This window comes from Strix uralensis, chromosome 28, assembly GCF_047716275.1.
Source record: "Strix uralensis isolate ZFMK-TIS-50842 chromosome 28, bStrUra1, whole genome shotgun sequence".
In the NCBI taxonomy this organism is placed as follows: Eukaryota; Metazoa; Chordata; class Aves; order Strigiformes; family Strigidae; genus Strix; species Strix uralensis.
The window spans coordinates 1,013,857-1,135,752 of record NC_133999.1 but is presented as its reverse complement, the minus strand read 5'-3'; the positions used below and the strand labels follow the sequence as shown (position 1 = coordinate 1,135,752).

Genomic DNA, 121,896 nt, shown 5'->3' with positions numbered 1-121,896 from the left:
GGGATCAAAGGCAGGGCTGCAGGCAGGGACTTGGTGCATTGGGGGCAGCAGGCAGGGCGGCAGGCAGCGGCTGGAGGCAGGGGTCACAGGCAGGGCTGCAGGCAGGGGTTGCAGGGAGGGGTTGCAGGCAGTGGCTTTGTGCACCGGAGGCTGCGGGCAGGGGTTGCAGGCAGGAATGGCAGGCAGGGATGGCAGGCAGGGGCTGGATGCAGGAATCGCAGGCAGGGGCTTCGTGTACTGGGGGGCTGCGGGCAGTGCGGCAGGCAGGGGCTGGAGGCAGGGACCGCAGGCAGGGCTGCGGGCAGGGGCTGGAGGCAGAGGCTGCAGGCAGGGATCGCAGGCAGGGGTTGGAGGCAGGGATCGCAGGCAGGGATCGCAGGCAGGGGCTGCAGGCAGGGATCGCAGGCAGAGGTTGCAGGCAGGGATCGCAGGCAGAGGTTGCAGGCAGGGATCGCAGGCAGGGGTTGGAGGCAGGGATCGCAGGCAGGGGCTGCACCAGCGGCCCGCCCCACCCGTGACGGCAGCCGCGGCGGGGCCGGGCCGGGCCGGGAGCACCGCCCCGGGCTGGGCGGGCGGCGGGGCGGGGGCCGGGGCCTGCGCTGCCGGAGGAGCCGCTGGGCAGCGGGGCCGCGCCGGTACCAGCCGGGGGTGGGGGGGTGTGTGCGAGGAGGGGGGGGGGGTTACCCACCCACGGACACGCGTGTGCGCAAGGGGCGGCGGGGGGCGGCGGGGGCCACCCGCAGCCTCCGTCCCCCCGCGACCCCCCAGCGCCGCTGCGCCCCCGCCGCGGATTTTGTTGTTTTATTTCGGGGGGGGGGCGGGGGGGAGCGTTTTCCATTTTGCGGCGGAATAAGCGTTGCTGAGGCCGCTGCCGTTCCCCCCCCAGCGCCTCCCGTGGGCGGTGCGCGGGGGCTCCATGGCCGCCCGCGAGGCGCAGCCCCCCCCGCCCGCGGGGCCGGAGCCCGCGGCCAGGTACGAGGCGGTGGCTCCGCACTGGTTCTACCGCAAGGTCACGGACAGCCGCGAGCGCTGGGTCCCCTTCAGCGCGCAGGACTCGGAGCGCCTGGAGGAGGCTCACGGCTCAGGTAAAAACCGCGCCGGGGCGGGGGGGGGGGGGGTTACAGCTCCGCGGGCCGGGGGGGGGGCGCGCAGCCCCGGCCGCCCCCCTCCCCTCGCGGTCCGGGTGTGGAATCGCCCCGAGGGACCGGCCCGGCCGGGCAGGGCGGCAGCAGCAGGTGCGTGTCGCGGGGAAGCGCCATCCCGGCGACATTCCCCGGGCGCATCCCTGCCTCGCACCCGGGATGCACGATTTTCCCTCGGGAGTTTTAAACGGGGACTTTTTTTTTTGGCAACGCGCCTACTCCTGGCGCTGTGAACGCGTGAATAACCAGGCTGCCGGGCTGCATCGACTGGTCTGACCTCATTCATTCGATATATCTCTAAATTATATATACCCGCGCTGCGAAGCACCCCCCTGGCGCGGATGGGAGCGCCAGCAGCGCGGCAGAGATCCCGCTGGGGAGCAATTCCCTGCTCCCGGGGGCGCTGCCCAGGCTCCGCTCCCACAGGGCCCTCGTGCTGCCCGGCATCGCCCCGCTGCCAGGACTGGGCCTGGAGCGCGGGGCTGCGGGTGGGCAGAGCCCCGGTCGCCCCAGGCCGGCTCCCGGCCGCCCTCTCCGAGGGAGCTTTGGAGCCAAGCGCAGCCTGGCCCGGGGCAGACCCCAGCGGCAGCAGAATGACCGGAATTTGAAATCCGTGCTGGGCTCTGAGCCGAGTTCTCCATGTTAGAGGGAACGGCTCAGAGACCTGGAGACCCGCAGCTCCACCGTTAAGCAACGCGCTTCCCAGGGCCCCAGATTCACGTTTTAGCATCTAAGCAAGGCAGGAAGAGTCCGTGTAAGCCTGTGCCTGAGCTAGAGGGGAAGACGGCTGTAGCTGAACGTCTTCATCTTACCTTCTGCCTCTGGGGGAGGTTTGACTTGGTTTGACTTCGACCCGACGCTGTGCTCCGTGCTTGGCTGCAGAGGACGTCGGTGTCTGCCGCCGTCGCTCAGACGCGCTGCCGTGTGCTGCCCGCAGAAGATGCTCCAGCCTCGTCCCTCTGTCCCGGCGCGGTGCACAGCTTTCGCCTTCCTGGCCCTCTCGCGATTAATTTCAGGCCTTGGTTCCTGCAGGGAGAGACAAAGAAGATCTGGTTGTGCCGACGTCGGGGGGTAGGTACGACGTGCATCTGAAGAAGAGGCAGCGCGTCGCAGTGTACTGGGAGGAGGAGGTGTCTGAAGTGCGTCGCTGCACCTGGTTTTACAAGGGAGACAAGGACAATAAGTACGTTCCCTACTCGGAGACCTTCAGCGAAGAGCTGGAGGTAAACGCGCCTTTCCGGGAGCATCCGACTTGCCGAGAAGCATCTGGGCTTCTCACTGTCACATACTGGCCCTGACATCCCAAACTCCACGTGGGGCAACGGGCACCAGAGTCACACCCGAGGACGCAAACTTGAAAGAGGCTTTGGCGTGGGGTGTTTGCAGCTGATGAACAGCTGCACAGCGCCAGGTCTCCCTCCCAGCCTGCTGGAGCTGGGCGGCCTCCCCTTCCCCCGGCCCCGGCCTCGCCACGCGCGTGGTGTCACCAAAGCCGAGGGGGTTGTGAATGTGAGAAAGAGGAGTCGTCGTCACGGGGACCCGCTGAAGGCCACGTAGCGTCAGAGACTTCAGCGGCCTGTGCTGCGAACGGCTGGGGGCTTTTCTTTGGAAAGATACCTATGTGGAGATATGTGTGTATAAAAATACACATCTTTACGATAATCCGTACTCTGACGTACCGAAAAATACAATTCTAAATTGATGGGGAAGTCTGCTGCTGGTTTTGGAAGCTCTCTAGCAGGCGATACTCAGGTGACCCTGTGCCTCCTCCACCTTGACCTGGCTGATTTCTCTGCCTCTTTCGCAAAGCGTGTTGATAAGAGAGACCGTAAAATGGGTGGGGAATGTCCCAATATTCATGGGAATACCTTCAGCTGACTCACAGAGGGTGTGCTTTTCCTTAGGAAGCGTACATGGTTGCTGTGACCCTGGATGAGTGGAAGAAGAAGCTGGAGTCCCCCAGCAGAGAAATCATTATCCTGCACAACCCAAAGGTGAGGAGGGGGGCCTGGTGATCTTTGTGTTGGCCAGCAAGGACATCACTTCTCCTGAGGGCCTGGCTTTCTGCTCTGGCTTTCTGCTGTTTCTTTTAACCACGCCTGCTGAGAAATCAGTTTTGTCCAGAGGACATTCCGCAGAGCCGAGGGCAATGCCAGCAGACTCTGCTTCACACCCCAGCGTTTCTTTCCGACCCGCCGTTCGCTCCCTTTGTGCAAAGGGCTCGTAGCGGCGCGGTTGAACGTCGCGGGCTGGTACCACCCCGTCACCTCCCAGCTCCTGCAGCGGAATTTCCCCTCTGCTTAACCACGGGGTGCCGCGCGGCTTAATGACAGGCTCTTCTTGTTTACAAGCTGATGGTGCACTACCACCCCGCTGCCACCTCCGACGACTGGGGCTCAACTCCTACGGAGCAAGGTCGACCTCGGACTGTGAAGAGAGGAGCGGAAAACATCGCTGCCGAGATCCCCAACGGTGAGCTCGCTTCTCCCTCCCTTCCACCAGAGCGACAGAGCCTGTTCTCCACCCTGTGTTTTCAAAATGAAGCTTCCACCATCCTTTTAAATGAAGGGCATATCTAAAGATTTCGTGCTGAAAGGAGCTGAATGGTTTTGAGAAACTCCCAGCACCAGAGGAGGCAGGCACATGGGGAGCTCCCAGCGCCTGCCCTGAGATCAGAGCTGTGGGAGGCGGCGCCTGAAATGACCCCGCAGGTCTCGGCACTTACGTTCGTAAAGGAGGAGTTTCTTTCCATGGTGGGGACACGGGTTTATCACCCACCTACCTGGCGGTGACTCGCTGGGGCACGTGCTCTCCTTGTCTCTGAAGCCTCACTCAGCTCTGCCCCCTCCCAGCTCTCCCTGAGCTCCCGGCCAGGCCTCAGGCCTTGTCCCTGTGCTGGGGACAGGCAGTTAGTCCCGTCTAACCGGGAGAGTATGTATGGAAACCAAAGTGTGTGGGAAGTAGAGAACAAGACGTGACTGCCTGGTGCCTACGCGAGAGCGTCAGGGGCCAGGGGGCTCTGCAGAGCGGGCAGGGCACAGGCAGCTGGACCCCGTCCTCCTGGTCCTGCCCCCTCCCGTGCCCCGCCACTGGTGGGTGTGAGCCACGAGGACCAGCCTGACAGTGGCAGAAGGGAGGATGCTCCTCAAGCCACCTCACCTTCCTCCATGTCCCAGGGTGGGCGGCTGAATTTAGCAGGACAGACAGCTCAGAAACGTGAGAAATCCCACAAAGCCCAAGCACTGGCTCAGGGGTTTTCTTTGCCTGGCTGAGGTGAGGATGGGAGGCTCCGCTCTCCTGCAGAGCCTGTGGTTTCAGCGGGTCGGCTCCCCCTGCAGCGAGGTCTCTCGCAGGGCCCGTGCTCTCAACTCTCCGTTCCTCCCCAGGAGAGCCGCTGCAAATCGATCACCTGGTTTTCGTGGTGCACGGGATCGGCCCGGCCTGCGACATCCGCTTCAGGAACATCATCCAGTGCGGTAGGTGTGGGGCCGGCCCGGTGCCCTTCCCACGCGCTGCTTTTAGCGGAGCCACTGACCCCTCCTCTGCTGTGAAACGCCGCCCGGGTGCGTTGCGACCGCCGCAGCACCGGCCTCAGCGAGGGCACGGTCCCGTTTGCTGACGCGGTGGGGAGCGTGAACGCGACGCTCGCTGACCCGTTAAATCCCACCATCTGGAAAGGTTTGGGCACCCGCTTTTCATTACCGTGTTCTGCTGCTGCTCAGAGTAGGGAGTTTTCCAAATTGGACACAGATTTTCCAAGTAATTGTCTAAACCTGCTAAACTAATTAGTAACCTGCTCTGTCTGTGGGCTAATCTCACCGGGTGAAGTCTAACAGTCTCTGGAGTGATTTTAGAGCAAAACCAGGGATGCTGCTTCTGGCTCAGGGAAGCCCCAAGGGATGCCTGGAGGTTCGGAGGGCGCAGGAGGAGGCGCCGCTGGCCCTGCGCACTCCTCGGAGCACCCACCGCGGATCAGTGCTGGCGACAGGGTTCTAAACCCAGCCACTGGTCTGACCTGTTCGTTATTATTTGCTCAGAGGGCTTCCCTTCGGTAGGAGAGGTGATCACTGGAACTGCCTGGAAGCCTGACATGATTTAACTTGTAGAAATCAAGGGAGCTGAGATTTTGCACAGTGGACTGTTTCGTTCCTATAGAATATACCTCTGCTTTAATGCAGTCTGCTCTGTATGTTCATCTGATTATTCTGAAGGCTGCTGACCATTTGAGACAAAGGAAACCAGCCTTTCTCCCTCAGAACAGAGTAATTTCAAGTTCATCTCCTCCCTTAGGATTCCCTAACACATGCATCTTCGCAACAGATTTATTTTTTTTACATTCCTAAAAGTACCTTTGTTATCCTGACCGCTGTGTTAAAGCCCTGACCACGCAGCGGGGAGGCTTGTTACAGATGGGACAGCGAGATCCAGTAAGCACACATGTAAGGACATGGAGCCTTCCCCTGATCTTGTAGTTAAAGATTCAAGGTCATAGGGTAGCAGCAGCAGATTAAAGACCGTGGTGTGGGATTTCCTCTGGTAATGATCTTTTCTTTTATCTTATTAAGCGTTGTTGATGCAGCAGGCCTGCCCTGCGGCCCGGTGGATCTCGCTAAGAGTTCGTGCTCTTTTCCAGTGAACGACTTCAGGAACGTTTCCCTGAGCATGCTGCAGGCGCACTTCAGGAAGGCCCAGGAGCAGCAGCAGATCGGCCGGGTGGAGTTCCTGCCCGTCAACTGGCACAGCTCCCTCCACTCCACCGGCGTCGATGTGTAAGTGTCCCGGCAGCCACCTCCTGCGCTGCCGGCGGCCGCGGGAGCGGCAGAGCGCACAGGCAGCCTCCTCCCACGGAAACTCTGCTTTTTCTGGTGGCCACCGTGGGCAAAGGGAGACCTGTGAGTGTTCAGGGCGGTGAGCGTGCAGGGGTGAGCAGGACAGACGGGGTCCCTAGAGCTCCCCTGTGCCAGGCCCCCTCCCGCCGTCATCTTGCAGCCCAGTTTCACAGAGCGCAGCCGGTGCCTGCTCTGATCAACATCCAGGAGAGGCTTCTGCCCTTCCCTGGCTCGTGTCAGCAGGGGCCGTGGACATCTGCACCTTGCCAAAGGCCTCTGTGCCCCATTTCTGCACACAGGCACTGCTCTGCAGTGCCCCAGGAAGGGCAGAGCTCAGGCCGGGCTCCTGGGGAGGGAAGGCTGGGCTCATCACTCCTGCCTGGGGCACGAGAGCACAGGCCGTGCTCTGCCTTCAGTCTCGGCACGAGCCAAGGCTCTGGATTACAACACCCGTCCTTTGAGACGGTGGCAATCCTTCTCCGAACTTGCCCTTTGCTTTAGAAACGTGGCGGGGTTCGCCGGCACCCCTAACTGCAATTCCCTCTCTCCTCTTTTTCCTCCCCCCTCGCAGTGACCTGGAGCGAATCACTTTGCCGAGCATCAACCGCCTGCGTCACTTCATCAACGACACCATCCTGGACGTCTTCTTCTACAACAGCTCCACCTATTGCCAGACCGTCCTGGACACGGTGGCGTCCGAAATGAACCGTCTGTACCAGCTCTTTCGGCAGAGGAACCCCCTCTTCAAAGGGGGGGTGTCCATCGCGGGGCACAGCTTGGGTAAGGGGCTTCACCCACGGGTGCTGCGAAGGTCACCGTACCGTGGGAGCGGGGAGGGTGCCGGTCCTTCGCCCCAGACAGGCTCCTCCCCGCCGAGATGCTGATGCTCTGTCCCGGTTTCCAGGGTCGCTCATTTTGTTTGACCTCCTGACGAACCAGAAGGCAGCTCCTGAGGAGGGCGAGCGCGGCCAAGAGGTACGGGGGGAGCTGGGCCGGCGCAGCGTCACACCGACCTCCCGCTTCCGCGGCTGCAACGGGGAGAGACCCCAGAGCGCACGGGAGGAGGGGAGTGAGCAAAAGGCGTGATCCCCGATGGCTCTGTTCGCAGGGGTCCAGAACAACCTCAAACCTCACGGTTACTGAGGAAGTAATAGAAGCCCTGAAGAAGCTGGACCTGTCTGAATATTGTGGTGTTTTTGAGAAGGAGAAGATGGACCCGCAGGCAATGGTAAGGAGCTCTCCTCTTCTGCTGTCTCTTCTTTGCTTTTCCTCCCAGTCCTCCCACCCTGTGCACATCTTGCTGGCACGTGAAGTGTCTCCGAGGAGTGCAGCAGGAACAGAATTACAGAGGAGAGGAATACCTCACTGCACCACCGCTCTGCTCCCGTACTAATACCTGGGCTGCTTCCTTTCCAGTTCTTGTGCACAGATCAGAACTTTAAAGAAATGGGAATTCCCTTAGGACCGAGAATGAAGATCCTCCATTACATCAACTCCAAGAGGGAGATGCAGGTTTGTCATCCACACAGCTCGTCACCTCCCAGGTCACCTCCCGTCACTCTCAGCCAGGGACCAGCCTTCGCCACGTACGGTCGGTCCCCGAGCACCCCGACCTCCTCGCTCCTGGCCACCCTTGCCCGGGCGGCTCTCGGGGGCTCGTGTTTGGCTGCTCCCTCCTGTTACACCGGTGTTCCCCCCCTGCCTGATGGCTGGATCCTGTGGCCTGTAAGGGCGGTCACAGAGCAGGAGCACTTGTTACCGGTGGTGGAGAGCGAAGGCAGCGATGCTGCCTGGCGAGGGGGCTGGCGCACCCGGATGGTGCTGCGCAGCCTGCCCTGGTTCTGGGGGCTCAGGGTGCTGGGCAGCTCACTGCCCCGCGTCCTCGCTTGCAGGCGGGTAGGACGGGCCGTGGCGTGGGCTCGCGGCAGGAGCCGCACTAGCGGGGATCCCCGTTTGTGTCGCTGCAGGACCAGAGCGCAGCAGCCGGCGGAGCCAAGCCGGGGTCCCCGTCGCAGCGCGGCCCGGGCAGCACAGACGATGGCAGGAACGGCCAGTACTGGGACATTGGCTTAGGACAGGTAACGTGTCCTAACTGCGACAGCGCCAGTGTGGAGCTTGTTTCCTGGAACAACTCTGAGCCTCCCTCTCTCCTAGGTCTCGGCAAACTACCCTCAGCTGGACTACAAGCCCACCATCTTCTTTGCTTTCGGGTCTCCCATCGGGATGTTTCTGACGGTGCGAGGAGTGAAGCGGATCAACCCGGACTACAGCCTGCCCACCTGCAGAGGCTTCTTCAACATCTTCCACCCCGTAGGTATAAGAGGCAGAGCCTTCCTGCGTGAGACGCGTGGAGCACGAGCCCTGGCTCACTGCCCCCCTCCTCTGCGCAGTACGACCCGGTGGCGTACAGGATCGAGCCCCTGATTGTCCCAGATCTGGAGTTTGAGCCCATGCTGCTGCCCCATCACAAGGGCAGGAAGAGAATGCACCTCGGTAAGGGAAGGGGCAGCCCCTCTCCCCCTGCCCCAGGCAGTGCTGCGGCCCCCAGCCCAACACCGACCCCTCCTGCCTTTCAGAGCTGAAGGAGGGGCTGACTCGCATGAGTGTGGACCTGAAAAACAACTTGCTGGGGTCCCTGCGGGTAGCCTGGCAGTCCTTCACTCGGGCCCCGCTGCCAGCCGTGGAGGCAGCAGGTACCGACGCGGAAACAGAGGCAGAGGCCGGCCCGGAGAAGCAGCCAGGTGGGTGGTGCGTGCGGGGGGGATGCAGCAGCACGCTCGGGCTCCCTGCGGCCGGGCCGGGGTCTCGGCCCGTCCCCCATCTCTGGCTGCCTCTCGCAGAGCTGCTCTCCAAGAGTGGGAGAGCCCTGGGGGGAAGGACCTGGCCCTCTCCTCTGCCAGAGCCCAGAGCGGGCGCAGGGAGGGCACGGCCACGCTGCGGCATTTCACGGCTGCTGCTGCCCCTTGGCTGAACCACGTTTCTCTTCTTTGTCCCTCCAGACACAAAGCCAGAGGAGACCCCCGCGGCAGGGAAGGAAGAGGCCGCCCTCATTAACGTGGGGAGGCTGAACGGAGGGAGGCGCATAGACTACGTGCTGCAGGAGAAGCCCATAGAGAGCTTTAATGAGTATTTATTTGCACTACAAGGGCATCTCTGCTATTGGTAAGATTCTGCCAAACTGTCAGAGCTTCAAGTTCACGTCTGATGTAAGCAGAGGCATCATTTTTAAAGCCAACATAGTAAGAAAGGCCTTAAGGTGCACATGCTCCTGCTGTAACGCAGACACGCAGGGCGGGGGGATGGAGGAAGGGGACTGGTGCATTTCTTGCCCAGTACTGCCCCAGCGCTGCCTCTGCCCCACAACCGTCCCAGGAGTCCTGACGGAGCGGGGGGAAGTGTCCCCCTCTAATTCCCCCGTCCTTCTCCTCCAGGGAGTCGGAAGACACCGTTCTGCTGGTTCTGAAGGAGATCTACCAGACACAAGGCATTACACTGGATCAACCTTTGCCAGGCAGCCAGTGACCAACCAGGGCTGTTCTGGCCGCCTGCTGTAAGTCACCTCGCCTACACCTTCCTTCCGAACTGCCGAGGACACCCCAGAGGACACCCGGTTCGCTTTGAGGGACCTTATTTACAGCGCTGTGTCTAACGCAGGAGTTTGTGTCGGGTTTTTTCTTTGACCTGTCAGCATGTTTGGCTTCTTTCCTCCCACCCTGTGCACAAGCACTGTCGGACACGAGCAGAGTAACGACCTGCTGCTGCAGATCAGGGCGGCAGCACCCGCGCGCGGTTACCGTCGGCTCAGTCCAAGGGAACCAGCAGATGCGCGGCCCCTGCTCCAAGCCTTCGGGGCTGAACGGTTCTTATCTACAGGTGGCAAACGAGAGCGTGGACCCCGCGGCTCTGGCAGGGGGATTCCACCCTCTGCTGCTAATTGCTGGCCCGGGGTAGATGAGGGGTGAGGCGTCCTGGTTTTCTTGCCCTCGAGCCTTACGCTGTGGCTGCTGGGCTGGGCTGGGCTCTGGGCTGCCCTAGTGCTGGGGTTTGGTCTCCCCGTGTTTGCCTGTTGCTTTCTTGGATCCAATTCAACCAAGTACTCACCAGGAAAGTCCAGATTTCTCCTCTGCCTTCCTCTCTCCTCTGCCTTCCTCTCTCCTCTGCTGCTGTCCCCCGCATGCTGCTTCCCAAGTACTTGCCGCTACCTGGAGATAAGGATGATTTTCCTCCATTTTGGGTAGGGGCCAGGGGAAAACCATCAGGGGAAATCCCTTCTGCTCACACACACACAGAGCACTTGTGCCATGGCTCCCTGCGGCAACGTGTACTTCTAACCCTCCGCCTCGTAAGTTCTCACGCTCGCTCCTCCAGCCCCAAGCAGCCACCAAGGGCCTCACCCTGCTCCTGGCTTAGCGAGGGAACTCGTGACCTCGAGGAATAAAAAAGCCTTAAACGCGCAGCGTGGGGAGAGCTGTAGCAGCCTTGTCGAGCGAAGGGATGGCCGGCGTCTCCCTGCCCTAACGCAGAGCACGTGAGGACTGCGGGCTCTGGGAGGTGGAGCCCAGGGCACAGGGGTCTGGGGAGCGTGTCCACCCGCCAGCCCAGCTCCCTGGGTCCCACAGAACATCTCCCGAGAGCGGCGTGTTTGCGCGCGCTTGACCCAGATCCCTCGGTGCCCTCACCCGGCCGCAAGCCGAGGGCCTCCCTGAGGTGCTGCCTGCACCTTGCCTAGGACCAAGCTAGCAGCCAGGTCTAACTAGGCGGGAGGAAAGCTCAGACTGGGGGAAAGCAGCAGCTCCTCAGCGCGGCCGGGAAGGCGGAGGCCTGCAGGGACAGCCCTCCCGTGCTCTGCAGGGGTGCGGAGCAGTGTGGCTTTCGGGGTGGCTGCAGGGACCTCACACCAGCCAGGCTGCAGCCGTGGGGTTTGGTTTTAAATACACAAACTGCAGCCGGCGAGGCGGGAGCCCAGATCTGTAGGGTCCAGACACTGTGTCCCCAGTGAAGAAGCAGCCCCGGCTCTGCCGGCAGCTCAGCCTGCAGCTCCCTGCGTTCTGCCCGCTCTGCTCCAAGGGGGCGGGGGCCAGCGAGCCTCGGGGACCCCGCTTTGCCACCAGAACCCCCAGGGCTGAGGCCGGAGCCTGTGGGCAAGGCGGAGGCAGGCGCTGCAGGGGTGTGTGAGGCGGGTGCTGCGACAGCCTTGGGAAGAGCCAAACCACCTTCCCTCCCGTTGACTTTTGCCCTGCATGGGGTAAGGAGCCTTTTTTCCGCGGCCTGTTTGTCCTTCATCGTGCTACGTTATTTGCACTATTTGAAAGGTTTTGTTTGCAGCCTACATCCCCCCTCCCACCCCAAAGGAGCAGAAGCTGTTCTTTTACCTGACTGCAGAAACAGAGACGCTGCTCAGCCGGCGCCTGAGCTACCAATTGCTAAAGCATCTCCTACAACGGTAGGAAAAGGAACAGTCTTAACACGGGACACTCTCATGATCAGCTTTTTAATTTATGCACTTTGTTAAAAAAAATGTTAAATACATTTTAAATGTTATTTAATGTCTTTTCCAGCAAAAGCCAAAATAAATAAGTAGATGACTGTGGTGCGTGCGTGTCTGGGGGGAGAGGGAGGGGAGGGGGCTGAAGAATTCCCATTGTGCACAATTTTAGGGGAAAGTAAAGCTATTTCTGTAACTTCTACTGAAGTTGCAGGGTTGCAGAGGGCTCACGTGGCCCGAACTGAAGAGGATGGGGTGGCATTTCCATTACTGTCACATCCCGAGGCTGGCAGAGGCACGCGTTAGGGCACAGCCTCCCCTCTGCTGTCTGCACGTACACACACCTGGTCAAGAACAGACATTTCTGTGGAGGAGACCAGTGACAAAGAACTACTTACAACAGTCCTGCCACACAGCCGTGCCTCGGATTTGTCTGAGCAAACAAACCATGGTGTAGAGAAACAAGCACCTCTGAAGGGCTGCTTTCAGACACCATTTCCTTTTCTGCTGATTGTCACCTCTTTACAACTGTATTAAAGCTGCAAGGAAAGAGATACAGAATCAAGAGCCCTGCAGACACACCAAAGGAAGTGGTTTATAGAGCAGTCAACCCTTGGAGTCCTTAAGTAAAGCGTTTAGTACCACAGTTCGTTAAAAAAATTAAACTCCTTTATTTGGCAAATTAGAAAAAATCAGGGCTAGCACAGTAATACAAATAACGATCACGCTAGCTTCATCTTCCCTCTCCCCCACTTAATCCACGGTTAAAGCCCGCAGCCTCGTGCTCGTTACTCCAAATTACTCAGCTGTAATTGAAAAGATGGACTTAAGCCCAGCGCCAGGAGCAGGTCCCGCTCTTCCTTCCCACCAGAAGGGACACGACCGATGGTGCTTTCTGGACCGGACGCCAGAACTCCCCCGCACGGGGCACACCAGATTGTCCTATTTTTCCAGTTCTTCAGCACCTTCCTATGCAGGCTGTCCTCTCACACGCCGAACGCCTCGCCTCGCAGCGGGCCCGAGGGGAGGGACACCTACAACATCCAGTTAACGAAGCGACACAGGCCCCGGAGCAGACAACTTACCAGCGCCGCAGAGAAACCTGCTTGGCTTTCGGGTTCATCCTTACTCAAGCTACTTCTTGCAGACTGTGAGCAACCTCCCCACGCGCTGCCCTGCCCCGGCACTGAAGGAGCAGGAGGTGCCGGCAGGACAGGGCCCGTCACTAGATATCTAGGTGAAAGCTGGAAGCCGCAGGCTTTTCTTGGTGCGCTGGCAATTCTTTGGATTTGTACAGAAATGGTTTGTGGCACATGGAGTCCATCAGAGGAGGGTAATACTGCCTGTAGCAGAGGTATGCAAGCAGGAAGCCAATCGCTGAGCCAACACACACATCTGTGGGCAAGACCAGAGGAGAGTTCACTTCCCGTTCCCCTCCCAAGCTTTGCGACTCAATCCTGCAGCAGGCAGCTTTTCAGCCTGCTCAGAGCTGAGCTGGGTCGGCACCTTGACCCTTGGCTATAAAACGAACCTTGGCATATATTTCAAAAACAAAGAGAAAGGCGTCATCGCCTTGCAGGCAGCAAAAAAATCACCAGGGGAGGAGCAATCGAAAACCCCAAGCTGCCATTGTGGGCTCTGAACCCCTCCCCACGCTCCAGGCACCCGGCTCTGCAGGCAGACACCCACCCACCTTGCCAGTGGTGCTTGTAGTCGCAGGTGCGGGACACGGCGATGAGGGTGGCGAGGAAGAGCGGGAGGAGGAAGGCGCAGAGCCGCAGAGCTCTGCCTCCCCGGCCAGGAGCGAAGCAGCGCAGCTTCCCGGCTATGTAGAAGGCAGAGAAGGCGAGACCAGCGAAGGCGACTGCAAGAGAAACGTGTCGCTTCGGAAACGGCACCGGGCTGCGCCGTGGGCCCTCAGCCAGACCTTCACCCTCTCCCCTGCGGCGGTGGAAGGGCTGAAAGGGGACGTCTGTGCCCCAAGGGAAGCACCAGCTCGTGAGCGACAGAGGAACCATAGAAGCTGGTACCTGGCAAGCATCCCCCCTCCCAGCAGCTTCACGTTACGTTTGTCACCCCGTTGCTTGGCAGGGGGAACGCTGAGGCCCCCAAACAGGCCAACGAACGCAGGCAAAGCCGCGGGGTGCGTGGACGCGGACTCAAGCTGCCCTCCCCACGGGCTGCTGCTCACTCCGGCTCGCTGCTGGGGCTGCAGCGGGTAGGGGACACGGAGAACTCACACGACGCATGTCCGCTGGGGAAGCTTTTGCGGCCCTCAGTCACTACGCCAGGGTCGCCCGTGCACACCAGCTCTGCGTTCGCTTGGCCGTCCGGGAAGCAGCGGTAGAAGAAGTCTGGCCGTGGCCTAGGGCAGAGAACAAGGCACGTAGCCCTCGGGTGTGCGGCGCTCCCCACATCCCAACGGTCACCAGCTGCCTCGCACGGCTCCCTCCATGGTGCAAAGGGACGGCGCCGCAAACCAGGCTGTGAGAAACGCAAAACTGGGCATCACGCCCCACTCCGCTCCTGCCTGCGCGGGCAGGGCTCGGCAGGGAGGGGGGCCAGGCTGCGGCAGTGCGCCCTCGCCACCCCAGGGCTGCTGGGGCAGGACCTGTCAGCCCCTGCGGATCAGCCCCATCCTGATCCTCCCACCCAGCCCAGCACAGCAAACGCCCTGCAAGAACCGAGTCCCCACGCGGCCTCGGCACAGGTCCCCCCCGCCAGTGTTTGTTCTAGTATTTAATTGTCTTTACAGCTAGAAAAAACACATTCGTTCCAGGGTGAGTATGTCCAATTTCAGCTTTTGGACCTTGCTCCTACAATTGGAGCTCTGCCACCACGCAGACGTGTCTCCCCTCCCCGCGCAGGAGCGTTTCTCACCTCCCCACGATGAGCTTCAAGGCGTTTGTGAAAACCCCGTTGAGGGCGAGAGCAAGGCTGGCAGCTACGAGAGAGCAGAGAGGTCATGTCGGCATCGCCCCCACCCGAATGAGCAGCTTCGGGTCACATTCAGGCACGGGCAGCGCTCAGACTTCAGCTGGAGCCACAGAGCTTTGATACCCCGGCACAGCACTCGTGCCCCGGCAAGAGCAAAGGGCTGGTCTGTGAGAGCCCCAGCTCAGGGCGGACCCCGCGGGGGGGACGCAGGAGCTCACCCAGGCAGGCTTCCCGCGTGTCGTCTTGGTCGGCGTTCATGAACACTCTCGCCAGGACGATGAGCAATAAGGGAGACAGAAACGCGATGAACTGCCGCAAAACGAGAAGAAGCAGACTTAAGCAGTCTCGCCAGAACACAACAGCAATTGCTCAGGGAGGTTATACACCTTTCCTTCCCCAGAGCCGAGCAGCAGCCTGTCCTCTCCACACGCAGTTACACTCCCATCAGAAAAACCAACCCAGCTGCACTCGCAGCAAGCCCCGACTAACGCTGCGCTGCCCAGAGCACAGCTGCTCCCCCTCTGTCATCCAGCGCCTCACGTACAAAAGCCCACAGGTTGCTGGGCACTGCTTGTACCAAAGTGTGAGGAAAAACCAACCCCAGGCAGCATAAATAATGCAGTGCACTAAAACCCTCTCTGCATCCCCCTCCTTCCCGTGCTTTACCCACTCGTGCACATGCTCTGCAGCACAGCAGAGCCTCCCCTCCTCTGAGGAAAGCCCAGCGCTCCCCAGGCTCTCACACAGCATCGCTCCTGCCTGCAGCTCCTTCCTCTCCTGCCTGCGGGTACCCCTCCACAGCATCGGCCACAATACCTCAGCTCTCCCCACCCCTGCAAGCACAAGGATTAGCTCTTTGTCAGCAGCACCCATGCTGCTTGTCAGCAAAAAATACAGGAGCCGCTGATTCAGAAGAAACCAGTTCCCATCCACAACATCTCAGCAGCGGCCGCCGCCATGGGATTTCACCCCGGGGAGGTCCACGGTGTCGGACAGGCTGCCAAGCAGTTTGCTACCACGTCAAGTCCGGCATCTGTTGTGCTTTACACTGCCAAATCCAAACGTGACACCAAGGTTTTGTCCTTTAACGTTTAGTGCCCGGCTCTTACAGAAAATCACAAGCGCTATTTGCTCAGAGAGTGGGTGCTTGCCCAACCCAGGAGCCGCAGCGTCTCACTGAAACACCCCTGCTTCCGAGGCACAGACAACTGCTTTAACGGACTGTTGTCCGCTGGAGACTCAACACTTACAGTTTTACATTAAACCCTTTTCACGGAGCCTAGAGGCCCAGGGAAAACAGCTTCATAATAAAATTATAAAAAGCCTTTGCTGAAAATATCTGCTTTCAAGCAAAACGTCCTCTGGCAGTGACAGATACGCTACCTGCCGTGGTCCTGGTAATCTGGATGTGAAATTGGTTACGAACAAGAGCGAAAAGCCCCTGCTAGTTTTTATAAATTTAGCTAAAATCCCAAAGACAACCCTGGATGGTAAAGCCTAAAAAGATGACAAAAATTGACTGGAAATGTTGCCCAGTTCACGCTTTCAGTAACATGCGTTAAGAACTACTGGCATTCGCAAGGCAAGTCTTTTATTAGCTTTGATTTAAAAGGATAGTTTACAGTTATAGAAAAAACCCAAGGAAATGCAGGAAACAGCCAAACTTACAAACATGGGGACTGTGGGTACGTGATCCGCTGCCACGTAGGGGTTTTTATACAGCCACATCTCTTCAGGCTGCACCACGCGCTGGAAGGGCGGCAGGAACTCCATGACCCTGCAGAGGACGAGAGCACAAACCCCCCAGATGTCGGGCGGCAGCACCCGCCCCGCTGCGATCGCTGCCCCCTCCCCTCCCCCGGGCAGGGCCGAGCTCCCGCGGCTGCCGGGAGGCCCCGCCGGCAGCCCGGGGCCCGGAGCCGCCGCTGCGAGGGGCCGAGGCCGCGGCCCGCCGCACTCACGCGAAGGCGGCCAGCAGCAGGGCCCGCACCGCCGCCTCGGCCGCCAGCTCCGCCGCCCGTCCGCCCGCCCGCCGCATGGCCGCCCCGCGCCGCCCCGCCCCGGCCCGCCATGGCCCTCCCCGGGGCGGGGCGGCCCGGCCCTTCGCCGCCGCGGGGGCGGGGAGCGCCGGGGCCTGGAGGGGCCTCGTTCCCGCCAAGGGACCGGCCCTCCCGCGGCCCCGGGCCCTCCCGCCACCACCCCCGCCGCGGGAGCGGGAAGCGCCGGGGCAGGGAGGGCCCTTGTCCCCCTCGTCCCCCTCAGGGAACCGGGCCCTGCCGCCATCACCTCCCCCCCGGGAGCGGGAGCCCCCGGCTCGGCCCCCGAGACAGATGGAAAAGCGTTTCTCGTCGTTGGAACATTCAGAACGATTTATTGAAGTCAACCTCAAGCAAAAGTTCAAATCAGTGGAATGTCATTAAAAACCTTTCCAAATTAATCCTCACGGAAGCAAAACCACATCTGAATTCCAAAGTATTTGTAAAATAAAAAAGGCAACATCTCAGTAAATATAATGTACAAAAATTATATGTTCCTACCATCACACACATTCAGTAAGAAGCTAAAATATTACAGGCAATTCTAGATACACTATAACTAGTCGACAGTAAGCTATCTATATACAGGTTAACCAAGCTTTACAGGTTTCACACTATGCAAGAGAACATAGGCCGAACACAAAACCCCCAAAATATCGTATATCTCAAAGTCTATGCGGCAACATCAAGTCATAATACAGTAATGCCCCAGTGGAACATCGCCAGGGGAAGTTAACACTACTTCGTTAGTGTCAAGAGCTTCTAGTCAACTTCCAAAAACTCTTAAGATATCGACTTCAGTGAATATTGATGCTTTGCTATTAAAGACTCGAGTGATTTCCTTAAAATAACATTTCACAGAATCTACAAAGTTTGTTACAGATAAACAAAGTCTACAGAAATAACGACTCTACAAAGGTCATCCTTACAGATCAAGAGTACATGGGAATGGAAACGGAATCTGCAGGTATCTGTGTTGTGCAACATCACTCGCGTGGAAACAAACGGGTTTCGTTTCTCACAGCAACCCCAGGACCGCGCACACCCGGCGCGGGACAAGACCCTTCCCACCAGCCAGCCCAAACGGCAAATCATCGCCTTGTGTTCTGCGGCAACGCCAGCCCTCGCTTTGAAAAGGAAAAGTGACACCAGAGATGAGATACAGCTTGACCGGTGAAGAGGAACCTTTTTTTTTTTTTTCCATCCAGTCTGTTGATAACCCAAAAGCGAGCGGTCCCGCTCGGGGGGGGCCGGGCCACCAGCCACCGTCCCCTCTGGGGCGGGAAAGGCAGCTGGCCTCTGCCCCGCGCGCCGAGCCCCCGGCGGTTGGTACCACACGAGCAACAGTGAATGAGTGAATGGCTTTGGCAAATTCATACGCGTTTTCCCTTTTTGATTTCACATTAGTTACAGAAGTCTTCTATGCAAAGCACAGACAGAGGTTCAGCTGAACAACCCCCCTCTCTCCAGAGCAGTGGGACAGCCCCTCACAGGGGTAACAAGGACCTGAGCTTGGCACTCAGGAATAGAATATAATAGGAAACAGCTTTTTTTTTTTCTTTTTCTTTTTTGCCTTTTTTTTCTTTTTTCGCCTTTTTTTTCTTTTTTTTTTTTCCTCAGAACAACATTGTGAATACATCCAAAGTGTAGGAGTGTATCATAAGTGCAAATGTTTTTGCTACACAAAGATAAATGGCAAGGGAAGGTCGATGGAGAACTGAAAGCAAACGGACAGCATTACTCCAAGGTTGCCGTCTCTCATGCAACACACTTCTTGAACACACACAAGTCTGAGACAGCTGCTTTGAAAAACTCTCCCATTTGCCATAGATTCACTGTACAGTGGGAGCAGAAACTAACTTCAGGGAAGTCAAAAGACATTTTCAATGTAGTATACAAAAAAAGTTATGTATAAATAAAAAAGCTGTATAAGGAACCGCAGAGCTTCAAGTACATTAAACCCTGAATTCAATGAGGCAGAGGTTTCAATGTTAAAGTGACTACTTCGTACCAGCGTTGGACATCCCCCCTCCCACCCTCCTCCCCCACCCTACCCACATATTTCTGTAAAGTTTCAATATATACAGATTTTATGCTCATTGTTAATTACGTCTAGTAATTGTGTCTTTCCCATTCTATCCTGAAATTAAGATACAAGAAGTTTTTTAGAAGAAAGGCCAAAATTAAACATTCCAGCCCTATTACTCCATTTTAACAGATTCTTTAAGACCATGATAGTGACCAAAGAAGGTAATTTGCCCACAAATTGCCTTTAACGTTATCCTTCCTGAGCTGCAAATGCCTTCAACAGTCTATTGATAGGACAAGTCTAGACTAATAATCTGAACGCTACAATAATTAATGCTTGCACCATGTATTTAGAAAACGGTAGTAACCAGCCATTGCACCGTTTGGCCACGGTCTGCAGAACATCTGCGCTGTGCTAAGGTGCGAACCGTAGAGTAAAAGCTCCAGTAAACAACAACATCCCGTTAACTTTGCAGAGCAGCTCCGACACTGCACTATACAGAGCGCACAGGCGACAGAGCTGGAGTCAGGTGTTCGCCAGAAGCGCGGTGCTATCTCAAAAATTTAAAACAAAAGGGAAAAAAGTGTGACGGGGCATTCCAGTTAGGGAACAGCGGACAGTCTTAACCAGCAGATTGAAGTTCCCAACCAAAATCACCAGCAGTTCTGTGGCGATTCCTGCCTCAGCCTGAAATGACCAAACTGTCCAATATTAGGGACCACACAAATTGAATTCAGCAGCTGACTCCCCCTCTGCTGATGCCAATTAATCGGAAGAGCTGTTAAATCTTTTCCTTACAAAGGAATTGCATTATTGAGATTCAGTTTGCAAAGATGTGGCTAAAATGTCTATTTTAACATTTTGTGTTTGGCATACAGAACAAACCCCCCGCAGTTACCAAGATACTCTGAATTAGGTATTTCCTTATCTCAGAATGTTAAAGTTTTTTGAAAGATTCACCTTCTCTCCAATAGCACGAAATCCAGTTCAGACGTTTTGTTTGCAAGCTGTACAAGCTTATAAACCAATCTCCTATTTTCCCTTTTAAGTCCAAGCCCAGCTGTTGGCTATTATTAATCTTTTATTTGGTGGAAAAAAGGAGCACCTGTAAGAAGTTTGAAAACAAAGTTAACCAAGACATCAAGTGGCATGGCACAGGAGTAGCAGCAGGCCTCAATTCACAGCATTTTACAAGTTTTTAAGCCTTCTGTGAACCTTCCCATGTTCTGCCATCTGAGCGCAGCGGCACGTCCCAGCAGCACGTCCCTCGTGGCGACGGACGGTCGAGGCTCCCGCCTGCTCCCCGCCACGGCAAACGCTCCCGAGGGCGCTGCGGTGCCACCACACCATCTCCCTCCCGTCAGTAAGTCACCACGGACACAGAATGAAAAACGTATGCAGGTGCACTCACATGACAGCGTATCTGCAATGTTCAGAATGCTCTGACTTCCCAAGAGAAAAATCATTTGAACGTTACCAAGCCTAATAAATAATATAAAGTAAACACATCAGGCCTTACAGACACTGTAGCAAGAGCTGTTTGGAATTTCTGAAAAGGTTAAACACCCCCAGTAAGAGCTTAAAAAGAGACATTTATCACATAAAATGTTAAGAAAAATAAAATCCTTTTTGTAAATTTTTTTTTGTAAAAAATACCAAAATATAGCACTGCTTTCAAGCAAGATTAGTGTTTCAGACATTCACTGTAGTACGGACCACAAGATGAAGTGCTTTAGAGATCCCACCAGCCCCCTGTACCATGAACTGACCCACGAGATATCTGCACAGTTATGCCACCCGAGACACCCCGAGTCTGTCGGAGAGGCATCTGCTGCAGACGGCCAGAAGATGAACCGCCAGATCAGTTAAATGGCACAGCAGCTGCTTGAAGAGATTGTAGTGTATTTTGTAATTTTACAATTGCACGCAAAAAAACTTCCCTCCCGTAAATTTGAGGACGAGAAGGACACCAACCAGAGGCAAGACACGTTCTAAAATCCCACCTGTACTTTTTCAGCCTACTATTTTCTTGAACTGAGAAGTCACCATGTTCCTGTAGGTTTATGTAAGCAGTTTTCCAGAGACAAGATTCTTCATCCTTAACTCAAAGGCTTCATTTAGCCTGATGCCACCAACACTTGGTATTATTTCTTTTCATTCAGGATTATTTTCAATACCCATTAGCAAAAAGCTAGCACGACGTTAGCTAGTATCAGTATACAGGTCAAAAGTACACTCTTAACTATCCCAGGGCAGGGGGAGACGCCCAGCGCTTTGTACGACTGTGGGCTAGGGGAGGAGGTTCACCGAAGACTAACGTCAGCCTGGAGAAACTAGTCCCCCTAGGCTCCTCGCGCAAGAAACGGAGGAGGATAGGTTCTGAAAACAAAATCTGGAGCCGGAGCCCACCTAAGCCACTTCAAAAGCCTCACTGAAGGAGCCTGTCTCTCTACTGATTAACAGAGGAAATCCAAGAGAGAGCTGTCCCGTGAGGCTGAGGTTGGCTGCTGTGAATACGGCCCGTTACCCAGACAGAAAATACCCTGTTCATTGAAAAAGTGCTGAGATTTTTCTAAGCTCCAATGAAGACTGAAGTTAGAAGATCTCTCTCAGCAAAAAAAAAAAATCTAAACATTCAATCAAAACAAACATGCACATGGGTCAGATTCCTTAAGCACTCCGATCTTCTTTGAAGCTAACAGGAGCCTGAGAAGGCAGCATTAAAGAATCCCCCAGTATAATGGCCACAGAGCAAGTGCAGACCTGGCAGATGACAGATACGTACGCACAGAACAATCCTCCACCTAAAGAAGTCGGTGGCAGAGCTCCCACGGGCAGGATCAGGACTTCAGTTCTGAGTGTGCTGCAGTAGGTGAGCGAGGCTGGGAGGCTCTCCTAACTAGGAAGGTTTTCCAAATGAGGCGGGATAAAGAAATGACCACTGTGCAATTAAGCTCCTTCTGAGTCTCCACCTGTCTGCAAACACAGATTAGAGCCCTCGAGCAAGGAACCATGATTTCTGCTCTCCTTCAACAACGCCAGATCTCGTGTTACAAGCACTCCCAAGAAGTCCTACACCTGATTTCTCACAGGAAAAGCTTTACAATAATATTCGTAAGTTAACATGATACATAACCTACCTTCTCAAAATGCCTTTAAAATAAAGTACGGAATGGAGGCATTTCAGGGTCACCTGGTCTGAAACCCACATCTGTCTTTATGGCATCTCAATGTTACACAGAGTGGGGAGGCTTTATTCTTTTCATAAACTAGACATAAAAGTTATGTTGGCTTTGTTATTTTGTTTTTAAAGACACGTTGACTGATCAAAACCAGATCTTCAACACCCTTTAAAAATTAAATAAATAAATATGTTGCTATGCTTTGCTTTCTACACTCAAAGAACATATTTTAAACAGAATATTCTTTTCACTGTCAAAAGGTCTACATTTTTCTTTGAAGGCCAAGACGTTTCTGGTTTCCAACAGTAAGAGCTGCTGTAGCACATTCAAGGGTAAAAGAAAGACCAAACAATAAAAACCAAACACCACTGCCTGCTTCTGCTTGCTAAGATTAAATGGTCCCGTTCCCAGCTCACGCACGACGGCTCCGATGACAAAGACTGAATGTGACATAGCAGTCTCTTCAAGTTCATCGCCTGTTTGCCCCTCTTCTCCCCTCCCTTCTTTGTTTTTAACCAAATTCACTCCTTTGTTTCTTCTACGGGATTCTGTGGTTCCAATTTGCACTTTATCTTGCTCCAGTACTCGGGTGCCACAGGAGATTTGGGGTCATGTGCGGAGCAGCAGAGACGGCCATCCAACGCTGATGCCACCAGGGCTCCCTTCTCGTGATCTTTACAGAATGAGTGAGGGCAAAACTCACAGAATGCAACTGCAGGATTGCTACAGACGTCGCACTGATGCCACGGACATTCCCACTTTCCTGAGGATGGGAGGGGAAGGGAGAAAAGAGAGACAGGAAGCTGAAATTAGTGCATTCTGGGGTCAGCACTGGCCTTTAACCCTCGCTCCATGTTGTAGTTGTTCAGATGAGCGCAAACAAGTTCAGAAAAATCAGCTCTTACTGTAGCTGCTATTTCTGCTTCTCATTTACAAGAACCTGACTGGAAACAGTTCTTACTCATTTTGCATTTTTTAGGTCTCACTTGGCTCAAAACACTGCTGCATGCATAACCAAAGCTTAAAACAGTTAGATCAACCTCCTTTGGCATCAGGACACCAAATGTCCTTCCAAGACGGAGAGTCTGGTTTGTACATTTTTCTGATTTGTGAGCATCTCTTACTGATCGGGGCACAGCACTCGCTCAGTCCGGTATCTCCACGTTAAGTTTCAGTTCACCCACAGTGTCCTTCAGTGTAGGAGACTGAACGCGTTAGTTTTGAAAAATAAGCAAGAAATGGCTCAGAGAAGAACAAGTTGTGTAAAAATACGGTTGAGCACAGAAACCCCCAGATCCCCCAAACCATTCAGACATGTATTTCTGTGACCATGTGCTGAACTCTCAGACCACGGAGGTAATTAATACTGAGCAGCGCAAAAAAGGAACCTCCGAAGCTTCTTGCTGTCCACGCCTCGCTGGTCCCTCCTGGCCGGGCCACTGCTGGGAACCAGCGAGCACCCTCCTTCACAGGGACAGTGCGTCGAGAGCCGCGTCCCCAAGAGTGAGAACAGCCCCAGGATGGGACTCCAGACCTCTAATGAAGCTGTAATTGGCCTGTCTGGGCCAGGAGACCCCCCACCCCGAACGTCAAAGGAGAATGAGGCCAAACAAAAAAAAAACCCAACTCAAGTTGCTCTTGGTGCCAAGATGCTAGCACTTCTTTCTCCAGCAAATAAGCTATTTTGAGGACAGCTTCCATGTTCCTAATATGCTGAAAAGGCACCTGAGAGATTCAACTTCATTTGTGGCAGCCTTCTGGTTAATTTAATCATAGACTAAACCGGACTTCCAATTATTTTCACTGAAGTCTTTGGAATAGGGAAGATTAAAGAGATATGGACATGTACAAAATCCTGCAATCGTATTAAGGTTTAGTATTGCCGAGTAATTTGAGCCCCAGCTACAAAAAGCTATGCCTTAACATGGAAAAAGTCAAATAGAAGATAAGTGCCATCAGGTTACAGTAGATAATTTAAACACATTTACTGATTAATTGAGCCCTACGCATCATGCTTGGTACGTCAGTGGTTTGAACTGTCATTTGATTTGTGCTCGGTGACCTTGGGACATCAAGATGAGGCTTATATTTCAATCAAAATAAGAGGAAGATATTTGATCCAAGAAAGAGATGCAACAAGAACATTAAAAAGTATCACAATGCGCCTCTGTCCATCGGTTCTATTTAGGAACACTGCCACCTGATGTATTTCTAAAAATCAGTGGTATTGCAAAAGCAAATACGCTGCATTTAATGTAAATGAACCCTGCATTTCAGGTCAAACACTGTCCTGCTGCAGGAAGGAAGAGGTGAGTAGGAAGCCATACGACTGCTCTTACCAAAAGGTGGTTGAGTCAGGTTAAGGCATAGGAGGTGGTATGCTTTGGGACAGTCCTTCTTATCACACATGACCAGTTCTCCCCCATCTCCGCACTGGAAACAGTTGTCTTCATGCATCTGCTTCAGTTCTGTTTTTATTTTCCGTTTCTTCTGCTTTAATTTTGCATTCTTCACCTTCTCTTCATTTGCCGTTGCAAATGCTGTCTAGCAATTACAAAGGTCACAGCATACAGTCACTTTATAAAACCCTTGCTTTAAAATTAATCAACTTTGGGTAACGATTTGCATGAACTGTGCTTAAATTAAATCCACTCAAAAAATGTTTTTAAACGATAAAAGCCAGAAATGCCCGTCCACATGTATCTGAATTAACACAATGCGGTAAATTAACTTCACCCTAGACACAACAGCACTACAGCGCGTAACTAAAATCTTTAGAGACTTTCAAGGGTGGAAAGTATTACAAAGATGTAAAAAGTTAAATAAAACAAAACCCTCTCTTTGCCCTGCTCTCACTAGATCTCTGGATTTGGGAAGAGAAGCTTCACTCTCCATCCATGTACCTTGGGACGCACTCCTAGGAAACCACTGCAGTTTTCTGCTCCGCAATGACATTCGGTCCTGCCATTGCCCAGGCAATCCAAGTTATAATTGAATGTTAATTCCATTCCTAAAAGTTAAAGAAAAACAATTCACCCCCAGGGACACTGAGGAAAGACAGGCTCGTGACAACGACATTTCATTAGCATTTATCTCTCCACAGTCTGTGAGACCTGGCAGCAAGATGTTTTAAGGGCAAGCTTGAAAGAGTGCCTCGATTTAATACCCTCTGAAAGTGGCCAATTCTGCCTGGATTAGACACAAGCAGCAGCTGCACTATCATACAGAGCCAGTTAAAACGACAGATCAGGTAAAATACTCAACATGGAAAGGTAGTGCCACACCAGACAAAGACTGGTCAAAGCACCAACGCTATGTAAGTGTTTACACGACAGAGTTAACACTGGACTTAGCAGCAAACCCTCCAGTCAGCTTTAACAGCAGCTCTCAGCGTCACACTATTGCGAACTAAGGTCCCTGCTCAAGCTGAACTCAAATATGTGCCTCCGCTCCAATGAGCGACAAAGTTCCCATAAACCTCACTGGCATTAAGTAACTTCAGAGAAAAAACCCATGGCCAGGTTAGGAACTTGGCTGTTTCAAGACAAAGTATACATGCAAAATAGGGCCATTTTTTACCTGCAGGAATGTCACAAAGAGCAAACAGCCCAACTCTAATGTCACCATTCACCGTCCATTTCTGTGTTTCACAGTTTGGATTACAACTATGGTTCATAAAACGAGAATAATTCCCCTTTGGGCCAGCATCTATTATCCGGTCCTGCAAATAAAAAAAGACAGACGTATTTAGTACTCACAAACACAAAAAGGTTTCCCTGCTCACAAGTGACTACTAATGCCTTAGGCAGTAAAAGATACTTATTTTAAATTAGTTAAAAGTGGTAAGTTTTCCCTGCAGAGTTAGTTGCCAGGAGGAGGATCAAACATGGAACGATGCCTCTGCCAGTATTTTGCCCCGACAGTTTATACTGAACAAGACGTAATATTTACCTTTGTTACAGTTAACATATAAAAATTGGTTACGCTGTTTTCATGTGCACGTTTGATCCGCAATCTGCACTCTTCTTCATCAATTAGCTCACCAACGTATTCGTTCACAAATTCACCCTGAAAAGTAAAGGAAAATAAAATTAAGAAATCCATGCTTACTATTTCTCATGACAGTAAAGGGAAGCAGCACAGAAAAAAGCATTTCCTATAAGAATATACTCTAATCATCACAAAAAGCATTGAACTTTAACCATCTAGTAGGCAAGAAGTGGGCATGTGCACCAGGTATTTGCGGCCTAAGCAATGAGCCTACTTGAAATAAAAAGGCAGCAGAGCCAAGCACTGTTCTGTGTTCCCTACACAAGCCCTCTCTGGCAGTTCTCCAGAACCCGTTAAGGTTTCATGCCTTCTCTTTACAACGAGACAACATTCAGACTCCTAAGGAAACGTGAACTATTACCATGGCAAGTATTTCCACTACATACTTCACTTTTATTAGGACTTTTAGTAGTCAATAAACTCAGAACATTTGCAGTAATAAAGTTTTAATGAAATACAGATTACATAAAAATTGTAAATTTAAAAAAATTAAATCACTAAAAACCACGTTTAAAAGTAGCCCTCCAGGCCAGCAGCGTGTTCCCAACTGTTCCCTAAGGAAATTCAGAAGAGCTGGGCCGCGGTTGATACCCTGAGAGAAGGGAGCCAGCACTCAGCACTCTGGGCACCACTTCATCGAGCCAGCCAGCTGCGGATGGTTTAAAACACGGTTAAGAAGAGCTGTTTGAAACCCTCCGTGCCCACCGAGCACACCTCGTCACGTGCAGTACTGACACGGTAACAAGGCGCCGCTGTCGGCCACGCTCGGGGCAGCCGCCAGGGCAAGCGACTCCAGAGACGGCCTGAAGGCTGCAGGCAGCGACGCCTCCCTGCGCGCCCTCGCCCGCAGCGGTCAAACCCAAACACCAAAGTGGCAAATGGAAGGGGCAAGGGTGGCAATCAGGCAATTCGGGTCACCTTTCTGAGGTAAGCCACCTCAGTGACCCAGCAGCCCAGTACGTGTTAAGGCCAATCTGTCCTTTGGAATAGTCTGAGTCTTCTCTAATGCACACTCACTTGATAAAAGTCATTTAGATGCTTCTGAAAATTTTAGCCCAAATTAAAGGGAAAAAAAACAAAGTCCCTTCACGGCCAAGTTGCTCTCAGTTCAGCCTGTGTGTTTGGGAACACCTGGACAATTCAACAGAACCATCAACAGTTTTCCGTAAAGCTCTTACAGGACACCAATGCGTTTATGAAGTTTGCACATTAAATTCCCAGGAGCTCCACCACAAAACACCCCAAAACCTGCTATAAAAATTCACCAGGTACTTGGGACAGGAACAACCGTAGAGTACTGAAAGGTACAGCACGCCCTTCCCTCCGCCAACAGAATTCAAAGTCACAATCACCTGGAACGAGCTTTTCTTCTGTAAGTATCAAAGTTAAGACATTTCTGTCAAAACAGCTAAGCAGATTTCACCATTACCGCCTCACCTACAGAAGTTTCACCTCTTTTTCACACAAAGCATTTACTTCCAAGTGCTGAAATTTTTCTATGAGCTTGCTTAAGGTGCACAGAGTTGCAGTGTTTTCACATAAAACCACACGCAACCTTTGTCCTTCATAATTCTACCTTTTTAATATTCCTTTTTGTCCTGAGGCCCCATCCACGTCGATCAGTTTTTATGATTTCAGCGTCAGGGTAGAGTCTTTTGGTGAAGCACTGGTTCTGACACCGCTCTCCGGCGGGGCACACCTGGGGATGGCACTCGTACTGCAGCATCCTGTTCAGACACTCCGACTCCAGGCCGCAGGGGTTCTCGTCCGACGGCTTGCAGTTACAGCGAGGGATTTCTGACAGATCAGCCACCTGGATCTGAACCTTCCCTATTACCTTGTTGGACTGGCACAAAGGAAGAAAAGAATTATGGAGACAATGCACGAAGAACACAGACCAACAGCTTTACTGGAGACCAATCATCAACTGACACGAGAAAGCAAGAAGATAACGAACACCTCACTATTTCTCCTCTAGACCCTTTCGAAGGACAGTGTGTCACCACAAGAACACTTCCTGCACTTCACACACACACACAGACACACACACGTGCTTTTACAGACGGTGGCTGCCACTGCTGCTCACTTAACTGGGGACACACTGTTCAGAGAAGCCAGCAGCAAGAGATTTAAGCCAAGAATATTAAAAGTCCTGACTCCAGACAGTACAGCGTGAGTCTCTCCCCAGTAAAATTACTGTTTCAGGAACTCAAAGCACACAAAGTTTATCAAGTACATTACTGGGATTTCTTCCAACTAAGCCTAACAAAGTTAACAAAGTTCAGCAAGTTGCAATAGCCGGCGTCTAAGACACACCAGATGCACTTGCCATCAGCAAAATTCTACCTCAGGTAAAACTGTTCTTCAGCTGTTAACTCCTTCACAAATACTCTGCTAAAAGAACGTTTTACGGTACTGTAAGACAGAACAAAAGATTCTTGAAAAGAACAGCAAAATGATTTACTTGAATTTCCTTAAGCTTGGATTGTTGCAAATACTGGTTTAAATACATAGCTTACCCACGCACAGAATAAAAACAGGAAAAGAAAGAAGCCAACTCACTTTAATGTGTTTATAAGGTGGAGGTTTCCTTGAATTCCTTTCAATTTCTAATGCCTCTTTGCTTTCTCTTTGTGCTTTCAGCTCCTGGAAGCGCTTTGCCGCTTCTTCAAGTGCTGTGCAAGGGAGTTCAGAATGGAAAGCAATTAGCACCAGCTGCTGTTAATCAAACATATACACGTATGTATTTTTTTTTTTTTTTTAAAGCTGGGAATAGAACTCTATAAACAAAAACACAGGCTAAAAATGAGTTATTGCAGTATATAATGAATCTATCATCAGGTACTTTTCAGTAGGTACTGAGATACTGGACAACGATCCCATGCAGCAGAGCCCAAGCTCCATCGTAACATTTCCCAGTTTGTGGCAGAATTGAACTTGCCCACAACAAACACAATGAGTAGGCACTTAAAGAAACATATTTTTTATCTGCAGTCAAGGGATCTACATAATGTTTGCAATTTTACGTGAACACAGAACACTAGTCACATAATATTCCCATGCAGGTTAAGTGGTGATGGAGACACAAACACGTGGAATTTTTGTCATAAACCACTATAAACTTTGTTTGATTTTACCTTTCTTGAAGGTCTTGTTAATACTAGTTTGCCCCTCAGCAAAGCTTTTATCTCCTTCAACATAAGGGAAAACTCTGCCCTGGTGTACCCAATAGTAGTCATGTGAACCAAAGAAAAATACTGGGAAGTCCCCGATATCATGTTTGAGGCCCTGTATGTTGAGAGGCACAGACCTGGGATTGCAGATCTCTGCTGGCCACCACCTGAAAGGTAGAAAAAAAAAGAATATAAGTTGCCTGAACCATAGCCTTAGCTTCTGAGTTTGCCTAACTTGAAGAAATTAACTCCTCCTTTGTGCAAGCAAGGCGCTCTCTGGCAATCCTTGCAAAACACAAGAGAAGTTCTTACTCCAAATTTTGCAAAAGCCTTTTAAGAACATCCGTGGCACGAGAGCGGACTTGTGAGATCACCTATAACCGCCCGGACTCCTGCAGTGACTAACAGCAAACACAACCCGGGACATGTTGGTTCTACAAGACAGCCCCCGCTCTTCCATATCGCTATTACGCTCCACAGAGCAAATGTAAACGCAACCAAGTATCCACCATTGCCTGGAAAAAGCAGGAGAATTTAATTTCAAGGGCGACATCGATGTCTGACACGAAGTAGATGAATTATTGTATTTCTAATCCTTGTTTACGAAGACTGAGCTGCTTTATCTTCCTGTAATTCTATAGTACATTAAAACCACGCAAAACACTAAACAAAAATAGTGAACTTGCCTGTAATTTCCAAGCTTGACCCAAACGATCTGCTTGTAACGTAGCTTCTTGCCAGCTTTACAGTCATTGCAATTCCAGCATCCTTCAGGCATTTCTATGTTGAGACACTCAGGGTGAAAGGAAGCTGGGCAGGACTCACAGCACAACAGTTTTCCACCTTTAAACAAAGAAATCCTGCTTGGTTTATAGAAGTAAGCGTTTGCTTCCCCCTGTGCACAGCCACTGACATTCACTTTAAATCATCCCTTCCACATTCTCCTTTGCCCCACAGAAAAAAAATGGCAAAAGAAAGGGATCAAGTCAAACTTAATGTTGGTTAAAAAAGACTGTGCAGTGCAACCATCTAACGTACGAGTTGTGACTCTCAGCTGCATCAGAGACACAAAAAAGCAGCCGAGTATTTTCTAAAGGTGAGGTAAGTTGGCAGGGGGAGCAACCCCCCCCAGGAAGCTCTGCACCTGAAAGCAGTGCCGCTAGCTTTTGTTTCTTTGGTGACGGCCAAAACAATGACAAATAACCAAATTTTTAAGAATCACTTTTTCAATCAACATCGTTATGACTGAATCCCCCAGCAATCAGTTAGTGTGCGTTAAAAAACCCCACAGCCTATAGGTTGATCAATGCTTTTCTGTACCAAGGACATGATAAAAGAATTGTCATGATAAGTGTGTTTGTTCCACAAAAAGAAAAGCTTAGCAGTATGAGCACAATACATAGTGCAGAATGAGACACCACACAAGCTGTCCCCATCCCAAAAGTTCCTTTTGCGCACAAAGGAAACCTTAGTGCAGTGGTTCGTGTTAATTTCTGAAGTTCACACTTATTTGGACAGAAGTTCTTTTGGCTGGCTTATATTTTGGCAGATGTATTAAACGTGGAGAGCCACAGCACATCTCTAAGCCACCCTCAGCAAAGCAGCTCATACAGTAAGACTTGATACATTACACGTATTGTAATATTTTATATATGTAAGTATATAAAATATAGATACACATTTTTATAGATATATAAATATTTTTAAAAATTAACAAGTTTTTGTGTCCCAGATGGAAAATCTGGGAGAGACTTGAGAGTATTTGAAGCAATTTTCAATCACAGTATCAAAAGTGTGAGTACTAACTTTCAAACATTTATCAGAAAATCTGGTCCACCTATAGACTTTCAAAAATATCATTGCATTAATTGATTGTTGCATGTCACAACAAGCATTCCTTAAACAAATCGGTTGCATGACCAATACTGTATTTCCTCTGCTAAAAGCCAGTAAAATCCAACGATACGGATTTTCCAGAGCTCCCCAAACCCATAATAAAATTTTACCTTATAAAATGTTTTTTGCCAAATGTTATTTCAGAGGAAATACAGAGCCAGTGTAAATTACTGAAACATTATCCGACATGGTAAAATGCCAAGAGATGCAAAAATCAAACAAAATCAAACACAAAACTTTCAGTGCTAAGCAAGAAAAAAACCCAACACTTTGCTCTCAGGATGCATTAGTAAGATATTGCTCAAGCTAAGCAGAGGGCTCAAAATAATTTTTGTTTTCAGGAATTACAGGAACTACCGAAAGCCATCAATCTAGCAACGTTCAAAATAACCTAACTTCAGAATGGTTAATGGGGCACCGTTTCTGAACACTCTCGGGAAATCAAATTTCTGTGGGGAATAAAATATTACATCTGAGTATTTGATACAGACAAGAGTTACGTCCCCGTCAGGTACGGTGAGCTGCCGCGGCACACCCGCGCCGGATGACCGCGGGACAGCCGGCCCCCGCCTGCCCCCGCCCTCCGGCTGCTCCGGGGGGCAAGTGGCCGTCCCGTCCCGCCGGAGGGGAGCAGCCCTGGCTGGCCCAGGCGAGTCCCACCAGAGGGGAGCAGCCCTGGCTGGCCCAGGCGAGCAGAGGCACAACGCGAGGCCCAAGGACTGATGGACGCACGTGCAGGCAGAGCCTCACTGCTTCCCCCTTCGGCCATCCTCATCCTCGGGACGGACACGCCACCCACCCCGCTCCACCTGACGGACCCTCTCTTCGCTCAGGCTCTGCATAAGCTGCCTAGAAGATCTGAAACAAGCACCCCCCTTCTTCCATACATGAAACCAATTTAAGAAGCTGGTTACGTCACCCTGGCGAGTACTGAACTGCAACACCAAGCTCTACCTGCCTCCTCTTCACGTTACTGCAGAAATAGCTGCCCTGAAGCTGGAATAGCCTGGGCCAGGTACAAAATGATTTAACCTCTTTCAAGGAGAATTTAGTGACAGCAATTATTTTAAGCCCTTTTGTAATAAAAAAAATTGCCAACAACATGAACACACGCTCACAATAATCAATGAGTGAAGTTCACTGAAAAGCAGTAAGAGGTGCTCGACAAGCAGACATTTCTTGTTTGATTTAAAGAGAGAGAAATAATAGAAAAAGCGAAAGTAAATTAAAGAGAAAGAAACTATTTTGGTTACCTTTCTCACATTTCTTTTTGGAAGCTGACGAAGGAGGAGGAATCATAGGTAATTTCATCAACTCAGCACGATTTGACTCATTCAGTAGGTAGTGGGACTTATAGGCATATGAACTGAACAGGGGGTCTGAATGATCCTGCACTACCAACCCTATACGAAACAAACAGAAAGAGATGAGTTGCAATGAAACTACCCATGATTCCATAAAGGAGAAAATAAAATAAACCAAATGAACACCTCTAATGCATATATGTGTGAATGAAAAAAAGATAAAATGAAGAAAAAGAAAAGTCTGACAGAAAGTTTCTTCACTAAGAAAGAGGCTTTATGTTGGAGAGACTAAATTAAACTTAACTGGAATAACTTATGATGAATAAGCTGCTTCTAAGTGGAATTTCAGTTGTGCTTCTAACCCTTAATTTGTGCATTTATAAAAAAGCACAAGAAAAGCAACCGATTTGAAATCTGTGTGACACACCCCCCCCCCCCCCAAATGGAAAAAGCAAGCTCGTTTGAAGAGCTGGGGGATGACGGTCACGGAAGGGTCATGCTGTTAGTTGGGGCTACAAACTGAAAACGCAGATGTTGTATACAAGAGCTCATCATCCCACTAACTACAAATCTGACTAAAATCTTATCTATGACAGTGTTTTGCCTTTATACTTGTGTTGAAAAAAAAAATATCAAGGGGGGGTCAGCGATTCTGCAAGGCACCAGAGGGGGAAGAACAGATGAAAGTTCTGCCTTACGCCACTTGTTTTTAAGTGAAGCCCCACCACGCCTGCCCTCCCACAGCTACTTTGGAGCTCTCTGTTCTCCCAGACGCCTTTATTGTGAACGACGTGTTTGCATCTCTCTGTCCTTCCCCACCAAGAAGAGTTTTTCTTCATCGCTCCAAAGAGCCAGGCAGCCCGGGCGAGAGCCCCACAGCTACAGATCAGAAGCATTTGGCCAGTAATTCATGGGAAGAGCAGAGCAACTGAGACCCAAAGAGGCATGAAAGATGAGCTACCAAGACAGCCACCAATTCTTTCCCCCGTGGGACACACGCAGAGCTGAGTGCTGGAGAGAAGCTTTCGAAATGGGGTGCCTAAAACACTGCTGTAAGGAGAATGGCATCAGCCTACCTGGAGAGCATGTCCTCAGGAGGAGTCCTAAAACAAGTATGACCTACACATGCAATTAGGTGAACTCTAACGTGCTTAATGAAGGATATTTCAGGAAGGTGAATGGGAAGTCTTAAAATATACCATATTTGCAGCACCTCATGATAAGCAAGTCTGTATGTTTTATAGATTGTCTCATCTGCATTTTCTCACTTCAGTAACGCTTTGCATCTAAATACAAAGTTTCTCCTTCTGACATCAGCTAAAACTAATTAAATAACCATTCTCACATCCAGATGCCCAAGTGTTTCTAAAGCATTCAGTTCCCCACTGCCTTCTGAGCAGGTACTGTGTGCTGCTGCCACAGACGCTGTCCTCACCTTATGTCCCTCACGCTGACCACATATGACTAGACAGGACCCAATTCAACCCATCCGGGGGGGTTTGCTAAATGTAAACCTCACACAATCTTTCTTCGGTGAAGCACACTGGCTCCCGATTCCAGCTACGCCTAGTAGAAACAAACCCCACAAAAATTTTCTAGAAGAACAAGTAGATAGTTGCTGTAAAATACAGAGGATTCAGTCAGTGGTAGCGGTTTGTAACTTTTCAAGTTCTTGTAACTAAGACTCGGTGAACATACAGGTCAGGAAATTCCATCTGCCGGGGTTCAGGGGTTACTTATATTGCCAGGAGAAAATACAGACTTCTGTAGTTTCATCTCTGATGAAGCTAGATTCAGTTATAAACAGAATTACTAAAACAATGTCAAATGAAAAAAAAAAAAAAAAGCATGAAAGTTTTCTTCTGCATGTCATTTATTTTTTAGAAACAAATGCAGGTCTGCATCTTCAGCAACTGTAAGACTCCTTTATTGTAATTCAGTTTTGGAACTCTACTCCTAAATTCCTGTTTCTGTGTTGGATATAAAGAGGGATGCCAAATAGCAGGTATTCCTTTTCATAAAGCTTTTAAATAGGTTCTACCCAGGAGAAATAGGAGGCCTCTAATTTCACACCTTTGTGTCACAGAGTAAGTAGCCAAAACTTGGAGAAAAAAATCCCAAAGAGGTTCACCTTCATCTGCATCTGTAACAAACTATGGCAGATCTATAATCTAAGTAGGTTCTGCTCTGATTTGGATCTTAGGTCAGCTTCAGGCATCTGCCGTAGCTGGCCCCAGGTTTAACAAAGCACACCTGCAGAGAAATGCAGCCGTTGGGTATCATGCAACGTATTTGGATACTACAGCCTAACAGTGTTTTGAAACTGGCAGGAAACAGAACGTTTAGGAGAAGTCCGAGGGCAGAAGCCGGCCACAGCTTCGCATTCCCAGCTGAGGACAAACACAGCCTCCAGAACCGAGGGCAGCGACACTCGCACCGGCGCCGTCCCCTCCTGGCTGAGGTCCCACACCGACCTCACGCCGCAGCGGAGCAGCAGCACCAGACATCGACCTTCCCATGGACACTTACAGCGGCAGACTAAAGCCTCTGCTGGCCCTTGCCAAGAGACAGTTCTAATCCGACATTCCAGATTAGGGAATCTTGGGAAGACCCACAGAAACTCTTCTGTCACAAACCTCTGTCTGACCCTGGTACCAGACTGACTCCAGACTACTGAGATAAAAAACCCCAAAGTACTGAAAACATGATGGAACTGCTCTACCTACCACAGAAATGGCTTTTAATGATTCTGCTCCAGCTCCAGAAAACAAACAACTTCATTCCACCTATTTAGGTTGGGCTTTTGGACATAACTACTGGTTCAATCAGTGACGCTGCAGGCTGGGTGTCGGTTTTCCTCAGCGCTCGCACCCGACGCGGAACGCCTCAGAGCACCCCCCTGCTCCCAGAACACTCCCTCACACCTCCGCACCTTGCTGCGTTTCAAAGACACGGCAACGGGCCTGGTTTTGTTGTTCAGACTGTACGTGTAGTAACACTATCAAGCAAAATTAAACACAGAACATACATAAGGCTACCTAAAGACCTAAAATAAAAGAGCATATAGACACACACAATGTCAAATTTGCAGGGGTACATTCAGGCAACGCTGATGTGATTCACATCACGCATATCCGGTTTTGGGGAGGCCCCAAAATGTCCAAACAAGCCCACACAAGGAGAAACACCGAACCATGGTGTACACGTCTTTTTACCCATTCAGAGGAGCTTTTCTAAAGCTCATTCTAAAAGTTACTGTTTCTCTCTGAGCTTCTGAATTTTTTTTCTATTTTAAACTTGATCCTTTGTGATGGCTCCTAAATTACTTAAAAATGAGAAAAGGGAAAGAAAGAAGAGAGGTAGAAAGGAAATTATCCTGGCACCATCTTTCCCTTCCTATTCAGAGATCTTTCATTACTACTCTGCTCTTGCAAATTCAAGGCAACCTTTCTCATACTAAACCTCCAACCGAATGAACACAAGTGAAAACAAGTAAACTCCAGGATTCATCTCATTTTCACTTCCTTACTAGTGACTCTCAAAGGGGCTCAAAAGAATACATCCAACAATTCTGAAATACTGTATAAGATACGAATTATTATTCAAACAGCTAACCACGTCACTTCGATCAATCTGAGAGAATAATGATATTTTTGCATTATGAGACTAAAGCAACTGATACACCGAAGCTTTTCAACCTGCTAGCTGGCAGAAGACTAGTGACTTAAGAGCCATAAAAGTAACAAGTGGAAAAAAAAGAAAAAAAGGAAAAAGAAAAAAAGAGAGAACTTTGGCATATGGAAGAGCCCAGCATGAAACCTGTTTATACGGTATTGCAAATGCTTCTCTTCCAAAGTTCTCAAATGTGATGGTAGTTATAAATTAAAATGAATTTTTCTAGTTCATGAGTAAATCCTACCTTTAGCCTTAAAAATTTAAACAGCTATAAGTTTGTGACTGGTGAAAGAATCCCCTTCTGCTTAATGGACAGTGAATAACACAGCATCCATTCTCAGCTTGCAATGGCTGGAACTGGGGGCTTGGCATCCACCTTTTCCTACTGGCAAAACAAGTGGGCTTCTGAGTACCTATCGCTGTGTCTGAGTATCAAATATTATGGACCAAAATAGCAAGTGGAAGTCTCATGAAAACTGTTGACCAAAACAAAAAAACCCCAAACACACACACACACAAAAAAAAAATTAAAAAAAAAAAAAAAAGAATCACAGGCAGCATTTAAATCCCAGAGAGCCCTAAGGGAGGAGTTCTTTATGAAACACATTATTTTTATCACTAAACTGCACAAGTGACCACAGAACTATAAAACAGGGGAAAAAACAAGTGTGCTCACCTCTTGCACAAACGAAACAAAAGCCTACATTTACAGCTGATGAGGAGTGATTCCTTTTGGAATGGTTACTACAGATGAGAATGTGGGATGACACAAACAAGCTTCCTGCCGCAATACAGCCATCTCCTGAGTGATAGGCAATGGGACATCTGAAACATCTCACCATGCGACCTGTTCAATATAAATGCAGAAAAATGCACCATGTCACCCTGGAGGCAGGATATGGCAGAAGGCACCACAGACAGATGCAAGGCTGATTTTTATTCCAATCAGAGTACTAGATTAAAAAGAAACATTTAGAAAAAAAAGGTTTCACAAAAGTTAACTTTCACTGTTAAACTCTCTTAAGAAAAAATACATGGTTTTAATCATTCTACAGTCTACTTGTTTAAATATTTTGGTTGACTTCTAAAAGGATTCTGGTTTTCTTGAAAAATAATTGTTCTAAAGGCCACTACCACCCGTCTTAAAAAAAACCCCACCACACCACATCCTTTGGTCTTGCACTACTAACCCTCGGCTTCCATTAAACCTGGCAACAGCAGGTAACAGAAGTGTTGTGGATCCGGGGATACTTCAACAGCAGCCGCAGGCTGCCTCTTCCCACCCGCGACAGATTTAATGACCTCATTAAGAAGGAAACCCCTGCTGCACGCTGCGTTACAGAGGGCAGAGTTACAGTCACCGTTAGTGCGACGATGCGTCTGAGCGTCCCCCTGCTCCGTCCTCACCTTTGCTTGCTTTGTGGATGTCCTTGTCCACGGAGCAGGCCGTGCAGCAGTGCTGCGGGCAGCGAAAGCCTCGCGACTCGAAGAGCGCCGTGGCGAACTTGCGGACACAGGCCTCGTGATAGAATTTACCACACGTGTTGACGGAACAGCGCTTCACATCTTTGCCAGGAAGTTTGCACGAAAAGCACGTATGTTCTCCTTGTAAACGAAGGAATAAGGAAGCCCAACTGTAACGGCCAATTCTCTGAGATACAGGTGTTGTCAAAACAAAACTCTGAAGCAAACAGTTACACTGGTTTGAGCAACACAGGCTCCGTCCCTTCGACCAGGCAAGCTGGTTACTATAATCCACAGTAACTATGTAATTGCTGTTAACATAAAAGCCTCTTATTCTGAATAAAGCTCTAAATAGTTTATCACTTTTTTTCTTACCAGGGACTTGCCAAGCAGAAAATGAGAATCTGGCCTCAGAGGTTAAAAAAAGTAATAGAATAACCCAAGACCAGAACATGGCTCCTTAGCAGAGTGGGAAATCCCATTTTTCAGAGACAGGAACACACTCACCATTTTTACACTCGGTGCAGATGAACTTCTCATCGGGCACTGACTTCAGGCCCAGACACTCCAGGTGAAAGACGCTGCAACACTCGCCCTCGCAGGACACCAGAGACTCGCCAGAGCTCTCACAGATCTTAAACAAGCAGAGAGCTAGTCAGAGAACAAAGGGTACCTGACATGCTTAGATGCAAACAACTACCAGATGCTAACAAAGACCAGAAACTGGCTGAAATCCCTTCAGAGCTAAGATAAGGCAGAAGAACTGGCCTACATCCCACAGGCGGACCTGGTAAGTCTCTGGGCTGAAGACAATCCCAGCACTTTCTGCATCTTGCTCTCGTAACGGAGAGGAGAGGCACTACAGGATCCATCTGGACTCCTCGTTTTCTCATGCACCTGAAGAGCAAAAGCAGCTTGTTCCCCTACTATTGACCAGAAAACTGGCCAGAGATTCCAGGATTTTCTCTCCAGAATACTGGAAAATTCCCACTCTGCCCTACCCTGAAAGACCATCCGGAATCTTGGAACGGAGCAGAAAATGAGATCTAGTTTTGCTAGCAGCTATGGATTAGACACCACTTTCTAGCTTTTGAGCATGCAGGAGGGCTTAGGAATCATTTCCAGAGCATAAAAACTCCTAAAAGCCTTGATATTTTATCTGAGATGTCAAATTATGAGACATGGTTAAAACAAAGTAGTGCAATTTGAAAAGTCTGTCAGCTCAGACTAACAGAAATGGACGATACAGCTTTAGCATTCATTTCTTTACAGTACCATCATTTACCTGACAAACAGTGTCTTTTTTATTTGTTCCAGTTCCTCTCCTCGATAAGCTAGAGTCTACCGACTGCACATCAGAAGCATCAGCATCGGCAGTAGCTGATGGGCTGTCTGAACGTTTTCCAAAACTACCCTACAAAGAGGAAAAATCCAAGGCACTCAAACAAGACACTTGCAAAGGACAACCACATTGTGAAAAAACATTTACGTCACCACCAATTAAAAGATCATTCAATATGTCACGAGATACAAAGGTCCTTGAAAGTCGCTGAACTTCATGAGAACGATACTAGAAGTGCTGCCTTCTTGACATCTTTTCCCTGTACAAGCAAAAACCCCAAAGGTATCCATCTAACTTTTCCCCCACACCTCGGTTTTACACCAAGATCCAGCAGCATCCCCCAACTCCCAAAGAATCCAACAACCTTCCAAAGAGCAAACTGAGTCAGCGATCCAAACCAATGTTTTGCCAGACAAGGAAGTAGGAAAATTTGTAGAGCAATACTGTATCTTTTTTTATATCAATGCAATGGAGGGGATTAGAAAGAAGATTAGGCTTTAGTTTTTTAGACAATAAAAGACATGAAATTTGTAGAAAATACAGCGGTCACATATTTAGCAATAAGCAGCTGAAAAGCCTACTATACTGAAGATTAAACAAACGAGTCCCTGCGAGAAACAATATGCCTTTACCTGTAAATCATTAAGTCCTCTTGAATCAGAGTCAGATGTATCTCTGTAAGCTGAGCTAGTCAGTTCTACATCAGTTGAGGCACGACTCCTTTTCTTTAAAGGTTTACAAGAATCTGAAATCTCGCTGGCACCTTAACACAACATACTAAAATTAGTTTTAATATATGTTCTCAACTTTTTGCTTAAAATTAATAAAGGAAAAAGATAGCCTGAAACTGTACTTTATTCACTAGCCTTACTTTTGTTTGCAATTCTGATACTAGTTTAATTCTCCCTGAAGAGCTAATTAAATGAAAACCTTAAGAAGACCTTCTGACAAACTCCTGAACATGCTGACATAGCGGAGGAAGCTACTTAACTGTCTATGACAGAGGATAAACCCTTAGGAATTACCTCTTCACCATTCACCTTTAAAACAAGGCTAAGCAAAGACTTACACTGTCTTTCCAACTAGCAGTGCACCAACAAACAACAACAGAAACACCCCTGGAAAGCCCTCACAAGAGAAATTAAGGTCAGCATCTCTCGTGTTCATCACCAGAAAGCACGAAGACCTCTGCATCTGACACAGAACGAAAACCACTGCCGAAGCGTCATCAGCCAGGAAGGTTTAATAAAGTTTATTTTCGTAGGTAACTCACCTTTCTGCAATCCTGTCTTCACTGCTGTCAGTGGAACCATTTCAACCTGTTTGAATAGGAAAATCCAGAGTTAAAACCAGAGGAATTTTTCTCCCTAGTATTAAAAAGAAAACATTTAAGTTTAAGCGGTTAGCATCTCTGAACTCAGCTGCAGTCTGTCATCCCCCCTCGGGGTGAGCCTTCCGGTCCTGCTGGGTTTAATCCCAGCTGCCTACGCTGCATGCCCGCGACAAGGCAGCCACACGGTCACTAGCAAGGTCCTTTCCAATCGCTCCCTTTGGGCATGAAGATGACAGAGCTTTATCCGTGTCCGGCAGGCAGGAGCGGGCTTCGTTTTGGCAGCCAACCCTGACGCTTTTGTAAAACCCCACGCCTGTGTAAGCACAAGTTCCCCTCGAGAGGAATGACGCTCGGGAGACCCTTAACGCCCGGCGGCTTAAGGCCCTTGCAGCAGGCCTGCGCCGGGGCTGCGGGCCGGCCCCTCCTGTATAGAGCGCTGCAAGGCGCCGGCCAGGGCAGGGGGGGTCGCACGCGGCGTTGCAGGGCTCTATACAGCTGGAAACTCAACGGCAGGACACCCCCAGGCAGACGCCTTCACAACCTCGCCAAAGCGCTGCAAGTTCTCCACCCTACATCAGGAGGGCAAGTTTAGAAACTGTTCTGCCAATGCACATGGAACACGTCAGAATTTGGCGACTGTATCGTAATTAGAGAAGAAAGTTGTTGCCTAAAATCCTGGTTTTAAGGTTAAGAATTACAAGTTATTTCTTTACAATGTGGTTACATATGCATGTAGAAACACATTTAGTAAATATTTAAGGATTATTCTATAATTTTTTTAAAAAATATTTTATTTTGTTGTACAATAGGTAAAAACATACAATAGAAGGATTTGTATAGGATACATTTCGTAATACAAATATAAAATCTAAACAATCACTTTTATTTCTCCACTAGTCACTGTAACAGTAGCATTAACATTTTGTTTTTCCCATTAATTGTACTCGTTCCAGTTATAATTTTATACCAAGTTGTTGCAGACTAATTGGGGAATCAGTTGCAAGAAAACTTGACTTTGGGTAACAAATATTGTTGCATAATTGTAAGAAGTTAGTAAGATTTTTTTTTTTTAATATAACTTAATACATTCAAGGTTATGCGCATTACAGTGCATCTGTGTTTAATTTTTAGTCATATACTTTTCCTGAGAAAAGCACTTTAATGTTCATAGTCTTAGTTAGCTAGATAATATAAGCAAGCAAAGCTAACTGGGATCCATGAAGTTCATATTGTTGGTTCTTATACCTTTGTTAAATTAAGAAACATTTACAAACATAACATAACTCATTTGAAAATAGGGAGGCTGCAACACCTCATGACAAGAGGTTTAAGGGACTACGTCAGGTATCTTACGCCCAACATTTAAGTTGCTTTAAAGTTTCATTGAGAAACTTTCCAGAGTTAGAGCATTCTTCTGCTCAACAGATGTAAATGCTACGGCACCAAAAGAAAAATATGGGGGAAAGAAAAGGCAACTGGGTCCACTTTCAATCTCTGAAGTGAATGAAGTGCAAAAACAAAGCGTAAAGAGCAAAGAATAAATTAAAAGAGATAAAAACAATTTTTCCCCTTCCCATATAAATCTTTAGCCTGACTGTCCCTTTTTAAAAATTCTCACTGGTAAAAGCTATACTACAAAATATTTTATATAAAATTCTCAGGTTTCAAGTGGAGAGGCCCTTGAAGAGGGAAAATCAACCATGTAAGGAAAAGAACCAACAACTTTGACAAACTTGTTAAAAAAGTGTATTCAGTTTTTAATATTAATGTCCATCCACTGAACTTTCCTACTCGTTTCCACGCAGAATTTTTTTATATTTTTTTTTTTAAAGCAACAACATTTGTCTGTCTGACATCCAGATTAAAGGAATGCCCTGTACATGTTAGATCTACTTGAGGAAGAAGAAAACGTATATCTCAGAAGACCTGTTTTGCTGATGTCTGCCAACATAAAAGTCTGACTATTCATCTTTAAGTTAAATCATTCTTAAAGTCCATTTTCAAGAGTGGTCAGATTAATCAGTCTAACTTCATTTGAAAAACAAAACCTCAATACAAACCAGCAGCTAAATCAAGAGCAAAAGGAAGGAACCTGGTGGCAATTCCATCAAATAGAAATTACTGAAACAAAATCATTTTGCCCATAACAGAAATCTCAAAGTAAACATGGCAGGTTCGTTAGGAGTCTTGCATCATTGAGTTCCCATTTCCATAGCCTGACTGATACTGTGAAGATGCCAGTAGCAGAGTCACAGCAATGGTATTGACAGGGGGATTTCATGAAGGATAGTCCAAAACGAAACCCGATGGGGAAAAATGGAGAAAAATAAAAAGGCACCAATATAAGCCACAACATTTATGAATACAATATATTTTAACTCTCTACATGGAGGAAGCCAACCTGCTCCTTTTTGATCTTCTTCTTTGGCACAACTTCAGTGGATTTCTCAGACTCTGAGCGGGTTCGAATCGATCTTCTCTGTTGCTTCTTTTCTACAGAACCTGAAGAAGGAAAAAGGTTTCCATTATATGATTCCTTGTATTTCTGCGGTACAGCAAGATGTTCAACACCAAATTAACACATAAAGTAACGAAACCAAGACTTTTTCCTCTTTTGAATGTTTTATTTTTAAATTCAGTTCCAAGCTATTTGCCAACTGGTGCCGTGGTTGCCGACAACGCGTTCTGATTCCATAGACAGAGAGATCAGCTTCAAAAAAAGACACCAGTAACAGCGAAACAAAAAGCTGGAATCCAGTTTAGGGCAAGCAGATTTTCATAACACACCTCTCAAGCACAGTCTTTGCTTTGGTGCATTTTTTAACCAAATAGTCCATCTTTGGTGTTTATGGGAAGGTTACCACAATCATCTTCTTGAACTAAAGCAAGTTAGAAATTTAAGACGCAAAACACAGCTTCCAAGTTTTCACTCAAAACACCAGTTCTGCGCCCCTGCTCTGCGGGGGATGGCCTTCTATCGGACCTGGCTAACACAAAAACTTAAAGCAGGAGCCACGCTATAACACGTGCCGTCAATACGAAATCTGAACGCTCAGCTGAAGATTTTGAGAGGTGAAGAAAAACTCAGCACAAGCAGAAGCAGTGATCATGATGTGTTATTATCATTAACATGAAAAACAACTTTTAAAAAAATATTACCATGGAAAACAAACTCAGATTAATGAAGGTTATCATGACATTTCAAGAGATGAAGTAGGAGCTATGCTTTTTTGACACTAAGGCTGGCAAAATCAGAAGAGCTTTCTATGCTACAGTACCCCCAAAAAGGGCAGAGAGAAACATGTACACAACACTTGACACCATGTGCAACTTCTGAAACAAAGTACACACTTCGACCTGTACTGAGGGGACACTGCACTTCGAAGATTTACAATTAGCTGTTGTGAAGCATTATTCATGTTTTTCAGTTTTGGGTGTTTCACCTAAAGACAATACAAATATAAAATACCTTGTATTCTTCCAAGCAAAAATGAAAGCTCTTGGGACCAGGAATTAGTTTACTGTTAGAAGTTGTAAACCTGCGTCTTCTTGTTAGGAGAAAAAAATATCTAGAGGGAGGGGCAGGCTTTAATCAGACACTGAAAGAAAGCCTTTCAAAAGGACTCCAGAAAAAGAAAAAAAAAAAAAAAAGGAAAATCCATCTTGATTAATTAGATGAGCACTTTTATCAAGGTTGCACGGCTCAGGAGTATCTCAGTAACGACAAATGAGAAGAACTCATTTTACAATAGCTGTATTTCTGAGAGGGAAAAAATTAATTGTTTTTCTTCAAGGGAAAAAAGTTTTACAGCATATTAACTAATTAATAATAGCAATGAGTTATTAATAATTCAGAAATTAATAACTCGGCTCAAGATCCTTCATGTTAGCACACGTGTAACTTTTGGTTCCGATGAGCCGCAGACACGGACACAACTACAACGGAGCTCAGTGCTAAAGCCAGGGGCCGTCTTTTGTCACCTTTGTATTCGGCCAAAATCCTCTGAAGCAGCTTAGAGTAAATTTGAGCAAGTGTGATCAAACAGTTCATTTAATCAATAATGTATTTTCTCCCTGTGCTGCCCCACTGGAGTAAAGGAAACAAGATGCGAGCCCTGTATCAGAGGAGAAACTCCAGCACCACGCATCTACCGCTGGCTGAGAGCAATACTGATCAATGCAGCGGGCACCTTCTCCTCTTCCCGCTCTCCAAGGATCCCGAGCATCACCTCCACAATGCTCCTATCCCGTCTTCAGGCATAGTTTGATCCAGAGTTTCAGGACAGATTTCAGACCAGCGATCTACCTCCCTACTGGCCAGGTCAGGTTGATCCTGTTTCAGCTGTACATGGAGACCAGAGGCACTACGAACTCTCAGAGCTGTTCTCTTATTATCAGGTTTCAAGTTACAGAATTATTTTCCCGGCATTATGGAATTCTGCATATCTAACTGCAGGTTATTAATAAGGACTCCCAGAGTCATTCTGTAAAATACTTTACCGTAAAGGTATTCTGAAGTTCCGGTGACCTTAAATTTGAAAAAAGGACTTCGCAGTTATGTTCCATGAGAGGGGACCAATAACTGTCTGGACTTTGGAAATGGCTTTGAAAGTGACTGTTTGGAGTGTATACTGAAGGAAAGCTCATGCACTCTATAGGGTGTTATCAGGTGGAGTTTTACGTATCCAAAAAACCTAAGAAAATGAAAAAAGAGAGGCTCAGAATTCTCACCCCCCTACGTCTGAAGAGCCATTGTGAAGGTGAAGCCTTTAGTTCCCAGGTGAGAGAAACAAAACAGCGATCACCTCTCCTGCTGCAAGGCAATTAAAGTAGCAACTGTGTGAAAAAACTGAAGCAGCTACAGCAACTAGAACTGGAAAGAAGAACCACTGTCGACAACAGCAAAGGAAACCCCACTCACACCAGAATATCCGGAGTACTCAGCTGGTATTGTGCAGTTCCCAAACACGGTCCACAAAACAGCGCACACAAAGATAAGCCTGCCTCAAACTACAGGAACTGAAGCGTGTTTGCAGAGGACAGTGATCTCATGTACGCTGACCACTGAGCTTTTTGACTTGGAATCTCATTTTACATTTGCAAAGGGAGAAGTAACCCAACAGACAGATAGTTAAAGCAGGAGTGACACTTGGCAACACCGGGGGATTATTTTCTCAAGAGGAGGGGGTTTTGAGCAAGGGTACTGCAATAAGTCTTCCATCCTTTTTTGCTTCCATACCATGAGCACACACCCTACTGTGAGAGGAAATCAAGGTGTTCTGCTGCAACCTAAAATTGACTTTTACATACCCAATGTAAAACTAAGTATGTCTAAGACTACACCAAGGATACGATTACAAGCACAGTAACAAACATGCAACAGTTCATGTGGATTTTACATGGCCTGTACAAAACCTGTGGCTGAAATACAGAAGTCACTGTAAGGACTGGAGGAACTTGAAAAGCTCCTGGTTTAGGATGACTCAAAGCTGCCTCTTTTCAGGAACCTCCATCCTTTCACCAAAGGGTGTCTGTCTCCTCTTGAGGATGACGAGAGGACATACTGCAGACAAATTTCTGCTGGTGGGGAAAAGCTCAATCCCTTTGGAAGAATTCCCATTAGCTATGTCTCAAAAATCAAAACATGAAAAAATGTTGTTTTTCTGTTCCAAGTCTAGAAAGCACTCATCCCGTTTATCCTTCTTATTCTCCTCTACCATTATACTACAAACCTAACTTCAAACAGCTTGTGCCAGGGTTTCCCTTTTCAGTGTCAAGCTCTGTTATTTGCTTCAGTGGTTCTTCTCCCTCAGACATGACACTTCACAACTTAGTGCTTTATGACAGGGCCCCTAAATTGCCTTCAGAAAGCAAGCATTACCTCATTTTACTGGTGGAGTTAGTTGAAGCCGTTTAAAAGAAAAAAAAAAATAAATCACTATCCTTTACAAAGGTCATGCAGGAACTCAACAACAAAGTCTAGGAAAGCACCCATCCCGATTCAGAGCCGTTCCTTACTGAGCTACGCCACTTCCAGCTTCTCCTCCTTTGATCCCTGCTGTTGGATTCTACATTTGGTGCCAAAAGCCATTACGATACTCTGCTAACACACATCCACTGCGTTGTCTTCTACAACAACTTGCCATCTGCTCTCCACAAGGCATCCGTCCTTCTCATATGTTGACTTAGATACCATGCGCTGCAGACGCTAAAAGTTCAGAGGCCAAACCAGCTAATCCCAAAGACATCCTGTGTTTCTCAAGCATCTGGGCTCATCATGCGTTCTATTAGCCATGCTTGTTACAACTATTATGTAAACAGAAAGATGTTAATAATAATTTTTAACTAATGAGAAAAGGTCGGTCTCGATATTTGGGTTTAAATGCTAGAGTGCTAGAGTTCAGACAAGGACTCCGCAGTCTTGCCTACCTGTTGACCCAGAAGTTGTTTCAGGAGAGGACGCGTTTTGCACCGCTGCTTTTTCATTTCTCTGATTTGATGAAGAATTAAGTTTCTCTTGTCCTTTGACACTTATTTCTGTTTTGTTACCAACTCCCTTAAAAAGAAGAAAAAAAGAAAAGATTGTCTTAACCTATTTATATATGTGCTGTTGCTGACAGCCATATTATCTACTCCTAAGCATCAGAACGCTCTTCAACGCAACACGCACACGTGATGAGATCTACTGCTGAGCTGCTTCCCTGCAGACCTTTCCATCCCTCTCAATCTCCCCTTATACACAAGGAAAAAAAAAAAAAACAAGTTCCAGTGACTTTTCTAAACATTACCTTCTCTATAATGCTTAGGATGAAATAAATACCCTCCAGGTAGAGAGGCAGAAGAAGGAGGCAGAGAAATAGTCCTAAACCTTTTCCTTACACTGACTGTGGGAAGCTGCTGTGCACCTGAAGGAAGCTAGGAGGCAGAACTCATTTTAAAAGTCTGTTACACAATTTTAGGACATTATTAACAGTTTTGTCATCTCATCTGTTTCCCACAAATCCACTGACTTTAACACTTACAGAGAATTTCTGGATTATTTCAACTAGGAAGCTCGAATTAAATGGTTTTAATATTCTGAATGTGTTACGAGCAAAAACGTGACCATGTGTAGGGAGCTCCTCTGCCACCAGTCAAAATGGTTACTGCCAGAGACTTCTGGATGCACTGAAATTAAGAGTTCAGTGCACTAAAAGTTTCTGTTGTCACATCTGTCTTTTGCTGGATTTATTCTCTCCAATGAAAGGAACATGTATTGTCAAAGCTTGGTGGACACAACTTTAAGCTCCACAGTAAGACAGACTTGGGAGAATTCACCAACAAAGAGGCGTCACTACCCGAAGCACCTACCTTGGTGGAATACACAAACTGATCGATGAGTTTTCCATCCCCAGCAGCATTCTGAAGGGCAAAAACCTGTTCAATTTTAACAACTGGAGACATGTTACATTTTTGAAGATCCAAGTTGTGCATGGTTATTGAGGCTGGCAAGGATTTTCGAGCTGCAGCTGTTTTCCACGCGATTTTCACAGGAGGTGGCTCCTCTTCCTCCACACTTGACTGTCTCCGTTGGCTCTGTCTGCGCACCTCAGCGTTTGACGGCGATGCTGCTACCGCGTGGCCATGTTCTGGCTGGGCGTTCAGTGCCGGCTTCGGTCGTCGGTTCTTCTTGGTCTCCGATTTAGAAGCAGCAGTCTTTTTGGCTTTTGACAAAACCTCCTCTGGCTCTTTGTCTATATAAATGAAGGTGTATTGTTCTATCCTCTCTTCCCGAGTCATTTTCAACGCTTTCTCAGCATGGGCAATACCAATGTCCCACTGAGCACGCTCCCTTTGCGGCCTTGGTTTGCGAATCTTAAGGAACAAAGACAAGCAGCTAATTACACTGAAGATTTTGCCACGTATAGCACTTAAAATGCAGCCCTGAGGTTCTTTACATCTCTCAGGCAGCAGAGTTAAGCTTGCGCTCCATTTACAGGGTATTTTTTGAAAGGTAGACAGTGAATCCCCTGCTCAGAGTACAAGCAGACACTCGAGCTGGATCATACGACCATCACAATTAAAAGTGTCTGTCCTGAATGACAACTTCACTAAAGACAAGAACAGGCAGTATTCGAGCCTGTAATTCTGTTTCGAGACACAGAATTGATCCTAATTTATCTACTGTTTAAATCCTCTTCATTTTTCTATACACACACGTTTCCTTCCGCATCAATATTTTGATTAGCATAAATATTGATTGAAGTAGTCCATCTACACCGTACGTAATTCCTGTAGCTAACACTTCCTTTCCATAGAACAATGGAACAGAACATATCCACTAGTACCAGGGGCTGGAAGAGTGTCCTTTAAAAACGGTATTTTCCAAAGAACAGGTTAATAGTGAACACACAGGCACCATTTTTATTTAGTATTTTAATACGGATGTAAAATTATCTCCACTGCCCAGGAGGACTACCATCATGAGGAGCCGACAAAGTAGGTTCAGCTGTCAGCCTTTCCACATGAAAGTCATAAGAGTACGGAAACATTTTTGTTATCTTTGTGTAGAACACCTCTGCCGTGAAAGGCAGACAACCCTTCGCAGGGACAGTACTACAGTTTCAGAACCGCCCCACGAGAGTTTCACTTACACAGGCACTGCAGATAACCCTCGACACAATTAGCGTTCATCATACCTTCTGTTTCTCAGAGTGGTTGCTGGCTTGCTTAGCAGCCTCAGCCAATAACTGCTCGTACTGTTTGTGTCCTTTGTACTCTCGAACCCTCTTCTCGTGCACCCACGCCCTCTCTGGCTGGTTGCTAAAAAACTGAACGTGGTATTCACGGGCACCTGGAAATGAAAAATTCTAGTCAGTGGTTTTATCAACATCGCTTTGCTGGTTTAGCTTACGCCTTCCCCCTCCACATCATTCAATTCCTGCGGGTGGAAGTGCCTAGCTAACATTTAGAAATAAGACAGGCCTAGATTTAGAACAGCTGAAGATGGGAAGGTAAGCATACCTTGCCCGCAGCGAACACTCACACTGAGCAGCCTCCTCTCAAGCACACTGACTGGAGAAAGCGGGAGCATCTGTGCACAAGCCTGGTTTGCACAGGCTCAGCCCACAGCTCATTTAACAGGTACTAGTTTTACACATTTCAGCAATACTCCTGTTTAGCAAACACACGAGCAGAATTCATCCTGCAAAGTGAGTTTAAAGATAAGGTATTTTCAATAAAGGACCAACTACAGACGCCTGACATACTCTGGCAAAGACCTTCCTCCCTTACCTCTTGTATTAATTTTGGTATGAACATCAAGCTGTGGATCACATGAAACCATGCAAGGCCACCACGGGTACGTTCCCACCTTGGACCAAACCAGATCGCCAACCTGAAACTTGATGTCATGGGTGACTTGTGTTGGAAGAGAAGGCAAGAACTGCTGGACCTGCAAAGAAAATGCAAGCTTCAACCACAGAAGGCAACCTGGCGCACTCAGAGATGCGCACACGACCCACAGGGTATCCCTGAGCTTTGATAATCTAACACGAGAGAAACATTTCTTAGAAACATGACAGAAAGGAGTTACACACAGCTAGGATTTACACAAGATAGTCACTGAAACCACGACACGCAACAGCAAACCCCACTCCCACCCCCCACCCAAGAAAACCCCTTCTGCTTCAGAAGTTAAGAATGTTGCTTTGGGGATAAACTAAAGCAATAAATACAGAGCAATGAGAGAAGTTTTGATGCAATAATGATTAATAAGAGTTTCAAAGAAATGGCAGCTGATTCATCTGACAAATTAAAGAATCCATGTAATAATTAGTCCAAAAATAGTAGCACACTAGAAGTTCAACAAGTGTTAATTAGTGTATGTACTAACCGGGGTTTCCTCCAACACTGTATCTTCTCTTGGTCTTTCTGATAGCATGCTAAGCCTCTCATTTGGTCTCTAGGAAATGGGTAACAATGAAGAGAAAAAAGGAAAAACAAATACAAACAAGGTAAGGGGACAATAAAACAAAAAAGCTAATACTGAAACCAGGCAGAAAAAATAATTCACAGAGAGAAAGGCAACCAGAAAGCCAGAAAATATGAATACGATGACTCTTTACACCCGATTCAAAACACAGCAGCATCACAATCAGAAAATACCTTTTTTCCCTACACTATTTACATTGCCATCACACCTACATACAACAATGTTCTCCTGTAACAGGAGATAGAAGAACATACACTCGGGGACAGTAAACCCCAATAACTTTCCAACTAAATTAATACACAATTTCAAAGAAACAGAGAAGAACACATGAAGGATATCCATAGCAACGTGATGAGTCTCACTGTACACCAGTTATTTGCAAAAACTACATTACAAAAATCATAGTAAATACACAATATGAAAATCGTAAAATTGATGTTGAATCGCATATAATTGACAAATATATTTGAGGATCAAAAGTCAGTAACATAAAGCCTATGGTGCATATACATGCGAGGCACGCACGCAGTCTGTTCTGGCAGAGCAGGACAGGAAAAGGTTTTGACAGAAGAGAGATCACCACGGAACAGAAGCTCACACCATCGGTGGAGTGGCCGTGATAGGAAGTGTGATGACACAGCAGCTGAGAAGATAAGAGGTGGGCCATGAACTATCTAACGAGACAGAGACCAGACACTCGCTTGTACCACGGCAGAGGAGCAGTCGGTAGTCAAAGGACTCAAAGAGCAGCAAAAAGAGGAGTCAGACACATGCAGTGAGAAACTACTAATGCTGTTCATCCAAATTACGCCTAGGCCATTTGAAACGAAGGCCTTGAGTTGCACCAGGGGAGGTTTAGATTGGATAGTAGGAAAGATTTCTTCACTGAAAGGGTTATCAAGCATGGAACAGGTTGCCCAGGAAAGTGGTTGAGTCACCACCCCGGAGGTATTTAGAAGACGCGCAGACGTGGCACTTAGGGACACGGGTTATTGGTGGACTTGGCAGTGCTGGGTTAACGGTTGGACTCGATCTTAAACGTCTTTTCCAACCTGAGTGATTCTGTGATTCTCTGTGAGTCAATACGGCATGCTTCAGCTCGGAGCAACTAGGGAACACACGTGTAAACATCGTCCAGAACAAGGGCAGTTCTGGCACAGGTCAGCATCTCCTTTAGAGCTGTCTGCAGAAAACAATCATTTAAGACCGGTCATATTAATATTTGCTGGGCAGAAATCCTCCCTCACTGGTACAGCAGAAAGCACAGCAACGACTCCTGCCTTTCTTCTGCTACAGTGAGTTAGTGGAAACTTCATCTCTGCCAGGGGAGCCAAGCTGACTACACAGATTGCAAACTTCCATCTCCTCGCAGAATACAACTAACGAGCAGAGCAGCTTATTCTTAAAACAAGTATTGAGAGCTTAAAGTTCAACAATGTTTTCATAACATTTTCATTTCAAATCAACCTTTCAAGTATGAACATGCCCACAGAGTCAGTGGGTTTCCACAGAGATTACAGTGTCAGAGTGAGGAAACAAGTGCAGGTCACCTTCCTTCCCAATAGCCATGCCGAGTGCAGAAGTGTAAAACAACCACAGTTCTACCACAAGTTTGGTTTGTTCCTATTAAGATGACCCTAAGTTACAAGTCTTGTAGCACTGATCCTAAAGGTGATGGAAGCGCACATGATGAACGTACGTGAAGATGAAACTGTGTAGTGGAAAGCCAAATGGTGGGAGGATGAAACTGAGACTGCACTGGATAATTGGTAACAAAACCCACTCGCACAAAACCCTGCTCAGGTCAGAGCGATCTGCTGTCTGAAACAAGGGTGAGGAACATGAAAGATTTTATTGCAACAACACCTTTTGAAAGGGAAATGGCAGCTACAAGGAGGACAAAAGCAAGACCAAGTTTTCTGGTGAATTCTGCATGACACATATGACTAGTAGGAACTCAAAACCCGAGAGGCAAGGTTTTAGTTCAGTCTGGGAAAGACAGAAGATTATGTTCTGATGATAACCGGGTAACACCAGTCAGACAGAGGGATGGGCACAGCTGAAGCTTCAACAGTGGAACTGGATCCTTGGTAAGAGGAGGACAAAATGGTAAGGCAAAACCGACAGCCTGATGGGGGTGAAGTCTAGAGAAGAGGCCAGAAGCCTGGATACAAGACAGCGTCTTCAGCTGAACTCTGAAAGAACCAGACTCACTGAGGTTTGATTTGTGTGAAACTTGGGGGTAAGCGAATGATTACAGCAGCAAAGGAGGGGTGGACGAACACCGGAGCAGCAGAGGCATTCAGCAGAGCGCCAGCGGTGAGGACGGAGCCCACTGTCCCTCTCCAGGCCCGCGCGAGGGAGGTGCCGTGGGGGCCACTGCCTTCCGCCAGGGACTGCCACCGGGGAGCCGGGGCCAGCTGGGCACGGCAGCTGCTACGGGCACCTGGAAATGGCTTCAAACGGCACCTCCCAGATCAAGGAAACTGCGTACAACTGCAGTCACGGATGGCTCGTACTTTAATTGGATAGTCCATTCCAAGTTTGGATGACAACACCTTATGAGCTTCACGGGAGTCAGCTATGCTAACAGAGTGGAAGCTCAAAATCCTGATGCACCACCAACCTGATCTCTGGAAGGGGTCGGCTACCAGAAAGGAGATGTAACACTTATAAAACTTGTCGATATTCCTGGTGAGGGTGTGTGTGGGAAATTAGCATGTCTGCCATTAAAAATAACACCACCACATCAAGCACACGAACCTGCTCTACTAGGTGAGTCCTGAGCCCTCCAGGACAGGATCTTCCCCCAAACCTCCCAAAGCAGCAAGGACCAAGGGCTTTCACAGAACTTACAAGAAACTCAGCTACATACTGTAACAGCCCAGCCCAGGGCAATTTCTGTCCTGGCCTGACAGGGCAACCTCCCCATTCCGGACACTCGCCACTCCTCACCGCTACCCATTCCCCCCAGACTGGGAAATACAGAAACCAGTATCACAGAGTGGGCAGATTCCAAGAAACAGAAGTAACGAAGTGGCTTACAAAATTGAAGAAAAAAGAATGGCTGAGCACCAAAAACCTGTGATTTGTGTCTCTACCTCCTGGAATCCGAGTTGAAATACCACTTGTATATACACACCCTCGAGATGTACAACCGTATTACAAAACTTGACAGAAACTGTAATAGACATCAATATTGAATCTTCCCAAACTTTGCTGAGCCAACTGATACTTTTCATTTGCCAACTGTTTTAGAATACTAATTTCTACTGGCTTCCACATATAGCTCTTGGGTTTTGTACCTCACCACGATATTCAGAATATCTTTCAAAAATCCATTAAAAGCTGGAGTGCTGAATACTCCAAGTAACCTGACTTTCCACTGCATAGTCCTGCATTATTTTGCGAGGCAACGTTAGGAATGTGTACGCTTGTACGCTTTTGGACAAAAGCTCCATCTTCAACACTGTCCAAAGTGTAGCAAACTGAACATGCTAAACCACTAAATATTAAAAAACATTACATAACCTTTTCTAACGTTCATTTTTCATATGCAGTCTTTTAACCAAAACTGTGTTGTCCTAGAAATACGGTTCCTAGCAACACAATATTGAGTATCTGACAAGTAAATAAAGCCTTGTGACTTTGAGTATGTATACAACTAGAAGTAAGGGAAAAAACACTGCCGAAGACGCATACTCCATCAACAATATCAGGTATACAGATGGCCAAAACCATTATTCCACTTACATTTTGCTCCTCTGGTTCTAATTTTGGAATTTTGTGCGACTTGCGCTCTTCCGATCGGGAAGAGTCATGCTTGCTACTTTTTTTCCTTTTCTCTTTTCTCCCTTCATGTTTCGCCTTAGCATACTCACTCGCTTGTACTTCATTTAAAAGGTCCCCACACAGAGAGGACTCAAACAATTCCCTGCCGTTCTGGATAGTTTTGGTTATTTTTAATTTGATCTCTGGTGAGCCAGTCTTCTTTGGAATCACCGTTTGTGAAACTGAAGGTGGTGGCGGAGGCGGTGGCTGTGGAGGGGAGGATTTTTCCAGAACTTCATGCGGCCTTGCGTTAGAGTTTTCCATTTGGTAATACTCTGGGGGACTAAAGTTTCTGACTGTACCAAAACCATTGGCTGAACCATTGGGGTATTGACTGTAGGTCTGGTATTTGGCTTGAGGTTCGTACATATTGATTGTTGGCGGGTAGCCATTAGTGATGGGCGGAAGGTCCTCCGTGGTGGGCGTCGGGTACTGGAAGCCTTGCTGCAGGGCGGTTTCGTACGGCGTTTGCCCACCATCTTCAGCAATGTCGCTGCTGGCATCAAAGGCATCCTCTTGGCGGATGTTGGCTGAGTCAATGAGTTGAGGTGGTTGCTGAATTGTGTTTCCCATGATCCCTTGCATGAAAGAGAAAGAGAAATCCATTGTTCTGCTCCAGCATCCTTAGCTTTCCCTTTTTCTCATAGGGCCTAAAGGCGGGGGAAGGGAAATAAGAAGTCAGTGTAAATCAATAGACAGTAATTAAGCAAATTAAAATTGTTGAGGAAAAAAAAAAAAAAGAGACCAATTTCCCTGTCTCCATTCAGTAGCCACCCTCCCATGGATTCAGAGAGGACTGGTAATATTGAACCTTTAAAAAGCGCTATTTACACATTTCTGCAGAACAGCTTTTTTACATGACCACTTTCCTCTTCTCCAAGACATTTAAAGACATGTTATAAGCACGTTCAAGTGCTTAAAAACTACGAGCTCAAGTGCTACAAAGTCAGAATAATGGTGCTAAAATTCCAACTGCTCTCCACAGCCCTCCTAGCTTGGCAGTAGGAAGCATTATTCTAATACAAAGCAGTAAGACAGCAGACTCCGACCCTCAAGCATACAGAAGATAGCACGTTCTCTTGACACCATAGTCACTGCAAACTGAACAAGCCAGAGAAACCACGGAAAGACCACTCGAACAAGAGAGACACCTCTCCTCTTCCTCCCCACCAACACTGGAGACAGATGAGCAGCCCGTGGTCCAGCAGGAGCCCCAAGCCACGGGCTCTTCTGGACAATGGCACAAATAAAGCGAATAGGTCGTTCCACCTCAGCTGCTGGGAAAACCAGCTCATACTGTATGACAGCCTCAGACGGGGTTTCCCAACCTCTTCCCTCACCAGAAAAGCAGAGCAGAGTTTGCACCCGCTGGCTCTCAGCAGCTAAGTGAGGAGGGCTATTCTCCTCACTCCCCACCCCTCCGCTTTATTTTAATATTAAACACTTAGGGCTTAAACACTACGTGGTTCTGAGGGAGAGAAAAATAGTCTCAGCATCAAAAGATCTCCAAAACCTGAGGTTATTCGCAGAATTAGATTACAGCTGAGAAAGCTGTCACACACGCTTTCAATTTTCCACTGCATATCAAAACACCAAAATCAGACTAGAAAAGTTAGATTTCCACGTCTCAACTACTGGCTCAGAGAATGCTTCTGCACCCCCTAAATAATCTCAATGTTTAACAAGAAAGCGACCTAAACTTCAGGTACGAAATACAAGTTTACTTCCAAGCAAGGTCAATTTAGCCCTTCCAAAGTAAACATAGCTCTGTATTATTTATTCTGTCTCCGTGTAGGCATACAGGAGGGTTACTGTGCCCTTTTGGTCCGGGTTTGAAGCGACATTAACACATCCCACAGATATTTCTCATTATAAGAATCTACATATAACCCTGCCCACACTGAATTCTCACCCTCCCAGTGCGACGCATCTCAATACCTTATCTAATAGTTTTCAAAACACCAAGAACCCTCCCCTCCTCTGAGACTGCAGAAAGAAATTAAGTTATAACTGTAACAAGTGAGAACTTGATCAGAATTTTGCTGTTATGTTTTGTGGACTTCACACTCAGATTATATTGATGTTTGTATTCATCTTTACTGCCCTGTGCCATCAACCAGGGGCACATTTGTCACTGTAATTAAGTGACTTAGGGAAACAACTTAATAGCACAATGCTATGCAGCAAAACTCACTAATTGCAGTAACTTTTAAATCTCGTGGCTGTAAAACCATCCCCTCTCTCCAGCAGCTCTCTCCATGTCAGCCACAAAACCAACACAACGTTTCTGTCGAGGCGACAGCACATCTGAGGGACAGCGCATGGAGCGGCAGGATCGCATATCAAGGTCAAAAACACAAAACCACCACCCATTCTAGGAAGAGGAAGTGGGACTGTTTGTACCACTTACCAATTAATTGTTACTTTACATATGCCAAACTGCAGAGCAAACAACAGATTTCTCACACTAGTAAGAAATTGCACCCTAGGCTGCTTTTATCTGTTACTAAAACCAGGTTCAATCTTTTTTTTCCTTCTGAATGCTTAAAAAAAAAAAAATTATCTTGAGAAGCTGCAACAGCGCTTCAGTCATCCTGGCAGAGAATCAAAGCAGAAATAGTTTAAGAAATTTTAGAATTACTCCTGACTTGAACTAAGCACCAGACTGTTAAATAAGGGATCTGTCGGAGTATATCACGCCAGGACCCAAACTTTGGTGTGGCCACACCAGAACTATAAAAAGCAAACATCAACTAGCAGAAAGTGAAACTATAAGACAAAAAAACTATACAGCATTCTGTGCTTTGTTAAGAATAACTCTGCCAATGTCACATGGTATTTGAGTAATTATGCTTTATGTTTTCCTGCTTATAAGTCTGACTAAGAGTGGAAACTTTGTAAGTTTTGGGTCCTGCTGGAGGATGCTAATTTGATGTGGTAAAATAATTTTAACACTTTTCATTTCTCTCTTGAGAGGAAAGAGAAAGGATGATCATTCGTTTAAAAGACTTTTTTACGCAGGTGCAGTTTTTTGGCCTTACAGTATCAAATATCAAGGCAGACTACTCATTGCACTAGTACAGCTCCTAACGAGCAAGTATCTCATGGTGTAAGAGGAAAAAAAACCTCTCTGCCGCTACCAGAACAACTAATCCCCACCCAGCCACCACTATCAGATTTAGAGCCTCCACAAACTCTTGTTTTCACATCAGCAGTGGATATGTACATTCAGGGGACTGCCCTGGAGCTGTGATCTGTGTCACCATCTTCTAGTCACACAACTCACCAAGTACAGACTGAGAACTTGTGCCTCAACTGTTGTGTCAGGGAGGGAAAAAACCCCCTCTCGTACTACCGTGACCTGTGGGTTACACGATTTGGTCACCCAGTTCATTCCTCTGGCAGCAGTTTAATGTTGCTGTAGACAACATTACAGAAAATCTGACCCGTTGCCAGGTTGGTATGTTGAATTCACTTAAATCTTCCTTAAAAACTTCTCTACAGTTGAGTCACAACGTCAGGTGAGGCTGCATACAGAACACCAGGAAGCTGTTCAGACAATCCACAGCCAGACATTTCGGTTTGAGACGCACTGAAATTGTGCAACAGCCTAAGCAAAAGGTTTCTGCCCTGAAAAGCATTGCTCTACCCCATCTCTTTGAAGTAAGAACAGACCCTTTTCTATTACACTGGCAACTCCCAGCTTTTCCTTACGAGAGCTTCCACACTTTAAAAAGTTGGGATATAAACCAAACTATTTTGTGCAGCATTTCACTGGGACACAAGGTTTACTTATTCTCTGGGATGTTGCAAGCACAGATCTGGCTGATTACAACGTACTGCACTAGGCTATTTGTATTCACCCATTCTGATTCCATCTATAAACACCATTCAGAAGCTGATGATCTACAGACTGGTGAGTGATTTAATGAGGACTGTTTATGAGCCCCGGCCCTGCTCCTGAGCTGTCACACAGCTACAGCACTAAGCCACGACAACACTACAGGCTTCCCGTCACGGCCATGTCCATCTGGGTGTACTGTAAGACGCAACACTTGATCAGCGCAGCCAGCGAAAGTCCTTACCTGTACACAGACAAAGGCTGCTCTTGCCAGGACAGCTTGTTTTTCTCAGAAGGGCTGACATAAGGTATGGCAACAAAAATGCCGTTTTGCTAGTGTTGAGAAGCAGAAGTTCTCTGCTGGTACCTTGGTAGAGCTATCCCACCAAAGTGGTATTAATGAGATCCAGACACAGCATTAACAGAATTCAAAAGCTGCACGGCAGCGCCTGGTCCCTCTTATCTGCTCCACATCCAGCCCTCCAGGTCAAAGTCTGCCCACGCTGCACCGCTCCTCGCAGCGCCCAGTCCCCGGCTGTGACGGGTCCCGAGGCCGCCAATGCGCTCGCTTCCGCAGGCACCAAGCGAGGAGGGCGGGTCGTCAGCGTGCTTCGATCTGTTACATCACAAAAATTGTGGATTAACGAACTTCGTAACACTACTTACGTTGGATTTAGGAGTTACCAGTAAAAGAAAATTAATTTTTTGTTAAGTAATTTTTTTCTGGAACTCACCCACGTAAAACAGTCCTCGATGCCAGCCTGTGCTTCACAGCCGGGGCAATTTGTGCACCTGCCTCATTATCTTCCTATAGAGGCTGCAGAAGCAAGGATTATTGCTTCACGGAATTGCTACTCTCAACAGTCTTAAAACACAAGCGGCTGTTCTCCTCCCACAGAGCTGACATCACCCAGAGCTTCTTCCTTCCGAGCCTTTCGCTGTCATCACGGTTAACACACCCAGACTTTCCCACCCTCCTTCCTTTCCAAAACTCTGCATCAGTTTGTTCATTTCTCAGCTGCCACCCAGCGAAGCGGCAAAGGGGCTGCGTTGCAGTGGAAGGACAGCCCCCGGAGCACCGAAATCATGGAACAAAACAACGAATCCTGAACGCACAGCAACCTCAACATTTAAACCTAAGGAAGGATTACTTCGTAAAAGTCACTCCCAAGCTCTAATGCAAAGAACACCCCATTGTCGTGGAATTATCAACGACAGGCTCAAGAGTCGTACCTATCCCTCCTCAGCAGAGGAACACCACCTAAAACCACAAGTGAACGTGATTTTCAGTGATACGTGTTGATCTTGCAGAAAAAAGTATTTCAAAGTAAGTTCTTCTCACTACAACAGTGATTACCCTTTTAAAGTACAGTATCAGCCTCCTGCAAGCTGTAAAATTTAGCTTCCAAGTATGACCCACAACAGATACTGCACTGATATGCCGCTGGAACTCGACCAACAGATAAGGAAACAATTTAATTATTTCAAGGTTTATAGGAAATGGATACTTTAGACAACCTGGGAAACAACTTGAAATCAACAATACCTTCAAAACCGCAACTGAATTTCCTAATTATAGAAAAAGAGTTTGTTCTCTAGAACTGGGTAGCCAGCACTCTGCACTTGTCCTTTCCCACGGCTGTAGGATCTTCTGGCCGAGCAGGAAAACACGGCTGTTTACGGACCCTGACGCGCTACACACGGACACCGTTTGAGCAAATATTTTCATGTTGCCCACAGAAGAGTCACAGTTCAAAGTACCAGAGGAAAAAGTAAATTAGATAAAAATATAAGCAGTACAAGATAAGGTAGGTCAACCTAGCTGAGCTCTTACAGTGCTCTTTCTTAAACGAACACTAAGTTTGTTTCATTTCCCATTCTGTGACTGAGCACACCTTGAAAAAAATCAGTTACACCTTCAACAGTGAGTGCCCAGCCAGGGGAAAGTTTCAAAGTGATTAGCAATCCTCTGGGTTCACGTTTTTCACCAACAATTGCACTTATCTAAGTGCACTTTTAGCATGGGCATTTTGCAACTTCTCTCTCAGAAAACAAGATACTTCCGCAGTCCTCAGATACTGCTTTCATGCTGCAGCAGGCTAAATAATAACTGGCCTCTCAGATTATCGAGCAATTCTGAACAATGCTGATACCATCTGAGGAAAGCTTTTCTTCCCCCCAGTGAGGGAAGTTTTGTAGGTTTACACAAAATAAAGAAAACGTAGGACTTACCTATAAAGTACACAAACACGCATCTATCCACTGCATTATTGCTCAATCAGGAAGAGCTCAAACAAGTGAGAAGAGATACGGTAACCATGCGATGCGTAAGAGGAATTTCCTAAATGTCAGAAGCACCCACCACTACTCATCACCGCCCAGGAGCCCGGGGCGAACGCTCCCAGGCACGAGGGCTGTCTCCAAAGCCCGCTGGATGCAGAACTCAGAGAAAGTGGCCGCACCGAGCCAGAGGCAGCCCAATGACAGCGCTGAGACCCACGGGGTGCTGTGTGCCTTCTGCCCACGGCTACCGGCCCACGAACCCTGCCCCGGCCAGCACAGCCCCCCGCTGATCTGAGGCTGGCTACCACCACTGTGCTGAGCTGACACAACAGATCAAGCGTAGCACGCACTTACTTTAAACCGAGCTTCCACAACACCTTTCTGAATTAATTTTACCCTTTTCTGTCGACAACCACCACGTGGGTAGCCCTGCCTGAAGCAGCTGGGCTAGCGCTTGTTAGAGACAAGGCGTTTTACATAGGTGGAAAGTATCTGCTCTGAGAACAGAAACTGTCCTACTGGCTCACTGACTGAGTTGAAAAAGCAGTAATTTGAGTCAGTCTTATGTGTTCAGGGAATGGGGTCACTGCCTCGTCACCCTGAGCTGGGCTTTCTATCAACAGTCTCGAAAGCAGAAGTTCTAGGCCATTTTTATGCACAAACGACAACCCAGCTCCTGTCCACAGAGACCTAAATCAGAGTCAAAGATCTGTTCGTATCCTACCACCCCTTCATTACCTGAGTCACCACACGTACATTTACTGCCATTTTCTGTGCTGTTTCATTCCAACGTACGCCTGTATCTAACCTGTGCTGGCCATCTCACACGTCCAATCCACACAGCAGCTGTTCTCAGGAGCGGTTCACTGCTACCCGTGTTTTACAGACAGACAGCCGTTTGCCTGGAACAGGCCAGGTCAGTCGGGTTTTTTAAGTGATGCAATTGACTTCTGTGGCGTTTCCATTCCTCCTCTCAACACCTTATGGCTTTGCTGAAGTTCAACATACACACCTGCCACCGAACAGGCCCACGCTTTTTCTACAGTCACGTCAAAAATTACCTGGAGGGCCACCTTTATCACCTGTAACAGCATCCTGGGATGTTCAAATTATATGAACTGTAGACAGAAATAAAATAATTATTCTTACTGATTCCTGCATTCAGTATTGGCAGTCTGCTTTGTCCCACTTTGTTCTGGATGTCCTTAAGAAATCACGCATGGAAAGTTTTATTTACGTACGTTAAGACAATGCCAAGTTTTTCAACAACACGTAGATTCATTAGCAGAAAAACTGTAGCCTGTGGATTTCTACTGACTTCAGCTGGACTGAGCCATCTCTTCTGGCAGACACTGACGGTGAATCAGAGGCCTCCTGACAAACTTTAAAGCATGTGGTAAGGCTGAGTACTTCCCTGTGTACCTTCTTAAAGGTGGTTTGGTTTTTTTTAAATGCCAGAAGAAAAAGTCATGCCTGTAACAGGGTTTTGATAAGGCCACTTTTAACAAGTTTCCCATGGTGACATGGAAAGAAACAACTGGGACAGCAGCAAAGAAAGTGCTATGCATTAAAAAGAAAAGGAAAGAGAAAAGGGGTTTGTCTTGAAAATGAGTTTAGAGTACTCATTTCTTTTTAGAGCCCTGGGATTCAAATAGGAAACATGGAGGAAAATCTTTTGTTCTTCAAGGAAAGACAGGGTTTGGTATTCACATAAACCCAGAAGTCAGTTCTTTGGCAATACCAAATATTGTAAGAGTCATGACATGCTCTGACTTATCAAAAGCAGTGTAGTAACTGCAACATATCCCATGTGAATTGCTGCAAACTCAGGCAAACTTGCCAGCTGAAAAATGCAAAACATGGTTGTATTACAACCAAACAGAGTCTTTGATCATCCTCCTCTACTCTTACTCTGTAACTTCATAAAGCACAAGCTCACTTTTTGGAGCAAAATCTTTTCAAGAAGTTCATTAATTTTTTTTTTTTTAATTTGCCAAAACATTCTCTGTGCATCTCTACAATAAGCCACTAGAAGAACTAAACAATCACCAAAACAGGCTACAATTTTTTCTTCAGCTCTGATTATAGACTGCTTCACATTGCCTTTTGCGTTGGTTGGTATATACAGAACTATGGTATCGTTACGATTTTTTTAACCACAAACTGAAAATCTTAAACCTGTATTAAAATTGCTGAGTGTTGACAGTCAAAAGCAAGCAGAGACACAGAACAAAGTAGAGTAGAATGCAACAGTACCGCAAAAAAAAAAAAAAAAAAAAAAAAAGAGCCATGAAACAACAAATCCTTATATGCAGTTCTTAAGAGCATGCGACGAGAACCTTTTTCTCGGAGAAGTTGACAAGTACGCGGCTCGCACAAAGGCGGCTTTGCATCGCTTCAGGGGAGCGCGGTGCAGGCTCCGACCCCAAGTTTCTCCCCACCAGAAGGTCTGGGGCTCGCCGAGACCGGCTCCCCCCGCCCCGCCCCGCCCCCCGGGCGCCCCAGCTACCTGCCGCGGAACCGCCCGCGGCCGGGAGGCCCCGGGGCCGCCGCCTGCCCGAACGCAGCCGGGCGGGACAAGCGAGCGGGTCCCGCGGCGCGGAGCCCTGCCCGCCCCGGCCCGGCGCGTCACGGAGAGGCCGGGTCGCCGCCGCGCCGCCCGGCCCGGTCCTGCCCGCGGGGTCGCCTCGGCCCGGGACAGCCCGGGGCCCACCGCCCACCCTCCGCGGGGGCGGCCCCGGGGACCGCGCCGCCGCCGCAGCGCCGGCAGCAAACATGGCGGCCGCGGCCCCTTTAAGCCCGGGCGGGCCGGCGCCGCCGCGGCCGCCCCCGCCAGCGCGGCCGCCCGCTGCCCTCACCTTCAGTCTGTTCCATTCTAACTGCCCCCGCCGCGTCCACCCAGCCCAGCGGAGACAAAGGCCGGCGGCGGGGGCGGCGGCGGCGGCAGCGGCGGGCCTCCCCGCCTCCTCCCGCAGCAGCAGGCCGCGACGGAGCCCCGGCCTCGATTTCCGCGCCCCCGCCGCTGGCGCCGGGCTCCGCCCCGGGAGGCCGCCCGCCCCCCCACCGCCCGCTCCCGGCCGGTGCGGCCAAGGGGAGGCGCTCGGCGGGGCGCGGGCGGGCGCGGGCGACCGCTGGCGGCGGGGGAAGGCGGCGCTCCGTGCCGCTCTGCCCGGGTCCCGGCCCCGCTTGCGCGCCCTCCGCCTCCGCCCCCCCGCCGCCGCCGCCGCCGCGCACTGCGCAGGCGCCGCCCCGCCCCTCCCCGCGCCCCATTGGCCGCCGGGGCGGCGCCCGCCGCAAGGCACCATGGGGGATGTAGTCCCGCGGGCGGGCCCGGGGCGCTGAGGCGGGCGGGCGGGCAGCGCCGCCGCCCCCCGCTCTGAGGGCCCGGGCCGGGACCGTTCGACGCCCCGTGGGGCGCACGGCGCGGCCGCGGCACAACGAACCCCGCGGTGCGGGTCCTGGCGCCGCGGGGACGGGGCGCTGCGCACACCCCGCCGCGCCGGCATCTTCCAGAAGCCGCCGAGGCCCAGCCCCGGCCAGCGCCACGCGCAGCACAGACCCGCCGCGGCGAGAGGACGGCGGCTCCACCGGCGCGTTCCCGCTCACGGGCGCAACGGCGCCTTGAGCAACGCGGAGGCCGGCGGGCACCGAGCGCCGGGCATGGAGAAGCCCGGTGTGCGCCGAGGCGTCGCCGAGCCCCCGCGCAGCGGGAACTGCCCCAAAGCTGCGGTTAGGAAACGGGCAAACGATGGCCAGGCGGCACGAGGGCTGGGGGGCAACCCTGGTTCTGCCAGAGAGATGGCAACGTGCCTTGCGGAGTCGAGGTCTATCTGCTGAGGTTTGGCGTCTGGGTTGGATCGCGAAAGAAAATGCTGTCATCCTCAGTAGTTTCTAATCCTATTTTGGCTGAAAAATTGTGCATTGAGATGTTTGCAATTAATTCCCCTCCTCCACAACCCTCAAGTCTTTCTTTTTGTGGAAGAAAACACAACTGAAGTGCACACAATCAATCTTTCCTGCAGCAAAAGCATTAACATGCAAGAGAAAAAAACGAAAATGGAAAGCAAGAAAAGCACAAGAGAATGGAAAGTAAACAAGATGGGAAGATCAGATGATGCCTGTTACCAGAAAAAAAAAAAAAAAAAGTCAGAAAATAAACCAAGAAGAATTAGGCAGGAAGAGAGACATGACCCAACATGAAAGGGGAAGCGGAGGAGACCCGGGCTGTGCGAGTCCCGCAGCGATGCTCCCGCACTGACACGCCGAGCTCGGAGCCCGCAGCCAGGAGGCGTTCATCTTGTCTGGGGAGGGGCGGGAGTTGCTGTAATAAAGGGACTTTAAAAAGCAATTCTCCTCCTCCTTAAACACAATAAGGCACCAAAAATGGAGGTGACCTAGAAAAGGCTTTCTCTCTCCCTTCTCCTCCCTTCTGTAAATCCTAATGCTTAATATTAAGGTTAATATATGGCGGGTCCTGATGTTCCTGCAGCCGAAGCAGCCAAGGCACGGGGATGTATTTCTTTCTGATTTCTTCTGACAACTAATGAATGTTCTGACAGGAATTAGTTTTTTCCTCCATTTCTCTCTTGTTCAGTTTTCTTTTGCAATACTTTTTCCCGCTCCTGATCGTTTTTACTGTAAACGATCCGTTGGTTGGGAATCCGCAGGCAGCGCGAGAGCCAAGCGCAGACGCGGGAAGCACCACGACAGCAGCTTCACCCCCCTCAGCCCCTGAGGGAGGCTGGATGAGCTGTGCCGTGGCCAGCACAGAACGCGGAGTAAGGGAAACAACACCCCGTCCCGCTTGCCCTGCGCGGGGACTGCAAGATACGACCAAGGCGATTTGCGACCCTTACCAGGATCAGCCCGCACTGAGGAACCTGGGGGTGCTTGTCCCCAGCCCCCCGAACAAGCCCGTCTGTGCTGGGCCCTCCCCGCCAGCCTCCACACTTCCAGCTCCAGGAGATCGTCGCACGCGGTTCGAGCCAGCGAGCGACCGCAGCTCCATCAGGAACAGACCCCGGCATTCCGGACACGCCGCACACTTGAGCGCTCTACAATAACCCCGAAGACGTGCGTTAGAGAAAACAATACTCTCGAACAATCAAAGAGGTGGCGTGTTCTCCCTGAAGAACGCTCCCCTTTAAGCGCAGCAGGCTAACTGCTTCCAGACGCCGTGCCCCGACGCGCACTGCCTGTTTCAGAACAGCTCAGGACTGACGCCTGTTCCCGGACAAACGAGCTGTGCCCGGCACCATTCCCAAAAGGAAGGGGTGGCTTTGGTAAGGGGGCTCTCAACAGCAGCGCAGAAGCTGCGGCTCCCTGGCAGGGCTTTCAGCGGGCGGTGTGGAGGGCTCTGACCCCTCACCGCTTCAGGGACCTTCCTAAAGGCCCAGCGCTTGGCACAGCGAGGGAGCATCCATGAACCAGCCTCCTTCAGAACAGGAGCATCTGGCCCTCGTCCATGCAGGAAAAACTCTTGAAGACATAATCTAAACGTGTTTAAATCACAGTTTTGAACAACGTGAAAACTAGAAGGTCAATGAGCACATCCAACAGATTCCAGTCGGCATTGCCTCAGAAGCCACCTCACGAATTCACACTGAAACACATCCCTGAGGAGACAAAATCAGTGTCTCCAAGTTCTTGAGAGCCAGAGCGCCGGTACAGTAACACAGATCTCCCACTCTAGCACGACGAACAAAGGACACCTTCTTGAGCTGGGTTCAGAGGACGGGAGTTTGTGTTTGCCTACTCATCTAGTTTTAATTTCCAATTCTCTCACTTCCTCAAGCAACAGCCTCTCCCAAGGGAAAAAAAACCCACCAAAACAAAACCCTCTTCTGCAATCCCCGGGGACGTGGTTTAGCAGAACCAACTCTGGCAGAATAAAGCACACAGGAACTAAATTGTACTCTTACATGGTCTGCATTAACAATGCAGAGATGTCTTTGACAGTAAAGAAGTATTTGGATTAATGGTGGGGTGGAGTTTTTTTCAGAATTTAAAGGACTTGGAGACCAGCCCTTTACGGGAAACATGTTTTCCAACCAATGGAAAACACAGCAACGTGCCGAGAGCTGTGGTGGCAGACCTCGGGAGCTTTCTGTCCCATTTCTTACCCATCTTTCCCAATTTTATTTTCTACTTTTTTGAATATCGTTCATCTGTTTAGGCACCCATTAGCAAAGCTGCCAAAGAGTTACAAACCTTTTTCATTGTGGGCAACAAAATGTTTTTCCCCGCTAGTCTCTCAAACACAGAAGACATTTTGAGAGACCAAGTCTCCCATCACCTATCAAGAACGTCTCTCCAGCTGCCTGCATGTTTCATCAGATCTGCAGACCCACAGGATTTGTCTCAAACACGTCAGGGCTTGAAACTTCCTTCTGACACCTAATTCCAAGCGAAGCTGTTCTCAGGCAATAACACACAAAAGGAGGCTCTACTCTTACATGCCCCGTCGTACACACAGCTGCTCAGAATAGTTCTGCTCTATATATAGATACAAACTGCAATCACTTAAACAGGAACCTTTCACATAAAAGCAAATTTTTGTTCCACGCAAAAAAATAAAGGGATATTGACATTTTGATGGATAGCATGGTTAGCTGTTGCGAGCTGCTGAGCCACCGATGGTGTTTTCCCTTTTGAAAACCCTGTGAATGCACCAGGAAACATCCGACATGGCCGCCAATGAAACAATTTTAGCGTGTGAGTTGACTGCTTAACAAGCTCTCCTACCTTTGGCTAGGACTCGAGCCAAGGCTTTGCGGGTGGCAGCAGGCACACGGAGCAGAACCCGAGAGTCCCTTCCAGCCAGGAGCCCGACCCTGCGCATGGTTCCTGGTTTCTCTCCTGCTCTCCAGGTGCTACATAAATAACAACAAAAAGGCACAAGGTGAAGATACGCCCCCAGCCGAGCTCCTCTGGCCTCGCTGTTCGGGCAGGGGCGCTGCCGATCCTGGCAAAGCTAATGACAAGTCATGTGCAGCGTGGGAACAGGAGGGGCCCAGCCCCCGCCACCCCGAGGCCTGTGTGTGCACCGGCCGCAGGCCTCAGGCCTCGTCATAGGCCTCGCCATAGGCCTCACCTCAGTCCCAGAGGCTACCCCAGCCGCTGTCAAGGCTCCCGCCTCCCCAGGCCGACCCCGGGCCGGCCCCTTCTCACCCTCCCTTACGTCACGCGCGGCCCCACGACCCCGCGATGGCGTCACGTACCAGCTCGTGACATCACCCCTCAAGGCCCGCCCCCTCTGACGTTGCCGCCGCCCTCGCGGCCAATGAGCGGCTCTTTCTGAGGGCACCTCGGGTCAAGCCCCGCCCTGCCCCGCTCCCATTGGGTGGCCTCCGGCAGGGCCGCGGTCCTGCCTTCTGATTGGCTCTCGCCGAAGGGCCCGTGACGCAGCTCGATGGCGTGACGGAGAGGGAATCATAGAGTGCCGCTCGCTGTGCTAGAGCGCCGCGGGCAGGGCGTGATGGGACAGCCCGGGAGGACCGGGACTGGGACCGGGACTGGGACCGGGACCGGGACCGGGGCCGGGGCCGGGGCCGGCGGTGAGCGGGGCCGGCGGGGCGGGGGGCTCGGGACCGGGACCGGGGAGGGGCAGCGGGGCTGGGCCGGCCCAGCCGGGGGGTGGGGAGGGACCGGGGCGCCGGGGCTTGTCCCGCCCGGGGGGGACGTGGGGGACGGGGGGGGGTCCCCAGGCGCTGGCCCCGGCGCGGCGGGCGGGCCCTGTCCCCCGCAGCCCCCGCTCACGGCTCCCCTCGCAGCCGCCGCAGCGGCACGGCCGGGAAGGTGATGCGCCAGAGGCCCGGCGGGCCCCGGGAGGGCCCGGCCCCGCCGCCCCGAGGGCCGCAGCGCTCCCCGGCCGCTCGCCTTCGCCGCTGGAGAGGAGCGGCCCGGCGCTGCCCGCGCCCCGCCCGAGGCGGTGGCTCCGCGGCAGCATGGCCGCCTGCGGCTGGAACGCGCTCCTGGCCGCGGCCAGGGCCAGGTGAGACTCGGGGGGATCTTCCCGGGCGCTCCGTGCCGCGAGTCTCTGTGCCCTGCGGGCGGGGGGGGATCGCAGCGAAGGGAGCGGGGAGGTCCCGGCTGATAACGCTTTTCTGTAGCCGGTTATTTACAGTAACCGGGGCTGTTGGGATGTTTCCAGCACAGACGTTCACTGTAATATCAACGCTTTAAACTCGAGTACTTCTGCAAAAGATTACCTGGCTAAGCATGAGAAGTACAAAGTTTGATTTGTCTAGAACTAAGGGATTTTGGCAGTTTTCACGCACAGCAGCCTGCGAGGTTTTTTATAAAAAGAGAGTGAGCTGCCTCACCGCTTGGCGCTCTGCAGTGCGCAGCCCGTCTTTTCCAGCTGAGGCTGCCAGGGGAGGGAGGGGGCAGAGAACCCTGTCCTAAGCACTTGGTGAGAGGAGACCAAGATTTGGTTTTTCTTTGTCTGCAACTGGCAAATTTTAGCCAATACAATTGGTAGAAGGGCTTCCCAGAGGCAGTCTGAAGTCTTGGGTTATGGTCCCCCAAGAGGAAAGTTGTTAGCATGGGACAGATTCTCAATATTTTATCCGTTGCTGGAGGATCAGAGTCTCATACTGACGCAGCCACAAGATCAGTTTGGCATGAAGAGCACTGATTTGTGTGTCACACCCAGGTACCTTACCACAATGCACTATTACTTGCTTAAATCCCTCTCCAGTTTCAGAGGCTCCCATCTCCTCGCGCACTCCGGTTCTCCATACACTCCAACAGTTGCTTTTGTCCACCTAGTGGATTCTCATTTGAACTGGACTCACGTAAGAAACTCTGAGAACCGACCTCACTCCCCGGCTGAAGTTGTGCAAAGGTTTCACACGTCCGCCCGCCTGTGTCAGGAGCTGCGGGATGAACCTCCCCCCCACCGGAGTGCTGCAAACCAGGGTACCAAGCCTGCGAAAACACCAACAAAACAAGTCGTAGAGACTCCCGTGGGAAAAAAGTCTTTACGCCAAAAAGTTGTGGATGAACTGAAACATTATTACAATGGATTCCACTTGCTCTGGATCGACACTAAGGTGGCTGCCAGGATGGTGTGGAGGCTCTTGCATGGTCAGGTCCTCACTAGGAGGGAGAGGCGAAGGGTAAGTGCCAGACATGCGAATGCTTTGCTAAAATGATGCATTAAGAGGCTCATTATAATGAAAGAAGTTTAGCTACTCAGTTTCCACACTTCTTTGGAATACTTTCTTTTGTGTCAGGTTGACCAATAATTTCCGCTGTGCTCTTCTCTGTACAGTTGCTGAGAACTTGCGCAGATCTCTTCCGGCTGGTTCCCTTCCTGGTGTTTGTCATCGTCCCCTTCATGGAATTTCTCTTACCTGTATTCTTGAAACTCTTCCCTGAAATGCTGCCCTCGACGTTTGAGACGGAGTCAAAAAAGGTTTGTGTCCTTTCTGAAGATGTAGCCTGCTCCAGCTCGTTAGAACGCCTGTACAGCTGCACAGAGAGCTTCCTGCCTGCTGCTGGAAATGAGTATCAGCCTCACACACATGTCTAGGCCAGACATTCCCAGTTCATCCCTGTACAGGACAGCAGAATTTGAAGATTGTAGTGTAAACAGTGATCAGTAGGAAAGGGCACAGCAATTTCCTTTTCTATGGCAACCAAAGCTTATTTGCTTTCAGTACTGAAGACTTATTTCATTTCTTTCCCAGAATCCCCTCCCTTCTGATTTTCACGTGCAATTTCTAATTATGTTTTATTTCCTGAATGAAGGAAGAAAAGCAGAAGAAGAAATTAAATGCAAAGCTGGAGTTAGCAAAGTTCCTGCGGGAGACCATTGCAGAGATGGCCAAAAGGAACAAAGCAGATACAGGACAAGGAAAACAATTCTCCTCGTATGTGCACCAGGTACAACGGCTGTGCTGGGGACAGCAGCTACGGTGCTTACACCAGCTTTAGTGCTGCTGGTTTGGGCAGAGAATGTGGGATTTGGGCAGAGATTGCAGAGAGGTTGGGGGGCGCAGAGCCGTCCTGCCGGGAGGGGTCAGCGGGCCGCCCTCCTGGCGCTGCCTCTGTCGCAGCTCTCTGTACAGACTGGAACAACAGCGAAAGTTTCACCCTGTGAAATCCTGTAAGTGGCCGCTCAAAAACACCGTTTCGCTTTGGCCTTTTAACTATGTCGTTGTTTCCATCGAGAGACGGGAACACCAGTGTGAAGACAGGAAGGGCTTCTTCCTTAGAGGGGGAAGAGGATTCACGGTCTGCGATTCTCTCTAGGTCTGGCTTTCGGCCCTGATGCCTCTGCTCTCTTTAGATCCGTCACACCGGCCACCAGCCCAGTACCCAGGAGATCATACGCTTCTCCAAGCTCTTTGAGGATGAGCTGACCCTGGAACACTTGGAACGGCCGCAGTTGGTGGCTCTTTGCAAATTGCTCGAGCTGCAGCCCATTGGCACCAACAACCTGCTCCGCTTTCAACTTCTGCTGAGACTCAGAACTATCAAGGCAGATGATGAAGTAAGTTTAAAATAGGGCAGATGTAGCTGCTTTGGTGGAAGGGAGGCTTTTCGCAATCGCAGGCTCTGCTCTCTGAATCGCTGCCTGCTTTCCTTAAGGTGTGTGTCACTGCCCACACTCCTCAGATGTGAAGTTTAATATTGGTGGGAGTTGGATTCTCCCCGTGAGAGGTGCCACAAGAAAACAGAATGAGAGTTCATCTTCCTGCACCCTTGCTGCCTTTGGTGAACCCTAATGAGCGTGGTGCTGCAGATACTGTCACTGTTTAGAGCACCCTTATATTTTTATTCTGGAGTCATACTAACTTGTAAAAAAGGGAGGTTCCAATTCTGGAATAAATGTATGGAAACACCAGAATTTAACCGTACTGAAGCATGTGTTTGTATTAGTTTATAAAGTGGCTGGGTTTATTTAGCCTGGAGAAGGGCAAAGGAGAATCTGCTTGCTGTTCTCAACTGCCTAATGGGGTTATTTAGCAAATGGAACCAGACTTACAGGTGCGCAGCGAAAGGACAACAGGTAATGGCCATAAATTGCAGCAAGGGAAATTCCAACTCGGTAAGAAAAAAATTAAAATCAGTGAGTGGGTAAACGGTGGAACAGGTTGTCTAGAGGTTGTGAAATCCGCATCCCTAGAGAGGCTGGATGCATAAATGGAAAAGGCTGAGCAATGTAAAGGAACTTTGAAGTTAACCCTCTTTTGAAGAGGAGGTGGGACTGGAGACCTCCAGATGTCCGTGCTGGCCTCCATTTTATGCTGGTGTAGGAACTGTGATTTGAAATGGTGTTAAGAATCCTATTACGACACGGATGAAGGACCGGAAACTTCTTGCTTGTAGGAGGTGGCCAGTTCTGAAAGACATGTGCAGCTAACCACAGGTTCTGCTTTAGAGCCTGCAATCCTGGCAGTTCTCGGGGTCCCCTGCCTCTGAGCGTAGGATCTCGTGTAAAAGTGTCAGATTCATTCATTCAAACCTGTAGGATCGCAGGTAAAAGTGAAAGTCTCACGACTTAGGGGGGTGGGAAAGAAAATAAGCAGGATCAAAGTTGTTCATCCTCTGTAGCTGAAGACTCTCGGCTTTCAAGGACAGAATGAGTTATCGCCAGAGGCAGTTCTGTCTCACCTTTGTGCTGGTAAGACTTTATGCACATTTACCTCAACAGACATTTCTCTGGGCTCAAGCTCATCGGGTACCTCAGGGTTTCAGCTTACTCTAGGCCTAGATAGGAACATTCCTTTTAATTTCAGATGATTGCCAAGGAAGGAGTCAACGGTCTAAGCGTGTCTGAACTGCAGAGTGCCTGCAGAGCCCGAGGAATGCGGTCGCTGGGTCTCTCGGAGGAGCAGCTAAAGGAGCAGCTCGGGCAGGCAAGTGCGCTCCAGTCTGGTCTTGTTGGAGAAGGTCTCCCGGGACGGAGAGGGCTGCGGTGCAGACCCCGCAGGCGCGGGTTCACCAAGAACTCACACACGTGTCTCTGGATGGGTCCTCACCTGCACAGCCGAGCTTTGAGGCATGAAGCACCCAGATCATGTCTTGGGCTAAAGAGAAAACCAAGTAGCATCAGGGCCAGTTAGAAGCAAGATGAAGTGTGGGGGGTGGAATATGTTTTAAGCTTCTAAAGTAGCCAAGAGCTGTAGCAGAGCCAACGCTACTCTTTTATAAGCACTCAAAGCGAGTACCGGGACGGCTGTAGGTGCTGCGTTTGAGATAAGCTGTAGGTAAGTCAGAGCACTTCGCTGTCACTGTTGGCTCTCTGTCAGCGGTGACACTGGTACCTCACTAGTAGCTGGAAGCTTCTTCTCTGGGGTATATCCCATACGATGTGCTTAACTCTTCAAAGCCATTTCTTCTCATTGTGGTAACTTAAAACTATTAGCCAAATTCAAGACAGCTTTGAGATCTGCAAGGACAAAGAGTACTATATAAATAAGTACTGACGTAGAGCCAATATGAAAGAACTTCTCCTCCTGGTTTCTTCCAACAGTGGCTGGATCTGCATTTAAAAGAGAACGTTCCACCTTCTCTGCTCCTGCTTTCCCGTGCCTTGTACTTAATAGATATAAAGCCACAATCTGTTCCGGTTCCACAAAATAAGGTGAGTTGTTTGAATAAAACTTTCAGGTTAATAGTTTAACCATTACGCATTATAGAAAATGAAGCACCGTGACATGAATCTTGTTCTTTGATCCTCCAAGTGGACTGAGGTTTTAACTGTGCTGAACTGTGTGTTCTTCCGTAGACAGGTGAAACTGCTGAAGTGGTGACATCCGTTCTTGAAGGTCAAGAGACCCTGGTGGATCCTGCCCCCGTCGTACAGGGAAGAAAGGTTAGAAAATCAGAGTCTACAAGTCAGAAAATGAGTGTGCAGTGCTGTAACCTTTGGGAGGTGTGAACAAACCTCCCAGAGCTCGACAAAAGCCGATGTTTGACACCGTGGCACAGAGCGCAGAGGCGATGTCTGTTCTCGCGCTGTGTACGTGGCTTTGCCCCAGAGCCTCCCAGCTGCACACTCTGACGTAAGAGACAGCGAGAGGGTTCAGAGATCTGCTGTGGCACATCTTGTTCTGTTGCTGGAAACAGCTGGTTGTTCAATACCATGTTCCTGCCTCCCAGCAGAGGAGCACCCCTGAGCTCCCAAGCTGCTTTATTCACATAAATACAGAGACTTCAATCCAGGGACGTGTAGCTCAGAGGAGCCGGTTTCAGGTGACTCGTTTGCAGCTCTCTAGTGAACTTGGGCTGAGCTGTCCAGGACAAAAAGAGCCAAAGTATCTTGAGTAAGAAAGTCAGAGAATATGGTTCTCGGCATAAGGCTGAAGCAAATTCCTTAGATTAGTCCTAGCTGGTGAAAGCAGCAACAGAAATTAAAGGAGAATATTGTGTCAACTGCTAGAAATTATTTCCAAATAGCTCAATTAAGTTGCGTAGGGGAAACGATGGAAACGCCGACGTGCAGCTTTCACAAACGTGTGTTGCAGGGAGCGGCCTTGTTCAGAAAGGAGAAGGGACTGTACGGGGTCTAGCTGAGCTTTGTTTTCTGAGAGGGTTCTGCCACTTAAAGCTGCTTTTTCCTTAAAGAATGAAGAATTTCTGTCTCAACCAGCAGAGGAATTGCCAGTCTCAGAAGTGTCGGTTAAGCCTCCCCCACGAGAGGTAAGCTTTTCAAAATCCTTACACGTTCCAAAGGAGATTGTTCTTCAGACAATTTACAAACTGTGGAGATTTGTGCTACAGGGTGTTGTGAATGTTAAGTTCAAGGAGTGATTGGAAAAATTGTGGACGAGAACTGCACTGAGGGCTGTTAAACAGAAAAATACCACATGTGACAGAGGCTGCAGTGCGGTTGGGGAGGGTAGCGGAGCACTGGGGGAGGTACCAGTACGTCCTTTCGTGCACTCTTCGACAATCTGCTGTGGACCCCAAGGACAGAGCAGCTCCCATCAGGACCACCACAGTGTTAAGTGCCATTTTGTATCTGCAAAAATATTTCTACAGTGACTTGCCTTTTTTTTGGCCCATTTCCATTCTGTGAATATTTGATTTTGATTTAGCTGCTTATGCATCTGGGATGCCCACTTCAGGCAGGTTTGGGAGTCCAGACTGACTTTTATCGACAGGAGAATGCTCCTTTACCCTGAAGAACTTTGTTCTTAGCTGTTACTCTGCAGAGCAGCTTCCCACAGTAAATGGGAAGATCCCTTCAAAAGAGGTTTTGAATTTCAAGCAGCATTTGTGTTGGTACGGCCTAAAGTCTGCAACTTTCTTTCACACCTAGGCTGCGATGGAAGCCCCTCAGAGCAGCAAGGCGGGTGCTAACGGAATCTAGCCCGAAGCCGGGCGGGCTGTGACGCTGGGAGAGAAGAGCTGTCGTCCCCGTGAGGGAGGAGGGGTTCTCCAGGGGGCTGTGTGACACAGGAAGGGCTCGCTCCCTCTCCTCTGCCAGGCTAAGGCTGGTGCTCCCCTTTTGTACCGGATCCCCTGCCCCCCCCAGTTTAACTTCTGTTGTAAATATGTTAATAACGGTGCTGCTGTCTGTGCTGTTGCTGAACTGGTGTTTGTGCTCTTCAACAAAGGAAAGGCAGCTTTTAATTACGGGCCTGGGCACAGAGAGAGCTAGGCTGGGAGTCCAGTAAAGCCTGTTCTGCAGTTTGAAATCCTCCGCAGGAACATACCCAGGGCTTGCAGCTTGTCCTGCCGCCGCAGCTTCACGAGCTCGAGCTCTTGACCCTAGTTAGCACGGTTTAACCAATAACTAGTGCGCAGAACGACCCGTGTAGCCGTTGTGTTTCGCCGTCACATTTGCACCAAGCAGAACAACGGCAGCGAAGGGGGGACCAGCACTCTCCTTGGTGGTGTGGTTGCACTGAACTGTTCAGAAAGACTTTGGAATTCGCTGGGCGAGAGCCGAGCAGGGGAGAGGAGAGCTCCCCCGCCTGAGCCCTCACACTCCTCGGGAGGAGCTGCAGCAGGTGCCAGACACAGAAGGCAGAGACTTGTGTTTTTAGGGTCCTGCTGGGTGGTGTGAGGCAGCGACCCGGGGACCCCCGCACATTCCCAAGTCCCGTGTCAGACTTGGTTAAACCTCGCCGGGCTCGGCAAGCGCGCTCGGACTTGCTGTACTTTACACAAGGATTCTTCACACACTCCAGTGTTGGCTGGTGTTTTGGTAGACTCCAGAGGAGGATGCTGGAAAGCTGTTTTTAGCATTTGTTAATTTTTTAACTTTGTCCTATGTAAATGTTTGGAAATTACATTATGGGTTTTAAATACGTGTATTTATACTTACTGCAAAATTAAAGTTAGGCTTGGTGCTAAGTAGAATACAATGTCTTTCCCAGAGGTCAGACAGCCTTTAGCACACCCCTCCCAAGGTCAGGTGTTACCAGCATTTCAACATGTGACTCCAGGCTCTTACTGACAAGGCAGGAACAGCCCGGGGAGGCGGCTGCGGTGGCCGCGTCCTTGGCTCTGCCGCTGCGCCCCTGCCTCGGTCGCGCAGGCCGTGTATTGAACTGGTGATTAGTAAATGAGAACAGATATTGCAATAAACTAATCCCCCTTGCTCAAGCGTCACTCCTGCCTCTCTGTAGCACGGATGGGGTGTTGCTGGTAGCCATTACTTGGCTGAGACAGTAGCCTTTGGCTACTTGGCCATTTGACAGAAGCCTCGACTCCTGGATGGCCCTGACAGTCGCTGTCGTTTGACCAGAACTGACCAAACGCCAGCAGAGCCCTCATCTAGAGAAGATTTCAGCCCCCAACGAGCCCAGTACAAGGTTGCTCAGTGCGAGATTTCACTGGTGCTGAGCACTGGGGTACTGTGCGGAACGCGAGTGATTCCTGTAGGGTGGCTAAAGTGTGTAAATAGATGGAATTCCTGAATCCAAATTAAGTGGGAAGGGCTGTGCAAGGGGAGAGTCCCTGTTTTAAAGCACAGACTGGGCTTAGCAGAGCCAGCCTGGTTCACTAAACCCTATCAAAGCAAGAACGTCACAGACGGGCGGAACGTTTTTGATGCGTGTGACCTGGGGGGATTTCTTGGAGCGCGAAAGAAACGCAGCAGTGAAACAAGCTTCAGCTGTGGGGACCGAGACAGCTCCCGCGAAGCCATGAATTCGGGAGCTTCCTTATCTTCAGGTCACTCGCTGCGGAAGCCGGAGCTGCGTGTCCTCGCCCGGAGCTTCGAGGGCAGCGGAGGAGCAGGAGCCGTTAACCGAAGGGTCGCTGCCGCTGCGCCGGGGCTGGGGCCTCCCCCGTGTGCGGGGCTGCAGCTCCCGAGCCCTGGCTGCAGGGTGCCGAGGGAATCGACCCCTGCCCCACGCCGGCAGATGCACCCAACAATCCCATCACTGCCCATGGGGTTTGTGTGCTGTGGCCGGCGGACGTGTTTTTCTAGTAGAACGGGATTAGTCTACGCACGAGTCGCACAACCAGCCCCCCGCCGGTGGTTGCCCCAGTCTGGAAGCTGGGGCTGGCACATCCAGAGTCGCTGCTGGGAGCCACCCGCCCGCCCAGATGCCGCGGGGAGGGCTGGTGCTGCCGGCCAGGGCCGCTTCCCACCGGTAGATAGCAGCACCATCCAGTTCTTGTACCGAAAGGCCCCGAAACAGGCTGCTCGGAGTTAATCCGCTTGTTCGGGAACACCCCAGCCTGCTGCCCGGCTCCATCCCCCCATCCCCAGCGGGCAGGGCTGCTGCTAGCCCGTGGCTGGCGAGCTGAGGCTCTGCAGGGCCAAGCACAAACCTGCCAAAACCTTTAAAAAACAGCCACAAAACCTCGCACGTCCTGGGCGCTCGAAACCTCTTGGATTTACACCAGGGTCCTGCCTCCAGGTCGAACCGACGCTCAGCAGCTGGTGTTAAGAACACGCCGATCCTCTGAAGACGAGTCCTGGGGCTCCTGAGCCAGCTTGGAGGGGGGCAGCCACGGGGGCAGCTCTCTCCTCCAGCTGCGCCCGGCCAACAGCCCGGCCGGGTTCAAGCTCCAGCTCCCCAAGCAGCACATAAAAGCCACATGTACGAGGCGCGTTGTGAGCCCTTTCTCGATTTAAAGAGCTGGCTGCAGCCCTGCAACAACAGAGCAGCACATGGAGAGTCTGGTCCTCGCACGCAACCCTACAATAACAAGCAAGGTCTGTGCCGGGGAAGGCGAGGTTGGGTTGAGAAATTGTTTGTATTTCCAGGGGCAATTAGGAGCGACAGGAGGGAGCGTTCCCCAGAAGTGCCCTCTCGGCGGAGCCGGTCGGAAGGACCCATCGCGGCCGAGGAATTTCCAGTTCCCAGAATCAGCCATTCACTAGCGCAGCGTAATGAAGTGTTTTCAGCACCGACCAGACTTCAAAGGTTCCTGTTTTCTCCACGCCTGCAGCAGCAACTGAGCTTCAAAGCCCAGACCCCGGCGCTGCGTCCAGACCCGCTCCGGCCAACAGCGGCAAAACAAACCCGGCAGAGCCGGCCCCGCGCTGGCAGTGCTGCCCGCGGGCAGGGCAGGCAGCGGGGAGGTGCTGCCTGCGCCCCAGCCTGCCCACCCGCTCCTGCGCCTTCCGCAGCCCCCAAGGGCAGCGCATCGGTGGGGCGCAGGCGTGTCGGAGATGGGGTCCCTCAAGGCTCCCCCGCACGCGTGGGCATCACGGCCCGGTCACGGGTCCTGCAGCTTGCCCAGGAGCCGTGTCCTGCCCCCAGGCGAGCCCCTGTGCGAGCATCACCTGCACGCAGACACGCTTCCCCCGCTCCCAGGAGCTCCCCAAGCGCGTCGCCGCTTGCGGGCCGTGGAAGGGAGAAATGGCTCCATCCTGCCCATGCACGCGTGGAGCACAGAGGGGCTTGCGGGGGCCCCCGGGGCTGATGCCCCAGCCCCGGGGACGGACTGCTGCAGCCCCTGCGCTCCACAGCCCCGTCCCTCCGGGATGCTCCTTTCTGGGGCTCAAACCCCGGCCCTCGGCCTGCTCTGGGGTGATCTGCCCCACGCAGCCGATGGGCCGGCACACCACGAGACTCTTCTCCCCCCTCCTGAGCGCTGCAGACCCTCTGCCCCAGCTCCCAGGGAGGTTGTTTGCTCCTGCCCTGATACAGACGGGAGCCAGGACGCAGCCGGGGAAGCACCAGCTCTGCCAGCGAGCCCTTTGGCCACAGAGAGACAAAGACATGTGTCCCAGAGATGCTTCGGCTCTGCCAGACTCACAAGAAGGGGGTGCCAGCCCTGGAGAGAGCCCAGCCGGCCCTTGGGGAGCCCACATCCCGCCCCCCCCGGAGCCAGCCTGCATCCCCCTCTCGGGGTGGGATCCCTCCCGCTGCCGGGCTCTGCGCTGCCCGGGGCAATGGCAGGCCTGGCCGGGGGACAAGCGCCGCCTTATTCTGGCAGCCTGGAAAGTTTTCAGGGTGTTTGGAGAATTTGGAGTTGAATTTCAAATTGTCAGGGGATTTTCCGGTTTCGGTGCTAGAGGTAGGCAGAAAATTACTGAGATAATACCCTTAATTTCCTGCAAATGGATAATGTTCCCTTGAAAGACTGCCACTCCGATAGTCCTTAAATACATCTTAGGAGAACATCTTATACCACATAACACAGGATAATGAGGAAAGTCATCTCCTCCTGCCCGGTGTTCCAGGCCTGCCACTGCTCCAACTTCTGAACCCGACTGAACTCTTCCTGGCAGCATTTAGCAGCCACCCAGGGAAGTTTGAGGTGAAATGATCAGATAACAGCTCCTCCAGCAGCTGCTTTGCCAGCTGGGCTCAAGCAGCCTGCAGAGGAGCAGCAGTGTTGTCCGAGAGGTCCGGCAGCCCTCGAGCATCCTGCACTGTCTGGGAGATTTCTTCTGGCCGGGGTTGGGTCCGTCTGCCGGGATCAGGAGTCCCCCCCAGCCCTGCAGCCATTTGAAACTCACCCACCGCTGCCACCCTTAAACGGGGGGATTAAACACACACATTTCCTCCGGGTGACCCAAGATCCAGGCGAGCTGCTCATCTCCGCGGCCTTGGCAGCTTCACCGGGGTGTCAGGAGCTGCAAGTTACCCGGCTGAGGCATGGGAGCCTGTTCTCTGCTGCTTTTATGGTCATTAACACTAATTAACATGCGAAGCAGCGGTTGGCGCCCAGGGCCACGGTGGGAACCCAGCCCCAGGGCTCGGCTCAGCCCCCATCGAGATCACAGCAAGCGCGCAGCAAGCTGTCCCCGTGGCCTCCCTGCTCCCTCTGAGGATGCTCCTGCCCGGCAGCCCCTGCTCGAGGCAGAGGCAGAGGAGGAGGAGGCTGGCGAGGTGTCCTGGGCGGGACGAAGGCGCAGCACATTCTTCTGCTGAGAGGTTTTGCAGATGGAGAGTGAAGAGGGGAGCCTGTGGCATCACCTGGGCGCTGCGCTTCGGCCACGGGCAAGCTAAGGGTGAGCTGAAGGTGATCTCAGGGCGAGCTAAGGTGCTCCCCGCGGCCCCGTCCTCCTGGCTGCGCTCTGCCATGACCACGCCACGCTGGTGTGTGAGCGAGGGGTCGTTTCGTGCCTGTTTTCCTCCCCTGTTTTTAATTTAGAAAGACCTGGAAGCTGGGGCTTGCTCCTCCCCGGTTTCCCTGCAGTGACCCCCAGCCATGCGGCAGGGTCGCCAGCTTCAGCGTTCAGCCTGGAAACGAGCTCAGATTGTGAACAAAGTCACCCTTCCGCGGTGGGGCAGCGGGGCACTGGAGCCAGGTGGAGGTGGATGAACCCAGAGCAGTCTTGGGCCACTTACACATCTCTGAACAAACCCATTTTCAGACCAAAAATCCCCACACACACCCCCCCCAGCTGCTTCCCCCCAGCCCTCGCAGGTTGTTGGCTGCTGCGGGGCTTTCCAGGGGGTCAGGGCTCGACCTCCTCCCCACCCCGGCAGGCAGCTGGCCCCTGGGCTGGGAGAGGCAAGTCCTTCCCGGGTGGATTTGTGCTGCAAAGCTGCTGAGAGAGCTCTGCCCCCCCCCCGTGCCCCTCGGCGGGCACCTGCGGGCGCTGCAGGGCCGGTGGCACGTGCCCGAGTCTTGGCTCTGCCCTGCGTGTTGGGACCCCGGGAGCTTTCCTGCGACCCCCCCTTACCCCACAGGCACAAAAAGGGGAGAGTCAGCAGCTTTGCTGCACGACCCCCCCGAGCGAGCGGAGGAAACGAACCCAGCAGAGCCCCATAAATTACTGGATTCTGTTCTGCAACATCGGGCAAATTAAACATTGCAGGGATCCAGGGCCGTGTGTGCTTTGGCGTGGGGAGAGCTTTTCCAGCCACGCCGGTGCCAAACACCTTTCAGGCCTCCCCTCGGCTCCGGTTGAGCCTCCCCCCGGGCATCCCCGCGCTGTCGCTGCTCCCGTTGAGGAGCCGGTTGCTCCGGGACCCACCTCTGCTGCCACCCTGCCGGGGGACGCCGTGCTGTGACCGGGGATTGCTGCGGGATGTCGGTTGGAAACGTCTCCTCCCGTGCCACAGCCGGCCCCGGTCCTTGCATCAGCCTCTAACACAGAAAGCTGGGGGGGAAAGATGCACTGGTCAGCACTTTTAGAGTAGATTAATATTCAGAGGGAAAAGCACTGATTTAGTGAGGCCCAAGCACAACAAAGGCTGAGATTTATAGCCTCCTGTATTTGAGCAACGCATTCCTAGCAGCCTTTCTGTCTCTGTTATAAATTTGTAACAAAGGAGATGGAGGCTTACACCAGCTTAAAGTAATGTAGAACAAGGGCTCGACAGCCAAACCCCGCGCGGAGCGTTACGGGGCGCAGGCAGCGGCGTCCCCGGGTCTGCAGGGACGGTCCCGTCCCCCTCTGCCCGTCCTCGCACCCCTGCGCACCCGATGGAGCCCCGGCCGCGGCGCGGGGATGCCGGGGGGGCTGGTCCCCTGCCCGTGGAGCTGGGCCGCGGATTTGGGAGCACCCTGTGTCACCCGGGGAGCGCGGCGGCAGGCGGAGGGTGCGGGATGGGACGGGAGCGGGGGTTGCCCGCAGCTGCCCCGGTTTCTAACCAAAGCTTTGTTTGGGTGAAATGAAGCCGATCCGCGGCGGCTGACGGGGTCTGGTGCGGAGCTGTCGGGGCGGGGATGTGCAGTGGGGGACCTCGCCCAGAGCCCGGCCAAGTTCCCGCCTCGGGATGGCCTCGGTGCGGCCGGGACACGTGCCAGGACCCCGACAGCCACCGCCGGGCTCGGCACGGCCACAAAACCACCCCCCCCAATCGAGAGCTGCCCTCCTCTGCCCCTCCCTCACAGCCCCCCACACTCGTTGGGGGGTGAAGGGGCATCCGCTCCCGGACACCCCCGGGGTTTTGGGGAGCGTTGCACTGACCTTGCTGGGGGCTGCGGCCGTGGCTTTGCTCCCACCAGCTCCGCAGCCCCCACTTCTTTTTTCTGGGGGGGCAGGGTTATTTCCTTGCAAGGAAGCAATTTACGGCTGGAAAGTCACCCTGGCTTTGCCACCACGACCCCCCTCCCGCTCCTCTTGCCATCGGCTGTGCAGTGGGGGGGCTGCCTGGCCCGCGCCGCAGCAGCGAGGGTTCTGGGGGGACCTCGTCCCCCCTCGCAGGTTGCCTCGGCCACAGCTGCGCACATCTGGCTCCGTCTTTGCTCAGCTGTGGGTGGCCGGGGGGGGCTGGAGCCAGACCCCTGGGTCCCGCTGTGCAGCCAGGGGGGACGTGCAGGGCGGAGGGGTGGCCGGGGGTGGCTCTGGGCGCTGGACCGTGGGACCCCGCGCCGAGGTGGAATTGCGCAGAAGGTTTCCTGCCGTGGCTGGCAGCCGGACAAAGCCCAGCTCCGCGCCGAGTGAGCGCAGCAGCCAGGCCCTGGGCCGCGGCCAGGAGATTGTCTCGGTCCCGCACAGCTGGAGGGCTTTAAAAGGAGAGAAAGAGGAAGGCGAGGAGTGGAAGAGACAAAGGATGCTGTGAGAGCCAAACGCGCCGTCTTGGGCCGAGCGCTCGGTGGCCACGAACACCCGACGGCCCTGGCCACCCGCTCGGGGGGCTCCCGCGGGCAGCAGCTCCGGATCTACCATTGCTTTGGGGTCATTTCCTGAGGGGGCACCGTCCCTGCAGAGCTCCGGGGCTTCGGCCGGGTGAGAGGCACTGCAGCATCCCCAGGGGGGACTCGGCGGGAGGGACCCTCCGTGCCCGGGGGTGCAAAGAGGGCACGGGGCTCTGCGTGCCCTTCCCTTCCCCAGCCCTGCAGTGCGGCTGGAGTCGCTCTGCTTATTATCATATTTAATTGCCCTCATGGTAACCCCAGGAAATGAGCAGAAGATGGTGATAGCAGCAGTTTCTGATGATGTAAACACGAGCTCCATCTCTCCCCACCACCTTGCCAAGTCGGTCCCAGGGAGAGTGGTGATTTATGGAGACCCCCAGCCCTGCTCCCCCTGCTCCCGGCTGCCTGGGCTGCGAGTTTAATCTAGGACTGTGAATTCAACATAAATCACTTGATTAAAAGCTCTACTTAATTTAGGAGGGTGGGGAGGCGGGGTGAGGGGGTGGGGGGCAGAGCACAGCTGATCGATTTAATTTACACAGGGAAATAGCAACAAGCAGATGCTTTTAAAAGGGCCAGTGAGGCCAGTGACGCTGCAGCCGTTTCATCTTAACTATTTCAGTGCTCAGCAAAGGGGCTGGCAGCCGCTTGCCGCCCCACATGAGCCACCACCCAGCACCCCGAGCAGCTCAGGGGGCCGTGGGGCTCAGGATGCCCCTTGTGATGCCCCAACTGAGGGTCCTCGGCAGCATCTTTAACCACCCCGGGGCGTCTCAGGCAACGAAACGCCCTCCCCAGGGTCAGCGGTTTCTGTAGGCAGCAGGTCAAGTTTAAATGCAAACAGGCTGGGGCTGGCACCGGCTGTGGCCTGGGAGGAGAAAAAAAGACAGAAAAAGTGGAGAGATCGAACCAGAGCCGGGGCAGTTACGTCAGGAGGGGAGGGCTGCCCGGCCGGACCCCCACGCCCCAGCCCCGCGTCACCCTGAGCCCGCGGGGACGGTGGCACCTTCTGCAGGGTCCTGCCCGCGGGCGGGTGGCTCGACCCCAGGAGGGGACCCGCCAGGCGACGCTTCCTGAGGGGGTCACGCGTAGCTTTGGTAGCAAAAAGGAGGTGAATGGTTTTTAGTTGTTTAATGGGAGAGTGTTTTGGTGGGGAACGCGGGAGCCGTGAAAACCAGAGCTCCCCCCAAACCAGCCGCCATCCCTCGCTGCTCTCTGAACGTCACTTGGACGGGCTTTGGTGCCCGGACCCCTGGCAGCCCCCTCCCCATCGCCCGCCTGCCCAGAGCACCCCCCACCGCCCTCCCCAGGGACGGGGCCACGGCTGGCAAAGTCTCGGTTAAAGTCTTTAATAATTACAAGAATTCCAGATTCATTACAGAAGAGTTTACAACAAATAATATTTCTCCATACAAAGGCAAAATAAACTTTTCAAGTAATAGCGTCCTGGCTCTGGAGTCTCAACGCCAGTGACGGGGAGGGAGGGGGGCACCTGTGGCCCCTTCCCCAGCGAGGGGCTGCCCCCGCCCAGGGAGATGCCCCATCCCCCCCCAGCATGGCAAACTGGCACCAGCTCGGCAGAGCCGCGCTCGGGCACCGCGACCGCCACCGGGACGGAGAGCGGCGGGCAGGGGCGGGCGGCGCGGTGCCCCGGTAAGGCACTGGCGGGCATCGCCCGGGGAGTGGGGGCTGCAGGGCACGCGCCCCCCACCCAGGGCTGGGACTGGGCACCGAGTGGGGCTGGAGCCAGGCGGCACCGCTCCGGTGTGCCGGTGCCTCGGGGGGCCGGTGCAGGACCCCCGTGACCCCCAGCTCCTTCCCAATGGGAGCCGCGGCCAGGGCAGGGGCTGCACACCCACCCCCCCCCCCCCCAGGGCACTGTCCCCACCCAAAACACGGGGCACCCCATGCCCCGGCACCCCACGCACCAATATGGTGCCGCGGGCGCGGGGCAAGGCGATGCCCGGCCCCAGCCCCGCCAGAGCCCGGGGGGACGGGGGGGCCAGGGAACGGCCAGGCACGTAATGACAACGTATTCCCAAAAGGCATCGACACATTATTATTATTGTTTAATACAACCCCATATAAAACTGAAGCAGCAGCAGCAATTCTTATTGAGGGACCTAAACTGAAATAGGTTTAGAACATAATTTAAAAAAATAAAAACAGCAAAAGTAGCAAAATATATGAACTTTTTTTTTTATAGCAACTGATATCTACCAGCCACTAGTACCTTACTACCAAACTGGTATATCTCTGGTAACAACCCTTTTAAAAAGACATGTAAATATATATTCATATTTATACATATTTTTAGTTATGTACACAGGACTCTTGTTTCTAGCACTGGGGTATTTGGCTGCCTCTGTTATCAGTGCTGAGCAACGCACGCGCTGCGGCTCCCGCGGCCGGGGTGCCCGGGGCTTGGTCAGCGCAGCCCATCGGCGCTGGCACCGCGGAGCTTCCTGGGCAGTGAGTGCTGCGCCGGCAGGACCCCCGCTCTGGTGGGACCCCCGCCCCGGTGGGACCCCCGCACTGGCGGGACCCCCGTGCCGGCGGGACCTCCGCACTGGCAGGACCCCTGCGCCGGCAGGACCTCCACGCCAGTGGGACCCTCGTGCCGGCAGGACCCCCGCACTGGTGGGACCCCCATGCTGGCAGGACCCCTGCGCCGGTGGGACCCTCGCACCGGCGGGACCCCCGCGCCGGCAGGACCCCCGGCAACCCCGACGCTCCCCGGTACGTGCGGCTGCAGAGCCCCGGCGCTGGCCTTGGCTTAGCGTGTTCTCCAAGTCGCGGATCAGCCCGGCTCTCCGTGCCCTGCCAGGACGTGCCATCCCAGAAAGGGGGTTGCTGCCCACAGGAGCAGGTTTCGGCTTCACCAAGTGGAAATATTCAAGCACAGACTTCATGGAAAAGAGGTTTTAAAAAAAAAAAATAAAAGGAAACACCAAAAAAACACCAGAACAAAACCTTTGGGCTGCAGAGAGCTCACAACTAAGGCGGCAGGAGAAGCTGGCATGAGAGGTGGGTGGTTTTGGTTACGTGAGATGCTACGGTTGTGTCTCTGAACCCTTTCTGCAATAGCTCAGCACGGCCGGGCTGTGCAGGCAGCGTCCGCCGGCAGCCACGGGCACGGCACGGCACGTCATGGCACGGCACGGCACGGCACGGCGTGGCACGGCACGGCACGGCACGGCAGTCCCTGTGGGCAGTGGCACCCTCAGTGTCGCTTCAGTCCGCCGTTGGTGTGCTGAGGGGGGAACTTGGGAAGGCACGGCTCGTCTGGAAGAGGGTCGTGAGAAAAAACAGAGTCCTCTCCCGAGGAGCAGGTGGAACTGCGGGTGTCCGGGAAGCCGGGAGAATACTGATCCAGCGGCATGGAGAGGTCCAGGTACTCCTGCGAGGGACGAACCCTGAGGACGGGCTCAGGAGGGGACCGGGCACCCCCCGGGGAGCACCCACCCTGCCTGGGGTGGGGTGGGCGCTGGCGGGTGACTCTCCTACCTGGTTGGAGGTCATGGCCACGATCCTGTCCAGGTCCTCCACCAGCTGCTTGAAGGTGGGTCTCTGGGAGGGGACGGCGTGCCAGCAATCCCGCATCATCATGTACCTGGGAGGGTGGGGGGGGGCGAGGGCTGAGCCCGGAGCGAGCGGCTGGGGCTGGGGACCCCCCACCCACGGGAGCAGAGCAGCACCCGGGGACGGCCGCTGGCACTCAGGGTGGGACCTGTGGCCAGCAAAGACGCTATTCCGGGGATTTAGGGCTAATCCCCTGCGCAGAAGGAAGGGAACCCCCACCCGCCCTCGCGGGCGCTGGGAAGGACGCGGGGCTGCTTCGGGAGGAGGATGCACGGGGAGCTCAGCCCCTGTGCCGGGGCCACCCTGGGATTCGCTCCTGCGAGAAATACCGAAGGGAGGTGGTGACTGCTGCAGGCAGATCGAGCTGATGGGAACTGCGGAGGAGGCAACTCTGACCCTCTGCCCCTGCCCCCCAGGCTCCCGACCCCTCTCTGGCTCCGGGGGTGCAGGGAGGGGAAGCGGTGCTGGTCCCCGGCCGGGTGGGGGGTGTCGGGGTGCCAGCCTCCCCCTCCTCCCCAGCCCAGCGCCGCACTCACAGCTCGTTGGTGCAGTTGCTGGGCTTGTCCATCCTGTGACCTTCCTTCAGCAGCTTGAAGAGCTCCTCGACCGGCACGCCGGGGTAGGGCGAGCCGCCCAGCGTGAAGATCTCCCAGAGCAGGACGCCGAAGGACCACCTGCCCGGGGCAAACACAGGGCGGACGCTGGGGCACCCGGCTCCGTGGAGCTGACACCCCCGCGTCCAAGCTCTGGGTACAGCTGGAAGTCCGTTTGCTGGGAGGGACAAGCACTAACAGCTTTGGTTCGCTCTGCAAGACAAGCGAGTCCCAGCGCCAAACACAATTTGGATCCCAAACATTTCACCTGCCGACACTATTTATATTTTCATTAAATTAAGTTGAATTGCACCTGGTGCTCTTCGCCACGGCACCGAACCGTGTTCACCGGCGGGCGCTGGGCACTGCAGGACACGACCTCAGCGAGACGCCGTGAGGTGCCGGCAGCGACAGCGATGCCGGACGGGGTGGCCAAGAAGGGCCATGTCCCCCAGGTCACAGCAGAGCGCACGTCCCCCAGGCACCAGCGGGTTTTGTCTCCCCGCCTCCCCCCGCCCCAGCCCATCTCCGGAGCAGGCGTCCTGCGGCTGCTACTCACACGTCGCTCTGGTGGGTGTATATTCGGTCGAACAGAGCCTCTGGGGCCATCCACTTCACCGGCAGGCGACCCTGGCACATGAGAAAACCCCACATTGGCTCCGTGCCACCGAGACATGGAGGGATCTAGGGGGGGGACGACACAGCCCTGCACGGCCAAAGCATCCCCAGGTTGGGGTATCCCTGGCACAGGTTGGGGTATCCCCAGCCTGGCAAAGCCCCTTCACCACTCACGTTTGTTGTCTTCTTGTAGTAATCTATGTGGTGGATGTCACGGGCCAGGCCGAAGTCAGCAATCTTCATCACGTTGTCCTCGGTCACCAGCACGTTCCTGGCTGCCAGGTCCCTGTGGATGCACTGAGCGAGCGCGAGGCCGTCAGGTGGTCCCTGAACCCCCCGGATGCTTCCCCACGATGAAAGGGGCTGTGAGGGAAGGGTGCAGCCCCCCGCCGGGGCCAGCTGCCGGGCTCCCCATCCCACCACGGCCCCCGGGAGCTCCTCACCTTCTTGGAGGCCAGGTACTCCATGCCCCGGGCCACCTGGTAGGCGCAGGAGACCAGGTCCTTGAAGGAGAGCTGCTCCTCGGGGACACGGGTGGGGTTGTAGCAGTACTCCATGCCGGGGGGCCGCCGGGCTTGCAGGTACTCCCGCAGGTTGCCCTTGCTCGCGTACTCCACGATCACGTAGAGGGGTCCTGCGGGGACGGTGGGGTGAGCAGCTGGACCGGGGAGCGGGGGGGGCTCCCGGCCCCGGGGGCACAGGGTTGGCCCCGTCCTGGCACGTGGACGGCAGGCGGGGGGGTGGCAGAGGGGACGCCCCCTCCCCGCTCGTGCGCTCTCACCGTCCTGCGTGCAGGCTCCCAGCAGGTTGATGATGTTCTTGTGCTTGCCGATCATCTTCATCATCTCCATCTCGGAGATGAGGTCGGACAAGTCCTTCTCGGTGGCGTCAGCTAAAGCAGCGGAGAAGGCAGCGGTCGGGGGGGGTCGGGCTGGGTTTCCCCCCACGTTGCAGACACCCGGCCCCAGCCAGGGCTGCGGCATCGTGCCAGGACCCCCCTTCTCGCCGCCACTTACACTTGAGCATCTTCACCGCCACCTTGGTGACGCGGTTTGGTTTGTCCTTGTCGAGGCCGATGGCTTCTGCCAGCACCACCTGCCCGAAGCACCCTTCTCCCAGGGGCTTGCCCAGGATCAGCCTGGCAGGGCAGCAGCTCGGTCAGCGGCACTGGCCAACGGCAGCGGCGGTGCCACCGTCCTCCCCCAGCCAGGCTGCTCCAGCGGCTCGTCCCGGGGGCACCAACAGCGGGGACGGACCCTCACCTGTCCCGGGGCAGCTCCCAGCGCGGGTCCTCGGGGAGCTCGTACTCGGAGACGCCGGCCAGCATGGGGGTGCCGCTGGAGGAGAGCCGCGAGGGCCGCACCAGCATCACGCCCGAGTTCATGGAGGAGCTGGAGTCGGCTGACACCTGCAGCGGGGGCCGTGGGTTACCTTCACGCAGCGCCCGGGGCCGCGGCCGGCCGCCCCCGCCGGGATGGAGATGCTGACCGGGAGCCTTCACGCCCCGACCCTGCCCACATCCCCCCTGTCCGCAGGCACGGGGACCCCTCAGCGCTGCTTCCACGTCGGACCCGGACTAAGTAATTTTTAATTAATTTCTGGCAGGTTGATATCACAAAATTGACAGCCCGGGGGTCCTCCTGTCTCCTCAGGGTGTAAAACACGCTCTTCTCCTCGGCGGAAAATCCTTCTGCGCCTCCTCATCGCCCTCGCCGTGCCACGGGGCTGCAGAGGGGCGCAGGGCAAGACGGTCCCGGATCTCCCCCCACTCCACCCTCATCCAGAGCCTCCCCCCGGGAAGGGCAGTAGGTGCAAACAAACCCCCTCTCTACTTTCTGTTACCTGTCTGCGCAGGGGGATGCTCTTGGCCAGCTTGTGCACGGCCAGCTGGCTGTTGAAGTCCGTCTTCTTGGTGGTGCTCTTCATCTTGTAGATGATGACGGTCACCACCATGCAGGAGATGAGGAAGGCCCCGGTGCAGTAAATGATGATCTCCAGGTAGAGGGGGGACGTCATCATGGCCGGGGTGTCTTCAATAGCTGGGTCGGCGTGAACAGGCCGTTAGCCCCCGTCAGCCCTGTGCTCGGTGGGGACACGCTTTGCCTCGCCGGAGGCCTGGGGCAGCGCGGCAGGGATGGGTGGCGGGGGTGGGCTGCCCGCCCACCCCACGCCTGGGGCTGGGGTCAGCTGAGAAAGGTGTGAAGGGGGCAGCAGTGCCTGTGTCCCTCGGCCGGGGCAGTGCCGAGGCAGCGGAGTTCTCCCTGCACCCCCCCGCAGGGATGGGGCATCGCGGGCACCCCCGGGGACGGGTCCCCTTCCCCGCTGCGGCCCTGGGAGCTGCAACTCCTCGGGGTCTGGGGGTCACCCTGAGCAGGGCGGGATGGAGGGGGCCGTCCAGCAGTGCCCGGGGCTGCGGGAGTCCCGGCGTTACCGGTAACGACTGGGGAGAGCTCGGGGCAGAGCAGCAGAAGCAGCTCCCGCAGCAGCGATCGGCCGTGGGACCCCCGGGCTGGCGGGGAGGGGGGTCCTGTCCCCCCGTGCCGTGGGGCAGACCCTGCTTTGGCAGCCGCCGTGGCAGGGGAGGTGTCGGTGCCGTGAACAGCTCCAAGCAGCTGCAGCCGTGCGGCACCGTCCTGCGCGGCCACAGACCGCGGTGAATCTGGGAGGGTGGGAGCTGCCACTGCCCCCCCCCGCCCCCGGCAGCACCCCCATCCTGACCTCCCCAAAGAACAGAGCCTCAGAGAGAGGTGTGAGAGGGAGCCGAAGATTTCTGTCCCACCTCCGAGCACACCCGGCTGACAAAGCAGCAGCTGATAACGGGGAAAGTTTTTGGCTGGAAAGCAACAACCACGCAGCACCCCAAAAACTTTCCCGGCTGCAGTTATCAGGCTTTAGTCGTGCAGCGTTGATGCCCCAGGAGCAGCATCAACGGGGACGGGGCGGCCGCTCCCCCGCAGCGCAGCAGAAGCGACACACAGCCCCGGCACGGGCCCGGCGCCGCAGGGCTCGGCCAGCCCCCCCGCAGGCAGCGCTGCCGGCACCCCCAAAACCCCGCTGCCCCCCTGCGCGGGCAGCGCTGGCCTCGCCCCGGGGCGCGGGACCGTCCTGCTCCAGCCGAGCAGCCCCTGGTTAAGCTCCCCCGGGTATGCATCGCCTGGGCCGGGGAGAGAGCGGGGGGCAGACCCCAATCGGGGGGCGGAGGGGGGGCACGGAGCGGGGGGACGCGTGTCCCATCCTGCTCCGGCTGACGCTGAGCAGTACCGGGGGGCAGGGGCCGGGGAGTGCTCTCTCCCTGACCGCGATGCATACGCTGGAAAGGAGGGAGGAAAGGGAGAGGAAGAGGAGTATATACCTTCGAGAACTGTCAACCATGCAGAGTGATGGGAGATCCCAATAGAATTACCCGCCAAACATGTATACTCCCCAGCATCCTCAAATGAGACATTCCTTAAGTGAAGGACTTCCATTTCTTTGTCTGTCGTGTTAACGCCAGCCGTCTAGAAGGAAAAATGGAAGCAAAAAACGGAGAAGCAAACGACATGAGATCTTCTGGGAAGGAGGCCAGAGAGGAGGGAGAGCCCAGTCTCATTTGCCAGACCCCCGGGGAGCAGACAGAGACCACTGCAGACCTGCTAGAGACCCTCGGGATGACCACTCATCCCGGCCGACCTAAGGAGAGGCTGGTTAAACCCTTCACCAAACGGAGTGTCCGGCCCATCTGAACATGCTGGCGATGGGCGACATGGAGAAATAACCCTCAGGCAGAGCCGGCCGGCTGGCTTGGGCGACACGGGGAGGCACGAGGACGGAGGGGGGAGGACGGAGACAGGAGGGCGGCGCGGACGGGGCGCCGGGCTGGGTGCGAAGGCGCGGGCTGGCCCCACGGCGGCACCCGCAGGGACCCCCCAGGCCCCCGGGGCCGTGCCGGTGTCTGCGTGACGGGGTGGGAAGCACACAGGAGAAACACCGAGACACACACAGAGCACAAGACCTAGCCGGCCCCGCTGAGTATTTTTCCATGGCTTGTTGCACCAGAAACACAGCAGAAACAAGAGAGCCCAGAGTTTTGTTTTCCACCGCCGGGGACTGATGGTCCGAGGAAACACCCCGCCGGGCGTTCTTCCGATTACCTTTTGCCAGAGGTCTGGTGACAGTGAGCCACGCAGACTGGTTGGCCTCGCCAATATAATTGGAAACCTTACAAACATACTCCCCGCTCTCCGCCTCTGTCACATTATACAGGGTCAGCACCTCCGCATCAGAGCTATTAATCCCCGAGTGCTGGAACAGACCAACAACATGGAGTCACACCGACGCCGGCAGGAACGGCAGCGCCCGCAGCATCAGCACCGGGGCTGCTCCCCCCCGGCACCCGCTGCCGGGCGGGAGGGACGGGGCTGCGAGGGGGGGTCAGGGGGAGGCAGGGGCAGAGTCACGGGGCTGTAATCCTGCTCCCCGCTGCCGCGCCGGGGCCGGTTTGCTCGCCACGGGTGCGCGGAGCGAGCCGCTCTTGCAGGGGCTCAGCTCCCCGACCTCCAGCGCCGTGCTCGCCCCCCGGGCTGGCCCCCCCAGCCCCCACGGCACGCGGCTTTAGGGTTTCGAGGGGATGGGGCTGCCTGTACGCGGCCGAGGGGCCGGGCAGCCCCCCCTGGGCTCCTCCGGGCAGGCTGGTGACAGCTCTGGGGCTGCAGCGGGTGACAGCCGGTGGCCCCCAGCCCCAGGCGGCTCCTCTCGCGTCGCCATCCCGCAGCGCTGCCACCGACCACCCTGCTCCTGCCCCACAGGGACACGGGCTGGGGCAGCCCGGCGTGCGGCTTTACCTTCAGGATCTGGACGTAGGGCAGGTTGTCGGGGCCGATCTTGCTGCCGTTCACCTCGATGTGCTTCAGCCACTGGATGTGGGGCTGGGGGTCGCTGTAGACCTTGCAGACAAACTCCACGTTGCTGCCCAGGGCCACCGTCTTGTTGGCGGGCAGCCCTGCCTGCAGGATGGGCCGGTGCGGGGACCGCTCTGCACGACCCGGGGAGACACGGCACCTTAGGACAGGGCTCAGGGGGGCTCTGCCCACGGGGAGCACCCTGCAGCCCCCCCTGCCATGCAGGAGGACCCCACACTGGGGTGGGCACCGATGTGCCCGGCAGAGCCGCGGCGTCCCCTTCCCCCAGGGACCCCGCAGCGGGGTGTGAGCAGCCAGGAGGGGCTGGGGACGGGGACAGGTGAAATCCCGGCGCAGGGACGGGGACGTCAGTACCTATGGGGGGGGTCAGAGGTCAAACAAACCTAACGAGGGCCCCGGCCGTTAACAAAGCGGCTGCCACTGTGGTGAGTCAGCATTAACAAACCCCTTTGTTCACCTCGCTGACTGTTCCCTTCAGTTTGCTCAGTGTAATCAAACTAAATCACATTTTTAATGGTTCATTTACTGGCATTTAGAGCAGCTCCACATGTGGAACTGCTCAGACCAGCCTTCCCAGCTGGGAATTATGGCTAATAAGGCGATTAGAAAAAGTTTCTGTCTGGTCTATGAAATTATTTCCACCACAATTAAAAATCCCCAGAATGGGTCGAGGTGAACCTTCCGCCTGGCCCGCCCGCGGACCCGCTGTGCTGCAGAGGTGCGCGCCGGGGCGCGGGGACGGGCAGCTCCTCAGCTCTGCAGGGTGCAACACCTGCTCCTGCCCAGGGACCCGCGGGGACCCCCCGAGCCCTGCGCTCCTCACCCACGACATCCAGTTGGTAGGTGTGGTTGATGCTCCCGTATTTGTTCTCCACGATGCACGTGTAGTTGCCCTTATCCGACGGCACCACCGAGTCCATGATGATGCTCCAGGTTGCGTAGCGGACCTGGGGGCGCGGGGGATGACGACAGAGCCCGTCACGTGTGGGCCAGAGCACACGAGCCCTCGTTCCCGTCAGAGCTGGCTCAGCCCCCCTGGCCCCCGCCGTACAGGCAGGACATAAATCTCCCTTTGAGGTCACCTTTCCCCTTTCCTACAGAGGGACCGTAATTGCTCCCAGCTGTCCCAGGACAGCCCCGCCACGGAGCCAACTGTGCCGAGAAGCAGATGTTGTGAGCCGAGTGTGATGGGCTCACCCGGCGTGCAGGGACACCCCTCTCCGGCGGCCCCCGCGTGCGGAGGGAACAGACCGGCATTGTTCCCCCGACGCCGCAGCCCGGGAAGAGCTGCCTCGGACCTGCGCTGCTCCCCACGGCCGGCCCCGCCGGCGAGAGGGCACCGTGCCGGGCAGCACGCGGCCCGGGCGTTACACACTGTGAACCCCTGGGTGCTGCTGACCGGGCACGTTTCCTCTGGGACAGGTCCCGGGGGGCTCAGCCGGGCTGGGAGCGCTCCCCAGGTCCCTCCCGGCCACGGGCACAGGGATGGCTTTCCTACGCCCGGCCCCTGCCGCCGGCGGCTCTGGCTGCGGCTGCTCCTGGCGAGCCCTGCCGAAGTCCTGCTCCCCGCCGGGGCGGCTGCATTCCTCCCTCCCAGCTGGAAACTGGTTATTTCCACAGTCCTGCATTTCAGCCCCATTAGCTATCCAGGGCACTGCGCTGTCACTGCCCGGGGAGTTGCGGCACTGCCAGCAGCCCCTCTCCTCCCCGCCCGCGAGCCCGCGTCCCTCCCCGGGACGTGCTACGAGAGCTGTGACGTGGCCGCGTTCCTGCTGCGCATCCCTGGCACCCGGCCGGAGCCCGCGGCACGCAGGGCCACTGCTGGGTCCCGTCTCCGCGGGGCTGGACGGCGAGCGAGAGCCCAAAGCCGCAGCGCCCAGCCGGGCTGGCTCAGGGGTCCCACCCGGGGAGGCACCCACCGAGGGGTGTGAGCCCTGGGCAGGCTGCAGCCCCGCTCCAGAAAACTGAGAGAGATGGAAAAGGGGGACGGTGCCCCCTTGTAGGGGTCACCCGGGCGGTCCCTGCAGCTGCCCCAGATGCTGGAGAAGTGTGGCCCCCCCTCTCCTTCGGGGAGGGATGAAGTTTGGGGGTCCAGAGCCGTGGGAAGGGGAAAGCTGAGCCCCCGTCCCACTGCGGGTGCCGGGGAAGCAGCGCTGCAGCCACCAACCCGGCTCAGGGGGCAAATGTGGCCCCCGCGCGCGGGCCAGGGCACCCCCCACCCCAGTCCTGGTACCCCCAGGCTGCTGGTGCAGCTCCTGCCTCCCCACTGCTGGGCAACAGAGGGGCTCTGCCACCCCCACGGCCCCAGCGCCCGGGAGCCCCCGCGCCTGCCGGGACGCCCAGGCCCCTCTCCTCGGCGGGGGGATTAGGCGAAGGCTTCGCCCGCCGCCCCCTCCCCCAGAGGTTGAGCTGATGCAAACATGACCCAGAAGCAGGTCACTGCCCGAGGGCTCTTCTGCAGCAGGAATGTCAGAGGGGCCCATCTGCCCCCGCGGACTGGGGGCTCGGTGCCTCTTAAGCTGCAGAGCCCCTTCCCAGTCCTCCCCCTCCCCGCGCCGCCCCAGCGCGAGCCCTCCAGCCCCGGCCCCTCGAGGTGCACCCGGCCGGATTGAGCCCCGAGGCAGCTGCCCGCAGCATCCGCGCAGGCAGGGCCGGGCGCTGCCTCCCCATCGCTGCCTCGGGGTGCTGCCCCGCGCCGCCCCGGCCCCCCGGCCCCGGTACCTTGTACCCCCCGATGCGGTGGTCGGGTTTGAACTCTTTGCCGTTCTTCAGCCAGCGCAGCGTGGGGTTGGGCGTCCCGCTCGACGGACACTTGAATTTCACCGTTTTGGCGGCGGGGACGGCGTGGAGCTTCTTCTCCATCTTCTCGGGATAGGTCCAGTACGGAGCTATGGCCTCTGGGAAGCAGAGCAGTGGGGGCTCAGCATGGGGGGCCCCCGGCCAAACCCACCGGGGCTTCAGCCACGGGCAGCTCCGGCATTTTGCTCCTGGTTTAACGCCGAGGATGCCCAGGGCAGGGCTGAGCTGGGAAGCCGGAGAGGCGCAGGCAGCTGAGCCCAGCTGCTGCAGGGGGGGAGCTCCTGGGCACGGGGCGTTATCTGGGAGTCAGGGCATCCCTTGAGAGGTGTGTGCTCAGCACACGTGGCTGCAGCAGCAGGTACCCTGACGTACCCGTGCTGGTGCGTCCCCCTCACTCTGACCAGCCCGGGTGCCCCCAGACCTGCTCCCTGCACCGAGCCCTCGCCTCCGCCGGGTGCCCTGGGCTGGAGCAGGACGCCCTGAGCACCCTCACCCGCCTTGCTCTGTCCCTGGGTGATGCTTGTAAGTGCGCCCAGCTTCCCCTCACCCCCCAAAGGTCAGCACCAGGGCCAAACCCATCTCGCGCACGTACGGTTGGGCTTGGTGTTATCTGCCTCCTTCTCCTCCGAGGAGGAATCATCTTCGTCGTCGTCATCCTCCGCGGAGGGGAGCGCATCTGCAAGAGAAGAGACGGCCCAGCTGAACGTCCCTGCCTGACCCTTCCCGAGCGGGGCCAGTCGGGGACCGCAGCGTCGCGGGGTGGTGGTGTGGGCCGGAGCCCCATGGGGCAGTGCTGAGGCAGTGGGGGGGTGCGGGGACCCCGGGCGCAGGCTCCGCATGCCCCCCCCCGCACAGACCCACTGGCGGTGCCAGCCGTGTCCCACTGCTCGCAGCCCCTGCCCATCGCAGAGCGATTCGCCCCCCGAGGTGGTTTCGGAGCTCCACGCCGCGTGCCCAAGCACGGCTCCTCGCCCCGTGCCCGGTGCCACCAATCCCTCCGGGGCAGCCGCCGAGACCCCGCGGGCACAGAAGCGCCCCAAGCCTCGGCAGACGCTGCCCGGCCTCGAGCGTTCCTTCTTCTCCAGCCTCACGCTCCGTCAACGCCAGCGTGGCCCTCGGCTCGTGCCCAGCGTGTGCCCACGCCCGTGGGCAGCCCCGCAGCCCCCCCCCAGCCCCATGCAGACAAACGATGCGACAACCTCCAGCCACATCTCCCTGCACCGCAGCAGGTCACCGCACCGCGCCCGGCAACTCCTCCGGGCACCCCCAAATCACGGGTCCGCCCCGAACTCACCGCGCAGCCGGACGGATCCGCGCACGGCGAGCATGCAAAGGCGTGCGGAGGCAGCCTGCTCCTCGCTCCGCAGCCCGGCCCCGGGGCTGCCCCTGCCCTGCGCACCCAGGGCCGCTACGAACCTGAGACGTTCACGGAGAAGTAGGTGGTCTCGCTTCCCGAGGGGCTGTTGGTCATGCAGGCATAGAGCCCCGAGTCCTCGGGCACCGCGTCCCTGACCTCTACCTCCTCCCCGGTAATGCGCGTCCGGTTGTTCTCGGCCAGCTGGACGCCGTCGCGCACCCAGTTGATGCTCTGGACGTCATCCCTCAGCCGGCAGCGCAGCTGGAGGAGGTCACCGGGGTGGGCCGAGTAGGACTCCACTTCGATTTTTGCTTTGGGCAGAACTGGAGGAGTTAGGAGAGAGAAGAAGAGAAAAGAGAAAAAAAAAAAAAAGCAGGAGAAAAGAAATAGAGACCAAAGGAAACCATGCTGCTGCTGCTGCTGCCGCGGCTCGCTGTTAATGAGGCGACATGCGCTGCTGGGAAGCTCCGGCGGCGGAGCGGAGGGGAGGCAGAGGCACAGGCTGCGAGCACCCCAAGCAGCACCAAGCGCTTCGCCCCCCTGGGTGGGGAGTTCAAGGCCACTCACCGCCCCCCCTCGATCTCTTACTAAGTGCTGCTCGGCCCAGAGGGAGCCAGCTGCTGCAGGGGCCTTAAAATGGGGGATAAACGGGCAACTGGAGACATCCCAGGCAGCGCCAACTGCTTGGGCAGGACCCAGCCTCTCCCAGGAGCATCCCAAATCCCTGCTCGGCTCTGCCGCTGCGCAGGGGTCCCGGGGTCCCCCCCACTGTGAGCGGGCAGCCAGCGAAGCAGGCCAGGGGCCCCACGCCACCGGGACCCCCACCCCGGTTAGAGCGCTTCGGGGCAGGCAGGCCGGGGCAGGAGGGGGCTGCGGCAGGACAGCAGGCAGGGCAGCGAGGGGCTGCGAGAGTGGCGTGGCCGGGAAAGGTCGGCCCAGGGGAGCTCCGGCGCAGCAGGTGCCGGCCACGGCGTTCCCGTTCGTGGCGACGCTGGGCCGGGAGAGCTGCAGCTGCTCCCCGATGCGACATTTGTGTGAGCGGCACAAAGATCCTTTCTCTCCATCCTGCTGCCGGGCGATCTGGCCTCTCCCAGCCCTGGTTGTGCAGACGCGGCTCCATCCTCGCGCGCTGCCCTCCACCCTCTGCGGCGGCGGCTCTCCTGGTCCCGGGGCTTGGTGCAGGCAACCCGGTTTCAAACCAGCTCTTCGAATGTCACGGCCCGAGGGAGGCTCCGGGCCATTACAGCGCTCCCTGCGACGGGGCGGACGCAGCGTGAGTGGCACGGCTGGTGGGCGCGGCGCCGGGTCCTGAGCGCTGCCGTGGGCGCTGGGCGAAGGGGCTCATGGCGCGGCCGCCGCTCTCGGGGGCCGGGGCTGCTCGGCAGCCTCCTGTGAGGAAGCACCGTGATTCCAGCGCAGCTCCGGGCCGGTGCCAGGCCAGCTTCAGGCGAGCAGGAGCTGATGGGGCCACGGGGGCACGGCTGAAGGTCTCCACCGTGCAACTGCTCTGTATCAGAGGGGCTGGAAAATCCCAACAAACCCCACGCAGGCAGAAACGGTCTGGAAATGTTCAAACTTCAGCTGAACCACAGCTCGAGGGCCGTCCCTGCCAAGGACCGAGGGGCTCGCAGCCCACAGGCACCGTATGCCGGCCACGGGGGCCAGAGCAAAGCCACAGCTCTCCCTGCGGACCCACGAGGCCCCCGGCGAGGAGCGAAAGAGCAGCTAATTGCGATAGCCCAGAGCACCCGAGGGCACGCCGGAGGGGCTGGCTCGCTGCAGAACGAACGCGCGCCACCACCCTCAGCTCCCGGCGCCCTCCGAGCCAGGCGAGCGCAGCCTCTTCCCCCGCCTGCACAGACCCCAGCGCAGCCGTGGAGCCACTCGTCCTGGGCCCAGCAGCTGCCGAAAGCCGGCACGGGGTCTCTGCCCGCATTACACCCCCAGCTGAGCCGGCGCGGGCAGGGAGCGCGGGCTGGCAGCGGGCAGTGCGGGGCCGGGGCCCTCAGCAAGGCACCGCTCCCCCCAGGACCCACCAGCGGCTCCCACCTGCCAAAAATGAAAGCTCAGCTCTTCAGAAACTCCCATTCACCGCATCGTGACCTGCCCTTCGCTTTCTGGCCGCTTTGTTTTTCCTCGTACTGGTGAGAAGCTTCACAGGGAAAACATCTACGAGCAGCTCGAGAGTTTCTCCTTTTTTTTTTTTTTGCTTAGCACTCGAAGGAAAACACCGTGCTGGGGAAAGATTCACGTTCCTCAGCTGCTAGAAGACCAGAAGCTCCAGATCCATCGATAAGAGGTTACAGAGCATTTTAAGGTGGAAGGTGAAGACTGGTGGGAGTCCCCGGGGTGGCGGGGGAAGGGTCTTGCTTTTGCAATCCTGTTTTCCCCGTTTTTCTCTTGCAGCCTCACAGGATGGGCACTTCTAGTAGCTCTGATTTGTGTTTCAAGTGATTAGTCACAGGCGTCTTCCAGCGCACACAATGCAGCAGTGATGTCTGTCTGAACACCCCAGGACTCGGTCACACAATGTCCTCCTGTCCGTCCCGATCCCCTTCTCAAACAGAGCAAGGTCAGCGAGCGATAAACAGCCACGAAAACCCAAACCGACGCAAAAACGCGGCGCTGCCGCCACAGCCAGATCTGCCCTTATCTCGCTCCCTCCACCCCCGCCGCACTCAGGTCTGCCCCTCCCCACGCACCGATGAACTCCTTCCTTATCGAACATAAACTCATTCCTTATCGAACAGAGGAACCTGCAGAAGGTGGCTGGAGCTGCCGGGGACCCCCACCGCCCACAAACGTCCCCCAACGTCCCTGTCCCCCCACACGCCGGCACACGAGGAGCCACACGCAGGGCCGGGGTCTGGCGTCCCACGGCCGCGGGGTCCCACCACGCTGCGACTGAACCGATGCTGGGCCGGGATCAAAACCCCGCCACGGCCCAAGAGCTCGTCTGGGTCACCTCTGCTCCGAGCGGGCCCCGGGGACGTCCGCGGGCTCCTGCCATCAGCTCGCCCGGAAAGAGCTGCGGGGACGGAAGCTCCTGCCAGCCCTGTCACCTCTCTGACTGGGGAGGGGGTGGCCCAGGGGTAGAAGATCTCTGGAGGGAGGAAAAACTTTGAGCCACCCCAGTCAGAGGCCGGGGCTGGGGGAGGCAGCGCCCTGGGCTGCGGCGGGTCCCTCCCTGCGGGCGCAGCATCGCACGGGTCCCCGGGCACCCCCTGCGAGGGCCACCGGTCCTTCGGGCCATGGAGCCCACTGAGGAGCCGGGGCAGGCGGGGGCTGGGGGTCCGCCGGCGTGTGGCCAGGTCGCTTTTCAAGGCAGCACCCCCCTCCCCCAGCCCCTCTGTTTTACATTAACAGCATGACCGGGGAGGCGTCGGGGGTGTCGGACGGGAGAGGGGAGGCCGAGGGCGAGGCAGGATCCTGCCCTTTGGTAACCCAAAGCACATCTCTGGCACTCGGGGATAAGGCGGAAAACGCAGCATGGTGGGAACGGCCTGAAAACGAATTCACAGGCTAATGAGCATGTCCAGGTTGGCTCACCCTCCGGGCGGGAGCGGGGCCGGGGCAGCCCGCGGGCTCGGACCGTGCTGCTGTGGGGTGGCCGGGGCGGGCAGACAGCGCTGCGGCCACCGGGACGACCCTGCCAGCACCGGGGCAGCCCGGCTCGCTCGGCTGCCGACGCAGACGTCCCCTCAGAAATGAAGCCGCTCTGAAACCGGGGATGGCAGCAGGAGCCGCGCGGTCCCAGCTGCCCCTCGCCTGGGAGCGGCGGGAGCCGCGGTACCGCCGTGTCCTCCGCGAGCGGTAATTAGGTCCGAGCCCGTTTGATCACCGGACTCCGTCAGCCTGAAACGTCTCTTTCTCATGTTCTGCTTTTCTGAAACCTAAACCGAGGCACCAGGTGCAGCCCCTCCGCGGAGCCGCTGGCCCGGCCGCGCTGCGAGCGAGCCCCGAGCAGGCCACCTCAGCAAAAGTTTAATCAGCCAGACAAACGCTTGGCTCTCCTCCCCGGGCCCTCGCCCGCCCTGGCGCTGCACAACCAGGCTCTAAGTCACCCCGGCTGCTCCCAGCATCGCACAAAGGTCGGTCGGAGCTGGGCAGTGCCCAGGGCGGGGGGGATCCCTCTCCCCAGCACCGGCCGGGAGCTGCACGGCTGCAAATCTGCTTCCAGACCCATCCGAGCACATCAGGGCAGTGGTGAGGAGAGCAAACGAACCCCCAGCAGCGCCCGCTGCTCGCCCGCCTGCAGAAAGCAGCAAAACACACATTAGATTTGGCACATCCGAACTATCTGCTGTTTCCTTTTTAACTTAAACGCTCCAGGCCGCGGAGGCAGCACCAGCTCCCCGGTCTGGATCCCAGCGGGCAGAGCCCCGTCCCGGCGCAGCGGGGACACCGGGAGCCCGCGGGGAGCCCCGACGCCCCGGGCAAGGTGAGGGGCAGCTCCGGCCCCCACGGCTTGCGCCTCCGCTTTCAAACGAGCCTGAAAAGTAGATGCACACTGCAACGGCCGGAGCAGCCCGCCGTGGTTTTATTACTTTATTCCAGCTTTGAAATGGAACCGAAAGCGGAGCTGAGAGCCGGCCAGATGGAGAGTGTCACCAAGTGCGTATAACTGTCACCGGCACCCCCGGGGCTGGCCCCTGCCGGGGCTGGGGATGTGGAGCAGCAGCCCTGGGGAGGGCAGCGGCACAGATTAACCTTCCAGCCCCCCGCTCTCGGTGCCCCCCCGGCCTGCAGCCCCCCGGAGCGGCGGGAGCTGCGGACTGGGCCGGCGATGGCAATAAAGCGGCCAACAAAGCGGCGCGGGGACAATGCGGGTGGGGGGCGCGGGGCCGAGGCCGCCGGTTGCCCTGGAGACCCCAGCGGGGCTTTCCGAAGGTATTTCCTGAAGAAAAAGCACACACATGCCCGGCAGCCCCGCTAATCCCAACAGGAAGCGCTTACCGGGACGTGGGGATTGGCTTCTTTCTTATTTAAAAACCTCCTAGCCCTGCCGCCCCCCACCCCAGCCAGCAGCATCCCTGCACCCCGGCTGCTCCCGGGGGGATGCACTGACCCGGTGCCCCCTCCCCGGGGAAAGCTGCAGCGGGGAGATGCCAGTGGGCGAGCGTCAGGGGCTCAAGGCACCCACGGCTCTTCCGGGGGGGCTCAAAGCACCCACATCTCTTCCAGGGGGGGCTCAAAGCACCCACGGCTCTTTCCGAGGGGCTCAAGGCATCCAGGGCTCTTCCCGGGGGGGCTCAAAGCACCCAGGGCTCCTCCTGCCCAAGCCAGCCCAGAAGGCAGCCGGCTTCTCCCCACCCTCCGGTCCCCAGATGCTTCCTCGGGCAGGGAGAGAGGATTTACTGCTCCAGGCACCCCCGATCTTCCTCCCTCGCCTGCACGTCAAATGAAGCAGCACTTAATTAACAGGCGTGTTGGTAGTTTGCAAAGCTGTCAGAATAAATCCACCCTTTCCCCCCCCCACCCCCGGACACCCCCAAACACACTCGGAGCTCTGCAGCAGTGAGGAGCCCTCAGGGGCAGCGGCTCGGGGCACAGACCCACTGCCTCCCCCCGGGGGGGGGTCCTGCCCATCCCGGGGGGCACAACCCAACACCCCAACCCGAACCCATGCCTGTGGCTTTTGGCAATGACCTCTGGCTTTGCCTGGGCCCATGGCTCAGCGCCGGCAGTTTGCCTTCCCCTCCCCACATCTCTCCTGAGCAGCCCTGGGCTGTTGCACTTGGGGGGGGCTCAACAGCCAGGCAGCCCCCAGACACCCCCTTGCACCCCCTTCGCGTGGCTCCGCAGCCCAGGCTTGTGGCAGACCGCTGCCGCTTTTCCCAAAGACTCATATTTCTTTTTTTCCTCCTCAATTAAGGGCCGGAGTGACAGCATCCGAGTGGAAAGGCGGGAGGCGGGGAACAATGCCGGCTCAACAGGCTGGGAGGGGAAGGCCGGCAGCGGGATGCCCCAGAGGAGCAGGGGGCTGAGCGGCTGCAGCAAGCAGGGTCTGGGGGAGCGGAGGGCTGGGAGGTGTGAGCGGGGGCTGCTGGGCGCCCCCCCCCCCCCCGAGCTCTGGTAACGATCCTGGGCCGCTGCCATCAACAGCAAAACGCAGGAGGCTCCACGGCTTGGCCGGGGGTCCCTAAGCTGCTCCAGCGAGGAGTTGGCTACTCCAAACCTGGGGCTCCCTGGGGCAAGGGGCGGGGAGGCACCAAGAGCTGCAGGAACACGGCGGGGGGGGCTGGACGGCGGGATATGGGGAGCGGGGGACAAAGCTGAGGGTGAGCAGCCCACCCGGGGAGCAGTGGGGACCCCGGCTGTGCTGCCTCTGGGGAGGCCGGGGCTGGTGGCCACACGTCCCAGGCTACAGCGGTGCCCAACAGCCCCAAACATCCTCCCTGATGGAGGGGGGGGCGCAGATTGTACCCCCCAGGTTCCTCTCAGTGCTGAGCGAGTTTTGGGGAGCAAGCAGGGGGCGGCAGCACAGCCCCACGCTCCCAGAGCTGCCGGGCTTTTGGCGCCTGGGGGCCCTGAGCAAGAGCCCCCGGCTGAGCTGGGCACGACAAAGCCCCAGGAGCCAGGGCCCCCGCGAGCCCCGCAGATGGGGCCGGGGGGAGGTTAAGCCTGTGGCCAGCTGGGCGGCCAGCGGCGGCCCCGGGAAATGGGGCAGCCCCCCCTACAACGGGGGCTTGGCTGCACAGGGAGGTGGCTGCAGCCCCGGGGGTCCTCTGCCAAACCCCCCCCACCCCGCTCTGGAGGGCAGATGCATCCCCCAGGAAAGTGTCTGCTGCACCGGGGTGGCTGTGGGGGCTCAGCGTGCCCCAAGGCAGGGCCCCCCCAAGTCCTGGGACACAAAAACCTGCTCGGCTGCTTTGCACCCCCAGAGCCCCCCAGGCAGGGATGAGGCAGACCCCGAGCGGTGGAAATGCCTGAACAGCGGCGAGGACAATAGCAGACAAGGAGAGAGGAAAAAAATCCCCTCGGCAATTTTCTGCAGGTTTCTATTTAACCTGAAGACAAAGACCGGCTTTGTGAGGGAGGGCGATGGAGGTTGCTCATGGAAATTTCTTGGCTTTTCCCTTTAACTAGGGGTTTTTTACCACCTCCAAATTTAGGTAACTATAAAATGCAGTAAGTGCCCATTAATATTTTATTTGCTGCAGATTTTTCAGTAACAGGAGTGAGCCCCTGACAAAGGCAGAGTTCCCGAGCCCCCTCCCCACGCCACGAGGAGAGGCGGGCCGGCGATTGAAAATCCTCCTCCGCAGCGAGGCAGGGGCCGCTGGCCGGGCGCGGGGGATTACTCGCTCCCTGAGAAGGGAGCTTAGCTGCCTCAGAACCGGGAGTAAACTGAAACCCCATAAACATCCAGAACAAAGTCCGGGAAAGCTGCTGCCTCCGCCACGGAGGGGACCCGAGCGTGGCCGCCGCTGCCCCCCGGCCGGCACGGGTGATGCTGGGGAGCTGGCGGCGATGAGGAGGAGGAGGAAGGACACTGAACCTGGCCCTGGGGACACGATGCTCCACGGCGCGGGAGCTGAGCCCCCACGCACACCCCGCGGGACCCCAAAATCCCCCAGGGACGGAGCAGGTGACCTGCAAGGTGCCGGTGGCACGGCCCCGGCCGCGGGTCCTGGCCCAGCACCGGCTCTTCCCATCCCGCGTGTCCTGCCGGGAACATTTTGTTCCCACCAGCCAGCCCCGGAGCCAAGGGACGGACTCAGCCCCAGCCGGGCTCCTGCTGTGGCACTAATTGGGCCGCCCTGGTGAGAACCGTGTCGGGAAACGTTTCCAGAGGTTATTGTTAGCCCTGGCATGAGGCTGGCGAGGAACCAGCTCCCTCCTCTCCAACCTCTCCTCCTCCACCGCCGCCGCCTGACGCTGCTCCCCCAACCCTGCGGGGGCTGCAGGGCTCCTCATGCGCCCCAAACCCCGCCTTTGCTCAGATTAGCCCTCGGCCTGCACACCCCGACAGCTTTCCCCACGCGATGGCTGGGGCCGCCAGTGCCGCTCTCCCGGCAGCACAAGAGCTATCCTCACCCCAAATGCCACCTCTTCCAGAAAGAGCAATCTCCGGAGAAAAACATGTTTACCGCTGTCAACCGCGTTATTTACAGAAGCGGGGAGTAAACGTGCCAATGGAAAAATCTCGGAGATGGTCCCGGTGAGCGATGCTCTGCCCGGGCTCCTCCCCGGCGACCACGCGCAGCTCCAGCCTTCTCCCGGGCCGGATCTGTGAGCCGGGTACCTGCTGCCCAGCCCGCGGCGTGTTTCCAGCCAGGATCACCCATCGTCCCCCGCCGAGGCCGGTGATGGGCCTCCACCCGCCGCAGGGTTCGCTCACCGGTGCCAGCTCCCGCCCTGCCCCAAGCCCTGAGCCGTGAAGGGACCGCGGGCACGGGGAGCGTGGCTGTCGGCCGGGGTGCCCCGCCGTGCCCACGCCGGCACCACCAGCAATCAGCCTCTCAGGGTTTTGGTGGGAGGGAGAGGGAAGGGGGAGCGAGTCTTAAAAAGAAAAGCAGTACCCCTCAGACCAGACATTCTTGGGTAATTAAAACCAAAAGGCAGTAAGTCAGAAGTCCTGCGCCGGCGCTGCCTGGTCTGTTTATTCTCTGCCTCACCGAGGGGAAGGCCAAGGCTCTGAAATGCTGGAGCGGTGCTTTCTGTGGGGGCCAGCTCTCTCCGGGGCTGGGTGACCCCCTCGCTCAGCCCGTCCGAGGTGCCTCTCGGGGTGCCACCGTGCTCTGGAGCTTTGCAGGGCCGTGGCAGGAGCAGACCCCCAGCCTGCCCGTCGCGGGCCACGAGCCCTTGCAAGGCTTTTTGAGGAAAAGCGAGGGGGATGCCCTCGCCTGGGGCTGCACCCCCAGCGCCAGCGACGCCTCGCAGAGATCAGGGCTGCAGGAGCATCCCCCAGCCGGGAGCCACGCTGGAGCATCCCGGGGGTCTCTGGCACCCTGCACCCAAACCCTGCTGAGCCAGAGCAGCCCCCTGTCAACCAGGGCTGGGGGAAGGATCCACACATGCCTTGGGTGACAGATGGTCACGGGGAAGCAAGTGCTGGGACACGCAGTGACCCCCCGCCGGGCACACAGCGCCCGGAGCTTCGTATCCTTCTCCAAACCGACAACGTTGGGTTTTGCCACAATTTCCCTCCAGGTTTAAAACATCCGTGGGCAATGCTGGAACCACACACGCGCTTTCTGTGCCCACGAGAACTGCTCTCGGCAGACAACCTGCGCCATGTCCCCACGGGCACCGGCCGGCAGCTCCCTGGTAGCCCAGTGGCCACCTGGCACCGTGCTGCTGCCAGGGACGTGTCTCTGCCCCGTCTGCGGGGGGAACCGGCCATCTTATCGCCAGAAGAGGATCGCAGAGGCCGAGGCAGCGGGGAGCCTCTCCCGACCGACCCGCGCTCACGGCGGTTTGCTCGTCTTACCTTGGTCGGGCAGGGTGGGGGCCGGCCTGGCAGCTGAGAGCGCGGCTGTGACCAGCACAGCCCAAAGGATGAGGCACCGCCAGGCAAACATCCCACTGCTGCGGCTACTGCTCGGCGACTGGGCTCCGCAACAACCACTCCATGGGGACCCCGGGCTGGCCCCGGGCGGGCGCGGGGGGGGTCTCCGCCGGGCCGTCAGCCCTTCCGAGCTGCGAAAGAGGAAAGCAGAGTCAGGGCAGGGCGAGATGCACCCCCACATCCCGCCATCCAGCCCGCTGGGTGCGCAGCGCCGTGGGGGACGCGCTCGCCGACGCAGGCGATGCTCCTCGAGCATCCAGCCCCCACAGCGGGATGTCCCCGGACCCGCGGCGCCGCCTCCCCGCGGACCCTCCGCAGCCCGAAGCGACCCAGCGCTGACTGGCAGGGTTATGTTTTCCTGCATAAAAGCGCTGATGTGTCGAGAGCAAAAGCGCTGGCGAAGCAGAATCGAATGCAGCAAAATTTCCCAGAACGGTGGGAGAAATTTTCAAACTCCGGTTAAAGGAAGGGAGGTTTCTGCTCTCCTGCTTTCCCCTTTCTGCACTTAGTTCGTGCTGGAAAGAGGAATTCCCATACAGATCAAAACGCCACAAAATTTTTGAAAGAAAGACCCCCTTGGCCCAGGCTGGGTCATGGTGGTGCAGCAGCTCCCAGAAATGTCTTCGTTTCCTTTACCTTTTCTCAGATGAAAAATAATCTCAAAACCTGGCCAAGTTCTGTGGTACAGGAGAGATGTTTCTGCTGGGCTCTGATGGCCACTTCTCCCCTCCGTGAGCACACCTGCAGGCAAACCCCCTCCTGCCTCTCTCCCTTGTTTCCACACCATCTTCTGCCCCAAAAACCCCAGGCAGTGCCGGGACCCAGCCCGGGACCCCCCGGGGCTCCAGGACCAGCAGCACCTCGTGCTGCTGCAGCTGACCCAGGCCTTGGCTGTGTCAAATTCCACACATCCAGACCAAAATCCGCCATCCACGACGCCGTGCACCCTCCGTGCAGAAACTGCTGCAAACCCCAGCCCCCTGCACCCGCTATAGGATCTATAGGGCACGCACGCAGCCACCCCCGATGGAATGGCCTTCCTGGAGCCGAAGGGGTTACCCGGTGCCTCGGCCCCGCTCCCACGTGCGGCAGATTCTCTTTCCACCGACAGCTGTTTTCAGAGCAGCCGTTTGGGGAGAAATCCCCTGGCTTCCAGGGCCAACACTGCAATTCGCTCTCGTCCCTGCCAGCTCTCACGCTGGGCTCTCCAGCCCCCCGTCCCCACGGGTCCCCGTACCCTTCCCCTGCCAGGGGACCGCTCCGTGCGGGGAGGCATCGGAGCTGGGTTCTGGCACGGGGAGACCCAGCGGAGCCCGATCCCGGCTCAGGCTGCCCCGGGGATGTGCCCTCCACAGCCCTCCTCCCTCCTTCCCAGCGCGCTGGGAGCGCCGAGCTCTGCCAAAACACATTCGAGGGGGACGCTGGAGCCAAAGCCCAAGCCAGGCCGCCCCTGGCCAACTGCTCCCAGCGGTGTGGATGCGAGCAAACCCCCACGCTCCACCCCCGCCACACATCTGCGCCTCGGCGGGAGCTGGGATGGAGGTCCCGACACCGGCCGTCGTTAATCGTCCCTCTGGGCTTTGCCGAGGAGCTGGCCGCCGAGATCCCTGCCCAGTTAATTGCACAACCCCAGCACGGCCGTGCTGGCCTGGCCAGGGCGATGCTGGCCCAGGACCGGCTGGCGGCAAATGCTCTGGGAGAAGTGCAAGGACCAGGGCGGGGACCGGATGATACCGTCCCCGAAGCCCTCGTCCAGGCGCCAGCAGCCAGAGGCCTTCCCCAGGGCGCAGCCGTACCTCCCTGCCCCACCGAGCATCCCGAGCTCACCCCGATTCTCGGACTCCCCGAAGCCCCGTGCCGAGCTGTTCCCGACCTGCCGCGTGAACAGGCGCTTCCCTTTGCCATGAGATGCCTGTCTAAAGTATGCGCTGTTAAAAACAGTGAGTAATAATTCTAGTGAGTAATAAGCCGCTACTCATCCTCCCCACACGCTCGGCCCGTCAGAGCTCCGCACACCCCAGCCGCTGCCTCTCCTGTCCCAGAGAGGGAGCGAGACCCTTCACTCCCCTTGCCCCAGGTGCCGGCTTTTCCCTGCTGATGAGCAGCCGCCAGCCCCAAAGGGCTCCCATTTAACACCGGGTGCTGCCCGGGGAGCTCAGACCCCCTGAACAGCCTCTGCAGCCCAAGGAACCCAGCCAGGGTGCAGGTCTGGGGGCTCCGGCTGCCTCCTTCCTCCCTGCCCCAACTGCTCTGGCCAGCGCAGGAGCATTTGGGACCCAAAATATTGACACAAGCAGTCGGGCAGGGAAAAGTGGCACCCAGCAAACACCGGCGTTATCTCTGAGCTCCAGCGCGCCCAGGCGCCAGGCAGCACGCTTTAAAATAGTTATTGAATGTTAACAATTTATCAGGGTTTGGAAGGGGGAGGTGGAATTCTTCGTGGAAAAAAAAAAAAAAAAAGTCTTTGGTATTTCTGGAAATTATTTTCTGTCTCTAAGTGGTTTTGTTTATTGACAGCACATGCTCCCCGGAACATGCCCTAATGCGGAGCATCTGCGTGGGCCTCCCGAGCCGGCCCCGTGCCGAGGAGAGGGAGGGATGGAGGGACGGAGGGAGGGGAGCGCTGCGCCTCCAGAAGCGGCAGTTCCTGAAAAATGAGTCAGTGCTGGCTCGGCGCACAGCAAAGCCCTTCTCCAGATACACCTCGGAGCAGGCGCCTTCAGCTGATTCAGGGGCTCGACAGCAGGATATTTCCATGGCGTAGGGATCACTCGGCAGCAAAGAGCTGCCCCGCGGCCCGGGAGAGTCACCGGGAGGGAGAGGGAGGGGGGCACGCGTGCCAGGAGGCAGAGGGATCGCCCGACCCCTGTGTGGCTTTGCTGGAAGGCAGACGGGCACAGGGACACATCCTGCGCACGGGGCTCAAACCAAGCACCCTGCCTGCTCCCCCCAGACAGGCTCGGCAGCATCCCGGGAATCCCGGTGTTCAGGAGGAGCGGGTGCTGAGGGGAAGGGGCAGCGCAGACCCTTCCCTCCTCCCCAGGGGAAAAGGGAGCCCAGTGACCCCCACGGCACCTGCTCCCCCCCCCAGGGCTCCTCTGCGCCCACTCGGGAGGCAGCGGGAGCACGCTCCTACCTGTGCAGACAACGGCATGGCCCTTCCCCGCCTTTGTACAGCTTTTATATAAATCCCAGCAGGAAACCGTTTGCTCAGGAGGCCGGCGGCTCCAGTGGGGTGGGTCTCCTGCTCCCGCCGGGCACCGGCCCCGCTCCCCACGGCCCCGGCACGCTGCAATTTACTGCTCAGGGGTGGATTCAAACAACTAAAAATGGAAGCAGTAAGAGAGGAGCCAGGGCTAACTGCCCCTCCGAGACCTGCCCCCGAGACTGCAATTACAAGTGGCTGCTACACCCACGGAGCTATTTCGGGGCGGTGACGGGCGCCCCTGTGCCCACCTGCGCATCCTCCCGGGGCCACATGCTCCCCACACACCCGGGCGTCGGGGAAGATGCTCTCACACGCCGCCTCGGCACGCCCGAGCGTTTGGGAGAAGCAGCCCTTGTGCAACCTGTCGCCCCTGTTGTCCTCAGGGACCCCGAGAGCTGCACTTTGGCCTCTCGCCTCTCCCACGCCCGTGAGTCACTGGGCTGAGCTGTCCCGGGGACGCAGCACAGGGACCTTCCACGCTCGGGCAGCCGCCTGTGCCGAACGTTTCTGAGCTGAGTGGAGCGGGGAAGCCCCTTCCTGTCCCGCGGCTCATCCCCAGGAATCTGTGCAAGGTGCCAAAAGCAGGAGCCGGCGCTGGAGCAGGGTGCCCGGCTGGGGCACCCGGGGGTTGCGATGCTGTGCTGTCCCGCGGGGACCCCCCGATCTGATCCCCCCCTGTGCTCACGCTGCCGGCTGGGATGGGGGGGTGGCTCTGGTGGGGCTGGGGTGGCTCTGGACCGGGGCAGCTCGGCCACCGCCTCCCCGTCGGAGCAGAGCTGGCCCCTGCAGCACCCACCACGTCAGAGAGTCCCAGGCGGGCGAGCGCCAGGGTGCCTCGGTGCCAGCCACCAGCGTGTAACGCAGCAGCAGAAAAACAACCGGGCAAGGCCAAATTCAACAGGGAGAAGAATCCCAGGTCTGCAAGGCTTCAGGAGCCCGCAGTGGGGGCTGCACCCATCTGGGGGCCACGCGTCCCTCGGGGTGGGGAGGGGGTGACCTTGCCTGGCACAGACACCCTCCAGCTCCAAAGTACAGAAAGGAGACTCAAGTTTTTCTCTGAGGCTTAAGACAAGCAGCCCTCCAGGCGCCCTTGGGGAGGAAGGGCACGCCAAAGGCAAAATTCAAGGGTGAAAAGCCTTTCCCTCGCCCAGCGCTCCTCGCCCCAGCCTGCGGCTCGGGTCAGGAACCGAGTATTTGCTGAAATAGAAAGCAAACACAACTGCAAATGTAACTATAGGGAAAAACTATAATGCTTAAAGCAGATGCACGCTTGGAAAAATAAATATCCAACTGTGTGCATACACACTGCGTTAACCCTTCCCGGCCGTACGTGCTGCAGCCTGCGGCGAGGCCTTACAGCTCCTGGGGGGTCTCCAGTGGGGGTTCACCACGCGCTGTGGGCAGCCTGGGACGTGGGGCAGGGGGGACAGGGCAGGGCCCAGCCTCACTCACAGACCTCTGAAACCAGTTCAGTATTGGAAACATCCTCCAGTTCAGGGATCCCTACCCGAGGGCTTCATTTTCAGACCTGCAGAGCATCCGTTGGGGACTCTGGGTCACAGCCACAGCCTGTCACCCCCTGGGAGAGGCAGAGGCCTCTCACCCCGCCAGGGCAGGAGCTGGATGGGGTTTTCATGACATTCAGCTCCTCCAAGGAAAGCTGCTGGTGGGGGAAGGACACAGACTTCTCCAGCAAACACATCCCCGACTGTTCGCCTTCGTGCCCAGGAGCAGGAGGTCCCCAGCGGGGCTGAACCAGCCCGTCGAGTGGCTCCTTCTAGCAGCCGGACCTGGGGGGCTGGAGCATCGGGGGGAAAGCAGCCGGGGCTGGGGCAATACAGCTCCTAGCTCAGTTTATGTTTTAAGGTAGATAAATAAACAGGGAGCTCCAGTTCCCACCTGAAAGCAACCCGGGTCCCTCCCAGCGGGGCTGGGGCGGCCGCCTCGGGCGCAGCCGAGTCCGGAGCCGACGGATGCGCGGAGGGGCTGCTCCCGCCTGCGCCCCGCCAGGGCAGGGACTATTTATTTTAATCCTCTCTGAGCAACACAACGAAAAGGCAACAGTGCATGCCAGCCACCACAGAGATTAAGGGAGGAAGTGCTCCTGTGCGGGGAAAATGGCTGCTAGCCAGGGCAGGGGGCCGCGGGGTCCAGGCTGCTGCAGCATCCCCGGGGCTGGGCAGGGGGGCTGCTCCCCCCGCACCCCCACTCCTCTGCACACACACTCGCACCCCGCTGGGCAGCACCCAGCGACCTCCGGCCACAGCAAATCGCCGCCCCCGCCGCAGCGCAACCCCCCGGCTGACCCTGGCTGGGACCCCCCCGGCAGAGCAGCGGCCTCCGAGCCCGTCCGAGCCGCAGGGCGAGGGTTTAAACATTGCCGGGGCCCCCCCGCCGGGCACCAGCCGTGACACCCGGGACACGAACCAACGACCCGGAATCGCCAGGCGGCTTCAGCGCTCCCCGGGGTAACTCCAACGCGCTCCCGCCTCGCACAAGGCAACCGCCTGCGACTGCGGCAAAACCCCCGACGCCCCCAAACACCGCAGCCAAAACCGCCCCCCGAAGCCCACCCCGGGGCTGGGGGGCTGCGTGTCGGCCCAGACACAAGCGACTGTCGCAGGCGTCGCCGGCCGCCGCGCTCCCCGCGCTCGCCACGGGCAAACGGGAGCGCTTGCAGAGACCGCACAGAGCTGGGCTGGGGGAGGCTCTCGGAGCCCCCCACCTCCCCGCCCGCAGCTCCCAAACACAAAGGGAAACCCGGAACGGACCGCGGGACTCCCAGCACCCCCATCCCCGGCGACCACCGCAACGCCCCAGGAGCCGAAATCCTCAACGAAACCAAACCCAGCTCCTTTTTCCATCTTTTTCTGGAAGCCGCGAGGCTCCCGCTCAGCAACTTTTCGGGAACAAGGGACCAGGCAGCGACTCGGAAATCAGCCCCCAGCCTCGCGGCCGGGCTCCCCACAGCCGGGGGGCGGCCGGGACTCCCGGGCCCCGAAGGACGGGCTCGGCCCCGCCGCCTTTCCAAACTGCCCCCCCCGGGGGCTGCAAACCGGGGACCCCGACACACGCACAGCGGACGACCCCGGTGTCCACAGACCGCCAGCGCCCACAAACCGGAGCCCCGCCCCCGGTACCCGCAAACCGAGGCCGCCGTCGAGCCGCCCCTCCACGGGCGCACCGGGGAGGGGGGGATGGGGTGGGGGGGTGGGGGTCCGGCCGCGGCGGAGCCCCCCTGGGACGGGGGGGTGTCCCCAGGTCCCCAATCGGTCCCCCGCCGCCATCCGGGCGGCGCAACAGAGCGATGCCCCGCGGTCCCGGCCCCGGCAGCCCCGGTCGGAGCGCGGCCGCCGTACTCACCGGAGCCCCGCGGTGCCCGCCGCTCCCGGGAACAATGGAGGGGAAGCCCCGGCTGGGGCGAGAGGCGCAGCCCCGCCGCCGCCGCGCTCACAGCGGCCGCCCCATGGCGGGGCCGGCCCCGAGGTGGCGGCGGGAGGCGCTCCCGGAGAGCGCGGCCGCCCCGACGGCCGCTGCCGTTCCCGCTGCCCGCCCCGCCGCGTCCCCGCCGTGCGCCCGCCGCCGCCGGACTGAGCCGCTCCCGCACCGCCCCGCCGCCTCCTCCCGGCTCCTCCCCCGCCAGCCTTCCTCCCACCCCCCTCCTCCTCCTCCTCCTCCTCAGCGGCCTGATGGGGCTTGTAGTCGCCACCGGGCCGTCCCCCCCCCCCCACCTCGGAGCCCCCCGCGGGCTGCGCTCCCGGCAGCCGCCCGCCGGTGGGGTCCCGGGGGCCCCCGCTGAGTTTTGCAGGCGGTTGTCACCCCCCGAAGCAGCCCAGGCCGCGCCGCGATGCTCCCGGGCGCAGCGGGGAAGCCTCGGGCCCCTCGGCGCAGGCAGGGGCCAAGGGGTCACCTGCACCCCGCTATTTTCCCTGCTCAGGGTGCAGGCAGCGGCGTGGGCAGAGCTGTGGGCAGAGGTGTGGGCAGCCGGAGCCCCCAGCCTAGTCCAGGCAAGGCCCCAGCGCACCCGCGTTCGGTGAGCGGAGTTTTAAGGGGTTGCCAGACCCAAATCCTTCCCGGAGCCCTCTGGGAGCCAGCGCTGCTGCTGTCCCTGCCCTTCCCGAGCCCTTCCCGGCCGTGTGCGTCGGGCAGCCTTGCACCGGGGTGTGGGGCGGGAACACAGGGCACCCCAAAAACTCTCTGGTGCACAGGCAGCACCTGCAGACCGGGGCCGCGCTGGGCCCCCGAGCCGGGGTCACGGTGGGGTATCGCCAGGCCAGAGAGCCCAGCCCGTCCCCTGTGCCCCCCGACACGGGAGCCCCGGTTTGTGCAGCCCAGACGAGCTCCCCCAAAGCCGGGTGGGCGCGGGGAGCGCGGGGGGCGCGGGGCGGTTCAGCCTCGGGGCGGGAAGCACAAGCACGGGAGCAGCCCCGAGCCTGAGCCAGTCAGGGCATCCCGGAATGAAGACGTCTCCGGCTGGCAGCGAGAGACCTGCGCGGGGCAATGTGCGAGTGATTAAGTTATAACGGGGAAGAGGACAGGCTGAATTAGCCCTGTCAGTCACCAGAGCTATATTTGAACCAAATGCTGGGCATCCATCTCCAGGAGCAGCCTCTCGCTGCTTCAGGCAACTGTTCAGCTCGCCATGCCAAGACCCGCTGAATATTTTCTTTCCAGGATGACAGATGTGGACGGGGAGAGGGGGGAAGGTAACACACCTGCTGGGATGCTCCTCTCCCCGCAAGCTGAAGCTCTCCCCTGCAGCAGAGCCCACCCCGGCCCCCGGCAAGCACGACCGCACCCCTGGGGCATCCTGGGCAGCCGCTCGCCCCCAGCCCCGCTTTCCTCTCCCCTCATCGCCCAGCGGCCGGGGGCCAGCCCACGCCGTGTCCCCCCCCCAGGCCAGGGGAGCTGCCCTGCACAGCAGCTCCGGGCCCTGCTCTCCCCCGGAGCAGCCGTGTCTCCCACCGAGCTTTTGTCCCAGATTTAGGAATGTCGGCCCTGAAACGGACCTCCTGGGACTGCACCCTGGTGATGGAAAGGGGACGGGCTCGCGCCTCTGCTGCTGCTCCTTGGGGGTGGTTTTCTGCTTGACTGCATCAACAGGACGCAAGTTCTTGGGCCTTTTTAAGTGAAGGTGTTTGCAAATGGCGGAAAATGGGGAAAGCCACCCCCTGCTCCCGGGAGGCTCGAGGATTCGGCCTCAGCATCGCATCGGGGCTCAGCGCAGGAGTGACCACAAGCTGTCACCATGTGGTGGCATAAGCAGAGAACGAGCAGGTCCTCCAGGAGGGACGGGGAGACGAGGCTCCCCCAGACCTGAGGGGGACTGCCAAGGTCTGAGGCCGAAGAGCAGTGGGACCCCAGGGACCACGCCGGAGCCCACGGCCTGCCCGTGCCTGCCGGGATGGGCAGGGGGCTGGGGGACTGTGCTCTGGCAGCACCAGCTCCTGCCAGCCCGTGGCCCTTCTCCTGGCCCGGGGCGGGTGAGGTGCTGGGCTCTCCCCCGCACACTCTTGCGTCGATGATGCGATTTTGACGCAACGCAGATGCTGATTTCACATGAACCTGGGCTTGTTTCAGTTTATCTGCAGCTAATCAAGAACAGGATTAAGAAAAACTTAAAGGAGGTCTCAGTTACCACAACAGCTGAACAACTGACCCTGCGTCAGGCAAATCCCCGGGGCAGCCTGCGAGCACCAGCCGCGGGGAGCAGCATCAAACCCGCAGGTTCGGCTCAGCCAGGGAGGTTCGTACCGTGCCGTGCTCAGCTCTGCTGCAGAAATCAGAGCGCTGACCCAGGGCTCTGCGCTGGTTTTGCAAATCCCACCTCAAACCCGAGGGGCAGCACGACTGGGGCATCTCACTGCCATGGGATCGCTCTGTCCAGGCTGGACAAGGAAGCCAGAGGAGGCCGTTGGGTGACAAGGGGAGGGGTACCTGGCCCACGGCTGACACGGGGCTGTCCCACTGCCGCTCCCCTGCTCTCTGCTCAGCCACTGCCTCTTCCAAAGAGCCCTGCAACCCCCAGGGCTGAGCCCCCTTCCTGCGCTGCCGGTGGGGATTGCTCCTGGTGTGGGAGCTGCAGATTCTTGACGAAAAAGAAATCCTTTCTGCCTGGGAGAGCGAAGGAGCTGCTCCCGGGAGGAGGCGAGGCCCACGGAGGCCATGGGAGATGTGTCCCCCTCTGCATCCCGTCTGCATCGCGGCAGAGGGGCTCTCGGCCTCGGGATGGTCCGGATCCTGCCTCCACGTGCGGTCCTGCCGTGGGCTGGCGGCTGTGCCCAGTCACCCACCTCCTTGGGAGAGCGACCGGGAAGGGGGGACATGCTGCGGGGCTGCCCTCACGCAGGAAAGAGCCAGGGAAAGAGAGAGGCTTTGCGAGGCTGGGGCTCGGAGGGTTTTGTCTTGGCTGTGGAAGAACAAAGGTGGTTGGGGAGCAGCTCCCCAGCGACTCTGCTCCTTTCACAGCCTCCCTGCAAGCTCCTGCGACGTGGGACCGAGCGCAGGGATGTAGCAGGACACGGACCATGTCCCATACCCGCAGAGGTTCGTACCCTCCGGGCTCCACGCTGAGCAGGGGGTGCCCGTCCTCCGCCGCCCACCCCCACGTGCCGGCTCCCAGCTGCGGCACCAAGAAGCAGCAAAACCCACCGCAGGGGTGAATCCGCACGATCCGGCACGGCCACGGCCGCGGCGATGCCGACGGGCACCAGCACAGCCCCCGGGCCAGGGCTGGGGGAGCAGCCCGTCCCCCCTCGCGGGTTTCCCCACCTCTCCAGAGTGGTTCTAGCGGGAACTGGAGTGTGAAGAGGGGGCACAGAAAGGGCTGAGCTGGAGGAGGGTCCCAGCACAATAGAGCGGCTCCCCCCTGACCTTGTGTTCCCAGCTAAAGATCTGCAGCTCTCCCCTCCTCCCCACTACAAAGGGGCTCTTTTCAGTCCCTAATTCTGCATTTAGAAAACAAAAGCAGATGCATCTAGTTTAGGTTTGGAGAGGGGGAGGCAAGAGCAAATGCTGAAGAACAAAGAGCTTTCCCTGACAGATCCGACTGACAAAGACTTTGTCAGCCCCGTCTCTCCCTGAAAGGGCCAGAGCACATCAGGGTGCGGGGCTCCTTGCCGGCAGCTGCCTGGCTTGTGGCTTCCAGCCCGCGTGAGGAAGAGGACGGCAGAGCACACATGTGCGCGGGCGCTGCTCCCGGGGGATGTGCAGCCTGCACACGTGTGTGCTCGTGTTAACGGGCGCAGCCGGGCCTCGGGACACCCACGTCCGTCCCCGAGGGCCAGCTGTGCCCATGCCACCCTCCCGCCCGATGCCCAGGACACGACCGCTGCCTTTCCCCCGCTCTCCGTGGGCAGGCGGGTTTGCTCAGCGCTCTGCAGAGCCTTCCAGGTGCGTTACCCGACCTCGGCAAACCGCTTCCCGCCAGCTGGAACGTCTGAGTCACGGAGAGCGACTCAGCCCCAAGGCCAGCGGCTTGCGGTCGGCAGCCGGGATGCACAGACCCGGGTTTGCCTAAGCCGTCTCGGAGGACTCGAGCCCCTCTCGAGGGCCAGCGGCCGGCCAGGCCACCCTGCCACTGGCCAGCAGGACCCTGCGGGGAGCTCTCAAAGCACCAACTTTCCCAGGGAAACGCGACACAGGAAAATCAACGACACCAGGGATAAAGCCTCAGCTCCCGGGCATGATTTGGAAGCAGAGCGCTGCCTTTTACAGGAAGGCCCCTCTCTCTCCCCTCCGCTCCAGCTCAATAAAGAGTTATTAGTGGCTCTGGCTGCAGCTACAGGCGCTGCCGGCGCTCAGCTGGGCTCCCGCAGCCCGGCCTGGCCAGGTCGGTGCCCGTGGGCTGGGCTGCAGCCAGTCCTGGCCACAGCGTCCCTGCCCGGGAGCATCTCGGGGTGCTGCCGCGCCAGGTAGAGCCCTGGCACAGGCAAAGCAGGGCCGCAGGCTGGGTCCCCAGCACCCTCCTCGTTCCAAGGGTTCTCTGCTATCAGCAGTGACCCAAACAGGCTTTTTCCTTCCTTGGCTGCATCTCAACAGCACCATAATAACCCCCGTCCGCTGCTACTTGGCTGCTCTTCTGACGGAGATGAAGGGAAACGCAGCCTTCATCACGCAGCCTGCCCAACTGCCTGAGCACCATCTCCCTGGCTGAGGAGAGGACCCGCACCAGGGCAGAGATGCTCAGGGCACCCAGGGTCACGCTGGGGTCTGCCCACAGAGGCGGCATTTAGGAGCCAGAGCTGTACCCAGCCAGCTTAGCCAAACCACCAAAACCATCCTGCCTTGCCTTCACAGGGCCCCAGCCCAGCTTTTTCAGCCGCTTCCCTGACATTAGTGCAGTATCTCATTTTAAATCACAGCCGATAGGAGCTCTCTGGGGCAGAGACGTGCCCTCGCAGGGAAGAGTGTCCTGGATGGATGGATCCACCTCGCAGCCTCCGCTCCGGGCAGGGCACGGCTCACCGAGACCCCTGTGCCAGGAGCTGGGCAGCCAGCTCCCCTACCCTGCAATTGTCAAGCACCAAGGAGCCCATTAAGACATCAGATGATATTTTATTGTCTGGAGACAGTTGCACGGCCGTGTTTGCAGCCAGGCCAGCAGTCAGGCGCGTCCCCAGGTTGGTGGCCCTCCAGGATGGGTTCCTGCTGCCACGCCAGGCTCCCTGGGGCAGGGGGAGAGGGGAGGTGGGGGAGAAGGATGCTTAGGGCTCTGCATCCCCTCGGGTGCTCCCGGCACAAAGCTGCAGCCTTCCCTGTGCTGCTCTTCTGCCAGAGCTGGCAGGTAAAGGAGGTGAAGGATGGAACCATCCACCTGAGAAACTGGTGGCCCGAGTGAGACCTGCGGGGTTGGGTTCACTGCCCCAGGCAGCTCTGGCAGGAGGTTCAGCCCCGCAGTAACTCGCTGTGGCAGATAATCCATCGCCGAGGGCCCGCAGCCTTGTCTCGCCTTCATCCCAAGGGGGAAGCTCTTTAATTTGCTGGGAGGCGAGTGGCGTGCGCGGATCACCCGTCTGCGAGGACGATTATTCACTGCAGTGTATCTCCTGTACCAGGCGGGCTTGACTTCTGGCCCCCAATTGATTTGCAGAGGGAAATTAATTACGTTTGTTTGACATTGCCCCCTCATGCTGAAGCCAAGCTGGTGTCTGAGCGTCACACGGGTTCACTCGCAGGGCTGTGATGTTTAATAAGCTGTCCCGGGGGACATCCAGCACTTCCCATTAGCTGCACTGATGCTCTGCTCGCCCCGAGGCTGCTCAGGCTCCGGGGAAGCGCCCGCACCCCCAGGCAGGCCCAGGGACCTGGGGATGGAGGGGATCAACCCTGGGCTGGCTCCCTGTGACAGGGAAAGGCAGAGGGCTCTGCGGGGCTGACATGATGTGGGGATGGTGCCCAGGACAGCCGGGGCAGGGACAGGGCACTGCTGGTCCCCTTGGCTCCACCTGAGAAAGTCTCCTGCTATCCCTGGGTCAGGCCTGAAAGATCTCCAGGGGTAGATGAAGGTGCTGAAGTCAGAGCAACAAGAGCAGCTGTCTCTGACTGTTATCTCGCCTTGGCAGGAGGAGGAAGCTCCCCAAAGCCAGTGCCTGTAATTTACAGCATTTACAGTGCGAGAGGCAAAGAGCAAAAGGCAAATCACTCGGGTGGATCCGCCCCGGCCCCTGAGGACGCGCTCCCTTACTGCACCCCTGCAGCAGCACCCACAGATCCCAGCCCTGGGCTGCTGCAGCCCCTCTCCTTGCTGGGATCTGGGGACACGGGAACTGTGGGGATCAGTGTGAGCTTCCCGGGGCAGCGAGCAGCCACAGAGACCCCTTCGGCTGCGGGATTTGTCTCTCCAGGTCCCGCAGTCCCATGTGGGCTGGGGCTGAGGATGGTGCTGGCTGCTCGTCCTCCCCAGGGCTGGACACATTTTGCCTTCTTGTTGCTGCAAAGATTCTGCCACTCGGATAATCTGATAATAGCGTTTTCTGCACACTGTCATTTAGGAGCCCAATGGCAGCTGCTTTCATCAGGAGAAAGGCTGTCATTATGTGTCATTACCCATGGGCTATGATTTTTCTCCCACTACCTAGAGCTGTTTTTCTCTTTCAAGCAATACTTGGATATTTATAGTGAAAAAAGCCACAGCTGGGAACAAAACAACCAAGATGAGGACTTTTCCCTGCAAGGGTATAAAGTGAAAGCAATGCAAAGCAAACTCTTAACAGGTCCAGAGCCTCGAAGGAAGGACCCAAGCAGCTGGGTCCTTGGGTCGTTTCCCAGGCCCCGATGAATGAGGGATCCAGTGGATCCACTCCCTAGAGCTGCTCTCACACGTGCTGCTTTGCAAAGCTCAGTGTAAGGCCGGGAGGCAGCGGGGCTGGCTGGGCTGGGAGGGAGGAAGGCCAGAGCGGGATGGAGGGGAGGTGGAGGCTGCACTGGTTGAAGTGCTCCACGGCACGGCCACGCTGCCTCCTCATCCTCCTCCACCTCACCCAGGACCTTGGATCCCCTGGATTTGGAAGCAAGGTGCTTGGTGCAGGGCTCCCCCATTGCCAGACATGGGGAAGAAGGGAGTTTTTTGGGAGTCTTTGCACCCTGAAGGCTGAGACACGGACACGGAGCAGCTCTGCACTGCCTGGGGTGGCAGCAGGGCACAGGGTGCAGGCAGCAGCCCCTGCCCAGCTGATCCAGGGCCAGGATCTCGCCGCGTTCAGGCAGCCTGGCACCCAGCCTGGCACCCGCCAGGCTCCGGGGGTCTGCAGCCCCTTCCAGCGGAGCTGCCTGGGCACAACTGAATTATTTCATAGCCGATTTTCCCTGGGCTCCCAGCACAGGCTGCTGGTCCCCTTTAACACGGGGAGTTTTATCCCAGTTTGCAGGCTGCTTCCTGTCTAGACAGCCCCGGAGAAGCCGCTGTATTTATAGAGCAGGGCAGAGAGCTGTGCCCGCTTGCTTTGCCAAACCCGCATGAGCCTGATGCTGCTGGTGAGGCCGGACGAAGATGCCTCCCACACGCTGGAAACAGGAGGAGGAAGAAGGCAAAGTAAACCACAGACCGACCCTAAACTCTCTAACCCCCTCCAGATTGCAAACAGCTCCTCCTGCCCGCCCGGCACCGCCGGGCTCCTCTCGCCCTTTCCAGAGCCAAGCTGCTCCATCCCTCCCTGGAGCAGCATCGCTCCCAAAGCAGGGCCAGGGTTCCCATCAGACCAACACGCTCTGCCCCTTCCCCACGCTGCTCCTCCCACCAAGCCCCCCTACACCACACACCTCCAGGGTCACACGCTCTCCCTGCTCCTGCAGCTCCTCGGGCTGCAGCCCAGCCCCGCGCCGGGGCCTGCAGGTGGGAAACGCTTCTCTGGGGCCAGAGGTGCTGGAAACCTCCACAGACACCTGAGGACCACGGCTGGGGCCAGAGGCTCTGTGCTGGGGGTGCCTCCAGCAGGGAGAAACACCCTGCCCCTGCTCACAGCAGAGCAATAAGCTAGAAGGAGCCCCTGGTGATGATATATTTTTTTTCCCAGCTCATTTCTTTCACCACCTGCTTTCAAAACCCTTCCTGCCTCGCTCACCCTGCCCTGACCACCCCACCAGCTGCAGCACCCCAGCCTCACCTTCCCCAGGTCCCTGGAGACCTGCCCAGACCCCCCCCCAACCCGAGCCAAGCTGCTGCACACGCCCAGGGTTGCTCCCAGCCAAGGGGAAGGAAGGTCCCCACACCAGTCCCGAGGCCAGTGAGGGACGAGTCCCCACTGCCCCTGGATCTCGCAGCTCCAGCCCTGACCGTCACCCCCGGGCACCCTGCAGGCAGCGAGGGGCTGGGGCTGCCCTCTCACATTTCCCATCCCTAGGGTGGGATGACAGGAGATGCAGGACATTGCTCCAGCCCACCACATCCCTGCCCTCACCTGCAGCACCCCAGGAAGGGCTCGGCCTGGTCCCTTCAGCCAGGGGCAACGGGGTCCCCAACTCTCCCCAGAGCCTCACCCTGATCAGCACTTTGTAAGGGCACCCAGAGCCCTGGGGCAAGTGGGATTTATAGAGAGAGCAAGAGCCACACAGGTGCCTAAAAGCTTCTTAAATTGGACTCTTATTGATTAATTCCTCAGAGCTTAATCTGCAGGGGTAGGAAGCATCCTCTGGTATGCTCAGCTGCAGTATTTGACTTTAAAATATTTACCCTTGTCTTTGCTGACGGGCTGTGATTTCCAAGAAGGCTTTAAAGCCTGTTTTAACCGTTTGGTGCTGGAGGACATGGGGCTCAGCAGATGGCCCTGACAGAGGCTTCTGGCCAGTTCTTGGGCAGCTCTTGCAGAGGGGTTTGGTGCCCAAAGGGTGGGAGGTCCCGCCCCGCTGCTGAGCACTGAGAAGGGGACACTGGGGGGACCCGGCCAGGCGGGCTGCAGAGCTGCGATGCATAAACCTAGATGATTCTGTGATTCTGTAAAGCCCCTTCGGTTTGCCCTGCCTCCGCCCGGGCAGCAGCTGGGGCTCCATGCACCAGGAATTAGAAGAACAGAAGCCGAACCGGGTTTCCAGGAAGCTTCCCTGTGATGGATTTATAGGCACGGTGCCCTTTTTACAGGAGTTCACGCTGAAAACAAGCTGCAGATGCTCTCCTTGGGGTCTCCAGCAATGAGCCCAGATTTACTGCTGCCGTCTCGCACCGGACGGCAGCTGTGCTCCGGGCCAGGGGGTCGGTGGCTGCTCCCACTTCTCCCAGTGCTGCAGCTACTGGGGACGGCTTCGCAGAGCCGAACCGCAGCCCCTCGCAGTGCCCGGGACAGTCTCCGTGTCCGTCCCCACGCTGGGACTGTGACCGCCGCTGCCGCCGGGTCCAGGCACCGGCACGGAGTACAAGGGTCTCTCTGTGTGGAGCCGACATGCCCGTGCCGGGGGGCAGAGGTTTTCCCTGTTGTTCCTGGGAGACCTCAAGGTCAGACGTTTGCAGGGAGAACGTGCCGGGCGGCTGCAGGGTCGGACTGGGCACGTTGAGGGGGGCCCTTGGCCCGGGGGTGTCTGTCTGCTCCTGTCAAAGGACCAAACGCAGGCTCCGTGCCAGGCTGCTCGCGGGGGAGGCAGGTGATGCTGCGGCCTCTCAAAATGCAAACCACGCTCGTGACGGCAGCCTGAGCGACGGGAGGGCCGACCCTGTTGCTGCGGGGTGTCAGCTCGGCTGCTGACCCGCTGCGGCCTCGTCTCCGGCAGCTCTGCGTGCCGGGCTGCGGCACTGCGGCTCTTCAGAAGCGGTGACCCCTGGCTATGCCCCGTTCAGTAATGAAGGCAAATTTATGCTGAATAATCATGCAAATCACTAGCCCAGGAGCCTGGAGGGGTGCCCAGGCAAGGGGCTCGCTCGCTTGAGCGTCTCTGGGCAAAACAATCCCTACCCTCTAGCTGGGTGATTCCAGCCCAGACAGTCCTCTCTCTATTTGTGCATTTTAACAACCTGCCGATGCCAAGTGGCCCAAACTGTCCTGTGGCCGCAGCCCTACGCGACGCTGGGGCACCCTGGTGACAGGGCATGAGGGGACAGCGGATTCCCACAGCTGCCCGGGGGCTTCGCT

At 55.1% G+C, this 121,896-nt stretch overlaps 5 protein-coding genes across 18 annotated transcripts; 2 read left to right on the top strand and 3 right to left on the bottom strand.

Annotated features, from left to right (window-relative positions):
- The first annotated feature begins 746 nt into the window (after positions 1-746).
- DDHD2 (DDHD domain containing 2) lies at positions 747-11,558 on the top strand. Its single transcript, XM_074852129.1, has 16 exons — positions 747-1,085; positions 2,175-2,365; positions 3,047-3,136; positions 3,494-3,614; positions 4,529-4,618; positions 5,776-5,911; positions 6,543-6,751; positions 6,876-6,946; positions 7,080-7,199; positions 7,388-7,483; positions 7,939-8,049; positions 8,126-8,281; positions 8,362-8,464; positions 8,548-8,712; positions 8,971-9,133; positions 9,403-11,558. Exons 1-16 carry the CDS (start codon positions 917-919, stop codon positions 9,491-9,493), a joined length of 2,082 nt encoding a protein of 693 aa, XP_074708230.1. The 5' UTR covers positions 747-916; the 3' UTR covers positions 9,494-11,558.
- Positions 9,069-16,462, bottom strand: PLPP5 (phospholipid phosphatase 5). 2 transcript variants are annotated; one of them, XR_012626602.1, is made up of 11 exons: positions 16,355-16,462; positions 16,062-16,170; positions 14,612-14,702; positions 14,337-14,400; positions 13,697-13,821; positions 13,150-13,320; positions 12,542-12,851; positions 11,855-11,995; positions 11,344-11,406; positions 10,073-10,173; positions 9,069-9,441 (listed from the first exon to the last, which is right to left on the bottom strand). XR_012626602.1 is itself a non-coding variant. In XM_074852130.1 (7 exons), the coding sequence occupies exons 1-7, from the start codon at positions 16,429-16,431 to the stop codon at positions 12,682-12,684; spliced, it is 807 nt and encodes a 268-aa protein (XP_074708231.1). In that variant the 5' UTR covers positions 16,432-16,462; the 3' UTR covers positions 12,104-12,681. The 2 variants fall into 2 exon arrangements, 1 of the variants encoding a protein (XP_074708231.1); XM_074852130.1 differs by lacking the exons at positions 9,069-9,441; positions 10,073-10,173; positions 11,344-11,406; positions 11,855-11,995 and having other exon boundaries at positions 12,104-12,851.
- A 282-nt stretch (positions 16,463-16,744) lies between these two features.
- NSD3 (nuclear receptor binding SET domain protein 3) lies at positions 16,745-67,063 on the bottom strand. 8 transcript variants are annotated; one of them, XM_074852333.1, is made up of 25 exons: positions 67,026-67,063; positions 66,550-66,677; positions 53,604-54,331; positions 49,752-49,820; positions 49,151-49,310; positions 48,556-48,710; positions 47,228-47,731; positions 46,307-46,433; positions 42,279-42,379; positions 39,818-39,863; positions 39,177-39,307; positions 38,488-38,616; positions 37,710-37,836; positions 37,146-37,343; positions 36,415-36,585; positions 32,013-32,162; positions 29,550-29,706; positions 28,828-29,030; positions 28,253-28,365; positions 27,267-27,536; positions 25,592-25,708; positions 25,220-25,361; positions 24,544-24,650; positions 23,980-24,184; positions 16,745-22,403 (listed from the first exon to the last, which is right to left on the bottom strand). In XM_074852333.1, exons 3-25 carry the CDS (start codon positions 54,285-54,287, stop codon positions 22,162-22,164), a joined length of 4,308 nt encoding a protein of 1,435 aa, XP_074708434.1. In that variant the 5' UTR covers positions 54,288-54,331; positions 66,550-66,677; positions 67,026-67,063; the 3' UTR covers positions 16,745-22,161. The 8 variants fall into 8 exon arrangements, 7 of the variants coding, with proteins under 7 accessions (XP_074708434.1, XP_074708438.1, XP_074708433.1 ...); XM_074852337.1 differs by lacking the exon at positions 53,604-54,331; XM_074852332.1 differs by lacking the exons at positions 66,550-66,677; positions 67,026-67,063 and adding an exon at positions 62,664-62,936.
- A 286-nt stretch (positions 67,064-67,349) lies between these two features.
- LETM2 (leucine zipper and EF-hand containing transmembrane protein 2) lies at positions 67,350-77,137 on the top strand. Of its 2 annotated transcripts, XM_074852109.1 has the most exons (11): positions 67,350-67,361; positions 67,578-67,798; positions 68,507-68,927; positions 69,083-69,226; positions 69,562-69,696; positions 70,103-70,306; positions 71,556-71,675; positions 72,293-72,403; positions 72,548-72,634; positions 73,387-73,461; positions 76,991-77,137. In XM_074852109.1, exons 2-11 carry the CDS (start codon positions 67,752-67,754, stop codon positions 77,105-77,107), a joined length of 1,461 nt encoding a protein of 486 aa, XP_074708210.1. In that variant the 5' UTR covers positions 67,350-67,361; positions 67,578-67,751; the 3' UTR covers positions 77,108-77,137. The 2 variants fall into 2 exon arrangements, with proteins under 2 accessions (XP_074708210.1, XP_074708209.1); XM_074852108.1 differs by lacking the exons at positions 67,350-67,361; positions 76,991-77,137 and adding an exon at positions 74,084-75,381 and having other exon boundaries at positions 67,531-67,798.
- A 5,967-nt stretch (positions 77,138-83,104) lies between these two features.
- FGFR1 (fibroblast growth factor receptor 1) lies at positions 83,105-111,915 on the bottom strand. 5 transcript variants are annotated; one of them, XM_074852063.1, is made up of 18 exons: positions 111,704-111,915; positions 105,055-105,263; positions 95,678-95,941; positions 94,854-94,937; positions 94,184-94,359; positions 92,286-92,409; positions 91,385-91,575; positions 89,917-90,061; positions 88,401-88,603; positions 87,827-87,972; positions 87,581-87,702; positions 87,346-87,456; positions 87,008-87,198; positions 86,739-86,861; positions 86,506-86,576; positions 85,890-86,027; positions 85,279-85,384; positions 83,105-85,171 (listed from the first exon to the last, which is right to left on the bottom strand). In XM_074852063.1, exons 2-18 carry the CDS (start codon positions 105,143-105,145, stop codon positions 84,995-84,997), a joined length of 2,463 nt encoding a protein of 820 aa, XP_074708164.1. In that variant the 5' UTR covers positions 105,146-105,263; positions 111,704-111,915; the 3' UTR covers positions 83,105-84,994. The 5 variants fall into 5 exon arrangements, with proteins under 5 accessions (XP_074708164.1, XP_074708166.1, XP_074708161.1 ...); XM_074852065.1 differs by lacking the exon at positions 89,917-90,061 and adding an exon at positions 90,695-90,845 and having other exon boundaries at positions 88,407-88,603; positions 111,704-111,858; XM_074852060.1 differs by having other exon boundaries at positions 88,407-88,603; positions 111,704-111,858.
- Positions 111,916-121,896: the final 9,981 nt, after the last annotated feature.

Coding starts and splice junctions, on each gene's coding strand:
- DDHD2 (XM_074852129.1), top strand. CDS start 917: ATGGCCGCCCGCGAGGCGCAGCCCCCCCCGCCCGCGGGGCCGGAGCCC. Junction 3,137..3,493: donor TTATCCTGCACAACCCAAAG/GTGAGGAGGGGG, acceptor CTTGTTTACAAG/CTGATGGTGCACTACCACCC. Junction 4,619..5,775: donor CAGGAACATCATCCAGTGCG/GTAGGTGTGGGG, acceptor GCTCTTTTCCAG/TGAACGACTTCAGGAACGTT.
- PLPP5 (XM_074852130.1), bottom strand. CDS start 16,431: ATGCGGCGGGCGGGCGGACGGGCGGCGGAGCTGGCGGCCGAGGCGGCG. Junction 14,703..16,061: donor TACCCACAGTCCCCATGTTT/GTAAGTTTGGCT, acceptor GTTTTGCGGCAG/TTCATCGCGTTTCTGTCTCC. Junction 14,401..14,611: donor CACGCGGGAAGCCTGCCTGG/GTGAGCTCCTGC, acceptor GCTCTCTCGTAG/CTGCCAGCCTTGCTCTCGCC.
- NSD3 (XM_074852333.1), bottom strand. CDS start 54,287: ATGGATTTCTCTTTCTCTTTCATGCAAGGGATCATGGGAAACACAATT. Junction 49,821..53,603: donor TAGAACCAGAGGAGCAAAAT/GTAAGTGGAATA, acceptor CCCATTTCCTAG/AGACCAAATGAGAGGCTTAG. Junction 37,837..38,487: donor AAAAAGACACTGTTTGTCAG/GTAAATGATGGT, acceptor TGCTTGTTTAAG/ATCTGTGAGAGCTCTGGCGA.
- LETM2 (XM_074852109.1), top strand. CDS start 67,752: ATGGCCGCCTGCGGCTGGAACGCGCTCCTGGCCGCGGCCAGGGCCAG. Junction 71,676..72,292: donor TAAAGGAGCAGCTCGGGCAG/GCAAGTGCGCTC, acceptor TTCTTCCAACAG/TGGCTGGATCTGCATTTAAA. Junction 72,635..73,386: donor CCGTCGTACAGGGAAGAAAG/GTTAGAAAATCA, acceptor TTTTCCTTAAAG/AATGAAGAATTTCTGTCTCA.
- FGFR1 (XM_074852063.1), bottom strand. CDS start 105,145: ATGTTTGCCTGGCGGTGCCTCATCCTTTGGGCTGTGCTGGTCACAGCC. Junction 92,410..94,183: donor ACCGCATCGGGGGGTACAAG/GTACCGGGGCCG, acceptor CCGCGCCCCCAG/GTCCGCTACGCAACCTGGAG. Junction 87,973..88,400: donor CCCTGCGCAGACAGGTAACA/GAAAGTAGAGAG, acceptor CCCCCGCTGCAG/GTGTCAGCCGACTCCAGCTC.